Source organism: Capsicum annuum, chromosome 7 (assembly GCF_002878395.1).
Source record: "Capsicum annuum cultivar UCD-10X-F1 chromosome 7, UCD10Xv1.1, whole genome shotgun sequence".
In the NCBI taxonomy this organism is placed as follows: domain Eukaryota; kingdom Viridiplantae; phylum Streptophyta; class Magnoliopsida; order Solanales; family Solanaceae; genus Capsicum; species Capsicum annuum.
In genome coordinates this window covers 58,046,637-58,190,815 of record NC_061117.1, presented here as the reverse complement: position 1 = coordinate 58,190,815, position 144,179 = coordinate 58,046,637, and the positions used below count along the sequence as shown (strand labels likewise).

Below are 144,179 nucleotides of genomic sequence, written 5' to 3'. Positions count from 1 at the left end.
ACCTACCTGATACTCCATTTGTAACTGCACACACCATCAACCGACAAGTAGGATCTACACACTTCACCTTATAGTATTTCTTACAAGTTTTGTCCATAGTGTTATTGAAAAACTTCTTCACCAATGCCTTTTTCAAGAAAATGTTCAATATTTTCTTGTCGTTGAGTATTTTTCCAACATAAATATCGATGTCATCCGAGAAAGAGTGGCTTGCTTGTGGTTCGTACTTCCCCTCAGCAAATCCTTCACACTCCTCTTATTTAAACTCTTCAAAATCATCCCATGCATGATCACCCAAGCACTCGTATCCTTTTGAACTATCATCCACTGCCGGGGGTGGGAGTGGAACTGATATGGAAGTTTGTTCCCTGGATATTTCATCAACTTTAACCCTTAAAATAAGCCTAGAATTATCAGAATCAACACAAAGAATGAGAATTCCACATTCTTGTCATTCTTTATGAACATTGGACAGATTTTCTCCCTCTTGTTCATCAAGTAACTAATAACCACATCGCTTAGATCATAATTTAATTCTTCTATTTCCATTATTATTTTAACCAGGTTAGCGTATGAACTATTACGATGAAGGATAATGGACACTGTCTCCTTAGACACAGATTTCAAAATCCAACATTTAGGAGCCTCCTCACATTTATCAAAAAATCACCACCAACAACTACATATTCTAAAATAGACATGATATACCTAGATGATAGTATTTAATAAACTCAATTAGTAGTTTATGAGCCTGGACTTAATAGACTGTAGTTGTATTCTTCTTACTTGATTTTTATCCAGTACTTAATTAGAATTAGCCTGATTGCTTTTCCTATTACCACTTAAATAATGCAATATATTATAGCTTTGCAACAAGCTAAGGAGTGTTGGAACTGCTACTGAGCCTAAAATCAATTTCAAAAAGTGGGATTGATTTTAAAGATTTTTGACTGAAAATGAATGAAAATATAGGGATAAAAATAGTAGAAAATATATGAAAACAATGGAGGTAATGTCAGTTTCTAATGAATATTGGAAAAATTGATGTAAAATCACTGCACCAAAAAATCGTGACAAAATCAGCTTCATTGAGAAGCTTGTGGATTTTTTATTCACAAATTTAATATCTAATAATTATATTTTTGAAGATGAGCTAAAGTGTATTTTCTAAAACATAAGGGTTGAAGTGGGGTTTGGACTAAAATGCATGTTTTAAAACTTGTGTGCTAGGGTTGACACTTTTTGTGGTCCCTTTAGGGTGTCTCTTTTTTAATTATTTAAGACTTGTGTCTCTTTGTCAAAGAAAGTTTTAAAAGTGTCCAAAATCCTAACTCTCCCCTAAGTTAGTTCCATATATTGTTATTGAACTATTGACACAATATCTCATAAAAGTCACTTTTATTTTTTATGACAAAAATGTCATAGAACTATTACTTTATCTCTTATATTGTCATCATAACATTTTAAGCTACTAAATTCACTTAATTAAGTTTAAATATAATGACAAATTTATTAAATTATACCGCCCAATATATAACAAAATATGGGTCTTATATAAAAGTAATGAAATCCACCAAAATGAAATATATATTTTAAATAAACAAAATTATACATATTGAGAAGTTAAAAAAATAAATAAAACAACATGAGATTTTATAGGACCATTTTAAAAATGAAAAAGAGCCTAAATTGTCCTTCAACTATGTGGAATTGTGCAAAAATACCCTCTATCTATTTATTGGGCATGAAATGCCCTTCCCATCTATCTATTGGGGCTATTTGTCCTTTTATTTAACGGATCAATCTAATCCAACTTCATTAATGACGTATCATTTTTATTGGCTAATTAATAATTAATTAACATAATTAATTTTACCTTTAAAACCCAGACCCTCCCCGACCTAATAAATCGACCCACTACCCACCCAAACTTAAAGAAACCCCAATCAATTAACTTACCTTTCCACGTCCTCAACAGTTTTCCATTCCAACTATCTACGAACTCATCCAAAGATTTAATTCTCCAAACACCGGTTAATGCTCTTCGATACAAAGCCAAGGAAATTGAGATAGTGACCATTCACTTGTTGTTCCACCTCAAAATGAAAGCACAAGTTAATATTCTAAAGCCTAGTATGTAACATAAGTTCTCATCTTTATTAACAAAGCTCTAGTATGCTTGAACAAGTCTAACATCTGGTTTTCCTACATAACAGAAATAAAAAAAGTATTTAGCCTTATAAAAAGATTAGCAATTAGCTATTCTGTTGGAGCCCTTGAGGGTTGCACCATACAGTCAGGGACCAGGTCCCTCAAAGTCAATCACAAGCGATAGAATGATAAAGCATCTATGAGGTGCTAGAAAATTAAGGCAGTGCAGGAAAGTAACAACACATAAAATTTAATGTGGAATCCCCTTTGATCAAGGAAGGGAAAAACCATGGCTTTTCCCCACAAGCACCTCCAAATCCAATATTATCAAACTCTTGATTACAACCTTCACCGAACCTAACTCTAGGTTCCTTTCGCTTGTAATAACTCAACTACAAGCCCATCTTGGCAACTCTACCAAGGACCCTCTTCAATGACTAATTCAAAACCGTATCAAACTTAGGCAATTCTACCTAAGCACTCTCTACTCAAAGAGAAAAGTTCATTACTCTTATAACATGAGTAATTCATTTATAAACCAGAACTCACTTAAGAGCAATTTCTATTTAAGCATACTTAATCAGCTAAGAAATTGAGTAGCGTTGAAATAGAGTTTTTGCTTCCTCTTTTCATTCTTTGTAATTACAAAAAACCATTTGATAAGGAAACATTTTTTTTTATATATATGAGTGATGATTAGGGCTGAAGTATCATTAGACCAGTTATCCTACTCAGTACAAGCAACACCTGTAAGTTTGTTACACAAAAAGACAAAACTGTGCAGTCACGCATGCCAACTGTATTGTACCATGAATGTCCAGGGACCTGGTCACTCACAGTTAGCTGCTCATCATCAAAATTCCATATATAAATTTTACCTTTTTTGATGATGACAAACTAAATATACATCTTTGAGCATCAATACACATCCATCATATTTAATCAGTGTGATTACCACTCTAAAAATAAATGTTCCCCCTATATCAGGCTTTCTCCTATCATTATGCAACATAGGGACCTAGTCCTTTGTTGTCATTTACAACAAAAAGTCTAAGCACATGTTTGCATCCCTTTGTCACTATGCCTTATTTGTTTCCCCCTTTACTACTGTAGGTCATCACATCATTTCTTCCCCTATCATCATGCCTATTTATTTGCAACACCTGTAACACTTTTATTAGCACTTATTAATATCCATCCTACACATGAGATCAATATTCCCCCTTTTGGCATTATTGAAAAGGATTAACAGTAAACCAAGAGTAATAGTAAGCATAAATTAGTTAACTCATGGCCACTGGGGCAACACTACCATCAAGAACATTTTTAAGATCGAATCAGATAAAGAGCACACAAGCAAGGACTCATTCATTCAACAGATTATGTATCATTTTAGTACTAAGATTACAATTCAAGTTCCATAGAAAAAGCCACAGAAGTTGGAGAAAAAAATATGGAGGATTTGGGGAAAAGCTTTGGAGAAGTAAGGTCATCTTAGGATAGTGTAATAATTTAAGCTCAGTGGCCTCATTGATTAAAATTATACCCTTCATCTTGAGTTCATCATTTCCTTATTCCCAAGTTCTGCATTTTCTGATTTTACACCAGCACTCATTAAATTTCTGAATTTTTCAAGCATTAGTCTTGTTTCACTTATGTTACAAGCCCTACTAGATTCATTATCAGACATTCTCTTCTTCTTGGGACCAGGTCCCTCAGAAATCCAATTTCTTTTAATAGGATTTTCAAAATTCACTTAGAAGGCTTTTGTTTTCAGGATTGTTAAATTGTTTCATGGGCCATACAGACTTTCTTTCACACAATTAAAGAGATAATGTATTTTTAGAGATGTATATTTATTGGAGGGGTAAGTGAAGAAAAGATTTATCTTAGGATAATTAGGGTAGTTGAGGTGGGCAGGGTTCATGGAGTTACTCCAAAGATGAATTTGATTTCGACTTTTCCTAAAAAAGATTTTCTTACATGGAGAGAAAGGATGTGGCCTTTTCTATCAAAACAAGTAGAGGAACATACACATTCATGATACTAACTTGAGAGTTAGGACCAGGTCCCTTTCTTTCTTTGAGCGATTTCTCAAATTTGTGCATACTTCATCTATTTTCTTCCAAGACTGTTCCCATGGGTTTATATATGCAAAGATATGATACTGAGTTAGACTAACAAATACATACTTTACCAAGGATACTTTTCTCTTGATCATAACCAATTTTGTAGAGAATTACTGATTCACATGGTAGGTAAGGTCATTTTCATCAGGCCTAATTTCAGCCTATTCTTTACAAATTATTCCTTGTGAAGTTCCTTAGTAAAGATATCTGCTATCTGATCCTCAGTCTTGTAGAACTTCATGCAAATTGCCTCTTTCTCAATATTGTCTCTTAGAAAGTAATGCCTCACATCAATGTGCTTAGTTCTCTTATGCTGCACTATATTCTTCTCCATGTTTAGAGCACTTGTGTTGTCACATATTAGAGGGATAGTGTCTGAGATAATGTCAAAATCTTTCAATTATTGCTTGATCCATAACAGTTATGAATAACAAGAAGCAATAACAACATATTCAGCCACAATAGTAAATAGAGCAACTGAGTTTTGCTTCATAGACCCGCTTGAGATTAAGGATGAGCCAAGAAAATTTGCCATTCCTGAAGTTCTTTTTCTATATATTAAATATCCACCATAGTCAGCATCAGCATAGACCACCAAGTCAAAACTATCTCCTGATGGATAGTATAGGACCAGGTCCCCTATCCCCTTTAGATACCCAAGAATTCTTTTTGTAGTTTTTAAATAGGATTCCTTTAGGCATGCTTGAAGTTTGGCACACATTCCTACATTGAAAACAACGTCAAGCCTACTTACAGTGAGATATAGCAAGGATTTAGTGATCCCTCTATACATTGTTTCATTCACTGAAGGACCTAAATCATTATTTTCCATTTTTGAGTTGGTTCCAATTGGAGTATCAATTGGCATGGAATTACCCATTGAGGTACTTCTCTTGAAATGTCATTGTCCCTTGAGAAGTTTTCTTGATCTACAGGCCTAAAAAAAAATCTCAATTCACCCATCATTCTCATCTCAAATTCACTCCCAATGAGCTTAGCAAATTTGTCACATAGGGATTCAGAATTATCTCCAAAGATTATGTCATTAACATATATCTAGACTATTAATAGGCTACTACCTATGGTCTTTAAGAAGAGAGTGTTATCTATTTTCCCTCTATTAAAGCCATTTCATAGGAGAAACTTTGAGAGTCTCTCATACCAGGCCCTTCATGCTTGCTTTAAACCATAAATAACTTTATCCCTTTTAAGCACATGTTGAGGAAAATCCATATCTTCAAAACCTAGAGGTTGTTTGACATAGACTTCTTTTTTCAGGTTTTCATTTAGGAAGACACTTTTGACATCCATCTAAAATAGTTTGAATCCCAAGTATACAGCAATTGCAACAAGAATTCTTATTGCTCTATTCTTGCTATAGGGGCAAAAATCTCATCATAGTTAATCCCTTCTTCCTGGTTATAACCTTGAACAACCAGTCTTGCCTTATTCTTATTGATAGTTCCATTTTTATCTTTCTTATTTTTGTACACCCATTTGGTCCAAATAATTATTCTATCAACAGGACTGGAGACCAGATACCAGACTTTACTTCTTTTAAATTAATGAAGTTCTTCTTGTATTACATTAATCCAATCAACATCTTTCAGGACCTCTTTTACATTCTTGGGCTTAATTTGGGGTAAAAAGGCTGAATATGCCATAGCATTCCTATGTTGAGCTCTTATTTAGACTCCTGTTTGCAAGGGTGTAGTCAGATTCTCAAGGGGATGAGAGGACTTATGTCTCCAATTTTACCTTCTGAGATTGATACCACTAGGATCAGATACCTCTGAATTTTGACTAGCTTCTTCTAGTTTTTTATCCAATAGAGCTGGGATCTGTGCTTGAGTTTCTGGACCACTATCAATTTAATCACCCCGATCTACATCATTTATCCCTTGATTATCATCTTTAGCAGTATCATTCCATTGAACAGGAATGAGTTCTTCAACTTCTAAATCTTCACCATCTCCTAGGTTTGTTTGATTTTAGACTCATCAAAGATCACATGAATACTTTTTTCAACACACAAAGTTCTTTTATTGAAGATTCTGTAAGCCTTGCTTCTTAAAGAGTAGCCTACAAACACTGCTTTATCACTCTTAGAACCAAATTTTCCCAACTCTCTCTTCCCATTATTAGCACAAAACATTACATCTAAATGGTCTAAAGTAGTCTAGCTTAGGCTTTCTACTGAATACCACCTCATATGAAATCTTATTCAAAAGTGATCTAATCACACACCTGTTAGTCACATAACAAGTAGTATTTATTGTTTCAACCTTGAAACTCTTTGGAAGTACACTATCAATTAGCAGAGTCCTAGCAATCTCAATCAATGTTCTATTTTTCCTTTCAACAACTCTATTTTGTTGTGGAGTTCTGGGAGCAGAAAAGTTGTGAATTATTCCATGCTCAACACAGAATTCATCCACTTGAGAATTCTCAAATTCAGTACCATGGTTAGACCTAAATTAAACAATTTTGCAATTTAGCTTTACTTCATTTTCTTGGCAAAAGCCACAAGAACCCCATATGTCTCATCCTTGTTTTTTATAAACATTGTTAGGTGAACCTGGAGTACTCATCTATAATAACCAACACATATTTCTTCCCTCTTCAACTTTGAACTTTAATAAGTCCACATAAATCCACGTTTAGTATTTCAAGAGGTCTGGAAGTACGTATTATTTCTTCAATTTGAAGGAAGATTTGGTCTATTTACCTTGAACACAACCATGGCAAACTTTGTTGTTTGGGAACTTCAGTTTTGGCAGGCCACGGACCAGGTCCCTTGAGATTAACTTGTTTAGCAAAGAGAAACTTACGTGTCCCAGTCTTTTGTGCCATAAGTCCACATCTTCACTTTGATCTCTTAAACAAGTTAATTTTCCATTAACCACAGACTCCAGATCAGCTACATACATATTCTTGATCGTTTTGGATTTGAGAACAGTTCTTCTAGATTTCATGCTTGATACATTACATCCATCATATAGGAATTTTACCTCATTTCCTTTTGTCATAAATTTGAGATATACTTAGGAGACTGTACTTAAGACCATTCACATAATACACATCTTCTATTGCATGAGGTGATTTCCCAATCTTTCCAACACCTTGGATATACCCCTTTTTGCCATTTCCAAAAGTCACACCTCTCCCATTGAAGTGCCTTGAGGGAGAGAAAACAATCAACCCTCCAGTCATGTGTCTTGAATAACTATCCAAAACCAATTTTAGGTGACATCCCTTTTTTTTTACCATATTTTCTTCTTTATCTTCAGTAATAGCTATTGGAGACAACAGGAACCTGAGATTATTTTCTTCTCTCCATGGCATAAAACTTTCTCCATACTTTTTTTCTTTCTTAGATTTATTTGAGTAGTCTTCTAATGCAGCCAACACCTTCTTTATTATACAACTAGCTGCATCCTTTCCGCTTGATTTTTTAGTATTTTGATCACTCTTTAGCATTTGGTAGTTTTTTATGAATTCTTCAGAGCTGCCACCTTTGTGACAACCTTTAATTTTACCATTTCTTTTGTTAAGTTGACCACCTTTTTTTATAGATCTAATAGTCCTTGTTGCCAAAAGTGCAACATCAGTGTCTTCTTCACCTGGGTTAGACTCTAAAGCCTTCAAGGTCGGGAATATCTCTCTTTTTGCTTTCTTTCTTTCTATCCCTAGTTCAGTTATAATAGCCATGATGACCAAAACACTCTAGATATGAACCTGACTCTGATACCAATTTTTGGAACCCTTGAGGTTGCACCACACAGTCAGGGAACATGTCCCTCAAAGTCAATCACAAGCGATAGAACCATAAAATAGCTATGAGGTGCTAGAAAATTAAGGTAGTGCAGGAAAGTAACCACACACAAAATTTAATGTGGAAACTCCCTTTCTCAAGGAAGTGAAAAATCACGGCTTGCCCTTACAAGTATCTCCAAATCCACTATAATCGAACTCTTGATTACAACCTTCACTGAACCTAACTGTAGGTTCTTTTTGCTTGTAATAACTCTACTGCAAGCTCATCTTGGCAACTCTGCCAAGGACTCTTTTCACTGGTTAATTCTAATCAGTATCAAACTTAGGCAAATCTACCTAAGCACTCTCTACTCAAAAAGAAAATTTCATTACTCTTATAACATGAGTAATTCCTTTACAAATCATAACTCACTTAATAACAATTTCTATTTAAGCACACATAATCAACTAAGAACTTGAGTAGTGTTGAAATTAGGTTTTTGTTGGCTCTCTTTTTTTCCGTTTTAAAAAAAAGTGGGCACCCTCTCCGTTTTATATTATTTATAGACTTTTCTTTTTACATGTCTTACTTATGGAGTCAGAATTTGAAGTTTATGAATTCAAAAAAGTTCTTATGGGAGAAATGACATTGCTCCTAAATTAGTAAATTATCCTTCTTATTTGTAGCTTTTAATGGGATGCATAGAGATGGTCCTATATTTTTTTTAACATCTCAGCATGTATAATTTGTCTTTATTTAAAATTTATTTTATTTTGATGAATTTCATAACTTTTATACTAAAATCATATTTTGTGATGTATTTGGTGGCATAATTTAATGAATATGTCATTAAAATTATATTTAAAATGATATCTAAGAAAATTAAGTGAGTTTAGTAGCTTAATATGTTAGAATGACTATAAAAGAGATAAAGTAATAATTCAATGATATTTTTATAATAAAAAAATAAAAGTGACTTTTGTGAGATATTATTGTCAATAGTTCAATGACAATATAAGGAATTAACTCCCCTCCCTTCTTAGTTTTCATCTAGACGTTATGTATGCTCCCTTGATTACTGATGCAAATGTAGAGCCTTTTAAACACATTTAATTAGCTCTAGCTTTGTCTATTTATACTAATTTTTGTTACTAAATAAGTACAAATATACTCCCTCCATTCGCATTTATTTGTCACAAATATTCTAATTGTATTTCTACTTTTATTTATCATTTTTGACATATCAAGAAATTATAACGTCTTTTTTCCTATTTTACCCTTAGTATTAATTATTTTTTCTCAAAATTAATTTCAAAACAGAATGTGAACATCATTCAATAGGGATACTATGGTAAAATAGCCATGTTATTAATTATTTTTCTTAATGGATGTGCCAAGTCAAACTGTGACAAGTAAAAAGGAACGGAGGAAGTACTAGATTTCGAATCAAATAATTTATTTATTTCGAACTCAAATTCATAACTTTCAAATCTTGATATCAGATCAACTTTGGCCATTCCCCGTTTGAAGCTTTATCAATTAAAGGCAGCTTTAAGAATGGGTTAGTGTTGATATCAAAATTTCAACCTAGAGAGTAAGAGGATCATAATATCCATCAAAATATTAGACTTAAGTCTGAAGTCTAGGGGACAACTTTTTATTCAAAAATGACATATCGTCCATTGAAATTTGGACTAGACCAAAAGAGATAAAACATTCGAATTAAGATAAATAGGAACACCTTAAAAAAAATTACGTGGGATAGCAAAGTAGCAATATTTTAATGGATCCTTATCCTCCCTTATTTTTCTCTCTTTTTCTCTTTCTTTTTTGTTTTTTCAAATTCTTTTAAAAAAAAATAAAATTTTGGATTTTTTCTATTTTTTTTTCTTTTTCAAAATTTTCTTTTCACTTATTTTCTCTCTCTTATAGTTCTCTATCTTGTTTTTTCTTTTTTCTTTTTTTATTATTTTATTTCATTTTTTCTTTTTATTTTCCAATTTTTGTTTTTTTTTTCCTATTTTGTTTCTTCGATATCTCTCTTTTTGCTGTTTTTACTCTTCTATTTCTAGTTTTTATTTCTTTTTATCCTTTTCACTTCTTTTTCTGTTTGCTTTTTGCCTTCTCATTTTTTTTATTTTTCTATTTTTGTTTTTTTTTCTTCATTTTTTGTGTTTCTTCCTTTTCATTTTTTGCTCTTCTATATCTAGCTTTCATTTTTTTTTCTTTTATTGTATTTTTTCTCATTTTTTTGGGGTTTATTCATATTTTTTTTTATATGTTCAGGAAATATGGCTACGCCGAGTACAAGCCATAGATAATAATGAAAAATATCATAATTATTTATTGTATTTGTATCAACACCATCATTTATATTTTTATATTCGTTGATACTATTATATTTATATTTCACACTTGTATTTATATGTATTTTATAGTTCACACTTGTATTTGTATTTTATATTTTGTACTTGTATTTTTATTTTATAGTTTTCACTTTTATTTGTATTTTATAGTTCACACTATCATTTATATTTATACAATTCGCACTTGTATGTTAAATAATTATTTTTTATTTTTCTCTTATGCTGATTGTATATTGTATTTGTATTTTCTGATTTTATTTTATTTATATTTTTATTTTTGTTTTATTTGCATCGATACACTTGTATATTTTAAAAACTATTTTGCATTTGCATTCTTAAGTTGACCGCATCTTTATTTGTATTTGTAATTTTATTTATTTGTATTTGAACTTGTAGTTGATTGCATCATTTGTATGTTTATACAACTAAAAAAATTTATTATTTTTCTTTTTATGAATACTTGTGTTTAAATTCATTGATATGAATTGTATGTTATTGATACAAATTGAATAATACAAATATAGATGATAAATTATACAAATATAAATGTTACATTTGTATCAAATGCTACATGTTTATACAACTTGAATCATATATATTCAAATGATATATCAAATGATACATGTTTATACAACTTGAATCATATATATTCAAATGATACATATTTATATATATAATAATACAAATGATAAATTTGACATACAAATACTAACACTATATTTGTATTAAATTAAATATTGTATAATTGTATATTTTAGACTCAACCAAATACAATGAATACATATACTTGTTTGTACACAAATACAAATGATAAATTCTACATATTCATAGTTAAACTATTCAAGTACAAATAATAAATTTATTTAAAATATATAGTTTGATACAAATAAATATAAAATATAAAAAGATTTAAATATAAGTACAACAACAGAAAAAGAATGAGAAAAAATATAAAATGTAAAAAAATAAAAAAAGGAAAAAGGAAGAAAAAATGAAAAAAAAATGAAGCAATAAAGAAAAAAAAAATACAAAACAAGCACAAAGAAAAAAAAGAAAATGTAAAAAAATAAAGAAAGCAAAAAAAATAAAAAAAAATGAAGGAAAAACTTGGATAAGAAAAAAAGAAAATACAGAAAAAAGTGCAAAGAGAAAAGAAATAGTAAAAAAACGTAAAAAAATGAAAAAGGATAAGGAAAAAACTGAAAAAGAAAAAAAAAGAAGAGAGAGAAAAATAGAAAACGATCTTTTTAGTTATTCAAACCTATTTTGAGTTTTGAAACTCACTAAAAAACTTTCTATTTTTAGAAATACAATTTTCAATTAATATTTAATTAATTGGGTGAATGTAATTTAAGTAAAGTGAAATTCTTTTACCTTTATAAACTCAATTTGTTACCTAAAAATAAGGTAATTAACTATATTTATGTATATATTTAATGTTTTCTTGCGCATCAAATACATATACATATTGATATTTAGGGTAATTAGCAAAAAATTGCTTTGTATATTGTGAACTTTTTCCTCATTTATACCCCAATTGTGGGCCCGAATGGTCTGATTGTGCAGACAAATCATTGGAACAAAAGCATTTTCCTTAGGCAAAATTTCAGAAATAGCAACTATAGAGTCTTAATTGTAGGTTTTATAGCAACCTTTTCAAAATTACAAAAAATAGTAATATGTATTTTGTATTTGATTAAACTGTTGCTAGTTAAATACATATACAATTAAAGATTCTGCTCCTAATTTAACTCTAATTTGTTTCAGTTTAATATGGAAAAACGGTTCCTTAATTTAAGGAACATTTAATTTGACAGATTTCTTAACCTTTTACAGATACTTTTTTATTTAATGACTCTATTTTAACTATAACCATTATTTTTACAGCAACATAATTCAAAATTCAAAAATGTTTTTCATAATCTGCAATTCATATCAATTTCAAAAAAATGACTGTTTCCAAATTTATGTTCAACGTCTAATTTTTTGAGAAAAGTTTGATAAGACAACACTGCAAATACAGGTATTAATAAACAAATATGATTTTTTTTTGTAAATTTTCGAACTATATTTGCGAAAATCGCTGGAAAAATCGTAACAACAATGGTTTGATCAGTTCTCGAAAGTGATTTGATCGATAATTTTTTTTAAAAATTAAAGTTCTCCATCGCGTTATGTAGGTTGAATATTGATATACAATTGTTACAGTTTATTTTGTATTTTTTCGTTTTCAATTAAACAATTTGTTCGTGTTGGAATTCGTTTTGAAGTTATCTATATACTAATAAGTTATTGTATCAAAGGGTTCGAACATTGTAGACCTGTAATAATCGTTGATGCAAGTCATCTCAGAAAACTGTATATTGATAATTTTGTAGCTCCTTATATCATGGACGGAACCGGTAAGTCCTTTTTATATATGTATTTAACATTACATATGCTGCCACTTATATGTATTTGTAGAATACATATGCGGTCTGTTTATGTGATCACTGGTAGTTACTCTTATTTATTTCCATTTACATATGCTGCCAGCTATATGTATTTAAAAAAATACATATGCACTCTGTTTTAAGTGTTTGACTGCATTTGTTTGTTTTAAAAAAAATATGCAGGCCATATATTTCTAAAAATACATATTGAGACATGCAATATACCTATGCAGAGTTGGTAAAATACAATTCCTAAACTGGAATAATTACAAATGTCAAATGAATAATTGTTGTTATAACTTTAATTTTATTTTGATAATTTCAGGTTATACCAACCTCAGAATATGTCTATACAGTACTCGACAAGGATAAACATTTTATTGTTGCCTTAAGGAAAAAAAATTCTTGCCATGCATTTCAATAGGACGAGATACCGTGTGTGCATGCATATGCAGTACTTGATAACAAGAATTTTCAAAAGGAATCATATTGCGCTGATCTATACAAATCAAAAATTGTGTCAAGAACGTATGATCTCCTCATCTATTCTATACCACACAAAGATGATTGGGTGATTCCACAGGAGATATTGGAGGAAATAGTTTTGCCCCCAAAATACAAGCGAGCCCCTGGAAGACCTGCAAAGAAGCATCATAGAAAATCGGGAAGAAATGTGTTCGGAAAGAAAAATAAAAATTATTGTAGTTCATGTGGATTTAAAGATCACAATAGGCGTTCATGTAGGAAATATAATAAATGATAAGTTTACAGATGTATTCAGTTCAGAAACAATTATTTTTTTCACTGATTATTTTATGATTCTAAATTTTGATACAAACTTTTGATGACTATTTTTGAAATACATCTTATATTTAGTTTATACATTTTATGCATAAATGTATCATATGTATTTTCTGAATACATAACTAGTCAATATCTAAGTTATCAAAACATTTTTAATGCAAAATTTTTCTTCAATTGATGAATAACAAATACAAATATGTATGTAAAAAATACATTTCAACAAACAAGAACTACATATCAAATTAAAAATCTAATGACTACCAAATGCAACTTAACATCAAATACAATTCTTAGCGGTAAATATAAAAACACATATCTAAACTGTATGTATTACAGTTATATTTCAACAAACACATGTATTTTGTGAATACATGAATTGTACAAATTTAATTAACAAGAAAAGAATATAACAACACATATACAAATTATATAACAAATGTATTTTCAGAATACATATTACACTTCTATATAAAAATATATATACAAAACCTTGCCAGTGATAAATACAAATATCTTACACAAATGTCATATGTATTTTAGAATTACATATGCTCACTGAAATGGTCTTATATATGTAAAAAATACATTTCAACAAATAAGAAATACACATCACATTCAAAATCTAATGACTACCAAATACAACATATGAAGAAAAAATTGAATTTCCCCTCAGGTAACTTGATGGTGCAGAATTAGTTACTATGTTCTATATATATACAATGAATAAACTGTTAATTGGCTAATCAAGTCAAAAGGAGCTTATTCAAATGCTATAGACATGAATGTATCATCATCCAACACACTATCAACATCGAACAACTCCTCTTCAGGGTAGATGGTATCTTCTGGGAACTCCAAAATTTAAGTTGGACCATCCTGTTGCAAAGGAGAAGAAATAAGTATGAAGAAAAAAACACCAACTGATATATGAAGAAAAAGACATCAAAAGACAATCAAAGATGAGTAACAAATGCGTAATTGAGAATTCACACATATGTGCAGTGTTAAGATGCTAACAATTTGAAATAATCAACCCATCAAATTACAATCAGAAAGTCGAGGTACACTAATCCAACTATGTAACTAACAAAAGATCTCTCTCCAACACAGATCTGTCCTAAACGATGATAGTTCATCGAAAACCAAATTCATCGATTGAATACCAGAACTACTACGATTTGCATATTGTGCCATTATAACGGAACTCTGAAAAATTTCAACACACACAAAAAAAAACCTAATAGACCAAATCGGCTAAGAAGAATGAAAAATTTGAAAAAAAAATTTGACAATAAAATACATAAAAAAATTTATATGAAAAATATAACTTGCATTAACTTTAAAATAAACTTACCTTAATTGAAGTATGCAATGTTTATCAAAATCTCAGATAAAAACGGTTTTTGAGAAAAAAATTGAAGATTAGAGGGAACTGGATTTGATAAATTAGCGTGAAAAAGGGGATGAATAAAAAGAAGAGTTCAAGTCACGCACTTTTCCTTAACAAAGGTTAAATATTGCTATATTTTGTTATTAGTTGTAATTTTGAGAAACTATTGCTATTAATTGTAATTAATGTCTTAAAGTTGTTAATTTATGTATTTTTTCCTTTTCCTTACCATTCTTCATTTTTTCCCCTAAAAATTGCTTACAGCTAAACCCTTCCTTATTATTATTTTTTTTTTGAAAAATGTTTGGACCAAAACAATTTGCTATATTTCTGCTACCAAAACAAGTTATTTGCTACTATAGCTAAAAGCCTTCAGTTTCAATTGCTCTCGCAGTTACAAAATTAACTTAGTCTCCCATCTGCAACTTTTGGTTCAGAAAGACTGTATTATTAATATCCATGCACAACTTACAATATTCCATACTCCATTTTTATAATTTCGTAGCTCAATTTACAGCTCTACCTCAAGAAAACACTAATTAAATCTAGCTTAAGATACATGCTATCCACATTTTCTTCCTCGGGCATTGTTTCTTATTCAAAATCTTTTTCTTTCGTAGTTTGCACTTCATTTTGATCTGTTACATCACTATCTCTGGACATGGGATCTTGAATTCCCACATTATGATATTTGCAGCCTTCTATATTTGGTACAGTAACACAACAATCATAGCTATAACCATTTCCATGTATATATTCCTTTTAGTGCTTTTAGATAATCTCTTCAGGGTACCCATCCCACCTTTGAATTGGTTACTTTTTTCCCTATCCATTCAAGAGTACCTTGTAAGCAGAGGCTTGCAAAATAACATTGAAAAAATCGGCGATCTATAGACTCTACCTTATCATTGCAAAGTAACACCTATCATCAACAATGATTCCAATTCTAAGTAACCTGTCTTTTGTAAGGAGCCTATGTATAGTGATCCAACATATGAAGTAATTTTTGGCAAACTTCCCTTATTCTGAACTCATCTCCACCATGGCCCATCTTCCTCCTCTCCCATCGTCTATTTATATCCACTTTGTATGGTATATCAGCCTGAGTAGGGAGCAAATCTATCATGACCCGAACCAGGGCCTAATCGTGATGAGTATCTCAAACTCACTATGGGCCGGAGACCACCCTCTTAGCCTAACCCCCAGAGCACAATGTAACAAACAATGGAAGTCAACCGAAATAGTAAATAAGATAGAAGAATTAGATAAAATATAAGAGTCTAAACAAGATAACCAATCATCTCAATATTTAAGTACAAAATCCTCTAAAATCAGAAATACCAAACTAAGTCGTGACATGCCCCCGACTATGATAAAAAGAAATTCACACTTTCCAAAATCTAAAAAGAAATCTAATAAAATGACAGAGCTTTTCTAAAGATGGAGGCTCACCACTTCTCAACAACTCAACCAACGTACCACACCGCCTAACGCTGAACAGGAGTAACAAAAAAGTCTTCCAAATCTACATCATGAAATAATGTAGTGTTTGGGGACGGTCAGTGGGGAAAGCACTGGCATGTAACTCAGGAGAAAGGGATAAAATAATGTCATTGGTAAAACCAATTAAAAACACATGCACAATATTTATATATACATATATAGGATGCTGGGATAGGAACAAGGGCCATGAACATGTGAATTTAAACCATTAGACTGAACTATGTAGCTCTTTCCGTCCAAAAATCACCTATAGTCTATATGGGTCTGACTTTCCCTACTGGAAGGGCCCCAATGTGTGTTAGCCACACGTATTAAGGAACCGAGGATACGCTAAAGATACCTAGGTGATATCCATCCAAAATATAAAGTTTGCACCAAGCACACTGACATGACCAAAACCACAGCCTTGTCGTAATGGGCATCCCAAGTCCAACCAGGACTAGGGACCACCCCTTTTACCTAACCCAACCTCCAAATACGCATACTCTAAGTCGGATGAATTCCAAAAGTATAACAAGATAGAGTTTATTACAATTCTAGACTCTAGGATAGGTCTATAACTATGACTAACCCAAGCAAGTCCAACCATCCATTACTAACCAACAACCATAACCAAATCGATATAATAACCAAGTTCTTGTCCATAACATAACATAAAAGGATGGAACAATCATAAATTTAGTCAAACAGTATCAGTCCTAATACTAATGCCAATACTGAGGTTGACACCAATACTGACACGGCCCATTCCAACATATATTAGTTCCAAAAAACCTCTATCTAAAAGAAAAATAATATTCGGTTGGGACATGCCCCCAACCATAGCCAAAACCAATATCCATAAAATGATTAAAGTATGTAAAGACATCCATGATATGAAATAGAGCCTGCCGGACTATGGAAGCTCACCACTTCAATCCAATAGCTGATCCCAAATTCGATCACTAAGAAGGAGGAGTAGAATGGCAGATTTTTTGCATCGCATGGAGAAACAGCTGCCCAAAGATGGGTTATCGGTTGAAAGCTAGCAAGTACTCGGGATAAGGATGAAATAATGTCAACCTTTAAAGCCAAATAAACCAACCATATGCATTTGCAACCATACATAAATACATATGTATGTAACACCATGCTGTAGCTTAATCATCCTAGAAACACCCATGGGCTATATAGGTCCAGTGTAACCCTTTGAATAGGCCCTAATGTGTGTAGCCGCACGAACTAGAGATACCATAGGAGCAGGGGATTCCCAGGAACCCATCGCTCTCCATGATACATATATACAATTGTAACTTAAGGAATTCCCATATACCCCATATGGTCATCATGACCAAATCCTCATGTCGACAAATATGAGTTTTTAATGTCCGCCCATTATACTCACACTTTCACGGTTAGCTATCACACCCCGCCATTATTTCCCAATTAAAACCATTACCACATAACCAAGACCATCATTCCATTTGTTATTAACCAAGGGTATAAGTAATGGTATCATCATACTGACTATAGCTTGCAAACAATGTCCTTAGACAACCTTTCAAAGATTAAGGGATTCCCTTGTACCTATAGGTTTTATTATCAAGTTGCCTTGGGGAAGTCCCGTGTACCCCACAAGTGTTTCATTATTAAGTTTGCTTGGGCGATTCCCTTGTACCCCTCAATGTTTTCTATTAGACCAACCATGACACCAAGACCTTACCATTTAACCATTCCAAATCATTTAAACCATTTAGGGTTCCATTACCAAGCTATACCATGCAATAGTTCCATTAAAAGTTCAACAATGTAGTGAAAGAATTCACATAGGCATTTTGTCAAACTTATTGGGGGCATAGTGTTTCCAAAGCCAAAACCAAGTACTAAGTAACCATTCCCATGTGACTAAATGTCCAAACCACCATGTAAAGCATGTAAATCTATAATTAAAATATGGGAAAACCATAGCCAAGCATTTATAACCAAAACCTCGAACATATATTTGAAAAACCAAAACCATATAACATTCATGCTATGAAAACAATCCCTAAAACATGCGTTTAGTTGGAACTAACAATGAGGGAGAGGTATTTTGCCTTAGATTAAGAAAAAGATGAGAAAAAATCACTGTTGTGAGCCTCAATTAACCACCTTGAAGGAAACCCTAGGTTTTGCTTAACCCAAGATCTTTGAGAGATTTTGAGAGAGTTTAGAGTGTTTGATTGAGTGAAAATAAGTTAATGAAGCCACAAAAAGTGTTTTAAGTCGGGCGGTCCCAAGGAGTTATAAAGAAAAATGTCCAGAATACTCCCACTTAAATTGTATAAACATCTCGCAGGAGGGTAAGACCTCCCCCCCATCCGTACCTTATGGTACGAGTAGTACCCACCACTCAAACCCCAAGAAGAATCCCTACCCCTACACTAACCAACCTACGATTCTGAATTCCCACTCGCACCCAATCATACGATTGGTACCCATAAATCATACCCTAGGCATAATAGAATCAAAGAAAGTTTGACACTGTCCAATATATGAGCAAATAGTATGGCTCGTACCCTATCTTATAGCTTATGGTGATCCACTCGTACTGATACTAGAAACCAATCCAACCCACTAACCAACACTGGTCAGTATACGACCAAGACCATACCAACCGTATCCCATTATAAGAATTGTACCCCCTAGTCGTATGATGTACAAAAACCAGAAATCCAGGAAATTTTATAAGGTTCCAAAACACCAGGGTATTTCAGTCTCCCCTACTAGGATCATTTATCCCTGAATGCCGGGTAGAGTAAGAACAAGCATGAGTCATTGCATTATCAAACATCAATCTAGCCTTTAAACAAGTTGCAAAACAAAGATGTGATTAAGAACACATACCTTCCATATGAATATCTGGAGCCTAAAACAAATGCGGATACTTGGACTTCATATCCTCTTCCGCTTCCCATGTAGCTTGTTCTACCTTATGATTTCGCCATAGAACCTTAACTGAAGCAACATCTTTGGTCTGCAACAGAAAAATTATCGATCCAAGATCTTCATTAGGATCTCTTCATAAGAAGAGAACCCGAGATACCCAAACCTTCCAAAGAAACAATCGATGAAGAATCACCTATACACTTTCTCAACATAAAGACATGGAATATTGGATGAATGGAGCTCAAACTAGAAGGAAACTCCAATTCATACGCAACATTACCAGCCCTTCTTAAAATCACATAAAGACCAACATACCAAGGACTAAGCTTCCCTTTTTTCCCAAACCGCATTACTCCCTTCCCGGGAGACACCTTTAGGAACACCCTATCCCCAACCTCAAACTCCAGGTACCTATGTCTTACATCTGCATAGGACTTTTGGCGACTTTAGGCAGCCTTAAGCCTATACCAAATCACCTTTACCTTATTCATAGCAACATATCCGCCTTACCAAGCTCAATCCATCCAATAAAAGATCTATACCTCCTACCATAATATGCCTCAAAAAGGGCCATCCCAATACTAAAATGATAGCTATTGTTGTAAGAAAACTCTACAATAGGTAGATGCTTAACCCAATTACAACCATAATCAATCAATCATGCACGAAGCATATCCTCCAATGTCTGAATAGTCCTTTCTACTTGTCCATCCGTCCGCAGGTGAAAAATAGTACTTAGACTAACTTTACTACCCAACCCCTTCTGAAAAATGCCAAAAGTGAGATGAAAATTGCGTACCATGATCAGAGATAATCGAAACATGTACCCCATGTAGCTTCATAATCTCATAAAGATACACCCTCACATAATCCTCAGCTAAAAATTTAGTCCTCACTAGCAAGAAGTGAGCGGACTTTATCATCCTATCCATGATAACCTAACAGAATTCAATTGGTTCTGAGACCGAGGAATACTAGTACCGAAATCCATTTTGATCACCTCCCATTTCCATTCTCGCAATTCAATCTCCTGATACAAGCCTCTAGGCCTCATGTTCTCAACTTTCACTTGTTGACATATTAAACACTTGGCCACAAAATTAGCCACATCCTTCTTCATACCATTCCACTAATATATCTCCTTGAGATGATATATTTTTGTAGAACTGGGATGAATAACGTAGCCCGATTCATGTGCCTCAGCCAATACCCTTTCTCGCAACCCATCGACGTTTGAAACACAAAATTTCTCTTGGTACCTCAAGGTACCATCACCATTAATCTCAAATACCATTACTTTTGCCCACCTACATCCTCATTAATTTTTATCATGGTAGGATCTAGCATTTGCTGCTCCTTGATCTCGGCACCAAGAGATGACCAAAATTCTTCCTATACTAATACACCACCATTCTTAGAGTCCAAAAGGAGAACTCTAAGATTACCCAAACGGTGAATATCCTTCACCAACTCCAGTCTCCCATTATCTACATTAGCTAAACTCCTCATGGACAACCTGCTAAGAGCATCATCACTAATATTAGCCTTACCTAGATGATAGTGAAGGCTCATGTCATAGTTTTTAAGAAGCTCAAGCTATCTCCTCTGCCTGAGGTTAAGCTCCTTCTGAGTGAAAACATACTGTAGACTCTTATGATCTAAGAAGATGCCCACATGCACTCCATACAAATAGTGCCGCCAGATCTTCAAAGCAAATACCACCGCTAAATCTCCAAATCATGAGCAGGATAGTTCCTCTCATGCACCTTCAATTGTTTAGAAGCATAGGTAATCACCTTACTATGCTGCATCTGAATTCAACCAAGTCCCACACGAGATGCATAATAATAAACTATAAAGCCCTTATTACCTTTAGGCAATGTCAAAATAGGAACCAAAGTTACCTTATCCTTCAGTTTCTCAAAACTACCCTCACAAGAATCCGACCAAGAGAACTTTACCTTTTTTTGAGCAAACTTGGTCAATGGGGCAACTATCATCGAGAAACTTTCCACAAACCTCCTATAATACTAGCCGAACCCAAGAAGCTCTAAATATCGGTTAGAGTCATTGGTCTAGGCTACTTTTTAACCACCGCCATCTTTTGTGGATCCACCATAATCCCCTTACTAGAAATATAATATGACCTTGAAAAGTAATGGCATTCAACCAGAACTCACATTTAGAGAATTTGGCATACAACTGCTACTCTTTCAAGGTCTACAATACCACACGGAGGTGATTGGCATGATCCACCTCAATCTTAAAATATACCAGGATGTCATCAATGAACACAATGACAAAAAGATCCAGAAAACCCTATTCATCAAATCCATAAATGCCCTAGGACATTGGTTAAACCAAATGACATAACCAAGAGCTTTAAGTTCTTATCCCGAGTACAAAAAGATGTCTTAGGGATATCCACCTCCCTAATCTTAAGCTGATGATACCCATACCAAAGATCTATCTCAAAAAAAAATTTGGCACCTTTCAACTGATCAAGCAAGTCATCTATCCTTGGAAGAGGATACTTGTCCTTAACCATCACCTTATTCAACTGTCGATAGTCAATACACATTTGAAGGGAACCATCCTTATTACACATGAATAATATAGTTGCACTCCACAAGGATACATTAGGATGGATGAAGCCCTTTTCCAAAAGATCCTTAAGTTGCTCTTTGAGTTCCCTCAACTCAGCCGAAGCCATTCTATAAGAAGGAATAGATATTGGACGAGTGTCTGAAACCAAATCAATCCCAAACTCAATCTTACTATCCGGAGGAACACCAGGAAGATCATCTGGAAAGACCTCAGGAAACTCATTCACCACCAAAACCAAATACAAAGAAGGACCTTTTGAGTTAGAATATTTAACCCAAACCAAATAGTAGAGACACCCTTTAGAGATTAACCTCTGAGCCCTAAGATATGATATAAACTTCCTCTTAGGATCTAAGGAACCACCCTCTCATTCAACAACCGATTTACCAGGGAACTTAAAGATAACCTTATAGGTCCGACAATCTAAGGAGGCGTAGCACGAGTGTAACCAATCCATCCCCAGAATGACATCAAAATCCACCATATCTAATTCGAACAAATCTACCAAAGTCTCCTTACTACTAATAGATACCATACACCCCCTATAGACTCTCTTAGAAATCACAGTCTTCTACCAGGGTAGAAATAGAAAAAGATCTAAAATAAACTCAAAATCAAAACCAAAATACACAGCCACAAATGGGGTCACATAAGAGAGAGCGGACCTAGGATTAATTAAACAATAAACATCCTTAGAAAATATTTGTAATGTACTAGTCATGACATCAGACGATGCCTAAGGCTCCTATCGGGTAGCAAGATCATATAATTAATTCTGGATAATGCCGGTGCCAGAAGCAGAAACAGATGCAGAAGTAGCACCCTTCGGTGCTTGAGTAGATAACGAAGCAATTGAAACCTTATTCACCCCCTAAGAAACCTTACCAATCAAAAAATTTCTAAGCATATGGACTAGCTGATTATATTTGAAGCACCTGTCTCTCCCCTCATCACAGAAACCCCAATGAAACTGACCACAGAACCTACAAGGAGAACATGATAAAGCTGATTGTGCCCCACTAGCTTGAGAATGGCCCCCCTATTCCCCAAAGTTATCGCCACCCTACTGACACCTATCACCCGACTGCTTTGGGTAAGGAGCACTAGCTGTGGAGAAGGATCCATAACTCCCCCACTTCTTCTTTGGCAACTTACCACCATCCCGACCATTTTGCTATTGACCAGCGCCTTGGTCAGAGAACCTAAACCTCTTACCTTATTTTTCACCTATTTCAGCCTGCTTTCTTTTTTTTCTCCTCTACCTGTTGCTTATGAATAACCAACCTAGAGATATTCATTTCCTTGATCAGCAATGCAGTTTTAATTTCAAGGATCAACTCATAAAACAGTCCTAAAGCAAACTTTCTTATCCTGGACCTCATAGCAGACACTGATTCCAAATCATACCTAGACAACTGGTGGAATTTCAAGGCATACTCCTTAACCGATATCTTCCCCTATTTCAGATTAACAAATTCCTCTGCCTTTGCTTTTCTCAACTCCCGAGGAAAGTAGCGGTCCAAAAAAGCATTAGAGAAAGTCTCCCATAAGGATGATTCCTAAACATCACCCCTTGCCCTATCCCATTCCTAGTACTATTGGTACGCCATATTATTGAGCTAATAAGCTGCAAACTCCACCCCTTCCATATTTGTGGCATGTATAATTTTAAAATATTTCCCATCTCATCTAGAAAACCCTAATGATCCTTCTCTACCTTAACACTAGTAAAGGTTGGTGGACTCATCTTCATGAACTGACCAACTCTTGTGGCCTTAAATAATGGAATACTAGATATACCATGCTCATCCCAAAAAGCCATCAACTGAGTAATTATATGAATTAATTGATGAACCTCCGCATTCGTCATGTCTGCTTGAGGAGGACTAGAATAAACCCGTGGAACTCTAGAATAATCAGTGACTGGATCCTTAGACCGAGTATGGGTACCCTGAGTAAAAGATCGGATCCCATCAACATCATGTCTAGTTGGGACAGAAGAGTTTCCATAAACTTCAGATAATCGAGGTATGATTTGATAAGCGAATAAATAGAATTAGAGAGGATTCCAGTGCTCAAACCCTAATCTTGGAAATAAAACACAAGGGAGAGAAATATTTCCTAAATACCTTGTAGCCTTTCCGTTTCGCTACTTACCCTTAAAGAGACTCCACTCGACATGGATTTGTGGACTCCTAATTGACCATGAACCTAAAGATCTGATACCAACTTAACACGACCCGAACTATGGCCTTAATAAAATGGGCATCCCAAATCCAACCAAGACCGTGGACCACCCCCGTTACCCAACCCAACCTCCAAATTGCATACCCTGAGTTAGATAAATTCCAAATGTATAACAAGATAACATTTATTATAATTCCAGACTCTAGTATAGGTCTATAATCGTGACCAACCTAAGCAAGTCCAACCATCTAATACCTACCAACAACCATAACCAAATCGATATAATAACCAAGTTTCTATCCATAGCATAACATAAAAAGGATGGAACAATCACAAATTCAATCAAATGATATCATCCCCAATACCAACCAATACTAAGGTTGACACCAATACCGATACCTCCCATTACAACCCACAGTAGTTCCACAAAGCCTCTATCCAAAAGAAAAATAATATCTGATTGGTATATGTCTCCAACCATAGCCAAAACCAATATCCATAAAATGACCAAAGTATGTAAAGACATCTATGATATGAAATGAAGCCTTCCGGACTATGGAAGCTCACCAATTCAATCCAATAGTTGATCCCAAATTCGATCACTAAGCAGGAGGAGTAGAATGGCTTATTCCTAAATAGCATGGGGATACAACCGCTTGAAGATAGGTTAGCGGGTGAACACTATAAGTACTCACATTTAGGATAAAATAATGCCAACCTTTAAAACCAAATAAACCAACCATATGTTTCACAACCATACATACATATATATATATATACATACATGCATACATATATATATATACACATATATACAAATATATAAACACATATATATAAATTATATATATATATATATATAATATTACCATACTAGGAAGATGGAATCGGGTTTAGCATACATTTAAAATCATTAACCTAGGTATGTATAAATTAACCATACTAGAACCACCCACGGGCTATATGGGTCTAGTATAACCCCCTAAACGGGCCTCGATGCGTGTAGTTGCATGAACCAAAGATACCATAGGAGTAGGGGATTCCCAAGTACCCTTCACTATCTATGATACATATATACAATTGCAACTTAGGGGATTCCCATGTACCCCACATGGTCATCATGACCAAATCCTCATGTCAGTAAAAATGAGTTTCCAGTGTTCATCCATTAGAGTAACACCTTTATGGTTAGCTATCACATCCCGCCTATGAGTCTCAATTGATCACCTTGAAGGAAACCTAGATTTTTTAAAACCCAAGAGCCTTGAGATATTTTGAGAGAGTTTAGAGTGTTTGATTAAGTCCAAATAGGTTAATGAAGCCCCAAAAATTGTTCTAAGTCGAGGGGTCCCAAGGAGTTAAAAAGGAAAATGTCCAGAATACTCCTACTTAAACTGTATAAAAATCTCGCATAAGGGTAGGTTCCCCTATTCATACTCTAAGGTACGAGTGGTACCCATCACTCATACCCCAAGCAGAATAACAATCCCTACACTAACCAACCTATGATTCCAAAGTCCCACTTGTACCCAATCATATGATTGGTACCCATAAACCGTACCCTAGGTAGAATAAAATCAAAGAAAGTTTGACACTGTCTAACATATGAGGAAATGGTATAACTCGTACCCTATCTTACGGCTCATGGTGAGCCACTCGTACTGACACTAGAAACTAATCCAACCCACCAACCAACACTGGTCCGTATACGACTAAGACAATACCAACAGTATCCCATCATACGACTTGTACCCCTAGTTGTGTGATGTCCAAAAAATAGAAATCCAAGAAATATTTTAAGGTTCCAAAATCTAGGGTATTTCACACATGGTCACATAGACCCCCATGTTAGAAAATATGGTTTCTAGTGTTGGTCCCCCTGGGACAACACCTTCACTGTGAGTTACACAATTCTATTTAAGCCCAATTTAAAGAAGTTTGCACATAAACCCAACCATTAACCAAGGAGTCTTTATTAAGGCATTTACCAACTTAGTATCGTCATACCAATATGCTTGCAAGCATACATAACTATGCCAAACCAATCCTTGTAACCATTAGACTCCCAAATCTATTTAAAATCCAAAACATGGCCACCAAGGGCCTTCAAAACCATTTTCATTATCTATTTGTCCTTTAGTGAGATGCAATGTTTCGAAGGTAAGTTAAACTATATGAATATTCATATTTAAAATTAAGAACACAAAGTGGGTAGAAGTTAATGCCAATACCAGTCTAAAAATCCTTCAATAATGGGAAACCCATGTTCGCCATTCCAATCCTCATACAATGCACCCATTCAGTCCCAAAAATTATAAATTAAAGCATGAATAATCCATTTAAAACATGGAAAAGCAATTCAAGGAATAACCATCAAAATCCCTTAACCCAATTTCAAATCCATTCATTAAATCACATGAATAATGGTTAAATAAATGCCACAATATAAAATTCAAGTTAAGGATGAGAAACATGATTGAAATACCAAAAACGTTAAAGAGAATTCAAAGTTCAGAGCCCAAAGGGTGAATTTTCTTGTAAAACCCTAATATCCCTTGCCTTGAGAATTATAGAGAAAAAGGTGAGGTTTGATCATGAAAACTGAAGATAAAAAGGGTAATCTAAGTATTTTAAGTCATGGAAAAGAGTGTGGAGGGAGGAAATGACCAAGAAGACCCAAATTAAAACATGCAGGAAAATCTTGAGAATAGTTATCACAGCTTGGGTAATGACTCGTGAGGTCTGACCATAATTCGTGGCTTGAAGTACCTGAGGATCGATAACCTAATACTAGACTATTATGACAATGGGTCTAACATAATGACTCATTGTCTGATGTAACTAGTCATCATAAACTCTTGGGTATCCGTCTGTTGTGACAAGAGTCCCTCTTAACAACTCATTATGACTCACAATGGGTCATACCCTAGACTTGTTGTCAAGGGACCAAAACCTAGGCTTCCTTATTGCTGAGGTAATGAGTCCAACATATGAATCATTATGTGACATCATGAGTTGTGGTTAGAGCCATTAGCACTGGCAGTTTAAACATCACTTTAGTAACTTGAAAAATTTAGTTATTCATCTCTTGGAGGGTCTAGAGCCTAAGAACTTGGGGTGTTACATTACTCCCTCTCCCCAGATAATTCGTCCTTGAATAAGAAGTTAGGGCACCCTTAGCACAATAAACGAAAGAATAGCAACAAAATCCAAGGATAAATTTGAAATGAGAAAAAAGAAAAATGAAACTCATACTTTAATCACTGCCAAACATCGCTAGAAACAAGGATGGGTACTTGGATTTCAGGTCTTCTTCAGATTCCCATGTATCTTTCTCCACCTTATGATTTCTCCAAAGCACTTTTACCAAAGGTACATCCTTAGTTCTCCATCTACGAACTTGCCTATCCAATATCTCCACCAAGAACTCCTTATAAGAATATGAATTTGCAATACTAACATCATCTAAAGGTATTAAGGATTACCCATACACTTCTTTAACATAGACATATGGAAAACAGGATGAATAGAAGCCAAATTCGCTAGCAAATCCAATTCATAAGTGATATTCTAGTTTCTCCTCATAATTTGATATGGACAAATGTAACGAGGACTGAGCTTACCCATCTTCCCAAATCACATGACTCCTTTTATAGGAGAAACCTTCAGGAAAACCCAGTCACTAAATTCAAACTCCAACTCTCTCTGCCTCACATCGTCATAAGAATTTTGTTGACTTTGAGAAGTCTAAAGTCTTTATCTAATTACTTTCACCATCTTCATGTCTTGGTGAGCCAATTCAGGACCAAACAACCTGGTCTAACCCACCTCAAATCTTTAAATAGGAGACCTACACCTTCTACCATAAAGAGCCTTGAAAGAAGCCATTTGAAAGCTAGAATGATAACTATTATTGTAAGCAACCTTAATAAGAGGTAAATGGTCAACCCAACTACTTTTAAAATTAATCACACAGTCCCTTAGCATATCCTCGAAAGTTTGAATAGTCCATTCCAATTGTCCATCCATTTGAGGGTTGAAAATGGTACTAAGGTTCACTTGAGTACCCAAACCTTTCTGAAACAAATAGCAGAAGTGAGAAGATCTATACCTTGGTCTAAAATGATGGAAACCGGCACCCCATACAACTTTACTATCTCCTAAATGAACAACTTAATATAATCCTCTTATAAGCAGTTAGTCCTCATAGGCAAGAAGTAAGCATACTTGGTCATTCTATCCATAATGACCTAAATAGAATCACACTGATTGCAAGACCGTGAAAAACCTATAACGAAATCTATATTGATCATCTACTACTTCCATATGGGCAACTCTATCTCTTGAGACATGCCACCTGACCTCAAATGTTCAACCTTGACTTGTTGACAAACCATAAACAGACATAAAATTTTCCACATCCCTCTTCATATTATTCCATCAGTAGATTTCCTTCAAGCCACGATACATTTGGTCGAATTTGGAAAAGCGATATATCTGGACTAATGAGACTCAGCTAAATTTTTTTCTCGCAACCTATCTATATCAGGAACACATAACCTTTCTTGATACCTTAGAATGTTATCTCCCCCAATCTCAAAAGCCATAACCTTTTACTGACCCATATTATCTTTTATTTGTATAAAGATGGGATCTAGAACCCGTTTCTGCTTAACCTCAACTCTAAAAAACAACTTAATCACTCCTGGACAATCACTCCACCATCCTCAGAGTCCAAAAGATAAAATCCCAAATTAGCCAGCCTATGAATATCCTTCCTCATTGCTCTTTTCTGCTTATCAATGAGAGATAGGCTTACCATACACAACCTACAAAGAGCATAAGCAACAACATTAGGTTTACCTGGATGGTAGTAATGACTCATGTCATAATCCTTAAGTAGCTCGAGCCACCACCTCTACTTGAGGTTTAATTCCTTCTACGTAAACACATGCTGCAAGTTCTTATGGTTTGAATGACTATCCATATGAATGCATATAAATAATGGTGCTAGTTCTGTAAAGAAAAACTATAGCCATCAAATCTAGATCATGAATCGAGTAATTCCTTTCATGAACCTTAAACTACTTGGAAGTGTAAGCCACAACCTTACTTTGCTATATCAAAACATAACCAGTCCCACATGGGTCACATCATAATACATAACAAACCCATAAGTACCCCCAAGTAGGTTCAAAATAGGAACAAAAGTCAACCTATCCTTCAACTTCTCAAAACTACCCTCACAAGTATCGGACCATAAAAACATAACCTTTTTTAAGAGTTAACTTTGTTCACAGAGCAGTAATAGAAGATAAACTCTCCACAAACCTTCTATAAAACCCAACCAAGACTCAGAAGCTCCTAATATCGATTGGAGTCATGGTTCTAGGCTATTTCATAACTACCTCAACTTTCTGTGGATCTACTTTGATCCCCTTACTAGAAACAACATGCAAGGTCACAACACTTAGCCAAAATTCACACTTAAAAAACGTTGTATTCAATTTCTAGTCCTTAGGGATTACAACAAAATTCAAAGGTAATTGGCATGATCCTTATAACTTTTAGAGTACACTAAAATGTTATAAATGAAGACTATAACAAACAAACCCAAAAACTGCCTGAACACCCAATTTATAAGGTCCATGAAAGCAGCCAGAGCATTGATTGACCCAAATAAAATAACCAAAAACTAATAATGGTCATACAGAGTTTGGAAAGAAGTCTTGAGAATATCAACCTCCCTAATTTTCAACTGATGATAGTTTGAATGAAGATCAATATTAGAAAAATACATAACACCCTAAAGCTGATTGAACAGGTAATCAACCTAGGGAGAAAATACTTATTCTTCACTGTAACTTTATTCAACTAACAATAATCTATACACATTTAAAGAAACCCTTCTTTATTCCACACAAAAAGTATAGGAGCACCCTAAAAAAATACTAGAATAGATTTATTCAGAAGGTCCTTACTACTTTTTCAATTTCGTTAGTTTAGTAGGATCCATTCTATAAGGAGAAATGGGAATGAGATGGGTATCCATAGAAGATCAATCCTAAAATTTATTTCCTTATCGGGAGGAATTCCAGGAAGATCATCAGGAAATCATTGACTATAGGGACAAATTATAAAGAGAGACTCTCAAAATTAGAATCATTAACCCAAACAAGATGATGGAAACACCCCTTGGAAATCAACTTCTGAGTTTTAAGATAAGAAATAAATTTCCTAGTGGGTATAAGGAACTCCCCCACCTATTCAATCAATGGTTCATTAGGAAAATGGAAACTGACTTTTCGGGTCCTATAATCTAGAGATGCATAGCACAAATAGAGCCAATCAATCCCCAAGATCACATCAAAATCCACCATATCCATTTTTATCAAATCCACCTATGTTTCTCTATGAAAGATAGATACCACACAACCCATATAGATTTTTCTCACAATAATAGAATTACCCAGTGGAGTAGACACAGAAAAGGGTCAAAAATATTTGCAAGACCAAAACCAAAGTATACAACCATGTATGAGGTCACATAGGATAGGGTAGAACCCAGATCAAAAAAACAATAAACATCACAAGAAAAGACCTGTAGCATACCAGTGATAACATATGGGGATGCGACAAATTCCTGATGAGTAGTATGTGCATAGAGGCTATTCCAGCCATTGTCATACCTAAAGTGGTGCCCTTAGGTATAGGATCCAAAAAAGTAGTAAGCATAACCTTATTAGCTCCAGTGGAAACTTTAGCTATAGGAAAATTCTACTGCAAATGTCCAAGATTACCATGATTAAAACACAAGTTCCTTTCTTTCTCATAATAGCCACAGTGAAGCTGCCCACAAAAATGGCAAAGAGGGTAAGGTAGGGCTGATTGAGCTCCACTGGCCTGAGACTGGGCACCTTGTGCCTTAGGACCATTGCTAGCCTAAAAATGATGATCACCCAAAGGATTAGGATAAAAAGCACTAGTAGCCGAATAAGAACTTCCACAATTCTTATTCTTGGTCTACTGTCTATTATCTCTCCTACTATTCTGCTGGCCTGTATCCTACTCTGAATATCTATACTTCTTATTCTACCTCTCTTCTATCTCTACATGCTTTTTTATCATCCTCCATTTGTTGTATATAAACTAACAGCTTAGAGATGTCCATGTATTTAACATAGCAGCCTTACACTCCAACACTAAATCACGGGACAAACCAAAAGCAAAATTCCTCATTTTGGACCACATATTGGACACCAACTCTGGAGCATAATGGGACAACAATTGAAATTTAGGGAATACTCTTTTACACTTATCTTTCCCTGCTTTAAGTTCACAAACTCTTAGGCCTTAGCCTTTCTCAACTCCCGAGGAAAGAAATGATCAAAGAAAGCACCTGAAAAGTCATCCTATATTTTTGGCTCAACATCATCACCCTTCATTGCTTCCCACTCTTCATACCACTGGTAGGCCATATCTTTCAATTGATAAGAAGTAAACTCAACACAGTTAAAATTAGTAGCATGTATAACCCTAAAAATCTTTTCTATCTCATCAATAAACCCCTGAGGATCCTCCTCAACCTTAGATCCTGTAAAGGTTAGGGGATTCAGGATGTAACTTCATAAACTAGCTGAATTGAGTGACCTCAGATGAATTAGCAATAGAACCAATATATTCAGTCCAACGAGACTGTGATGTCACCAATTAAACAAATATATGAATAGACTGACGGAACTCTACATTTGAGATATCTCCCTAAGGAAACTGAGCATAAGTATCACTGGTCCAAAAAGATCGAGAAGGACTAGTAGGGACCAGTAGAACCCCATGTGGAGTAGTACAGTCAGGTGTAGGGACCTTAGACCGAGTTTGTACTTTATAAATAGCGCAAGTTCCCTCCACATTTTTATCAAGTGGAAGAGTGGTTCCAGAAGAGTTTCTACGACTTTCACATCTTTGGGGAGGCATGATCTAAAATGTGAGTGAGCAAGGTGTTAGACAAGTTGCGTAGCAACTAGACTCTTTAGCCCAAAATAGAATATAAGAAATAAAAATATTCCTAAATGCCTTGTATCCTCTCTCTTATAAGTATGGCACGCTACACACCCATAAAAGAGATTCTAATCGATATGAATTTATGGACACCCAAAAGACCTTGAACTGTGCTTTGATGCTAAGCTTATCATGACCCAAACTAGGGCCTAGTCATGATGGGCATCTCAAGCCCACCGTGGCCCGAAGGCCAGCCCCTTAGTCTAACCTCAAGAGCATAATATAACAAACAACAGAAGCCAACAAAAATAATAAATAAGATAGATAAATCAAATGAAATCTAAGAGTCTAAAAAAGATAACCAATTATCCCAATACTTGTCCACAAAATCCTCTAAAACCAAAAATACCAAATTAGGTTGGGACATGCCCTCGACTATATCAAAAAAGAATTCAAAATTCCTAAAATTTAAAAGGAAAACTAATGAAATGGTAGAGCTTGTTGAATGATGGAGGATCACCTTACATCAACTCAAACATCGTACCACACTACCTAACGCTGCACAAAAGTAACAGAAAAGTCCTCTGAATATACATCATGAAATAATGTAGTGTATGGGGATGGTCAGTGGGGGTAAGCATGGGTATGTAACTCAGAAGAATGGGATAAAATAATGCCATTGTCAAAACTAATCAAAACCATATGCACAACATTTATATATACATATATAGGATGCCAGGATAGGGACAAGGGCCATGGACATATGAGTTTAAACCATTAGCCTGAACTATGTAGCTCGGTCCATCATAAAAGCACTCATGGGATATACGGTTTCAACTCCCCCAGTCAGAAGAGTCCTAATAAGTGTTAGTCGCACATACCAAGGAAATTGAGGATAGGCTAAAGACACCAAGGAGATAACCATCTAAAATATAAAGTGTGCACCGAACACACACTCACATAAACCTCCATATCGACAAACATGGTTTCCAATGTTGGTCTCTCTAGGACTGCACCTTTACGGTGATTTACACGATTCCCTTTGCACATAAACCCAACCATGAACCAAGAAGTCTTTATTAAGTTATTTACCAACTTGGTATCATTTTACCAATATTCTTGCAAGCTTATCTAATTATGACAACCCAATCCATGTAACCATTAGACTTCCAAGTTCCATATAAAATCCAAACCATAGCCACCAAGGGCCTTCAAAACTATTTTCATTATCCATTTATCCTTTAATGTAATGCAATATTTTAAAGGCAAGTTAAACTATGTGAATATTTGTATTTAAAACCAAGTTCACAAAGTTTGTTGAGGTTATTACCAACACCAAGCCAAAAATTTGTTTATTTTGGGAAACCCATGTTCCCCACTCTAATCCTCATAAAATTTATCCATTTAGTCCCAAAAATCATAAATTAAAGCATGAATGATCCATTTAAAACATGGGAAAAGCAATTCTATAAATAACCATCAAAACCCTCAAACCAATTTCAAACCCATCAATTAAATCACATGAATAATGGTTAAACATATGCCATAATATAAAATTCAAGTTAAGGATGAGAAATATTCTTGAAATACCAAAGGATTTTAATAGAATTCAAAGTTTAGAGCCTAAAGGGTTAATTTCCTTGTAAAACCCTAATATCTCTTGCCTTGGGAGTTAAAAAGAAAAAAGTGAGGTTTGATCTTGATAACTAAAGGGAAAAAGAGTCATCTAAGTGTTTAAGTCATGAAAAAGAGTGTGGTGGGAGGAAAATACCAAAAAACTTAATTAAAATATGCAAGAAAATCTTAAAAATAGTCGTCATAGCTTAGGTAATAACTTGTGCGGTCTAACCGCGAGTCATGGCCTAGAGTCGTTACCTGAGGATAGATAACCTAATCCTTCACTGTTATGATAATGGGTCTCACATAACAACATGTTGTCTAACATAACGAGTCGTCATGAAGATTTATGATCAAGGGCAAAAATCTTGGGCATCCTTCTGTTGTGAGAACGAATCCCTCATAATGACTTATTATGCCTTACATGGGGTCATACCCTGGAATCATTGTCAAGGTAACAAAACCTAGGATTTCTTACTATCGAGGTAACGAGTTCTCCTAACAAATAGTTATGTGACATCATGTGCTATGATCTGAGTCGTTACCACTGGCAATTTTAATATCACTTCAATAACTTGACCAATTTAATTATTCAGCTCTTGCATAGTTTAGAGCCCAAGATCTTGGGGTGTTATAAAATCATTGTCTATAACTCCAATACAAATATATCTCTCATATGGTACATCTTCTTCCAATATATCAACATTCTTTGGAGAATTCATATTCCCACTATTTATACCCTTTAAATACACTCGGTAAACCTATTCACCCATAAATTATCAGTTTTACCAACTACATTCCAGACATATTTTTTATAGCCGCCTCATAATTATATTTAATGCATTCTATGATGCCTAACCTTTCCTCTTTCTTTGGTTTACGCACAAGATCCTATGCTAAAACCAAAGGTCTTTTGTTGTTAACTTTCCCATCCAAAAGGAATTTTGTTCTATAATAGTAATTCTCTTTAAAACCATCTTAGGTAGTAAAAACAAATGACCAATAACTATGTATATAGTAACATAGAGTTAACCAAGGTCACTCTTCTGGCATAAGATAAGTATCAAGTGCCCCAACACCTTACCTTGAGGTGATACTATTAATCAATAACTCACCATCCAATGTAGAGATCTTTATTGCTGAGATGGACACCCTCAAATATTTGAAACCAGAGCATATCAACACCTTCAACTTTGAATGTTTGTATATCCTTGGAAAATACAACATAATAAAAAAAACAACGATGCTTAACTAGGATAAAAATAAGATATCTATAGTAGTGAATCGTCAACCTTAAGCTCAAAACATAACCCCCTCCCTATTTTTAAACTTGAAAATAAATTGTATGTATCAATGAAGCACAATAATGTGACACAAGGGAATCAAGATAGGGCATTTCATTAGCAACAAACAACCATGTATGTATAAGTTACACTACCCAAACAAGCAAGCAGTTGCAACACAACCCAAGTGCCCTCACATCAAAGAAATCCCAATCACTTATATGAAGTTATACACGTTAATGAAAGGCTCATCAAGAGACACTCACACTCATAAGACAAGTTCCACCAATGCGCAACAAATACCATAGGCTTGACCTTATTTTCTTTACCTTAGTTTTCAGACAGTCGGGTTAGGATCATTGTAGGACTTTACTCGGCTTGTAATATAGGCTTAGGGGCTGGTAAGGTACATAAGGACATTTTTATTGACCAAGCCTCCTTGGCACTACACTTACATTTGGGGTCCACTTATTAACCAGTTTCTTTTACTCCGCCCTTATTTCTCCCTTTTAATTCTTTTATTGCACATTTAGGTTGGCATGGTTTCTTTTATTCTTTTCCTCTTTTTCTTTTTCTTTTATTTTTATTTTTCTACCACACCCAACCCTACTATTCTCTTATTTTACCCTTTTTCATACTCATTCATATTATGCACCTCTATGATATCCACCCTCAACTTAGGTGATTTGCCTGAGTTGAGGTGCACAATGTCTAAGGAGGACCAGAGCCAAAAAAAGTTTATTGTAACACAAATAGGAAGGTGTAATAAGAAAAATAGTCTATACATATTCAAAAATAGGGATCAAGGGGTACTTATTCTCACATGGGGGATCATTTAGGCTAAAAGTAGACTAATATAAAAAAACAGCCTATGATATTATTCTAATCGGCTATCCTACATCCTAGGCAAAACTAACTAAGCAAGTTCTGGATTCAACATATAAAGAAAACATAGTAGTATCTCACACACATATGGCATAGGGTCACATCACAAGCTACTACCTATTTGATTCATGAAATTGTTAGCTATGATTATTATGTCCCTAATCCTAATGCCATACTAAGATTCACAATGTTCATACAAATATACACATCGTATAGTTCAAAACACACATTTTTGGAGGGGTGTCATTTTTTCTCAAAAATCACCAAAAAATATGTCACCTACCCTAGATACTCAAAATATCCTAATTATACAAAAACAAAATACGACATAAAACTAACCTAGACATGTCAGTTCTACAACCGTACCATGGTTGAGATGAAAAAGTCACGACAACAAAAACCTGGGGAGGCTATGGTATCCCCCCCAACTAAAAGATTATGCATTGTCCCCAATGCATGTAAATAATGTAAAGCAAGGAAATGTGGACAGGATTGGGATGTACTAAGAGTTCGAGTCATGCTCGTCCTTATATGGGGGTATATATATTGGTGGAGGTGGTGATGGTGGCGGTGCACAGCTAAAGGATGCACCCTCAGCTTGCTCAGCATACCTCTACCTATCAAGAAATGCAGTCTCCCCCAAATTATGTGTAGCCTATTTAAAGGCCTGATCAAATGGCATGTCAGGATGCTGTAGATCCACTTTTCTGCCTTTCTTAGTCCCAACTAAGAGGACCATCACATCATCTTCCATAAATAAATCAAAATCTCTAGGTCCATGCAGAAGTGCCAGATGAAAAAATAGAGGTATAACTCGAGGGATGGCCAGAATATGGCTCTTAGTGAGAGAGTGTATCTTTGCCTTCAATGTGGCCACCTCTTGTTTAATCTTACCTAGATTAGGTTCCTCAATATCACTCAATCGAGCCAACACTCAACCTTCAAAAGCATCTATATAGGGTGCACCTCAGCTTAAAACTCTAACATCTCAACTCTGTGTACAACTTGTAATTTAGTCTCAGCCATCTTTAGTGTCGTTTGGACCCAAGGTTGTATCTGCCCATACAACGATGCTACCTCGACCTCAATATTCTGTAGCTAGAAGAAAGTAGCATGATGGCTCTATACTAAGCTCTGCAAAAAGTCTATGATACTAATGATATTAAGGAAGAAACTATAGTATAGGGGTGAGGGGGTATTGATGATATACTAACCAGCTCTAAAGTTGAAGTCACGGCTAAAGTAGGTGTGGATGGGGTCCCCTTACCCGGCGTGCTTATCTCTGGTGGCTCTTACCACTCACCTATCTAAAATTCCATACATGTATCAAGATCACCACCATATCTATTATTATGCACTGTAAGAATTGGTGGGCCCTCAAACTAGGCTGGAATCACCGTAAAAGATGTGCGGAACCTCTGGGAAAGGACTGGGTTAGTCGGATCCTTGATCATAGTAGTTTAGGCCACATACATTGCCTCAATTCTATTATCAACATCGGCACCTCTGGTACACCGGCCTCATTATACAATAATTGGACAAGGCAAGGAAAGGGCAGTATGGTTATGCCACCAAATGCCTACTCATGTAGCTCATGCCTAATAATAGTTGCAAAGACGATATCATATCCAACCATCATTCTCGTAATTAGAACAGAACCATCCTATATTAGTAAGGTTTCTGCAGTAGTCTGACATAATCGACAATAAACTACAAACCACCAAAACTTTGTGGAAAAGTTCAGTGTCGCCTTATTAATCACACTTTACCCCTTCTACCCAGGGGACATCCTCGCTAAGAGGTAAAATACAACTAATGATCCATCTCACCAAATAGACCTTCTAACTCCAATACTTTACATCCCATACAGCAGTTTTGTCTTACGCAAATCTCAATCAAAAGTCACACTTTGCAGTAGATTTAAAAGTTGCATGATTTAGGCCAAAGAGAACCCGACAAATGTTCATTGCTGAAATATCAACCTTGACATCTGTCACCAGTGGCTGCTCTACATACCTGTTTCCTCTAGGAGTTTTCAAAGATACTGCAGTAGCATAGGAGGCATAGAACTCTCACACCAATGCCCGGCTATATGAACCCTGCAGTTTAGTCATCCACCCCAACTAATAACAATCAAACACAACCCATAAAAGTGGTGCTCCAACTAAACTAGGTAGCCCAATCTGTCGCTCATCCCAGATAGTCCTTTTTGGTTCGGCCTACCCCAGTCAGAAAATTTTCCCTCTCATAAATAATTTGTAACCCCTCTATGCACCTCCTCAAGTTTATCTCATCAATAGGTTCATCCTAGATATGAGTAGGGTCGAATGTCTAGTCTATCTGGGCCGGTGGCTCTGTGTTTAGTGTAGGCATGTGATGATATATCTGGGTTGTACCTTCCTCAAACGTGGGTATTGTTGATGATGGCTCAGGAACTGGTGCTCTGGACTTAGTCTGTGACCCCTCGTTAGACTATGGGTCCTGTCTATCTGCCTCTGGTAATGTCTCAGACTCTACCTCCTCCTCCTCAACATCATCCTCTCCCTCATCAGATTGGGGAGAGTAAGAAAGTGACATCCTTACCGACTTTATCCTCAACCTGTAAACTACTAGGCTAGGCTCCCAGACAAGTAGAAGTAAGTCATTTGCCCCACTATTACTATGGTGGGATATGGACACCCAAAGTAGCTCTAATAGTCATCTCAACTATAGCTTGTCTCTAGGCCCTAGTTCATGGGCGAGTTACTCTGATAAGTGCAATCAGGTACTCCTCCACTGAGCTACTGCACTTGGGGGACTCATCCTATTTCCTCAATAATCTTGCCTTCTTTTTGGAAGCCTTTGGTTCCATATGAACTTGAAAAACCAAGTGTTATTCCTCGAAAGATAGTAGGGGATTGCAAAATTTGAAGAAAAACTCAAAATTCTAAATTTTTAAATTTTCCCTAAATTTCCATCCCTACAACCTGTATTTAGGCCAACAAGTTCAAATTTTTACACATTCAGTTATGATAAACTTTTAAACACAAATATGACATACAAGACTCTTGGGATTCCTAGACTTTTTCTACTTTTTGTTTTGTTCGGGACATGATCATAGAGTTTTAATTTAAGAATAATGCACTAATTTAAGCTATTAGGCTAATTCTAGGAAATTCTAGACTCCGACATACCTGTTTGTTGATTTCTACATATTTTTTATGCAATTGAACATACCAACTCACATACTTCAAGTTTAACACTATATTAAAATATTAGGAGCCAAGAATTCTTACCTTTTATTTCAAGACAAAAGTGAAGATTGAAGAGATGAAGAAACCCTAGCTTGAATGCAAAATACGTGCAATTTGGATAAGATGGTACTGAGCACAAGTAATGTTCTCTCCTTATATAAAGTGCGGGGGAGGTGGGAAGTTTGAATTAGAGGGAAAGAGAAGTTTTGAGGTTTAATGGGGTTTAAAAGTTAGTTAGGTTGTTTAAATAGGGTTAGGGTGTTAGTTTTAGGTTGGGTTAGGCACATATTTTTTTAAAATATGGGCCCAAAAATGGGCCACTTTCAGCACCATCTATGGGGCATAGGTGGCACCTACGACCTATAGATGCCCCACCATAGGTGGGCTCTATTTTTTCTCTTAGCCTTTTCTTGCTCTCTGGACTTTTTACTCTGACACATAGCTCACTACTTATGATACCATAAGTGGTATTTACAATACCATAAGTAGGTTTGTAAGTTAAAGTCCAGAAATCCCCCAAAATAATTCTCAAAATTTCTTTTTGACATTCAATGCACAATGTACCTCGCCCGAGTGGGACTAAGACCACCATAACTGGGTCAATGAGTCCTCTTACCTAGAATATTTTGAATTTAGCAATGAATTACCCTATTCAAGGTTTTTTCTCATGCTACAGACCTACAAAAAAATAAAAACAACATGAATACTAAAATAATGGGTTTGCCTCCTACCCAACACTTGATTTAATATCACGACACGATGTGGCTATATTGGTTCTCAAAATTCACCAATGAGCCTATATATTTACTCCCATATAGTGCCTGATTTAACATCATGGGTACTTTGATTACTCAGAATTCATCAAGGTAACCAAAAAAGTGACCTCCTGGGTCATCACCATAATGAATGACCGACACTGCCCTTATGTCGGTTGGCTGTTTCATAGTTTTGTGGATCTTTAATATGACTTTATCTTTAGTCACTCTGAACTTGAGCTCCCCTTTCTACATAACTACCATCGCTCTATTCGTGGCCATGAATAGTCTTCCCAAGATTATGGGCACCTCAAAGTCAACGTCATAATCTAGGATAACAAAGTCAACCAAAAAAATAAAGTTGTCTACTTTCACCAAAACATCGAATGACATTCCAACGGGTTTCTTTCCTGTACAGTCTTCTATCAACAATCGCATAGACGTAGGTTTTGAAGGGTTCAAACCAACTGCTTGAACATAACTGTTGGCTCCCAAGTTACACATTGCTCTGGGAAATTTGGATATCCCAATAATGTACGAGATCGTGAATGCTCCAGGATCACCCTTCTTTTAGGACAGAGTTCTAGATATAACTGCACTACACTATTTCAATCCACCAACATCCTCAAAACTCATAGCTTTTTTATTCATTACCAACTTCTTCATAAACCAGGCATCTACTTAAGAGCCTTAAAAAGAAAAATATTCAAGCTCAACTCCTTAGCATAGCATGAACTTCTTGAATTTCCCTTCTTTTTTCTTTTATAAAAGAAGACTGGGGAGGTTATGGAATTTGCTTCACTACAGGCTCATCGACCTTGCCCTTACTTTCTCTTTCTCAACATCATCATTAACACTTGTAGCCCTTTTTGACTCTGCTTCAAGTGTATCATCAACCATAACACTATCATTCTTTGTCTAAAAAATAGTTGGCATTGGGGGATCAACAGTTTCCTTACCACTCTAAGTAGTGATAGCAAGACAATAACCCTTATTTTTAGGATTCTAAACTGTGTTGCTTGGAAGAGTTCCTGGCTTCCTCTGATTTAAGGTTGTAGGCATTTGTACAAACTGCTACACTAATTTTTTATTGCAATTGCATACGACTCAACCTTCTGGGTCAACCCTGAAATGTCTTCCTTAATCACCTTAAGGCAAGTTTTCTGATTTTCCTGACCCTTTATTAGCTTGGACAACAAAGCCTCTATCCTTGACTCAGTGTCACAGTTCCTGGTGGAACGTAAATACCACCCTTTTTTTTGTAATCATCCTTGCATCGTCAGTCACCTTCTCGCTCTCTGTTTCTATCTCTATACCTATCTCCACAATAGTTTCGATCTTAGTTCTTTTCCCCTTGGCTTAGAAACTCGCCAATTCTTGATATAGGTACTTTGCCTACTCTTCTAAATTAGTATCATATAGTCTAGAGGCCTTACCCTATGAGCCAACAACATTTACCTTCTCAGGATTCATTATCACTAATTGCTTTGTTAGTACCCCAATATCAGTTCTCAATTGAGCAACCTCTTGCACCACTGTGTCATCAATAACTTTGTACTCACTGAAAGCACCAATGGTATAAGTGTCAGCTCCTCTCTTGGCCTCTCGAGTATGCTGGTGAGAGAGATCTGATCTAATATGTCTGATGTTATCTCCTAATGCAGACACATGAATGTTTCACTGGTAATAGTGTCCACCATTAATCTAGAACTAGAATTTAAGGCTTGGTAGAATGTATTAATCAAGCTCTGCCCTAAAATACAATGATTAGGTACTATCATTAAATTCTTTTTATATCGAAACCACTCTTCATACATCAACTCAGAATGTAACTACCTAAAATTATATATCTCATCTTGTAACTGCAATATTCTGGCTGAAGGAAAGAAACAATCTAAAAACTATCTTCGCAGCTAATTTCAAGTAGTAATAGATCCTTTAGGATGTTTCCCCAGCCATAACGTAATTTCACCAGTCAAAGAAAATGGGAACAACCTAAGTCTGAGAGCCTCCTGATCTACCCTTAGTGTAGTGTATGAAGTGCAAATCCCAATAAAGTTTGTAAGGTGCATGTTTGCATCGTCAGTAGGTAATCCCATAAATACACCCTTCAGATTCTAGAGCTAGATCATGGCACTAGTGATATCAAACTTCACACCCGATGGCAAAATAGGAGGAATGATAGCTACTATCTTAGCAGGATCGATGTATCCCAAGTCCTTCTTTGGATCACCATATGGTAAGTACTGATTGGCTAGGATTACTTGAGCTCTACCACTTCGAACTATATCTCAATTACCATCGAGTGTTTCTCAATGATCAACTTTCAGTCTCTGCCTCGCTAGTTATGCCTTCTAAGCTATATGACGGGCGTAAGCTTTCCTACTCTGGGTCTCAACTATTTGTTCTAGTAATTGCTTTGTTCTTGGATTAATAATATCCTGAACTAATCCAAGATAAAATGGAGGCACACCAGTAGGATCATCCCGAACCCCTTCAAGATAGCCTTCATGTACTTGTTCTATCATCGTATGATTCGGTTGTAAGAGTCTCTCTAGGTTAGGATTCAGTAGTAGTAAGAGAAAACCTTGAATCCTTTTGTTAGGCATACACCGACGTACACCCAACTAAAACTTGAAAAAAAAAAACCAAAAACTTTAGCAACCTCAATCAACAATCACACTGTATTCCTCAGCAATGGTGCCAAAGGTTTGATATAGCCTAAAGCTACCCCTCCAAACAAGGCTAAAGTGGCCAATGCAAAATATAGTAACCCAACTTAGGTTAAGGTCGAACCTATAGGGAATATGTGAACTATCTCTCAAGTTTTCTTGAATCCACGAACAATATGGAAAAGTAAATGGAGGGATTGTAGTATTAATCTGTGAAAAGTAACAAGCTATGAGTGTTTTGGTTGAAATAAATCAGAAATGAACACTAAGACAGTGTTCCCCTGACTTCTCAACTCAGTAGGTTTATCATGCTTTGTTGAACTAACCCGATACCTTGCATGTAAAATCTAATAAGTTATGTACCATCAACTGTCTTGTGAACTCATTGATGGATTTCATCCGTTACCTTTTGAGTCTCAGGATATCGCCTGACTAACCCTTATCCTATATCCCAGATTAATGATTACCTTTTGAGTCTCAAGTTATTAAATGAAAGATAATTATATTAAGTAGATGAGAATGATTAGCATATATTGATAATTAATTATCAAACACTACAAAAAATGGTCAAATTGTGGGAGTTAATTTTACGGTTTGCGGGGGGTTAAAACTCCTGCAAAATGTAATTCCGTCGGTTCCCAAAATGTAATTTGACGTGATATCCTTGCATACATGGGAAAAATGAATCAACTAGCCACATCACTTGGCTACATAAAAATGCAAAGTATAAGAATCAATTAATAAACTTTCAGTCCTTATTATAAATAACAAATTATATGAGCACCATGCTTTAACAAGAAGTTATACTTACTTTTTTTCCACTAGTGAAAAGTAAGTAGGTTATCAACTACCAGTAGAATTTTTATTGCATCACTATCCTATTTGAAGAAATTAAAAGTTGTTACTGCAATTTTGTTGTAGTTGAATTAATTAAGATAAAAATTTGTAGCAAGTGGGATGCCAAAGTTGTGGTGCATGATGATGTTGTAGTTCATTAGCTGGATAAGATTATTCATAGTAGACCAACTATATTTGTATAGAGGAGGGACCACCATACTTATTTTGTACACACAAAGACTGCAGAGGACCACACTTATTTTGCACTGAGATAGCATGCAACAATTTGGATTATACTAACTTTAACCAACTTTTCTATTTATCATCCTTTCAAAGTATATTCCTTTTCATATATTACATACTTTTGTATATAAGATTTTATTTTCTGCTATCTAGATAGATAATCCAAAAATCAAAAGCTTCAACTCATGTTAGGCAATATAATAAACAATATGCATAAATTTCCAAACTAGGGAAAGTATGTTGAAGTTACTTTCAATGCATGATTAGGTCATTATTATGAATGATCAAACACCATGTATTCTATGAGTGAATATGGAGAAGGGAAACTAATGTTTCTTTTGCTAGAAAGGGTCTAAATTCTAGTCATGAGTTTACAAATCTTTTACACCATTATATACTATAAAACAGATAATCTTCATAGTGAACCTGGTATACTAAACATGTAAAATAAAGTACTCTCCCCTATTTAATTTGTTAGTCTTACTTTTATTTTTAGTTTGTTTCAAGAAGAACGTCTATTTCCTTTTCTGGCTACTCTTTAATTTCAGTTTTCCACCTGATATATTTAGTTTAAGACGACAAGATTCAAAAGTCTTGGCCTGACTACTTTATGATAATGCACTTTTCATTATCCAAGTGGCACTACAATGAAACTCTAAGAATCAAGATAAGAATAGAAAATGGACAGAAAGGACACTCAAAATATTCTTTATTGATTTAACAACACTTAGGGATGATAAGGATTCAAGACTTTCACTCGTTGCCTTTGTTATGATGACCAGATAACCCTGTCTTGCTACAGAAATAGTAATAGTCATAAGGAATCTGTAAAATGTCAGTACTACTACTTATTAACTATGAAAGCATGAAAACAAACCAAGGAGGAGACAAGATATAAAATAAGCAGGAGAAACTTCAAAACTATCAAGGTGATTTATCAGAACCCAGAATCTGAATATGACTTGGCATCTTTAATAAGCTTGTAAGGTCAATCTTACCTATTTAAGACTCGAGTGGTATTACATGGTCTATAATTATTAATAGAGATGTGTATCTTTTAATCAAATGAATCTTCACGAGTGTCCTATTACAAGCTCATTAATCTACATAGTAGACAAAGGTTAATTAACAATTTAGGATATCCTTATTCACAGGCTCATTTACTTTTATCTAGAGTAAATACGGAATAACAATATTTCTTTTTCTAGTAAATGATGTATGTTCATTGAGTAATCTCTAACTCTTCTTGTTAAGTCTTCTCCTATGGACAAAATACACCTATATAACTAGAAACATTCATACTATTCCTTAAATTCTTGAGTGAATCATAGCAAAAGCATGGTGATTTCTTGTCAACTATCCAAATCTTGGTGGATAAAGTTATATGGTAAGTGGTAACTATATTGGTGGTAGGTATTTTGTGGATTTAGTCGAGGACTAGACACCACAAAAAAAACAAAGTAGTGAAATGTAGTGTCATCCCATGTTCTTAACTTTAGCTAACGTGTACTACAAAAAAGCTAGATGTCCAGATGACTAGCAAAATTTACCTTCTCTAACTTAAACTATATAAGGACCGCATGAAATGCCTATGGAACTTGGGAAGTGTCGAGTTATATATGTCAACAGTTTACTCTTGTAAAACAGGTCCTTTTTTCCTTCACCAAAATGTACAAACCCAGTTTTACAATAGAAATTTCACCTATCAAATCAATATGCACTATAACCTCAAGATTATACTTCAATGAACTTTAGTTATTAAGTCCACTACATCTTATTTTCCCAAATTCAAATCATGTACTTCGGGTTGGTTTCTTAGATGGTCAATCAACTAGCAATTATTATCTCAAAAGTTCCTCTCTTTTTATCTTGATTCTAATTTTGTTCAACAAAGAAAGAAGTTTTCTGAGTTAATAAGTACTAGTCCAGTGACAATTGAGAAATCAACTTTATGTACTATCAATAACAAAATGCACTTTCCACTTAATATGATAATGCATTATCCACTGAAATATGATAATACAGTAGAAGAGACGCATAATATTTATTATCATCATACGATAATGCGAGGGAAATAAGACATAATAATAGCTAGAAAATGCAGAATTTTGATCGTAAAGTACCTCCGACCAAAGAAGGTGATATAAGTTTAGCGAAGAAAGTAGAAACAATTAACTTCTTGAGAAAGAAACAAAGTTATTTTACTATTACTGTGGAACCATTCTGATTCATGTATCCTGAGGAAAATAGAAGTAAGAACTCTACCAAAACAAAGAAAGAATAATCGCCTCAAAACCAAAACCTCTGTAATTACGATCTATTTAACCCAGCACATTCCAATCGATGCTCTTTAAAGGAAATGTCTAATTCCAGAAGCCAGGATTTTCAACAACAAGAAAATGGATTTAACCTTTTTAAAGATAAAACGGACATAAATAGACTAGAGCCGAAACATCTAAAACAAGGTGGAAAGAAAACAAAGGAAGAGGGAACTAATACTTATCAATGGAAACTAATCAAACACTACTATCTCGACTGCGCTAACAAGTTAAAAAAGTTCAAAAAACTACCCTTCTATATCGACATAGTATGAAATTTAAAGAATTCACTAATGTACCTAAAATTCTTGATATATAGAACGCGAAGAATATTCATTTCAAGGTTAAAATCTACCCTATGGTAATCCAAGATCCTCCTCATTCTTTGAACTCGAAATAATCCCATTAATTTTATCAACAACTTTCTTTATCTCTTCCATTGCAACATTCATTTTTTCTAGAATTATGAGGACATGTACTATAGTTTCTATCTCTCGCACACTACTATGCTTAGGTCAATGAAAATTTTAGCATTATGAAACTCTTCTAGTGAATAAGTGTATCCTCTATCAAATGTAAGTGATTCTATAGAATTTCTATAATTTCTCTAACAACAATTATTTAGGCTTGGTTTGTCTAAAATTGTTCTAGAAATAGCTTAATACTTGATAAAATACATACCAATACATTCTACAACTAAAACTGAGAAGTGTCCAACTTTTTTCAAGATGAAGGTAACACATTGAGATTCTAAATAGTCGGTATTGACTATTATGATCTACCTCTTCTTTTGTCAAAGGATGCAACACTTTCTTAGCCTTCTGATGATGGATTTCATAATCAGTCATGAGTTTGACAGCCTCAGGCGAACTTAGAAATGAAGTCTTCTCCAAAAGGATTATGTATATATAATAGATTCTAACAACAAGACTCTAAATCTTTAATTGGTCTATACCTCAATCCATCTACAAAATAAAAGGTATTTTGTATCTTGATTAACTTAATTAGCTTCTTTAGATAGGGAATTATAATCTTCTCTTGCTGTAATTCTTTACATAGTATGAAATTTTTATGGTTAGAATAACACAGATCTGAACTCAATTAAGAAATTAGCATAAGAACAATTATTAAAAATACGAAACAATTACCTAGGAGCTGGGAGTTGTAGGAGTTTGAATACACCGAAGAAAAAGCTGAAATAGAAGGCAATGACCGATCGGAGCACCGGAGTAACAATGGCCAGAGTAGAGAGTAGAAATCACCATCAATGGCCAATTGAGAGTTCAACTATACCCTAATTAGCTATATTTTGGGGGAAAATGAGACACAGAAATATTTGTGTGCTATTTTCTATGGATATTGGGGAAAAGAGTGGGAAATATTTTTTGATTTAGCACTTTTTTTAATGGATAGCGGCAGTTAAAATCCACACAAAACATTTTTAACCTCCGTATTTCATATAATTTTACGGAGGTTAAAATAACCTCCGTAAATAAACCCCCATAATTAGACCTATTTTTGTAGTGAAATTACTGTTGTGATCATCTTTTCCTCTAGTCCTCTTGTGATGTAAGTACTGAATATAAAGTGGGATCCTAATATTTGAAACTGTAAAGAAATGAATTAAACTAAAGATAATCACAATACATACAAGAATATTAGTTTGAAAGAACGTTGCACTTCCCCTACTTTGCCATTCTGTCAAGGTTCTCACAACCATAGAAAAGGAAATTATCCGCTCATCATTGTGAAATAATCAATGAAATTCATATTTGAAAGCATTAAATCAATATCAAAATAAATAACTAATAAAACCCAAAGTCTCAAATTGAATAATCAACTAAAATCAAGAACAAAATAATCTCAAGATCAAAATTGAATCCTGGAATCAAATATATGTTTGTAAGTATCAAGAGTGCGTAAACTTACTAAAAATCATCAAAAGGGTATTTATAGAATACAAGGAAACCCTAGGAATTAAGTCCTAAACAAAGAAGGAAAATTAGATTCGGTGGCCACCTACTGGTCCACTTATGGGCTATAGGTGGCACCTTCAGACTGTAGGTAGTTCCACGTAGGTGCCAGGCTCCTGAAAAACCTAACAAACTTCTATGGAATTCAATTTTTGAGATAATTTCTGGCACCTACGGCCTGTAGGTGGTACCTACGGGCTATAGGTTCCCTTCGTAGATAGTAGGGTTCCAATATTCTGCTTCTGAATCTCTGTTTATCGGCTTTTTCGAGACATACTATGGCACCTACGCCCAACTAGTATTACCTACAGGTTGTAGGTTCCCACGTAGGTGGTCCAAAATTTCAACTTTCACTCCTTTTCTCCAGATTAATTCCAAAACCTGATTTCCCGTAAAACACAACACAAAGCACATCATATCTAACAAAAAGACCAAGTAACTTGTATATTTTCATTGTAAAGTTCTATGAAACCATAACATATTAGAACACAATCCCAGTTATTATCTCATATTGATAACAACCCTAAAACCCATCATTATTACTATCACCGCAATTTCTAATGACATCAATAAGCTCGTGATAGATTTTTTATCTATTTCTCGTGGGATCAATTCCAACCTTGTTGGGTTCTATATTTGATAAGAGACCACTTTATACTTTCTGGGAGGTGTAATTTAATCAACATCGGTGTGCGAGCTAGCTAGTGAATCATTGAAGGATGTCTCGACTTCAGTACTGACTCATTATACTTACTGTAAGTTTTGTGTTTCTAAGTAATTAACTATGTGTAGAGTTATTTTTATTTTTGATAGTGAAAATTCAAAACTGTGGACGTAGTGTGATCATGTTCTTTCTACATCTCTTTTTAGTTTCTCATTAACCAAAACGTAAAAATTTGATAGTGTTACTTGGTTATTTTCTTTGTATGAACAATGATTTAATCTATAGCTACTGCTAGTCTGGCTATTATTTAAGCCATTTGTATGGTGGTCCTCTCGATACAAAGGTTTAATCTTTATTTGAAAAATATTAACAGGCTAAAACTTCCACTAAACTAAAATTTTTACATATTGATTGCTAAAAAACATTGCACCTGTTCATTAAAATTAAATCTCTTGCACTTTTCTTGTTTAATTTTCACAACTTGGCATATAATTATCAGTTTATAAGTATGATGCTTATGTGTAGTATTGTTTTGCTACATCCAGTATTCATAACTCCAAGAAAAAAGAATTGTGAAAGAAAGGAAAATAATGAAGTCTTACATCTATTGCAAACGGCTGTCTTCATTGAGAATAAAAACTAATAATGAACAAGTTCTTTTCAAAATCTTTTCTAGTATAGTAGCACAAGCTATACAGGAACTGGTACTTCGAAGGTCTCCTTAAAAGACTTTTATTCAGAATGCACAATCTATGTAGTTACTAGTGCCTTGAAAGTCTCTTGGAAAGTCTGCATCTCTAAAAGCACAATCTTTATACAAATAAGTGCCTCCAAAGTCTTCGGAGAAGTCCATCACTATGAAAGCACAAGTTGTACAAAAGCAGGTGCAACACACCAATGTAAAAGCATAGGATATACAGGAATCAATTCCAAAGTTTCCTCAGAAATCATCCATTAGATCCACAAGTTGTGCAAGAATTATTGCAACAGGTTACTCAAAATTAATCCACTCTCAAAGTTGTTCAAGAACAACTAGAACAGGTTCCTATGAATTCTTCCACTTTAGTAATAGAAGTTGCAGAGAAATAGTTGCAACAAGTGCCAAGAGATTATTCCACTATTGAAGGAGGAGACGTACAAAACTAAATGCAACAGGAACTAGTGAATTCTGAAAAAATGAATCATGAGGAAAAGAAGGAAAGCACGTTTAAATTTACTTTTAAAATATTAAGATGTATTTCATTATAAAATCAGCTTACATTGTTGCATTATATGTTGTTTAATTATGCTTCATATTATTGTAGGCTATTCCAATAAAAAATAAGAGGAAATATGATAATGTTGCATGGACATGCACAAAAATACTATAAACTCATAATTCTGAATCATTACAAATAATCGATTGGTCCTACAAAAGCAATTGTAGCATAGTTGGGTAGCTTTCTTGGAACTTTGAAAAGAAATGTAATGATTGGTCCCCTTCATACACACAAGTGAAATCTTATGGATACACGAAAGGTCTTATGGGAATATGCCCTAGTTTAAGCTCTTACTTTTCTAATTTTGGTTAAGAATATTTTATATTTTTTATATTACCAACCCAAAAGAAAAAATTATAGGATAATTATAATATTTATGATGCTGGATAGAAGTTGGTTTTGGATGGAATTCAATCTACTCGAATGAAGTATGAGAATCATTTGCATAAGAAGTACTTTAAACCCTTTGATAATAATGATCTTTGGCTGGCAAATAAGCCTGGCAATATTTCAGAATATGACTTCAAGGATCTACTCCAGTATTATCACTCTGAAGAGTTTAAGGTGAGATCATGCATAATTCAATATTATTCTATTTCATGTATATCGATATGTTAGATAATAATATAATGAAACTAACTATTCTAAACCTATAGTACTTTAGTATGAAAGTTTTGTGTGATCGTTGTGAATGAAATAAAATAAGAATCTGATCACTCATTTTATTTGTATTCACATTGACTCACTTAACTGTTTTTGATTTATTATTTAAGTAGATTTGTTAGCTTATTTATTTATACAAAATGAGTGAAACAAATACCAATAATCAGCAAAAATTGAAGAATTCATGTGCTACTGGTAAAATAAGTTTTGTTCTGAGACATGATCAATTAGTTTGTTTTCTTCTTAATATATCATTAGATGTAAGATTTTTGTTAGTAAAGGATTTTTGGTACTAACTTTTAGTAATTAGAAAAAAGAGAAGGAACCTCCTAATGAAGTTTCACTTCAAGAAGTCTTTGTGGCTATAAGAAAAGAAAAACTTATTTAGCATACAAGGATACTGATGAGGATACTATCAATAAAATTGTATTAATATCTTTATTGCTGGTATTTTTTACTTTTTATTATAGTAAATTCTTTTGATTTACTTGAATTTTATTCATTTAAACTTGATTTGTAGGCTGAAATGGAGAAAGTTCAAAGTGATGAATAAAGTGACGATGGCAGTCAATCTCTTGATGCTTGTGCATCTGCCTTGGGATCTGAACATCCAGGATTTGTAAGGTTATATAGGTGAGAAGTTACTAAAACTACCTTGTAAGTAAGGATATCTTGAACCCTCTGCAAGTGTTACTAGTGAGATGTACAAAAATTTGATGACTTGGAAGATAGGATGCTAGAAAAATTAGAACAAGAGAAAAGAAACATCTGCCATGAAATTATCTTTGACATCCTTGGATGGCTTAATCATATGTAACCTAGTCTTTAGTTGGATGCTGACATGTTGGCAGCAGCTTATGATCAGGGATAACAAAAAGATATCCAACTAATTAATCAGTCGTCTTCTAGTAACAACAATCAAAGTATGATTCTTTGACAGATATTTTTCTTTCAATGCTCTCTTTTGGTTTCGATATATTTGCCAACTATCCCAAAGTTTTTGTCAAATAAAATTGTTATATGTTAATATTTTGAAAATGGTTTTTTGGTTATGTTCTAAAAATAATTATTTAGTTATGTTCTGAAAATGGTTATATGGCTATATTATGGAAATGGTTATTTGGTTATGTTCTAAAAATTGTTATATGATTATGTTATGGAAATAGTTATTTGGTTATATTCTAAAAATGGTTATATAATTATGTTCTGGAAATGGTTATTTGGTTTTGTTCTAAAAATAATTATAAGGTTATGTTCTGAAAATAGTTATATGGTTATGTTGTCAATTTGAAAGACAAATTATATGGTCATTTTATGCACATTAAGACGATTGTGTTCTGAAATTGGTTACATGGTTATGTTGTCAATTATAAGGTCAAAGTATATAGTTATGGTCTGCAAATTAAGACGATTGTATTTGGAAAATTATGTTGTCCATTATGCAGTCATGTTGCATAAATGAAGACGACAGTGTTCTAAAAATTGGTTATATGGTTATGTTGTCAAATTCAAGGTCAAATTATATGGTTATATTCTAGAAATTAAGTCTATAGTGTTTGGAAAATTGTTTTATGGTTATGTTGTTAAATTAAAGGTTAAATTTATATGGCTATGTTTTATAAATTAACACTATAGTGCAATTCCTTAAACTTCAAAATAATGTCATGGGGTAAATGTGATGAAAGATGTCTTATCTCTTTTCTTTATCTCAAAGTCTGCCTAATGAAGTATGTTTAGTATGTGTCTTCACATAAGTATATGTGGTGATGAATACTATTAGAAATTTAGTGCGCACTAACTTCGAAGAACTTATAAGTTACTTATATCATGTCGCATGAAATCTTGAAAATCAATTAACTATTGTAGTAATAGCCTGTTGCAACTACAAGGGTGATTCTTTGTGTTTCTTAACAAATGAGAACATATGTTCCCTAAAGGGGCTAAGTTGAGCCATCTACAAAGAAATTAATAATTTGATTGTATGTTGAATAATTTCTAAAGTTACTTTGCTTAAAGTGTATGTCTTATCTAAAAAATGAAAGTAGAATATTAATATGTGGGACCTCATCAGCCTTGGCATTCAATATTTTATTGAGTAATTAAACCACTATGAAGTTATATTGAGTCACTGAACTTCAAAGTTTGTTTTTAATGTACAAATTTAAGATCAGAATTTGTACTTTGGGAGAATTATGGGGTTGGGTAGATGGATAGGAGTTTGTGGTACTGGATCTATTAAAAGTTTGACCATTGCTTTTAGTTTTGAAGTATGTTTTGCACTTTACCTTTACATTTGTAGGATGTTAAACTGCATCTCTATTGTAGTGTTTTTTGACACTTAACATGTATTGATAGTTCTATTGTAGCTCTAATCACCATTTTAAACTTTTGAACCTGTGATTTGAAAAGGTAATATGTGGATAACTTCTGGATGCAAATAAATTGTGGAGTTGATTAAGAACCCATATAACTTTTGGCTCAAAGTTTTCTGAAGCCTAGAAGTTATTTTCTTGTTGTAAAATTCGCTCAGATACACATTGAAGGAACCTTTATTGCCTTTTCTATCTCATTGCCTATCTTTGACCAAAATTGCAGTTTCAATAAATGCTTGAATAAAATTGGTTCATAACTTATATTTATCGACGTTTGTAGGTGGAGATAATAATCAAGGAGATGATGAAAGGCATTGATGAAGATGATATTTGTGATTTGGTTGCAAGTGATAAAAACTATTGTATGGTCATCTCAGATCTTTTATTGACATTATGTATATTCACTTTTTGTTGTCTATACAGTTGGAATATTCATGTGCCAAGTGGGTATATTTTGCCTATTTATGGATAAATTAAGATTGATATTTTGTATAGTTTACGCCTATGGTAGATGACACATTATGAATGGGTTGTTTTGTATATTTTGTGACTATGGCGAATGATATTATGTCACTGCTACATTTTGAATTATGATCATTCAGTTTATTTAAGTAATTATCATCTATTGTGGTATATACAATTTCATGATTTCAATTACTTATAAATATATATATCCAACCAAACCTATTGGAACATAGATGAACTGTTACAATAGGTAAAAGACATGTTGCAATAGATTTTTCTAAGCACAGGGTACCAATAGTTGGATGAGAACTGTTACAATAGGTAAAATATAACAGTTGATGTAGAATTTTTATCAATGTGGAAACCCATTGCAATAACAACAATATCTATTGCAATTGTGACATGACCCAAACTGAGAGCCTTATCATAATGGTCATCCCAAGTCCAACCAGGACTGGGGACCACCCCTGATACCCAATCCAACCTCTAAGCACATACTCGGAGTCGAATAAATTTCAAACATATAAAAAGATAGCGTATTCAAATATACAATGACTTTGGGATAAGTCAAATTCCTAGACCAACCCAACCAAGTCAATACGTCCAATAACCAACCAAACCAGGATAGTAACCCAATATGTTTATATATGTAAGTCAAAACAAAATGGAACAATTATAAATCAAATACAGTCAATCGGTGACATCCCCAATACCAACCAATCCCAAGGATGATACCAATATCGATACCTAAACACTTGTTGTGAATCAGATGCACACACAAGTGCACATGATCGTACAAGTAATATAGTGATTTAGACAATTAGATATCGTTCCTACGAGGACTAAGCAACTAGAAATTTAACCAACTTTTAGTTTCACATGATGAGTATTAGGTGTTGTATAATATCATGATGATTTTGAATTTGAGAATAAAAATGTAAATTAATAAACAAGAAAAAAGTATTATGACTAAAGCAAAGCAAGCAACGGTTGTAAACAGTTATAATAAGAATTCTAGGTTGAAGCTTCTTGAATAATCATAAAAATCTCTATTCTTTTAGAAGTCTAATTGGTTATTGGGTTGTTGATTCGCAAGGTTTAGTCAACGATCTTTGTCTCCCGACCTAAAATCTTTTATATATTGAACATTGTAGCTGCAACTCCCACAGAGATAACAATTCTTCTAGATTCATAAAGTTATCTTCTTGTAATTGAACAAAACAAGGCTTCTAGGTATATTCCTATCCTAGATGCTAATTCAAACCCCTTATTTTATAAAACGATAAGAACTTTTCTCTTTAATTTCCTCATTCTAATCTACGATTCTCCTCCCGGATTCACATAAAAATATAAATTTATTTTAATGGTGGCCAAGAATTAAAATCGTAACCTCAAGAAATTAAAAACAACCTAGGTGATAATACAAAAAGAAACTACTTTAAAGAATATCAAAGAGTAATCATGTTCTTGACCTCAATCCTAGAACAGGGGTATTTAGCCACTTATGTTTGAATTAAACATCAAAAATAAGTAATTAATCATACCCAAAATTAGTCTTGAGGTACAGAAGTTCAAAACAAATAATAAGAACCCAAAAAAGAAGAATTCTATTCTTTTCTGCTGCTCCTATGATTGCCAAAAGTCCTCCAAAATTATCCTGGATTTTTTCTTTTATAGCTGGGACAAAACACTAAAAATCTTTCCGATTTTTCTAGGCGACGCGTAGAACCATGACTTCAAATGCCATTTCCTATCAAAATCTGGTTACTCACGGAATTCAATTATTTAGTGAAAAATTGTGAAATACACCCTCACCGCGACATGCCACTATCGCGGTGAGTCACTGGATTTAGACAATTGTGAAATATCCATCCTCCATAATATGCTAAACTTCCAGGTCACACAAATTGATAATTGGGACTGTACCTCGATGCGGTGGTATCGCGAACGTACACTGGAAAGTGACATCTGTGACTTCCTTCTTCTCCGCGACGTGCCATAATCGCAAATCTTCACTGGATTTCGACCAATGTCATTTTGTTGGTCGGCACGATGCGGAGTCTCTCCAAATGAGAATTCCTGACTTCCAACCTACCTTTTTGAGCTATATTTTAATACCTTGTATTCCTCCTATCATTCCATATCATTACTGTATCCAATTGCATCTAATTCTTTAAGATTTTAGCCTAAAAGCACTAATCATGTCCATTAGGCACGAAACAGAATTAAAGCTGAACTATACTTAGGAATTTATAAAATGTTCTCGAAGAAAGTCTAAATCTGGGTGCACATTGATGCTTTGAGCATATAAATATGCCCAAGATCACCACCCCACACTTAAAACCTTGTTCGTCGTCGAACAGTTTAATTCAAAAGCACAATCACTTCCTCTTTACACCATAATCTCAAAGTTATGTTGCAATGGATACTTACACTTTGCAATATTGTATTCTTACCTAAGAATGTCATAACAATTTTAGCACATGGGACAAGTTCGTTCAATTTGTTTTCTATCTCAATAACGGATTTCTAACGTATCGGTGAACTCAATCAAAGTACTCAATCCAAAAACATAATAACTAATCTAGCTTTCATCCACATGTATCCTCACATAAAGAAAACTTCCCCATATTAACTCATAATGATATCTATACAAAAATAGGGGAGTATCAAAATCAAATTGCTCTCTCTCAACAAAGAATCCATACATACTAGTGAACGAACCATAAGCTTTCCCTTAGTGTACTACTCCACTAATAGTCGGATGTTGAGGTGAAGGATCAACTAGGTCTTTTCAGGATGTAATGAAGGCTAGGGGACAGGTAGGTACTATTTAGGAAATAGTGATTATTGCTCCTAAGCGCTTTAATACAAGAACTATCAATTAAATCGATTCCCCAACACTAATTTACCCTACTATTATCTCCCCATTCTTTTATTTTTCAACTCCTCTTTCAATTAGCTTATTTACTCAAACTATGGTGGGAGTATTAAATTTTTCTTCCAAAATACTTTCCTCTTTTTTCGCACCAATTTTATGCTACGCACCCCTATTACAACCACCCTTAACTTAAGGAACTTGCCTTCATTAAGGTGCACATTATCAAATTGGACCAGGGCCAAAACAGGTTCATTGTAACATTTCTGGCTCAAATTAGAAACTTTCTAAAGCACAATTTCTTTTTTTACTAACTCCCAACCACACAAAGAACTTCCAAAAGTCAATAACCACTACTTTGAGGCTTAAATTTCACCTATTCCTTCTTCTTTTTTCAAACTTCTAATCTCCTCTTAATTTTATATTAAAACTCTTAGGAGCTTATTTGGATCAAATTAAGATTTATCAACGAAAGGATAGGGCTACATATACGGCTACCAAAGAAATAGGCTAAAGGCTCAACGGGGCTAACTTGGACTATGCACCATGGTAGGTATATTTAGGATAGAAACAGGACTATCAAAGAAATGCCTACATCACTTCCTACACTAACACCTTTTATTTCACTTTATAAACACACTAGGAAAGTTTTAGATATTTCTATTCATGTAAAATATACACAAATCCTCACACTCATAGTGCATGCACGAAATCAAATCAAATCCTTAAGGTTCCCGATCTTGTTCTTTATTGAATTAAAAAATTAAGCCAACACATCATATTTCACTTATCAAGATTAAATCATCTGTACTTAAATCCCTTCTTAAAATCAAGACTCTTTAATGTTTTTAAATCAAATTTAATTCACATTATTACAAAGATGTCCCACTCCACACACTCCTCTAAGATAGTGAATAGGTTCTCGTTTATTCTTTACTTCCTACAACCACTCCCCATAAGACGGTTGTCATCCATCTATCATAGGGGATGGCAACTAACTATGACTTTTTGTTCCTAATCACCAAAGAGGGCAAAAGTAAATACTTGAAACTGAAACTTTCCAATGAGGGCGAAAATGACAATAAAAACATACTTTGAACTTAAAGCAACATGCGATAAATGCCAAAAAGGGCAAATTGCAACCCACAAAGTTACTAACTATTACAGACCAATGTTCCAAATAGCTAGAACTTGCAAAAATCAACAAAACAAAAAATAAAAATTGTTCAGCTAGAAAAAAAATAAGATAAAACAGCAAAATACGAACCCACCACCCCACACTTAAATAAAGCACTACCCTAGTGATTTCAAATAAGCCTATGGTAGGGTGGAAGTATACTCCCTGGACACTCGAATGGAACTATAGCAGTCATGTTCTCAGTAATCCCGTCCATTTCATCAGCATCATCATCTGCTGCATCATTAGACTGGTCCTCCTCATCTGACTCCATATCTGAATCCTTGTACCTCCACTCTTCATCATTCGATATATCATCATCAACCGGCTCGATAAAATCTGGGTCAATTTGTAATAATGTCCTAGCATGGTGCCTGAGTGGGTAATTTAACTCTACAGCATGGAGCTCCTTTGGTGTAGCTGGTCTACCTTTAATAGTCAGCTGCAACATCTGAAGGCCATACATCCTAGCCAGAATCTCAATAGCCTGGGTTTGTCGCTCAACCATGGTCAAAATGGGGCCATTTTCCCCAGATGTGCTCCTAGCTGTAGTGATATCCACAGGGCAAGTAACAACCTCGGGCTTATAGTCTAGCTCCTCTTCATCGACCCTGTACCTTCGCAACAACCTAGTCACCAATTCTTCAAAACCAAAGCTACACCCCGCCTGGGTATGCGCCTTCTTCATAGCAGAAAAAATTACATGCCCCACATTTATATCAACATCATCACACATCAGCACATAAATCATGCATACCCTATCCTAAGTAACCTCTGTCATATGCTTACCCTGAATTAAGCAAGTATAAACAATACGACCCCATATCCTGGCTTTCTTTTTTATCTGAGCATAAGGAAAAGAAGAGTGGATGCCTGTGACACGATGTATAGTCCAAAGATCTGAGGAGTGAGTACCACACAACAGATGTCTGATATGCGTATAAGGGGGTAAAACAATGAACTACCTCAAGAAATTCAGATTTTCCTATAATATACCCAACAATTCATTAATATCAGCAGCAGTGAAACAAATTACCTTACCAGTTGGTATAAAATTTTTGAACTAAGTGCAAATTGCACTCAGTAGGCTGATGGAAGATGAAATTTATATTTATTACCTCAATCCTTCATACCATGGATGTACATTCTCTCAGTAGACTTGCACGATCAATAAACACCTTAGGAATATACTTGGCATCTGTATGCTTGGAGTACCACTGCTTCCCAGCCTTGCTGACAGCTTTGAATCCAAATTTTTGAACCTGCCCACGCTGAATTGGTGGAGCCCGAGGTACCCTAGTGAGTTGCGTTTCAAATGTCCTGCTTCTTTTTTTTGCCAGTGCAAAAGTATTGTACTTTGACTGGTTGGGGCTCCATAATACACCGCAATGCGGTGGTATCAGATCGTCCCACTGGAAAGTGCCAATCGCCAATTTACCATCCATCGTAATGCGGTGTTATTGCGTTAAGTCACTAAAATTGGACAATTTCGAATTTTACAAGTAATGCGATGCAGTGATATTGCGCCAGTCCACTAGAATTTGATAGTTGTCAAATTGCCCATTCCCGCATCACACCATTCTCACAAATTAGAATTCCAGTATATTTTCCAACTCTTTTCTTACGTGAGGAGAACCCCAACTTACACAGATTATTTTGCAACCCTAATTGCTCTCCTCAAATATGGTAATCTTCTTATTTTCACTTTGCAAATCCCTGCATCTCAAACAAAGGCAGCAAATATTGTAAGAAAAAGTGGGTTGCCTCTCACATAGTGCCTTATTTTTGGTCGTGGCACGACTTATCTTTTTGTATTTTTATTTTCTTTTTGATTTTACAACCTAAAAATTAAATTACCTCTTAGAAGTATGGGTTATCTTCCACATAGCGCCTTATTTTACGTCGTGGCATGACTCAACTCTGTTATACTCATTGGTAAAGGTCATAGATTCCTTGTGCTTATCTGAATGATCCACCCATTAGTGCTTTACACGCTGTCCATTCACTAAACACTTTTCTATCTTCTCTTTATTACATAGCTCCACAGCTCTATGAGTTGTCAATCGCCCTACCTCAAAAGGTCCAAACCATTTCGATCATAATTTACCCAGAAACAACTTAAGCCTTGAATTGAACAACAAAACAAGTTGTTCGGGTTCAAATACTCTCTCTTGAATTTGTTTATCATGCCGTCTTTTAGTTTTTTCCCTTTTTAGTTTGGCATTTTTGTAGGCATGAATCCTAAACTCATAAAGCTCATTCAGCTGCAATAATTATTTCTCCCCCGCAGCTTTCATCTCAAAATTTAACCTTTTAATAGCCCAGTATGCTTGATGTTCCAGCTCCACAGGTAGATGGCATGCGTTACCATACACCAAGCAATATGGAAACATCCCAATGGGCGTCTTGTGAGCTGTTCGGTAAGCCCAAATTGCATCATCTAACTTCTCAGCCTAATCTTTTTGCTTTCTATTCACAGTCTTCTGCAGTATCTACTTAATCTCCCAATTGGACACCTCAACCTGTCCACTTATTTGGGGATGATACACCGTAGAAACCTTGTGCCTAACACAATATTTAGCAAGAAGATTTTTAAACCAGGTTTTAATAAAATACGTACCTCTATCACTAATTATCGCTCTAGGTGTACCAAATCTAGAAACTATGTTCTTCTTCACAAATTTCAATACCACTCTTGCATTATTACTCGGACTAGCCACAACTTTCACCCATTTAGAGACGTAGTCAACCGCTACCAGAATGTACAAATTGCCTTTTGAAGGTAGGAATGGGCCCATGAAATTGATCCCCCAAATATCAAAGACTTCAACTTCTAAACTATTGTTAAAGGGCATCTCATGACGCCTAGATATAGTACCCAACCTTTAACATTGATCACATTTTTCACAAAAGAAATTGCATCCCTAAACAACATAGGCCAGAAAAAACCTATTTACATCACTTTTCTCACAGTCCTCTCACCCTCATGGTGTCCACCATAAGGAGATGAGTGGCAATCTTCAAGCACCTTTGAAAATTCAGCCTCTGGGATACACTTATGAATGACTCCATCTGGACCCTGCTTAAAGAGATATGGTTCATCCCAAATATAGGCACGTGAATCATGGAGCAATTTCTTTCTTTATTGTGTGGTGGAATCATGAGGGTACACCTCACAAACTATCAAATTTACAATATCATCATACCATGGGAACTCAACTGCATCTAAAGATAACAACTTTTTATCAGGAAACTCTTTCTTAATACTAAGAGAGTGATCAACAATATGGTTTCGGCTTTCCATCCATGACAAGTGGTCAACAACTTGATTTTTAGTTGCCTTCTAATCTCGAACCTCAAGATAAAATTCTTGTAGTAGTAGAATCCACCTTATCAGTCTAGGTTTAGAATCCTTCTTGTTCATAAAATACTTAATGGCAGCATGATCAGTATGAACAATGACCTTAGTGCCAACTAAGTAAGATCTAAACTTATCGAATGCATACATCACTGCCAACATCTCTTTCTCTATAACCATATAATTAACATGAGCATCATTCAAAACTTTGCTAGCATAGTAGATCGAGTGAAATTCCTTGTCCTTTCTCTGAACCATAACCGCTCCCATAACAACATCTATAGCGTCACACATCAGCTCAAACGGTAACTCCCAATCTGGTGCAATCAAAATAGGTACTTCAATAAACTTCTTCTTTAGTTTTTCAAAAGCTACTTGGCAATCATCTCCAAACTCAAACTTTGCCTCTTTCTCCAATAATTTTCACATGGGGCTTGCAATCTTCGAGAAATATTGAATGAACCGCCTATAGAAACCTGCAGTCCCAGAAAGCTTCACACTTCTTTGACTGTAACTGGATGTGGAAACTTTTCAATCACTTCAACCTTTGCCTTATCTACTTCGAGTCCTTTACATGACACTTTATAGCCTAGGAAAATTCCTTCCTTAACTATAAAGTGGCACTTTCCCAATTTAGCACCAAGTTTGTCTTTTTGCATCGAGCTAGAACTCTGTCAAGATTCTGCAAGCACTTTTTAAAAGAATTACCATGCACAGAGAAATAATCCATTAATACCACCACAAAGTCTTCAACCATGTCGGAGAATATAGCTATCATACATCTCTGAAATGTAGCAGGCACTTTGCATAGGCTGAAGGGCATGCATCTGAACTCGCATTTGCCATAGGGATAAGTAAAAGTGGTCTTTTCCTGATCTTCTGGTGCTATGATTGTTTGATTGTAGCCGGAGTACCCATCCAAAAAATAATAATACTCTTATCCCGCCAATCTATCCAGCATTTGGTCAATGAAAGAAATCGAATAGTGATCTTTACGAGTTGCTTCATTCAACATCAGATAGTCAATACAGATCCTCCAACCGGTCATCATACGTATGGGGATCAATTCATTATCATCATTAGTTACAACGGTCATCCCTCTTTTTTGGTACATAGTGCATTGGACTTACTCATTTTTTATTGGAAATTAGGTAGACAATACCACTATCTAACCACTTAATCACTTCTTATATTACCACCCCCTTCATCATAGGATTCATCCTTCTTTTTTGCTACAACCTCGGTATGTAACCCTTTTCCATGTAGATATTGTTCATGCAAAATGCTGGATTAATTCCTGTAATATCGAACATTTTCCAGCCAATTGCCTTTCTTCTCCTTTTTAGGACTGCTATAGCTTTCTCTACCTGCACATCTGTTAATCCTACAGACAAAATAACAGGCAAAGTATCTTGATCACCAAGAAAAATATACTGTAAATGAGGAGAAAGAACCTTAAGCTCCAAGTTAGGAGCTTCTTCAACTGAGTGCTTGGGCGATGGGATAATCGGCCTATTCAATGGTTCGACAGGCACTTTCATCGTCTGAACCACTGCCAAATTCATAACTTGGACCAATTCCAATTCTTTCACATCTCCATAAAGATCATAACCCATTAAAGCTCGCTCTAATGGATCATCAAACAACAACAAAAGCCAATCAGAAACGAGGTCAATAATTGATATAGATGAAAACTTCTCATATATAGCTGGCAATTTCAATGCCTTGTACAAATCAAAGGTTTCTACTATATCATGTACTCACATTGTCATTTTCCTTGTTGCTACATTAATTAGTGACTGCCCTGTTACTAAGAAAGGTCATCCCAAAATAAATGAAACAATAGGACCAGCCTCAAAGTCAAGAACTATAAAATCCACCAAAAATATTAAGGATTCCACTTGCACCAAAACATCCTTGATAATACCATCCGACCTAAAAAGTGATCTATCAGCCAGTTGTAAAATAATAGTAGTGGGTTTGGGACTCTCAAGACCCATATTATAGTACCATTATGTGGGCATAAGATTTATGCTATCTCCCAAGTCACACAATCCATGTGCACAAATAGTCTGTCCAATGGTAATTTGCAAAGTGAAACTACCCGGATCTTTAAGCTTCGTGGACAATTTATTTTGAATCATGGATGTGCACTCTTGAGTAAGTGCAACTGTAGCATACTCGATCAACCATTTCTTATTTGAAACTATATCCTTTAAGTATTTTGTATATTTTGGCACACCCTGGAAAATGTCAACAAGAGAAAAATTCACTTGAACCTGCTTTAGAAGATCTAAGAACTTCTTGTAACTAGATTCCTCTTGATGCTTCCTTGCCGTTTGAGGAAAAGGTAAGTGAAGAGTCTTCTTCTCCATATGAGTTTCTTCACTTGCCACTTTTTCCTTGATTTCTTTATCTGCATTGTTTTTAGCACCCTTATCATTAATTGGGGGAATAACCTACTCCTGAACTGTCTCCTTAGTTTGTAGCCCACTCCTTGTTGTAATCGTATTTACCTACTTGGGATTTGTCTCTGTATCGCTAGGTAATGCTTCTTAAGGTCTTGTATTTTGTGCCCCTACAATTTAACCCAACTGCAAATCTAGACTTCTCATAAGCAATTGTTGACTCTTCAACTTAGCTGCAAACTATGTCTGTTGAGTCTTAATTTCAGTTGCAAATTGCATTGTTGAGCCACAAACTGCTTCATCAATTCCTCCATATTGCTAGATTGAGTAGTCGCCTGAGTATTCTGAGCTGGCTGTGGATTTGGTTGCACTTGTCCCTTGTACTAATTTGCATTCTGTGCCTGATTTCCACCCCATGAGAAATTGGGATAGTTCCTCCAGTTGGGATTATAAGTGTTACCAAAATTTTGTAATCCCTACCGATTTTCATTCCCCACATAGTTGATAGAATCTGGATTAGCTATGCAAGCATCAGCTACATGCTCACTATTTCTGCAAACCTCACACCAAGAATTTACCTGTTGGACTGTATTCGTTGTAGCTGCTGGTTGAGTAACACCCAACTTTATGTTATTAAGCTGAGTAATCATATGATTTTACATGGCTGCGATCTGTGCCTTTAATGTAGTGAAATGATCTACCTCCAATACCCCTACAACCTTTTAGGAGTACTCCTCGAGTCTGCATGCCAGTCAGGGTTCCCTTGTGAAATCTGATTCAACAGTGTGTACAATTGTTCATATGTCTTCTTAAGAGCCTGTCCACCTATTGCTAAATCCAAGAGAATCTTCATGTTTGGATCTAATCCTTCTATGAAAGTATGCACAAGAACATTATTGGATTGATGATGGTAAGGGGAATTTTTTAGCATACCCTTAAATCTCTCCCAAGCTTGGTAGAGATTCTCTCCGTCTTTCTCTCTAAAACTAAAGATTTTACTCCTCAAGTGTACCGTCTTCCTAGATGGAAAGAATTGAATAACAAATTTCCGAGCTAGATCTTTCTATGTAGTGATAGAGAGTGGTGGTTTAACATGTAACCACCTTTTTGGTTCCCCCATTAGAGAGAAGGGAAAGAGTGTCAACCTGACATAATCAGGATTCGCCCTTTTAGGAATGTATGTATCGTTGATTTCCAAGAAAACCTATATATACTGTTGTGAATCTTCATGTGAAATACCATGAAATTTCCCTGCTGAATTCAGTAATTGCACTATATTCTGCTTTAATTCAAATTGACCTCCTGGTTCAGGATTTAGAATACTACTCGTCACATGGTTTGTGAGTGGGATTGCCACCTCACAAACAAGTTTAGCAGCTTGTTGAACAGGAACAACTGGAATAACAGGAATGACAGGAGGTGGAACATTCCCGGCATTTAGATCAACCGGTTTATTTCGTTGTTCAGTCATTGTTCACGTTTGTTGAAAGATTTGCTCTAGTTCTGCAAAAGGCTCTACCAGTTCTTTATGTCTCGCCAGTCTTGGATTCAGCTAAACCTACAAAAATTCAGCTGCTAAGATCAAGTAGTTAACACCTAAACTTAATATCAAAAAACTAAAAATTTAGAAATTTACTAATTATATTAGTCCCCGGCAATGGCACCAAAAACTTGTTGTGACTCAGACACACACGCAAGTGTATGCGATCATACAAGTAATATAGTGATTTAGACAATCAGATATTGTTCCCACGACGACTAAGCAACTAGAAATTTAACCAACTTTTAGTTTCAGATGATGAGTATTAGGTGTTGTATAGTATCAAGATGATTTTGAATTTATGAATAAAAATATAAATTAATAAACAAGAACTAAAATTTTATGACTAAAGCAAAGCAAGCAACAGCTAAAAACAGTTATAATAAGAATTCCAGGGTTGAGGCTTCTTGAACAATCATACAAATCTCTATTCTTATAGAAGTCTAATTGGTTATCAAGTTGCTGATTCGCAAGGTTTAGTCAACGATCTTGGTCTCCCGACCTAAAATATTTTATCTATTGAATATTTCATCTACAACTCCCACAGAGATACAACAATTCTTCTAGATTCATAAAGTCATCTTCTTGTAATTGAAACAAACAAGGCTTCTAGGTATATCCCTATCCTAGATGCTAATTCAAACCCCTTATTTTATAAAATGATAAGAATCTTGCTCCTTAATTTTCTCGTTCTAATCTATGATTCTCTTCCCGAATTCACATAGAAATATAAATTTATTTTAATGGAGGCCAAGCATTAAAATAATAAGTTCAAGAAATTAAGAACAACCCAGGTGATAATCCAAAAAGAAACTACTATAAATAATATCAAAGAGTAATCATGTTCTTGACCTCAACCCCAGAACAAGGGTATTTAGCCACTTTTGTTTGAATTAAACATCAAAAACAAGTAATTAATCATACCCAAAATTAGTCTTGAGGTCCAGAAGTTCAAAACAAATAATAAGAACCCTAAAAGAAGAATTCTATGATTTTCTTCCGCTCCTGTGCTTGCCAAAAGTCCTCTAAAATTATCCTGGATTTTTCCTTTTATAGTTGGGACAAAACACTAAAAACCTTCCCGATTTTTTCAGGCGACACGTCGCGCCATGCCTTCAAATGCCATTTCCTATCAAAATCTGGTCAATTACGGAATTCAATTATTTAGTGAAAATTTGTGAAATACATCCTCACTACGACGTGCCACTATTGCGATGAACCACTGGATTTAGACAATTGTGAAATATCCTTCCTCCGCGACGCGCTAAACTTTCAGGTGGCACAAATTGATAATTGGGACTACACCGCGACGCGATGGTATCGCAAACCTACTCTGAAAAGTGACATCTGTGACTTCCTCCTACTCCACGATGCGCCATAATCACGAACCTTCACTGGATTTTGACCAATGTTATTTTGTTGGTCGGCGCGATGCGAAGTCTCTCCAAATAAGAATTCTTGACTTCCAGATTGCCTTTTTGAGCTATATTTTAATACCTTATATTCCTTTCATCATTTCATATCATTACTGTATCCAATTACATTTAATTCTTCAAGATTTTAGCCAAAAAGCACTAATCATATCCATTAGGCACGAAATGGAATTAAAGCTGAAATATACTTAAGAATTTATACTAAAGTTCTCGAAGCAAGTCTAAATCTAGGTGCATATTGGTGCTTTGAGCATAAAAATATGCCCAAGATCAACCGCCCATACCAACCCATAGTAGTCCAATAAAGCATCTAATCAAAAGTAAAACAATATCCGATCAGGACATGCCCTCAACCATAGCCAAAACTAAAGTCTAAAAAATAACCAAAGTGTGTAAGGAGACCCATGACATGAAATAAAACCTTCCATAGTATGAAAGCTCAACACTTCAATCCAACACAAGTTGATCGTAAATCCAATCACTAAGCAGGAGGAGTAGAGCTGGTTCCTACATCACATGGGGATACAGCCACACAAAGACGGATTAATGGGTGAATGCTAGCAAGCACTTATGATAAGGATAAAAGAACGCCAACCTTAAAAACCAAGTAAACAACTATATGCATACATATCCATACATATATATATATATAGAGAGAGAGAGATATGTACATAATTCATGCCAGAAAAAGAAACGGGTTTAGCATGCCTTTAAAACCATTAACCTGGGTACGTGTAGCTTAACTTTCCTAGAGCCACCTAGGGGATATATGGGTCCAATGTTATCCCCTGAACGGGCCCCAATACGTGTAACCACAAGAATCGGAGATACCATAGGAGTAGGGGATTCCTATGTACCCTTCACTCTCCATGATTCATATATACAAGTATAACTTAGGGGATTTCCATGCACCCAATAAGTATAGTATGTGGTCGCTATGAATAATCCTCATATTGGCAAACATAAGTTTCTAGTGTTCGTGCTTACACCTTCACAGTTATATATCACACCCTGCCATTATTGCCCAATTAAAACCATTAGCACACAACCAAACCACCAAGTTCATTTATTATTAACCAAGGCTATAAGAAGTGGTATCGTCATACTGACTATATCTTGCAAGCAATTTTCTTAGCCAACCTTTTTAAATATTAGGGGTTTCTATGTACCCATAGATTCCATTATTAAGTTTACTTTGGGGATTCCTATGTACCCCACAAGTAGTTCATTATTATGTTTCCTTAAGAGATTCCCTTATACCCCACAAGGCTTTCAATTAACCATAATCATGACAACCAAAACCTTACAATTTAACCATTAAAACCATTTAAAACTATCCAAATCAATTTAGGGTTCTATTACCAGTTTATACCATGCAAAGTTTTCAATAAAAGTTCACAATCTAACAAAAGCATTCTCATAGGCATTTTATCAAACATGTTGAGGGTATATAGTTTCAAAAACCAAAAACAAGTACCAATTAAACATTCCAATGCAACCACACATTCAAACTACCACTAAAACATGAAAAACCATAATTAAGATATGGGAAAACCATAACCAACCATTTATAACCAAAAACCCCAACTTATAATTAAAAACCCAAACCCATACCACAATTATGCCATCAAAACCATACGTTAAATCATGTCTTTAGTTAAACTAACAATGAGGGAGGACCAACTTGCCTTAGATTACGAAGAAGAAGAAGAAGAGAAACCACCCTTGTAAGCCCCAAATTAATCTTAATGAAGAAACCCTAACATTTTTTTACCCAAGAGCCTTCAGCAAATTAAGAGTGTTTAAGAGAGTTTGATTGATTGTAAAAGGGTTAATGAAGCCCCAAAAATGTGTTTATGTCATGGGGTCTTAAGAGGTTAAGAGGGAAAATGTCCAGAATACCTCCAACTTAAACTGTACAAATTTCTCACAGGAGGGTACGACCACACCCCTCTAACTATACCCTACCATACGAGTGGTACCCAAAACTCGTACCCTAGAAATCCCTTGGACCCCAACATTTTTGAATATACGACCACTAAATCTAACTCATAACCAAGTATACAATAAGTACCCTAGAATCATACCTTAAGCAGAATAAACTCCTCTTGGTTAGACTTGGGGCATCATACGGTTTGGCACCATTCCACTAGTACCCTAACATACGACTACTATGATCCATTTGTACCTTGGAAAGAACCAACCAAGCCATACTAATTAACATATGACCAAGACCCCTTAAACTATACCCTATCATACGACAAGTACCCCTAGTCGTATGATGTCCAGATAATTCAAAACTAAGGAAATTTCAAAGGAATTGAACCCAAGGTGTTTCAAATTGAGCTACAAAATTATTTCAACATAGAAAAAACAACTATTGCAAAACTATAATAACAGTTGTAATTGACCTAAAAATTGATAGCACCATAGCCAAAATAATAGTTGCAAAACTATAATAACCATTGGAATTGAGCTAAAAGCTTTATTCCCAATATATATTATAAAATCGTTGCAAATAGTCAATTTAATGATTTTACCTATTTTAATTAATACACAAAATATTCGTTCTTAAGGGATAAAGAACCATTGCAATAGGTACAATTTGAGTAAAGATTTTGTGGACTATGGCAAAAATCGTTGCTCTTGAGTTATGGCCACGCGAGCTGGTACGATGGTAATAAACCCCATTACCATAGTATTAATGCAACAGTTTTGAGGCCTACAATAATGAATTCCTTACTGTTATAGTAGGCCTATTTTCCAGTGGTGACTACAAATCCAAATTATATATTGAATCCATATTAGGACTATTTCCACCAAGACCTTGCTCAGTGTCATATTTGGTTGACATATTTTTACCACCACTAGCTTTTTACCAAATATTTGTGTTCCCTCTATAATAACTTTATCTATCCATATAACTTTCTCAAATTAAACAAGGAAAACTTATTTATTTACTTATGTAATATTTTTAGTCCTACTAAACCCTAGATCCTTTTAAGATACCCATTAATGACTTGGAGGGTTAGAGCCCAACACATAACATACCACCACAAAATGTCAATACTCTACCTCCTCCTTGATATCTTCTAATATTATCGTCACATTCTTCACAATTGAGTTTGAAGGGGTCAAATTCTAATATTATCGTCACATTCTTCACAGTTGAGTTTGAAGGGGTCAAATTACACCTTTCTTCACAGTTGAGTTTGAAGGGGTCAAATTACACCTTATGTTGGTTAGTGGTTTCCCCACCACATCATACTTTGATCTTTCTCCTAAAGTCTAGGGTTTGAGGAATTTTCTCCAAATTGATTTCATTTAGCTCGACCTGGCTATCCCAAGATATTGCCTCTATTATTAAATATCTATCATGCTCTCTTTGGTTAGAATTACTTAACATAGTCGTTCAAATTAACATTACCCCTTACTTAATATTTAGGGGTAAAACCCACTTGTAGAAAATTAATACTCTTCACCTTTTTTGCATACCTCAATTGGGGATCTTCCCAGTGTTTACTAGATCCTTTTGTGCCTTGCATGCCTAACCCTTTGTATTCCTCGCCATCCGGCCTTAATTGAGAGAAATTTTCATTCTAGGGAGAGAAAGTTTCAGATATGTAACTTTTGATGTGCATTTTCTTAATTGAGATGGAGAGTGGAGCAAGTAATTTTGGTAGCACTAATCAATTGAGAATTGTATCAGGTAGAGTCTCTTGATAGGCATGTAGTATGGTGAAGGATCCTTAAAAATATTATTGGGTTCTTATATGTTCGAAAGAAGATTACTTGAGGCATTCAATCGATAAATGTCCATTATGAAGGACATTTCAAAGAAAATATTGACCAACGATCTCATTTACCTTTGAATTACATGAAAAAAGAAAAGAACGAAGGGATAAAGGTTAGGTATGTCAAATGTTCAAGAAAACACCATCTAACCTTAGTACTCTACATTTTTACGGAGAATTCAATTTCACAGGGTCTATGTCAAAAATAGCATGGATGTCTACTTTACTAATTTGATCTTTTCTTTCTAGAGTGTGGACGAGACAAATAAGGATCTTCTTAGTCTTTTACTTTTTAAATGATATATATATGAATGAATACTTGTCAAACTAAAATAAGTGAAATCAAAGGGCACTATTTGAATGTTATTGCAACTACATGCAAAGAAATGATCAAAAGAGTTATATTTTCTAGAGAATTAGGTATTTCAATCGTAATACATGACTACTTAATAGGGGACATGGATGCGCAGTGTACCAGCCTAACCCCTACAAAGGATATTTACAATGGCATTACATCTAGAGTAATATTATAGGTCGAAGTTTTATAGGGCCAACATAAAGGATTTTTATTAGCTTAGGCCCATTTATTGTAGTCAATAATTAAATAATCCTACCACTTGTAAAACATTTAACTTTTGATTCACAATCAATACAATACACTTCTTTTTCTTTTTCATCAAGAAATTATTTTCTTACTTACAATTTTGATGAAAGTGCTTTCTCCCACAAATATAACTAAGGTCTTCTACGACTAACACATAATAAAGCGCAAGAAAAAAGATGTGGAAGGTTAAGGATTCAAAAAATAATTGAAAAGTGAAGTTGAGGTAAACCAAACTTTATAACTTAGCGGGCATGTGAGCACCATCATTTAAAAGACATTCGATAGAGACTCTACCCATCTTCTCTTTGGCTGCTTTGAGATTATCGAACCCAGGTAGCTTTCCACCCTAGCCAACCTCAATAATAAATTAAACTCCATAGTATTCTCATAGAAGCTTCGCACCATCATTAAGGATCAAAGATTAAAGTTGAGAAATTCTCCGAGAGGCCTAAAAACTGTAGTAACTCAAGATTCATGAAATATGAGGTTATCGGAGGTGGGAATTTCTATGGTCTTAAGCTACATAAGGCGGTATAACATTTCACATTCTGTACACGAAATCCTTGAGGATTTCAAACCTACTTGATCAGCCCTTAAATAAAAAAATATAACATTAAGGGGCCCTGCATAATAAGAGCTTAATGAGTATGGAGTAAAGGAGGGAGCACGCATGATAATTTATTGCATCCATGGAATCTCAACTTCATTAAATGACAAAGATAAAGTTTTAGAGGCTCCAAGGAGGCCCATGACCAGATTTCAAATAAAGGAGTTCAATGACAAGCTCAATGGGCTTCAATAACTGATCCAAAATTATCTTGCTGGGAAAGAAGAGCTTAAGCCTAAGGAAGATGAGTTTTATAAATGCTACAACTATTTGGTGGCCCAAGTTGATATCCAAAAGGAGGAATACTGGGGTCCAAAAGTCATTCTTGAAGAGGTCCAAACGAACCAAAAATCAGCTTATAAAGAGGCTAATTTCAGCCCTTAAGTAAAGCTGAAATCAATAGCTCAATCAAGCCCAAATGGGGCTCAAAGGCCATAACCAAGAAGCCCATAAAAGGATTAGTTCATCCAAAAATAATATGATTTTAGTTTATACCTTCTCTTTAAGCTAAGGTATTATTATATCTAGAATACTCTTACCTTATCCACCAAGCTAAGCCATCTTTCTTCTTATTCTATAAATATGAGTATTTTTCATTTATTTGGAGGACATTAGATTGATATTAACAATATTTTGATTGTTCTTTTGAACCATGGTCACTTGTACTTTGAGAATTTAATTATCTTTCAACCTTCACTAATTTCATAGTATAAGGTAGAAAGTAATTTCATTTTGTGATATCTTTGATTTCTTTTTGGTACTCTTTAGAAAGAAATTGGTTCCACAGACTAATTATTGTCTTAAGTTACTCATAAAGTGTTCAAGATCTTAATATATTTTTTCAATTTATTTTCTTAAGTAACTGGGTTAGCTTTCTTCCATAAATCTAGACGTTGTTTCTTAGATCTGTTCAAGGCTTTAGAATATCAAATCCTTATAAATTCTTAGATTTGTTCATTTGAATTTTCCATATATTTACTCTTAGTTTTTTGATTATTTTTTATTTTTTATTCCATACTATAATATGTAATTCTAAATTTGGGATAAGCCTAACCTCATTGTCCTAAATAAGTAACCCAAATAGCAAAATCTATCTCTTTGAACAATCTTCTAGAATTCGATGCAATATGAATTTAGACTTTTGAGACCCTGGCTTTCTTTACAAGACCATCATCTGAGATATCCTAATTTGAGCCATCAACCACGATATCGGCAACTACAAAAGGCCTCTTATGCCTTTCTAAATACTTTTTTTAAGTCTCTTTTTAGGGTACTAGCGGAGGCTGTTTAGAGTTAGTTGAACTCGTACAGTAGAAGAATTAGGGGATGCCTGGGAGGATCACAGTTAGCTAAGCATGGGATGTCCACTTATAGCCAAAGAATGACAAGGACCCTAGTCAAACCCAAAGAATAGAAATAACATAAATGAGAGACAAGAAACTAGTTTCAAAGATAATGAGATAGGAATAAAGTGTGTAGAACCATGGTTCTTTGCTCGCTATCCTTGGTGGGTAGCTATTTGTGACCACATTTAGGCACCGATTTTTGAGTACCTAAAACCCTAGCAACCTACGTGTTGATCTCATTGAACCAATGATGCAGAGCGGCTACCTTCAGTTGCCACTTTAAAGCTAGGTTATAAAGATGAAGTAGCACAATGTTTATAAGAAAACTGAGGAGATACATAGGAGAAAAGGGTAATACGTGTTGCATGTTCCAAAATGAAATAGGAATCGAGTTATAAAAATCCTCGATGGCCACTAACAAATGTGTCTGTCTAACCTTTGTTGTGAATATCATATAGGATCTTAAAAAGAGATCTTTTCCACTAACTTGCAAACTTCACTATGCCACCACAAATCGAGCGAGAAAGGCATAGAAGAAGGAGCTAATTCATAGAAAAATCTTCTCTGGCCTCAAAGGAAAGAGCTTGAAGGAAAACCGTGTTTATCCAAAGGTTGTGGCTAATTTCACCAAAATATAGCAAGAAAATTGTACGTAGTAAATATATCATATTTTCTGTTGATGGACTCGCTGAAGCCCAAACTGAAGGGATAAGTGTAAACAAAAGTGTAATCATATCTGAGCAAAGTAACTCTTTTAGAATAATGAGAAGACTTTACATGATATTTTTCTTTGGGCAATCCACAATCTATTCGGTAACAAGATATCTTTCTTTTTCACTAGGAACTAGTTCGCTCATAAATAGGATTTTAGGATCGTCTCTTAATGTTATTTTAAAATATTCATCAAAATGAAATGAACTAATATAATGTCATCAACTATGGGATACGAGGAACTGGGGGTCAAAGTTAGTGGAGACATGGTAGGGGAACAACAATAAGTAATTGCTCAGACCAAAGAATACTGAAGGGTTGATCAGACAGCAAAAAAAAATTATTTTATAAAAATTAAAATGGTGAAATAACGTGTTTAGTGCTGGATTAGAGATAAAGAGAAGGCTCTTTTTATCAGGCAGAGGACCACAACAGCGCCTTCTATGTGACAAACAAAACATTTATTAGAAAATATTTTGGTTTTAGGGAAGAGCACCTAGCGAGCTTGGGTTCAATGAGGCATCATTCCATCCCTCGATTTTCAATGACTTTACATTCAAGGAATAAAGAGACTATCTTTATTGGGTAGAGTCCCCCGAAGGGCATGTATTAGGGTGAATTCCCCTTATGAAAATTAGCCGATCCTTCGATATTTGAAAAAAAATCCCTCGAATCATTCCGTTGAGTGAAGGCCATCACGAAGGATGTTTTGAAGCAACTGTTTTCCAACAATATGGTCACTCCTGGAGTTACATGAGAAAGAGAAAAGGATAGTGGGACAAAAGTGTTTGATATATCAGGTGCACAAATGCACAATGTACTAGTCTAACCCCTGCAGAGGATATTAGATAACACCTGAAATAGGCCTCACACCTGAAGCAATATCATTAGTCATAGTACTATAAGGCCTAGATAAAGGATTCTTATCATCTAAGTCCTATTTACTGTATTCTATGAATAATCAACCTACCATTTATAAGACATCTCAATTCTGATCACAATCAATGCAGAACACTGTTTTTGCTTGCTGTCCAAGAAATAGATTTCTTATTTAGCTTATTAGGATATTTCTCTCAAAATAGTTGCTCCAACTCTTGGAATGCGACATTGAGAATGCTTCTTTATTTATTTTCCTTCGGTATCCACTACTAATTGTAGTTTTTGTTGCTTATTTAACTAAACTAATAATCAAATCACTGATAAATGAATCTAAAATTAGAGTTTAATTTATACGAATGCTCTTGCCTCATACAAATTCAACTATACGAATTTTAGGGTAAATAAGAATGTTTAAATTCCTATTCACTCTCCCCATAAAGACAAACTATGATGTGACATGGACACCCTGTTATTACTATTTGAAAGATTTTAATCACGTTTTCCTTCGTTATGTTTTAACCTAGCCAATAATTCAGCTACTAATAATTAAAACATTAAAGTTGTTAATTACCATACTCTAGTTGACTTAACCAATGTATATTTTTCCACATGAGGTCACTTGGCCCTGGGCCTTTATCCTTAATATCCCTCCATTCATTAGTTTAATTGGTCCAGAAAAAGAACAGTGTAGAGAAAAATAATTTTTATAATTTTAAATTATAAATTGTGCATACTCATTTTTAAAACATATAATATCATTAAGGATATCATACTTAGTTTATTCTTAATGATTTGACATATTTAAGAGTACAATGAAACTATTGAAATTAATAAAAATGTTCTTTCTGAAATAGAAAAACAAAAACATAAATTTTAAGGAATAAAGTATCGGTTATCTTAGCTCCAAGATACTCTTTTTATTAACTCAAAGTTGTTCTATTCATTAATATCAAATAAATGGCATTAATACCATCTCATATTTACTTCATATCAAATTGTATCATATCAAGTTGGATAAAAAGTGTTGGGTTCAGGTCCCTTTTACCTTCTCATGTTCTGATGGTGGACAAACCTAGTAAAAGGACTAGCTGCGTAAAATGGTGTCCTTCAACTAATACATACAAAGTTTTCTTATGTTCCAGCTATCCAATGCTGCCCTGGCATAGCAGTGGCAGTAATAGTAAGATGTGCGCTATAGAGGTCCTATTTAATGTCCTCCAATGAGAAGGCTTCTCTACTATTACTCAACATATGTATCTAAATCTTATGGAGAGACATCTATTTTTTGCACACTCTCAAAAGGTCTTCTTCTCACAAAAGTTAATGGTTCTCACTATTGAAGATGAAGCTTCAACAATCTAGAAAGTAGCTTGCTCATAGTGAAAAATATATTAGTTTCTAGGTTGATTATATCTTGTATTTTGAGTTAAAAATTGTAAACCCACTCCTCATCCTGAGGTTTGTTAGGGTAGTTATTTTTCAATTTCTATTTCAATCTGGTGGTTAGCTAATGAAATTTTCAATAGAGTTATTGTGAAAAGGTTTAGTAGTAAAGGTGCTAAGAAGGGGTTAGGGATTAAGAGGGTAATATCTAGACTACATATAGATAGATTTAGCTAATATGGTTTTCACAGTTAAGTTATTTTGAAAAAGTAACAGAGTTATTGCTAGTGATCAGGAATTAAGATATTAATTTCTAGATTGCATAGGGTTTTAATCAAAATTGTTGACTGGTTATTAGTGAAGTTATTGGTGAAATCCTACTGGGGTAGTTCATGATTTTCTCCCTTGAGTAAGGAGATTTTCACATAAACATCCCTTGTTATTAGATTGTGTTCTTATTATTCTTTATTTCATCACACAAGGACCAAGCAATGAATTAGGTCATTGTTATTGTGGTGGACTCGTATAAACTATCAATTAGTATCATATCCAAGTTCTTCCTAAAAGGTTCACGCCTAGAAAGGATCCTATTTTTTATGGTAGCTCCACCTAGTCTCGAGAAAGGATAATCAACTACTCAACCATTAAAGTTTAATGGCCAATACTATAGTTGGTGGAAGACTAGAATTCATGATTTTATCATGGCAGAGGATAGTGAGTTATGGTATATCACTTGTTATGGTCCCTATATTCCAATAAAGGTTATGAAAGAAGGTAAAATCTCTTGATCTATTCTCAAGATCATGAAAGACTTCAATGACGGTGATAGGAATAAGATTGATAAGAATTACAAGGCTAAGAAAACTCTTATTTGTGGAGTAGAACCTAATAATTACAACTGGGTTTTAGCTTATAAATCTACAGAGGAGGTAGAGGAAGCACTTGAAAATGCTCACGAGGGAATGAGTCTAGTTAAGAAATCAAAAATTTACATACTACACAGTACGAGCTCTTCAAGATAAACAAATGAGAATCCATTCAAGATATGCATACTCAATTCACATCCATTATGAATGAATTCAAGTGCTTGGGAGAAAATATTTAGATGTACAATCTTGTGAGGAAAGTATTAATCATTTTGACTTCATCCTAGGAGAGCAAAGTTAATGTTATTTCAACAATAAAATACTTGTAATAAATGAAGATGGTTGATCTTATTGGAAATCTGAGGATTTATGAGCTTAAATATCAATAAGATTCCGAAAGAAGTGGTCCCAAGAAGGAGAAGATTATGGATATTAAGGACTCAAAGAGTGACTCCAGAAGTGATGATGACATTGACTCCGCTTACATTACTCATAGGTTTCAGAAGATAGTGAAACGGAGCAGTGACTTTCAAAAAAAAAAAAAACACAAGCAAGTGCTTCAAAGGAAATAATTATTGCCATAAATGTGGAAAACAAGTCACTTTATTAAGGAGTATCATCTTCATAAATGGGATTATAAGGAATTCAACAAAAATAATCCACATAAGACTCACAGAAAAAACTAGGTCCTAGGCAAGTTTAAGAGAAAAAAAGTTATAAATAAGATGGTCAAACAAGTCCTGGATACATGGGGAGATTCTTCAAGTGAATATGAATAACGAAATGATGAGCAAGATGCTTTAATGGTGTATCTTGAAAATAAAATGCACAAATTTTTATTTCTTTTATGCTCCCATGGCTAAATCAGATGAAGAAAAGGATGACGAGGTAAGCTTTCTTGATGTTTAACAAAACTTTAAGAATTATTCCAACAAAGAACAAATATCTTTAACTAATATCTTAATTAATTATTATCATGGTCTCATCAATGAAAAAGAGTCATTAACTAATATCTTAAATAAACTGAAATTAAGGAAACCTATTTGTCCTTAAGGATTCATGATCTGGAAAAAGTCTTAAAAAATGTCAAAGATGAAAATGATACCTTAAGCACTAAGCTTTCAAGTCATTCTAAAAAATTCTTAAAAGGAAAAGTGAAGGCTAGCAATGTTCAGATTGATCCTGAGGCTAAACTTAGCAAGATCAATCAAGATCTTGCAGCCTCACTTAAACGAAATAAGAAACTTGAGGAAAATTTGGTTAAAACAAAAGAGGAACTTAATAAATCTCTCTGATGGATCTCCTTTTTTCAGAGATTCTTGCTGACATAAGTAATATAAAGTCTAAATCTGGTGAGGGTCTTGGTTTTTAAAGGAACAAGGCTCCTTATAACCCTCATAGCAAGTATGTATCTGTAACACCCCGTATTCAAGTACGTGTATTGGCGTATTCAAGTACGTGTATTGGTCTTATTTATATGGAATTAATTTATTTTTATTTTATTTATACCGGAATTTGCCCGTCGATGGTTCCTACGAAGGTTATTGAATAAGCTTTCCAATGATATAAAGATTTCCAAAAATGGATACGTTTCGTATATAATCGAGCACGTTCGAAATTATAAAACGGTGGCCGGGATATTTGGGAATAGTAAATGTGCAGGAAAATTTCCTGCACACACAAACTACTGAGGCCAGCCGAATATTTGGGTCAACTTCGAACGATCATAACTCCCTTAATATAATAAACTGGGAGAGCTGCGACCTATGAAAAGAGAGATCCTAGAGTCTTCTTTCCAATTCAATTGGTTTCATTCAAATCCAACGTCTGAATAAGGATTTATATTTGTTTTACTTCAGCCTATCAAAATAGATTTTTAGGGTCAACTTCAAACGACCATAACTCCTTGTACAGGACGAACTGGGTGTCCTACTTTATATAAAATGAAAGACCTTTGAATTATCTTTCCAACGATACCAATTTCACCTAAATCCGATATCGGAGCAAAGAGTTATGGTCGATCTACTTTAGCTTATCAAAATAGTCCATCAAAGGACAGATTTGACATTATTTAAATTTTAAAGAAATTTTGGTCATTTCTTATTATATTATGGACGGGAATATGTGTATATATACATGTATATGAGTTTAAAAACTCATTTTCATAATCAATCATTGAGAAAGAACAAACCCTAGCCAAATTTGACCTTTAAATTACTTTTGATTCAACCGTAGAAATTCCAAAGTAATCCGATAACTGCGTTTGTCATCTCGAGAGCTTCGAACGGCACCTATTATTTGTCCAAACAGGATTGCATAATCAAGAGGTGAATTCTAAGGTATGAATATTATTTGCCTTTGTTCTTTTCCATATGTATATGTGTGATAGAGGATTATATGTATTGGTTGTTATTGAAAGGTGATGAAAATAGGGTCATGGACTATTTTGCATGGTTTGGTTGTATTGAATTGTGGAAGGTGGATATGGTAATTGAGTTATGGAAGGTGGATATGGTGATATACTATTGGTGATATACTATTAAATTGATGATTATTTATGTCTATGGCTCAATTTGGTTTAGTGGATTGGTTGGAAGGATAAATAAATCCAAACTTGATATTGGAGGATGTTGTATGAATATGCATGGCATGTGAATATAATTGGAGTATAAGAGGGTTAAAGTGACACCCTTTATGGTGTAATTAAGGCTTACTACTTAACCACTAGTTTGGTGAATTCAAATAATTGAATTGTGATGTTTGGTCGCTAAAACTAGATTGCTATACATATTCATTGTAGATAAGTAATCCGAAAAGACGGGAAGTCCATTTGGGACTAGTATTGAAGGTTGACAATCAGGTATGTAAAGCATACTCTATACCATATCTTTGGCATGAAAGTGAATAATTGTTCTATTAAGAAAGTTTCCAAAGTTATTCAGTAACATGTGATCCATAATGATTTTGTATGATGTCCTACGTTACCAATGAACTTGTTTCCACCCTACAAGATGTCAAGACATTCCAATACTTACTTGTTTTCCAAATCTACATGTTTATTGCACTAATGAATGTCAGAAGGTATCCGGTTACTCAAACAAGATCCATGTGCTATTAATGACTCCAAAACGTTTCATTGATATACCAATAAGTTCCTACTTCATTGTTATGGCATTGATGACTCCAAAACACTTTATTGATGTTCCAATGAGTTCTTACTTCAATGTTATTGCATTGATGGTCTATTTATATGTCTCTTATTAATATATCATTGTTTCAAAGTATCAAAAATGCGGTGGCGACCGAAATAACAATCTCAAAGATTAATTGAACTAAGTAAGGGAAGTTCTCTCTTATCGGGTGGTATCCCAGGGGCATAAGCCTATCATGGGTCGATCCCTATTTATGTGTTTATGGGTGGTATCCTAGGGGCATAAGCCTATCATGGGTCGATCCCAGTTGATATGTACTGGAGACAGCCTAATGGTCACAGTACAATACAGTAATGATTACAAAGATGATAAGAACGAAGGTAAAGTGATTGAATAAATACAATGTATAGGTTGTCACAAGTTCTAGTAAGTGTGGTCTACTCCTATTACGATTTATTCACTTGTTTTTGATTTCTATTGAGCTCCTATATCATATGTGATTATCTACAGCTTTACATACTCAGTACATATTTTGTACTGACGTCCCCCACGGGACCTGCATTTCATGCTGCAGGCACAGGTACCTCAGCTCATACACCGCACAAGTAGGAGCCAGGATATCCAGCTGCTTTTGGTGAGCTCCAGTTTGCTTTGGGGCTTTCCGTGTCATATCTAGTCAATTTTGGTATTGTATAGAAGTTAGTTATATGGCGGGGTGTCCTGACCTTAGTTAAACTCTGTGTATTATCTAGAGGCTTTGTAGACCTAATGTACAGTCAAGGTGGTGTTTTGTTAATAGACGTGATGGCTCCAATGGCCAAGTATTGTATATATATATATATATACGTGTGCTCGAGCTTATACAAGTGATTATTTTCTTTTATATGCGACATGATGCTGTCTGAATTTTGGGTTGTCATAGAGGTATGCATGGAAAGTATAAGGTTATGAGCTAGTTCTCCCGGGCCTCCTCGGTTACGGGTACTAGTCCGCCCCAATAGGATCTGAGGCGTGATAAAAGTGGTATCAGAGAAGTTCATCCTAGTGAGTATACAAAGTCGTGTCTACATAGAGTTTTGTTTATCGGTGTGTCGTGCACCGCATCTACAAATAGGAGGCTACGGACATTTAGGAATTGTTTCTTTTCTTCATGTCTTAGATCATGTGATAGAGCCTATATTGTATATGAACTCATAGTTGACCACTGAATCCGTTTGTTTCTCTTATTATAGTAATGATGCCGGTTACCAGAAGCAAGAATACTGGTAAGCAAGTAGATGTGGCTGCCGGAGAAGGGACTAGTAAGTCACCCACTATACCAGCTAATCAAAGTAAGGCTCCAGCTGAGCATGCATCAGAAACTTCCTCCACTTCGGAAGAAATAAGGGGGAGGAGAACTATATCCCCAGAGCCACCTATTAATGTTGTTGATCAAGATCTTAGAAATATAGTGCAACTTTTGACTCGTATAGTTGCTGGGAAAGCTCAAGGGCAAGCCATTCCTACCATGGGTCCTAGTGGTACAGATAGGGCGGCTAGCCTTCGAACACAGGATTTTCTTAAGATGGATCCTCCTACTTTTAATGGATCAGATCTTAACGAGGACCCACAGGACTTTATTGATCAAATTCAAAGGGCCTGAGATATTATGCATGTAATGGGTAGAGAGACAGTGGAGTTAGCAGCATATAGATTTAAAGGGGAGGCTATATATTGGTACAAGGACTAGAAACGATCTAGGGGTATTGATGCACCCCCAGCTATTTGGAAAGAGTTCAAAGAGGCATTTCTTGATCATTATCTTCCATTCGAGATTCGTTAGGCCCGTGCAGATCAGTTTTTAAATCTTCATCAGGGGAATATGAGCGTGAGGGAGTATAGTCTCCGATTTAATTCCTTGTCGAGATATGCTCCTAATGTTGTAGCTACTTTGGATGACAGAGTTTATTAATATGTGGATAGGCTAGATCCATATCTGGTTAGAGATTGTACTATTTCTGCTTTGAACAAAGATATGGACATAGCGAGGATCCAAGATTTTGCACAGAAAATGAAAGATCAGAGGAAGAGAAGAAGAACACAGGAATTAGAAAGAGGATATTCCAAGAGGGCCAGATCTACAGGGCAGTTGATGATATCCCAAGGAGGGTTTAGACCACAGTTTTCTGCTAGACTACCTAGGACATTATCCTCTTATTCTGCAGCTAGTGCCCTACCACAGTTCCAAGGGTCCAGAGGAAATCAATTTAGGCACAAAAGTGAGAGTCAGAGTTCGCGGACAGTGGGGTACCAAGGGCAAGGGAATATGAGCCAATCGAGACCTCCTCGAGAGCCATGCAATAAATGTGGAAGGTCCATTTGGGCGTATGTCGGCTGGGGACCAATGTTTGCTTTTGGTGCGGTATGTCGGGGCATATAATGAGAGAATGCCCACGAAGGGGAATAGGGGGTATGGCACGACCTACGGGATTATTTGTTGCATCATCATCATCGATGCCTTATTCAGGAAGGGGTGCACAACCAATGGGTCGTGTTAGAGGTGATAGAGGAGCCACGAGTTCTAGCGGGGCTCAAAATCGTACGTATTCTTTAGCGGATCGACAGAATTTAGAGGCTTCCCTAGATGTGGTTACGGGTATGTTGTCTATCTTTTTATTCGATGTATATGCCTTAATTGATCCCGGTTCTACATTATCTTATGTTACTCCATTGGTTGCTGGAAAGTGCGAAAGAATACCCGAACTGTTAGTTAAGCCATTTGAAATGTCCACACCGTTTGGGGAATCTATTATAGCTAGAAGGGTTTACCGAAACTGCATAGTAACTGTTTGTGGTCGTGATATGATGGCTGATCTTATGGAGTTAGAAATGGTAGATTTTGATGTTATAATGGGTATGGACTGGTTGGTGTCTTGTTATGCCACAATTGATTACTGCACGAAAAAGGTATATTTCCATTTTTCAAATGAATCAGTCCTTGAATGGAAAGGTGAAATTGGCGCGTCAAGAGGTAGATTTATTTCTTATTTTAAGGCAAGAAGAATGATTTCCAAGGGATACATATATCATTTTGTTAGAGTAAGGGACATAGAAGCGGAGCCACCAACTCTTTAAACTGTTTCGGTGGTAAATGAATTTTCTGATGTATTTTCTGAAGATCTTCCAGGTTTGCCTCCTGAACAAGAAGTAGAGTTTGGTATTGATGTAATACCAGGCACCCAACCAATCTCCATTCCTCCGTATAGAATGGCCCTAGTAGAATTACGAGAATTGAAAGAGCAATTGAAAGATTTGCTAGAGAAGGGATTCATAAGGCCTAGTATGTCCCCCTGGGGAGCACCAGTGTTATTTGTGTGCAAAAAGAATGGCTCACTGAGGATGTGTATTGCTTATCGGCAATTGAATAAGGTGACTATTAATAATAAATATCCTCTCCCAAGAATTGATGATTTATTTGATCAGTTACAGGGCGCCAAGTGCTTTTCTAAGATTGATTTGAGGTCAGGTTACCACCAAGTGAGGGTCAAAGAGAAGGATATACCCAAGACAGCTTTCCAAACACGGTATGGTCATTATGAGTTTCTAGTTATGTCATTTGGGCTAACAAATGCACCCGCAGCTTTTATGGATTTGATGAATAGGGTGTTTAAGCCATTCCTGGATGTATTTGTGATAGTTTTTATAAATGATATTCTAGTATATTCTAGATCAGAAGAGGACCATGCCACCACTTACGGCAAGCATTACAGACTCTTCGTGATTGTAAGTTTTATGCAAAGTTCTCTAAATGTGAGTTTTGGTTAAAGTCGGTGGCATTTTTGGGTCATATTATATCTAGTAAAGGGATAAAGGTTGATGCTCAAAAGATAGAAGCTGTGAAGAACTGGCCAAGGCCCATAACGCCTATGAAGATTCGTAGTTTTCTCGGGTTGGCCGATTATTATACAAGGTTTGTTAAAGGTTTTTCTTCCATTTCAGCACCCTTAACCAAGCTAACCCATAAAGCATCCAAATTCTAATGGAATGATGCCTGTGAGAACAGTTTCCAAGATTTAAAGAACAAGTTGATTTCTACACCCGTGTTGGTACTTCCAGAAGGCACCGAAGGGTATACAGTGTATTGTGATGCTTCCAGAATTGGTTTAGGATGTGTATTGATGTAGCATGGTAAGGTAATAGCTTATGCTTCTAGACAATTGCGGCCGCATGAGAAAAATTATCCTACACACGATCTTGAGCTGGCAGTAGTTATTTTTGCTTTAAAGGTATGGTGCCACTACTTATATGGGGTTCATGTTGATATATATACTAACCATAAGAGCTTGAAATATATTTTTAATCAGAAGAATCTAAATTTAAGGCAGCGGAGATGGCTTGAACTATTAAAGGACTACGATATTGATATCTTATACCATCCAGGGAAAGCAAATGTGGTAGCTGATATGTTAAGTCGTAAGGCTATGATGGAGCCTATAGGTTTTCAAGGGATGATTAAAGATCTTCACCAGTTAGCTAGTTTGGGAGTTTGCCTTCTTGAAACTTCGGATAAAGAGCTTATCGTACATAATGCTGCGGAATCTTCATTAGTAGCTGAAGTGAAAGAGAAGCAATATGCAGATCCTATTTTATTACAGCTTAAGGAGAACGTTCAGAGTGGTGCGACTAAGGCATTTGAGCTTACGCGAGGAGTACTTCAGTGCCAAAACCGATTATGTGTGTCGGATGTAGACGGGCTAAGAAAGAAGATTATGACAGAGGCACATTTTTCAAGGTATTCCATTCATCCAGGATTAACCAAAATGTATCAAGATTTGAAAGATATGTATTGGTGGAATGACATGAAGAAGAGCATTGCAGAATTTGTAGCTGAATGTCCAAATTATCAAAGAGTTAAAGTTGAGCACCAAAAACTCGAAGGTTATATGCAATGAATTGATCTTCCAAGCTGGAAGTGGGACATGATCAACATGGATTTCGTTATTGGTTTGCCTCGTACATCCCGGAAGTTTGATTCTATATGGGTGATTTTTGATATGGTTACCAAATCCGCACATTTCCTACCAGTTAGGACCACTTACACAGTTGAAAAGTATGTGAAGCTTTACATTAAAGAGATAGTCCGATTACATGGAGTGCCAATCTTTATTATATCAGAACGTACCATTCAAACACTTGAAGATATGCTACGAGCTTGTGTAGTAGATTTTAAGGGCAACTGGGATGATCATTTACCTCTTATTGAGTTTGCCTACAATAATAGCTATTATTCAAGTATCAAAATGGCACCATATAAAGCTTTATATGGAAGGAAGTGTAGATTACCAATAGGATGGTTCGAAGTGGGTAAAACTCTTTTGTTCGGACTGAATCTTGTTTATCAAGCCATAGAGAAGGTTAAAGTAATTCAGCAATGACTGAAAATAGCCCAAAGTCGACACAAGTCATATGCGGATAGTAGAAGGAGAGGGCTAGAGTTTTCTATAGGTGATTGGGTATTTTTGAAGGTATCACCAATAAAAGGGGTAATGAGATTTGGCAAGAAAGGGAAGTTGAGTCCACGTTATATAGGCCCGTATAAGATCACTCGAAGGTTTGGACAAGTTGCATATCAATTAGAGCTACCCCAAGAGCTCTCATCAATACATCCGGTAATTCATGTGTCAATGCTTCGAAAGTGCATCGAAGATCCATCACATATTACTTCTACTGAGGATGTGCAAGTTGCGGAAGATCTTACCTATGAGGAAGTGCCTATTGCTATTCTAGATCACCAAGTTAAGAAGATGAGAAATAAAGAGATAGCATCGGTGAAAGTACATTGGAGAAGTCATCAAAGGGAAGAGATTACATGGGAAGCTGAGGAAGCAATGAAATCTAAGTACCCTCATTTGTTCAAAGATGAAGAGGAAGTTCAAGAAACGGAGTTAGAACATTAACAAGTAAGTTTTTTTTAATTTATGCATAGTGTTTATGTGATGATGTGAATATTAATGATGGACTTGAACTTGTTTCGGTTTAATAACTATGCTAACATTCGAGGATGAATGTCCTAAAGGGGGAAAGGATGTAACACCCCGTATTCAAGTACGTGTATTGGTCTTATTTATATGGAATTAATTTTTTTATTTTATTTATACCAGAATTTGACCGTCGATGGTTCCATGCGAAGGTTATTGAATAAGCTTTCCAACGATATAAATATTTCCAAAAATAGATATGTTTTGGATATAATCGAGCACGTTCGAAACTATAAAATGGTGGCCGGGATATTTGGGAATAGTAAATGTGCAGGAAAATTTCCTGCACACAAACTACTAAGGCCAGTCAAATTTTTGGGTCAACTTCGAACGATCATAAATCCATTAATATAATGAACTGGGAGATATCGCGAACTATTAAAAGAAATATCTTTGAGTCTTCTTTCCAATGCAATTGGTTTCATCCAAATCCAACGTCTGAGTAAGGAGTTATACTCGTTTTACTTCAGCCTATCAAAATAGATTTTTAGGGTCAACTTCAAACGACCATAACTCTTTGTACTGGATGAACTGGGTGGCCCACTTTATATGAAATGAAATCCCTTTGAATTATCCTTCCAATGATACCAATTTCACCCAAATCCGATATTGGAGGAAAGAGTTATGGTCGATCTACTTTAGCTTATCAAAACAGTCCATCAAAGGACAGATTTGACATTATTTAAATTTTAAAGGCATTTTGGTCATTTCTTATTATATTATGGACGGGAATATGTGTATATATACATGTATATGACTTTAAAAACTCATTTTCATCATCAATCATTGAGAAAGAACAAACCCTAGTCAAATTTGACCTTTAAATTACTTCTGATTCAACCGTAGAAATTCTAAAGTAATCCGATAACTGCGTTTGTCATCTCGAGAGCTTCGAACAACACCTATTATTTGTGCAAACATGATTGCATAATCAAGAGGTGAATTCTAAGGTATGAATATTGTTTTTCTTTGTTCTTTTCCATATGTATATGTGTGATAGAGGATTATATGTATTGGTTGTTATTGAAAGGTGATGAAATTAGGGTTATGGACTATTTTGCATGGTTTGGTTGTATTGAATTATGGAAGGTTGATATGTTAATTGAGTTATGGAAGGTGGATATGGTGATATACTATTGGTGATATACTATTGAATTGATGATTATTTATGTCTATGACTCAATTTGGTTTAATGGATTGGTTGGAAGGATAAATGAATCCAAACTTGATATTGGAGGATGTTGTATGAATATGCATGGCATGTGAATGTAATTGGAGTATAAGAGGGTTAAAGTGACACCCTTTATGGTGTAATTAAGGCTTACTACTTAACCACTAGTTTGGTGAATTCAAATAACTGAATTGTGATGTTTGGTCGCTAAAACTAGTTGCTATATATATTCATTGTAGATAAGTAATCCGAAAAGACGGGAAGTCCATTTGGGACTAGTATTGAAGGTTGACAGTCAGGTATGTAAAGCATACTCTATACCATATCTTTGGCATGAAAGTGAACAATTGTTCTATTAAGAAAGTTTCCAAAGTTATTCAGTAACATGTGATCCATAATGATTTTGTATGATGTCCTACATTACCAATGAACTTGTTTCCACCCTACAAGATGTCAAGACATTCCAATACTTACTTGTTTTCCAAATCGTACATGTTTATTGTACTAATGAATGTCAGAAGGTATCCGGTTACTCAAACAAGATCCATGTGCTATTAATGACTCCAAAACGTTTCATTGATATACCAATAAGTTCCTACTTCATTGTTATAGCATTGATGACTCCAAATCACTTTATTGATGTTCCAATGAGTTCTTACTTCAATGTTATTACATTGATGGTCTATTTATATATCTCTTATTGATGTATCATTGTTTCAAAATATCAAAAATGTAGTGGAGACCGAAATAACAATCTCAAAGATTAATTGAACTAAGTGAGGGAAGTTTTCTCTTATCAGGTGGTATCCCAAGGGCATAAGCCTATCATGGGTCGATCCCTATTTATGTTTTTATGGGTGGTATCCTAGGGGAAGAAGCCTATCATGGGTCGATCCCAGTTGATATGTACTGGAGGTAGCCTAATGGTCACAGTACAATACAGTAATGATTACAAAGATGATAAGAATGAAGGTAAAGTGATTGAATAAATACAATGTACAGGTTGTCACAAGTTCTAGTAAGTGTGGTCCACTCCTATTATGGTTTATTCACTTGTTTCTGATTTCTATTTAGCTCCTATATTATATGTGATTATCTACAGCTTTACATACTCAGTACATATTTTGTACTGACGTCCCCCACGGGGAACCTGCATTTCATGCTGCAGGCACAGGTACCTCAGCTCATACACCGCACAAGTAGGAGCCAGGATATCCAGTTGCTTTTGGTGAGCTCCAGGTTGCTTCGGGGCTTTCCGTGTCATATCCAGTCACTTTTGGTATTGTATAGAAGTTAGTTATATGGCGGGGTGTGTCCCGACCTTAGTTAAACTTTGTGTATTATCTAGAGGCTTTATAGACCCAATGTACAGTCAAGGTGGTATTTTGTTAATAGACGTGATGGCTCCAACAGCCAAGTATTATATATACATATATACATGTGCTCGAGCTTATACAGGTGATTATTTCCTTTTGACATGATGCTGTCTAAATTTTGGGTTGTCATAAAGGTATGCATGGGAAGTATAAGGTTATGAGCTAGTTCTCCCGGGCCTCCTCGGTTATGGGTGCCAGTCTGCCCCAATAGGATTTGAGGCATGACAGTATCCATCCTGGACAATTGTCTATGCACTCACTATGGTCAAAATAAACTTTAAAAGCATATCTACCAATACTCAATCAATGCTAGAAAGAGAAACCTAAAAGATGTTTAATCTATCAATAACTCCAAGGGACCAGGTCCCTCGGTGAAGAATTCTACTCTAACAGCTTGGACAAGAAGAAACCCAATTCACCTTTTTCTTTATATAAAGGGATCCAAGAATATTTGAGTTCCTAAATCTAACAAATGGCTATGCTTGCAAATGAGAGTGAAGGAAGACAGCAAAATGGGACAATGGTAGTTTATGGATAGTGGTTTCTCTATGCATATGACTAAAAGAATGGAAGATTTTCTCTCACTCAAAACATTCAAGGGAGCGGTATGTCTTTTGGAAATAGAAAAGTGGGGTACATTATCGGAGTTGGTTAAATTGGGAAATCATTTGAAATTGTTGTTGAAAATATTTATTATGTTAATGGTTTTATGTATTCCCTACCAAGTGTGAGTCAGATCCGTGACCACTACAAAAGAACAACATTTAGAGATGAAATTTAATGATAGATCAATTTCTGTAACTGAATAATGACGGATCAGCAACGAAAAATTTATTTTTATCGCGAGTATAGCAAAACCCTTTTTAATTTATGATATAATAATGGATCATCAACGAATTTCTTTTTTCGTCATTAAATATTGGCGTAAAAATTTGACGCCTTAATTTTGTGGCGGATTTAGCAACAACTATGTGTAATCATTTTAATTAATTGGTAGTAATGGATTTAGCAACAGAATATTTCGTCACTAAGCATTAGAATATTTATATAAATTTTTATTTATTATTATCGATGGAAAAATACGTTGCAACCATTTATAATTTTTAATAAATTATATTTCTAGGATTTCTTTTCTTATTATTACCGCTTTCTTTTCTCTCTCTACATGCGACTCTCACTTCTCTCTACAAAAATACAACTACAACTTTGAAGTGTGAGAATCAGTAATAAAAATGCTCAAAGACCTATATTTTGGGCATTGAATCAGGTAAGAAAAATATTCTATCTCTCTAAAATGTCTTGAATTTGAAATTTTTGAAGAAACTCAGAATTTTGTCTGTTCTATCTTTATATCTCTTTTTGTTTGGACTATTTTAAGAATATCATAAATAAAATTTTGTATGTCCTCTCTCTTTTTATTGTAAATCTATAATTTTTGTTGATTTTATTGACTTTTTGGATTGATTTTATTGTAATTCTGACTTTTTGTAGTGCTGTGTATGGTTGTTTAAAAAGGAGTAAATACTTGTGAAAAGTAATTGATATTAGAGATTTATACATGCTTCTCATCATTGAATTGTGATTCTTTGGTAAGAATTTAGTCATAGTATATAAGATACATGATATGGCCCCTAGGGCTTAATTTAAATATCAAAGGTTGAGGGACTCACGTCATAGGTCCAAGCCCTGATCCATGTGAACTAAGCTTGGCTTCGAAGGTTGCGGTTGATCCTAAAAGTTTGCCCCAGATAGATTTCTCTGTCATTAAAAGGAAAAAATGAATACATGACATGTATGAATAGCAGCCAAGCAATTTAAGTGTAGAACTCCTTGACACTGAAAATTGCTCTCTTTTAAATGTTCACCAAAGTGGTCAAGGCCTTCTATGCTGAATTATTGTGTTATATGTGTCAATTTACTTGAAATAACATTCAATTATCTTTTAGTTTTCCCGTAAAGCCTTTTTCGCTCAACAATTTAATAGAATCTAGTGCGATGCATGTTATTTATATGAACTTGACTACTTTATTTGTGCTCATGCATATGGTGTATTTTTTGGTTAACATAATTTTGAATTATTGATAATCTAGTCTAGCTTACCCCAAGTAGTATGGGATTGAGTAGTAGCTGATTGACTGATAGTATAATTATACATATGCCACTATACTATCTTTACTTCAATCAAAAAAGCAAATTCTTCTTGTTTTTAGTTTGATAGGGATTTGGATAGTTAGTAAAATCATTATTTTTAGTCTGATAGGGATTTGGATAGTTGGTAATATCATTAACTGCCATTGTAGCATGATTCAAGTCTTTTGTAGCTAGTGATGTCAGGCTTCATCTGTAGGTTCATCGATAATATAGGTTAGACAGGCTAACAAGATAATACCCTTTGGGGTGCAAAGCGAAATAGTGTTTATTTGATCATGAAAATTGTGATACTCTTTTCTTGGACTTTAAAACACTTGCTATTTATTTTTAATACTTTGGCGATAGACTAATAGAGTATGTTGTGCACTCTATTTTCTTTGAGCAGGGAAAAACTTGTTTCATCTGTAAAAAAAGAGGTCATCGTGTAAATATTTGCCTAGGTTGAAGTCATGGAGGATCCAAGAGTTCTAAAATATGTCTAAAATGTGGGGATTCTAGCCATGATATGTTTTCTTACAAGAATGACTATGCTACTGATGATTTGGATGTGTGTGTTGGTGAGGAAACTTTTAACCTAAAGTTTTATATTGTGTTGTTAGATTTGTCAGTGTTCCATTTATCCTATTTCCTTTGATAGGAAATACAATGTTACATCTGTATAAAGTTTGGCTATCTTTGTTGTGCAAAGTACCCTGATAGTGGCTCCAGAGAACTTTTCTGCTACAGATGTGGTCTACTAGGCCATACTGGTTTGTAAGCGCATGCACTTATTGTTAAACTTGCATACATTGCTTCCCCTTATTTAGGGTCTAAATTTTGTTCTTGCATTTTATCTGACATGCTTTCCCATGTACAATATCTCTTGGGAAGACTAGCGGTACTGGGTCACCTAATCCCTATTATAGGTATGGTGAAGAAGGTCATTTTGCATGCGAATGCACTAATCTTAGCAAAGTAAGTTATTATATTCTTTTTTGAAATATGATTATAATCTTCTTTTCATTCCTGCATGTCTTTCATTCCAAGTTAATTATCCTATGCTACATAATATCTTGTCTTCATACTAAAACCTTATTGTTTTTTTGTTTTGTGTCTATAGGTCAATAAGAGGAATTGTGATCATCAACCCCCAAGAAGAAAGTCCAGAAGAAGAGAAAAGAGAAAAAAGAGTTCAGGCTTGAACCTCGTGATTTTGGTAGAGCATGGAAGAAGAAAGGAAAAACTAAAGGAGGTGAAACAAAAGGGTGGTTAGATCCCGGATGATCCTGAAGACTGTCCTCAACAATTAACTGGATATCTTCTTCAACTCTTAGAAATAAGAAAGCTAAGATTTCGAAATTCAGTACTGGTGGTAACTCTTCTGTGCCTCGTTCATCCAGAATGTCTAGCAGGCTTGATTTTGATAACTCCACTTCTTATGGGTTAGACAATTATCATCACCATAGGTTTTCAGCATCTGGTGATTTTGGTAATTCATCTTTTTATAATTCAGGCATGTATCATCATTACCATAGGTTTTCAACATCTGGTGATTTTGATAATTCATTTTCTTATGGTTCAGGTAATTATCATCATTACCATAGGTTTTCAGCATCATGATTTGGTAACATTAGTCACAATAGGTGGAGAAATAATGGTTGGTAGCCGAGACTATTTCTCATGTGTAGTTATTTGGTTGAGAGCTTCTTGGGAAGGTTGGAGAACCTGTTTATGTTCATAATTCATGGAGATTGGTTGTGTGAGCTCATTAATTCATCTGGGACTTTTCAGGTTGTTTGCACAAGTGAGTATGGAACTGAGCATGATCTCATCAGCTGTAGTTCCCTATCATTTAGCAGTTTGTAACTTACTGTCTTTTACTCCTTTTTATTTCTTGATGCATCTTGAATGATTGTTGCTCTTATTTTCACTTAAGAGGCGTGTAACTTTAAATGTAGTTTAATTATAAGTTAAAATGTCAAATAAAATACAATTTCTAGTTATTTTAATCATTCAATAATTTATGCATTTCAATAATTTTCTAACAAAATTATTAGCGACAAAAATTTAGTGACTAACTTTAGTCGTTGCTACTGAAAAACTTTAGCGATGGATTGTGAAATATAAATTTGGTCACCAAAGACGGTTGCTTAGTCGAGCAAACTATGTTGCAATAGATCTGCGACAAAATGTTCTGTCGTAAATTTGGCCACAACAAAAATAAATTGTGGAAATAGCAAAGGAATGTTCTGTCAGTAACATCAACAACCGATAAGTTCGTCGTGAAGCGGTCACAAGTTTTGCAACGAAATTCATTTTTTCATTGCTAAGATGCTAGCAATGAGTAATATAGTGACAGACACAAATCCTTCTCTATTCCGTCGCTATTTCTATTTAGCGATGGATTTGCATAGAATAGCGACCAAATGTGACTGTCACTAAATGCTGCTTTTTTTTTTGTAGTGGACAAAGGAAATGGAGTAAGGTTAATTTCAGCCTCATATACTCTAAGGATCATTGATACTAGTAACATTATTTGGGGGGCTCACAAATTCAAAAAAGTATATGTTGCTAATCTTGACTCCATCTATGGTGAAGATCAACAATGTCTACGTGTGTTGGGTAATGATGATGTGTTATACCATAGGAGGCTAGGTCATGTTAGCCTTTCTTTGCTTAATAGGTTGATATCAAAGAACTTGGTTCGTGATCCGCCCAATAAGGGTTCGTGCTTTACAAGGTGTGTGATGATTCTGTTAAAGGCAAATAGGTTTGTTCCTCTTTTAAGACATTGAAAGAAGTCAGCACCTCTAAGCTCTTGATCTCCTTCACATGGATTTTTGTGGATCAGTGAGGAATCCACGTCATGGTAGAATGAAGTATACTAATGTGATTGTGGATGAATATTCAAGGTTCACTTTGACCCTATTTCTGAGAAGCAGAGATGAAACCTTTCAGGTAGTTACTACTTATGCTAAGTAATTTCAAGTCACGCTTAGTAATAAAATGTTAGCATCAGACAGGATCATGGGATAGAGTTCAAAAATATAAATTTTTATGATCTTTTAGTTGGACATGACATTAGTCATAATTCTTTAGCTACTGGACCACCTTAACGTAATGATGTTGTGGAAAGGAAAAAAGATACTGATGGATATTGTGAGAATATTGTGAGAATAATGTTGATTGTTAATTGCAAGTACAAAAGTTTCTAGGCAAAGGCAGTGAATACTTCTTATTATGAGACAAACAGGTGTTACATCTAGAGAGATCGGGAAAATTTGATCCTAAGAACAATAAAGGAGGATTCCAAGGGTTTTCTTCTTAAAGCAATGCTATAAGAGTTTTTAATTATAGAACTCAGTGTATAGAAAAGAGTGTTCATGTTAACCTTGGTGAGATGAATGAACTTGGAAAGTAGGAAAGTCACAATAAAGATGTTTTTGAAGAACTCCTACAGAATCATAGAAAATCATTCGACTTGTCGAAATCAACTGGCGGAGAACCAAACCATGATGAATAGGGTGAGAATAAACTGCTCGGAACAACCTATTCTCCTACTTAGGATCAAGGTACAACTGAACATGCGCCTGCATAGATTGAAAACAAAAACAACATTTTGACTACTTAAGAACTTGGAGGGGATCTCTAAGAAGGACTAGGTTCCAGTTAGCAACTAGAAAAAGTTCAAATCTTAAACAAGAAGCATATAAATTCTAATTTCTCAAATGATATTGTCTCTCCACTTGACACAGGTATTCATACTTGATCCAAGACTCAAAAATGATCACTCTTTCGGCCTTCTTATCTCATATTAACCTTTAAAATATTAAATAAACTCTAAAATATGGAGATTGGATTAATGGTATGTGGAAGGAACATCACTAGATTGAAAGAAACAAGGTGTGGCACCTAGTTCTTAGGGCATCCAACTGAACTGTCATAGGAATCAGATGGGTATATATAGAAATAAAGCTGATGAGTTTGGAAGCACATCTAAAATATAGCTAGATTGATTGTTCTAGATTTCTATCAAGAAAAAGGGATAGGCTACGAACAAACCTTGCTCAAAGTTGCTAGAATAAAGGCTATTACCATTCTAATTGTTGTTGCCTCTTACATGGAGCTCAAATAATTTCAAATGAATATAAAAAATGCCTTCTTGAACAACTTCTATTTTGAAAGTTATGAGTTTCCAAATTATGTTTTCATGGTAGCCAAAGCTCCCTATGGATATTTAGTAGTAACTTGCTGGATTTTCATTGATTTCACTGGGGACCAGAAAGCTGAACCAGACTGACCATGTATCGCAGAGATTGTATATCGAAAAAGCTCCAATTTGAACAACTTGAAGCACTCCCTGAATATGTTTATCAAGCATTATTATCTATGTAACAATATTAAAAAGGGTGATTTATCATATTTTATACTGGAATAGAGGTTCAAATTACAGATATTTTCGTTTAGACTCCCAGAAGAGAACTCCTTGGAAGAATTCAATCAAAGCTTAGGCTACTATAGCAACCTCAGTCATAACTTTCTTCCTGGCTAAAATAAGAGGACATATATATTTAAGGTAGATCATGGGAAATTTAACTCAACCTTTATATCCTTGCAGATATGCACTCATAGAGAGGTCACACTTGAATAAGGTAAGAATATATTTCGAGAATCAAAGGGATGCTCAGACTGTTTAAATGCAGAGACCTAATCTCCTGCGTAGGCTAGTATTCCTGTCCTTAAATAATGGTTATTAACTATGCACATATGCCAGAATATATTTGTCTTTCCTGCTCTTCTAAAATCCTTTCATATTGGTCCTTTCCTCTTAATTCTTATCCTACATCAGAAAAAAGGGCACGTCCCGTGCATTTTTTTACAAGACAAATCTCCATCGTTCATGTGCCTATTATACTTTTCATTCCTTTGCTCTCTCCTCAACTCACCTTTTTGAACCTCTCCTCGAAATAGACCTGGCCTAATAAACCATTCTCTTAAATCTCCATTCCCTAAATCAGAGATTTCATTAGCAAAATCTTCTCTTCTTACCACAAAGAAGGACTAAGTTCCTATTTCCTAACTTGATTCACTTATAAAAAAACCTCCAGCAAGTTCTTCATTGCCATAAATGCTAGAGGCACCAAGTAGTGTCCACTATATAACCACATTTGGTTGAATTATCATTGCCAAAATAAAGTTATATGCCTCTTTTAGCAGTCCACGACGACATAATAGATCTACCATGTAGCCAAAGTGAGAAAGCATAGACTTTATTCCATACTCTTTAATCATACTTCTAAAATACGTTTCCCCTCTTCCACCATCCCTGCATGAGAACAGGCCATTAGAACTCCTATAAACATAACCTCATTTGGAACAAGTAATCAGTCCTCAGTCCCACAACCTTTTCTTGATCTAGGTTTGTTTTCTTCTTCCAATGATGAAAACAGCCTTAGTGCTTCCTCTACTTGGCCGTGTAATTCATGCCCAACAATCATGGATGTCCAAGTCCCAACATCCTTAATTCTAATATTATCAAAAGCTAACATAGCTTTTCTGATATCCCCATATTTTACATACATGTCCAAAAGAGTATTCATTAAAGATAAATCCTCACTAAACTCCGGCTTTCAACTTATCAAATCATGAATCCACGCCGATTTATCCAATGCCCCTAGATCAGCACAAGCCAATAGTGCAACAGTGAATGCTACCTGATCATGCTCGACATTTTCCAACTGCATTTGCCTGAATATTTTTAAGGCTCTGTATGATTTCTAATTTTGTACATACGCAGAAATCAGTTAAGTCCAACACACTGCATTTTTGTTTAGTATTTCATCAAACACCTTGTTCATATTAAAAACATTTGTAGTTGCCACATACATATCCATATGCGATGTTTGAATAAAAATGATGGGTTCATATCAAAGTTTGATGATGAGGGAATGCGTTTGTTTTCCTTAAGTGGCCAGAGATTTTTTTTGTGCAAGCTTTGACGACATACAGGTGAGAGTAGCTATCTATTGTAGAAATCTTTTTTCCCGAACAGAGTTTTCACACCCCTTTTTTACCAAAAAAAAAAAAAAAAAAGATTGATTTTAAATTTGAAAGGTTTTTAATAATTAAAGTGATAAAAGAACATGTTTCAAAAAAGGATTTCAAACTTAAAGTCAGAGTCACCACTTGGCATAAATTTGATGTATCAAGTCAGCTTTGAAAATCTTTTTTCAAAAATAGTTTGACTCATAAAACTGATCTATAAATAGAGATTTTGGTTAAGAAATTATGTTGACTGAAGGGAAGGTGTTAGGCACCCCTTGGTCCCGTGGTTCAACCAAGGTTGCTCTATTGAGCTACATCGAATAATTTGACACTAAGAGATGATAAACTCACAAAAAGAGCACATACACCAACAAACAAATAAACAAAACAACCAAAGTTTCACAAAATAGTGTCCAGTCCAATTAATATAGTCCCAAAATGAAAATGCATTAAAATAAAAACCTAAACTAGTCTAAACTACCCTAAACTATGCTCTACCCGATGCCTCGGGCCTTGATCATGAACATCCTCTACATACATGATACTTTAGGGCATTTTTCGATTAATAAGTACAATTTATCTTGGGGCATCCCCAGATAAAATGAAGACATTTGAGTGAATGCAATTAACTAAAACAAACAGATCAAATTAAAACAATCAACAATCCATAATTTCTAAAATTCGCCTACTCAACCTACCATCGCCTGCTAATTTTGACCTAAAACATGATACTATCAAATGGAAATGAATCTAAATTACGAAATAAATCTATGGAGTACAAATGTAATGAATTCTAATTTTCTTTTCTCCAAAATCCAACTTAACCTCAAATCAAATTAAATTCACACTTTGTATGATTAACATGACTCCAAACACAAAATTAACTAGTAGATAACGACAATTAAAATTGCATAAACTAAAATCAAAGAAACATCATCACCATTCAAAAATAACCTTCCAAGGATTACTAAATCTTATATTCCAGCTGCAAATGCTCCAGTTTGAGTTAATATCCCGATAAGACAAGTGGTTAATGCAAATGGGTCTAGGCCACGTTTGAAAAGTGGTAGACCAATTGGTTTCAAGGATAAAAATCCTCGAAAAGAAAAAATATAAATGATTAGAATGACCACAATACGGTGGCAATTGCTCAAGAAGAGCCTTGCGATCTAACAAATGATAAGACCACTGAGGAGGTTAAAATATCTAAAACTAATGAGAAGGAAGAAATCTCAATAAGTTATATCTCGAGGAGAAATAAGTGGAATCAAAATTATATTTTGGTTGACAATATTTTTTCTTACAATTTTTCTAATGAAATAATGCAACACACTAAGGATTTGGAATCAAAATCTATCAATGAAAGTAGATTGAGAAATGATTGGCCAAAATGAAAGGATGCAATTCAAGCGGAATTGACTTTACTCGAAAAATGTGAAGTTTTTGGACCAATGGTCCGAACACCTGTAGGTGTCAAGCCAGTGGGGTACAAATGAATTTTTGTACAAAAAAAAATAAAAAAGGTGAAGTCATAATATGTAAAGAATGACTTGTGGCACAAGATTTTTGCAAAGGACTGGCATTGACTATGCGGAGACATATTTTTCTGTGGTGGATGAAATTACCTTCAGATATATAATAAATATAGAAGTTCATAAAAATCTTGATGTGTGCCTAATGGATGTTGTCACGGACTATTTGTATGGCTCATTGAATGGCGATATTTTTATGAAACCCCAGAAGCCTTCAAAGTACCTGAAGCATATAAAAGTTTGCAAGAAACTTACTCAATAAAGCTTCAGAAATCCTTATATGAATTGAAACAATCAGGGCAGATGCAGTACAGTCATCTTAAAGAATATTTGCAAAGAGAAAGATACAAAAATGACCCTGTTTGCCCTTGTATTTTTGTAAGAAGGTCTGGATCTGAATTTGCTATAATAGATGTGCACGTTGATGACTTGAATATCATAGGCACTCCTAAAGAACTTTCAAAAGTTGTTGAGTGTTTGAAAAAAGAATTTGAAATAAAAGATTTGGAAAAGAAAATTTTTTATCTGGACCTACAGATTGAGCATTTGACAAATGAAATTTTTTTCCATAAATCAACATACACTAAAAAGATTTTAAGGCGATTTTACATGGATAAATCACATCTATTGAGTACCCCAGTGGTTGTGAGGTCACTTGATATAAAGAAAGATCCATTTCGACCTCAAGAAAATGATGAAAAGCTTCTTGCTGATGAAACTTCATATCTTAGTGTAATCGGGACACTATTGTATCTTGTCAATAATACTCGATCAGATATTTATTTTGCGATAAGTTTATTATTAAGATTTGGCTCTTCTCTAACAAAAAGACATTGGAACGGTGTCAAACATATATTCAGATATCTTTAGTGAATCATTGACTTGGAATTATTTTATTCCAATGAGTTCAAGTCAGAAATCATTGGTTATGCAGATGCAGGATACTTTTTTGATCCATATAAGGCTCGGTCTCAGATAGATTATTTATTTACCTATGGTGTCACAACTATATCATGGAGTTCAATGAAGCAAACATTAGTTGCAACTTCTTCAAATCATACAGAAATTATTACCATTCATGAAGCGAGCCGAGAGTGTGTTTAGTTGAGATCAATGACTCAACATATTCAAGAAATATGTGGATTTTCTCCGAATAAAGATATTTCAACTACATTGTATGAAGACAATGTTGCGTGTATAACTCAGTTGAAGGGAAGTTACATTAAAAGAGACAGGATAAAAAACATTTCACAAAAATTCTTTTTCACTTATGATCTTGAGAAGAAAGGTGAAATAGATGTTCAACAAATTTGTTCGGCTAATAATTTGGCAGATTTCTTACTAAAGCATTACGAACCTTAATATTTGAGAAGCTACTATTCAATATTGGGATGCATTGTCTCCAAGAAATGAAATGATGTTTGCATTAGGGGAAGTAAAGTACGCGTTGCACTCTTTTTTCCTTGGCCTAGGTTTTGTCCCAAGGGGTTTTCCCGGCAAGGCTTTTAACGAGGCAGTAAACATTGCATATAAGAATATATGTGTACTCTTTTTTCTTCACTGAAATTTTTTTTCCATAGAGTGTTTTCTTAATAAGGTTTTAACGAGGCACATTATCTACCAATGACATCCAAGGAGGAGTATTGTAAATGATTATAATAATGTTGATGTCCATAACTTTTTGGTGTAATTCCTCCTATAAGTGTAGTAACTCCCACACTTCCACATCTCCTTATAGATCATCCATTCCACCATATTCTTCCTCACATTCTTATGAGTTAATGTCATATTTATGACACCTCTTGCAATTAATACAAGTGTGACTATGAAGATCAACGTGTGTACAGGTGCAGCAAAGTATCATCCTAGAAAGTTCAATATTGAGACGTGAGAAGGATCAAATACATACCAAAGCTGCCCTATTTGCTCATTTATTACACTAGAGGGGTGCCCCCTTTTCATTAAGGGTCTTTCAGTCATTTCATCTTTTATATAATAAGAAGACTATATATAGTTTAGTATTAGGGATTTTCATGACTTAGTTGATTATTGTTGGAGGTCTTGACATTTGAAATACCAAAGTCCTCTCTCTACTTGAGGCAAATCGAAACTTGTAACTAGGATAGCAATTCAAGGGTGGAATCTCTTGTAATTGCTTGTTTTTGAGAAACCTTGGTGCTTGAGTGGTGGAATCCTCTCTTGTATCATCGTAAGAGTTAGGTGATCATGTGTGGAGGTGTTAGGGGTCTTAGAGTTTTATGTACTCTTTGGTTACTAGGATTTACACCATCTTCGTCTGACTATCTATCCCTTTACTTTTGTTTTCATCTTGTAGTAGTTGTGTCTTGTCTTCTTGTAATAGTTGGTTGGTGTTATTGTAAGCTTATTTTTCAACACATTAATGTAGTGTTGTTGCTGTTTTGGTGTAGTTATACACATTATTATTTCTCCATTGTGGAAGCATTCTCAGATTTTCTTTTCATTCTTGTGTTGTCATTCTTGGTCGAGACTTGGTTCCTTGGGCTCTCGGTTTGTGGTGTGTTTTGTGATATTTTTGGGGGCTGTTTTGTGTATTCTTGGGGTTGTAAGGTATCATTTGGTATCAGAGCCAAGGCTGGTTGTGTTCCTACACTACCAATCTTGGACTCTCTTAGTAAAAAAAAAAGTGTTGAAGTATTCTTGATCTTGGCTGGGTGTTCTTCTTGTTGTTATTGTGTTTAGCCGAGATTTGTGTCTTGATTTGAGTGTGTTTTGTTGTCTTAGATTTTTTCTAGTATTGGTTCCCTTTCTCCTCAACACTTATTGAGTCTACCACCCAAGTTCTTGAGCAAGATTCCGGTTGTGTTGTGGTGTTAAGTGGACGGTTTCTTCTTGTTGTTGTTGTTAGTGTTCATCTTGTGTTCTTGTGTTGTGTTGAAGAAGTTGTTGTTTGATCTTGAAGAGAGAAAAGAAGTATAAGACTTTTTGTTTGTCTTGAAAACAATTCAAGACAACACCAAGGTTGAAAAACAAAAAAAAATCCTCCAAAAAGCAAGTTACCAAAAAGGAGTTAGGCACTTTTCAAACTTAGACAAAAGAGGAAAGAGACAAGACTACCCCAAAAGGTTGTCTTGCCAAAAGAGTGCAAGTTGGTAGAAAGTTGGTGGAAAACTTTTGAATCTTGAAAAGAGAGTCTTAAGTCTTGTAAGGCTATACCATAGCCGAAATATCTTCCTCAAAGGTGTATTATTGAACATCAAAGTCTTGGAACAACTTCTCTTCAACAACAAAGTGTGTTTTTGTCTTGTAAACTTGTTTAGTTTTCTTGTTGCCATTTGTGTGGTGTCTGTTCAAAGACTTAAACCTTTATTGGTGTGTTGTGTGTGACATTATGGATTGATTTTGGTGCTATGAAACCCGAGACCTCACACTCTCAACCCATAGGGGAACACAATGCTACTAGTATCATTTTGGCTCGCCTTGAAGCTATGTCCCGAAACATGGCCAGGATGACTGCAGGTATTGAAAAACTAGACTCGGATGTGGTATAAATGAAGGGTGAAGTGTCAATAATAGGTGGGAGATTGGAGAGAGTGGAAATACAAAGAAGCCGACCTTCTACCCCTCGACATATTTCACCAATTAGTACTCCCGAGGCCATGCATCAAATTCTATATCCACCTATTATGACAAATCAAACCAACCCTCACTCCCAAATCTGAGATCATGATAGACCAAGCCACCCTCCACTTCACCAAGTCCTACAAGAAGGACTTAGAACCCAAATACTACCACCAAACCCGAGCCCTCTCATCCAAAATCTACTTGACCAAAGACCTCACTATCTAAATCAAATCCCGCCTCTATAAGCTCCACTTAACCCAAATAGATCCATCCATATTGAGGGGTATGGTAGAGGAGAACAACATGCTGGTTATGGACCATATGATGATTTTTACATGAGAAGGGAGGAGATAAGGGGTAGGAAAGGTGATCTAAGGGAAGTTCACGACCGAGAAGGAAGAGTTGGTCTTTGGAACCAACAAGGGAACTAAAACTGTGATGTAGGTCTAAATACCATCAAGGTGGGGCTTCTAACATTCAAAGGTGAGAGTGATCCGGAAGAATTTCTAGCTTGGGAGTCCACTTGTGAGAGAATCTTCCAAGTTAATGACCTTACCGAGGAGAAAAAGAGTTGTTATATGATTGCACATTTTGAGGGTTATGCTATTACGTGGTGGGAGAGGGCCAGCCCCCTCCTTGGTTTAGGTTAAGGTACCTTATGAGACAAAGGTACTTACCCGAGAGTTACCATCAAGATCTCCTTGCTAAATTGTATAACTTGAGGCAAAGGAATAAAAGTGTCGTGGCTTACTATGATGAATTCCAACAACTCATTTTGAAACTTGATCACCGAGGGGAGCAAGTAAACCATGACATCGTTCGATTCAAGATGGGATTAAATAGGGATATTTCCTCACGGTTGACACTTCACAAGTTTGACACCATTGATGCCATCTTCCAAGCCGCCTTGGAAGTTGAGAAGGAATTACGGGAGAAACCGAGTGTCAAGATCAAAGGGAAATCTCCTTCGAGTTGGCACAAGAACAAAATAACCCATCTAATGTGGATAAAATCGAGGAAAAGGCTTCACAAGCTGAAAACAAGGCTCACCAAAGGTACCCTCTGAGAAATAAAGGTAAAACGCATTCCTCTTCTAGTTCTAAGGGCTTTCAATGTTTTAAATACCAAGGTTGGGGACACAAGACTAATGAGTGTCCAAATAGAAGAAATATGATCTTAAAGGAGGGAAAATTATACTTTCTTGGGGAGGAGGTGGGGCTTGAACCAAAGGAGATTGATAATTAATCTCAAGATGGAGAGAAGGTAGAACCCGAGGAGCTAAAAGAGGGGGATGAGGAAGATGTTTGGTCGTGTGAAGGTGAGATTGTAGTGCCTATGTATATGGCAAGGAAATTCATGCTTAGTGAGGTTATGGAAGAATAATCCGAGAGTGAGGAGGATGAATAAGGAGAGAAGACGAGAGTTAGGATTGTGAGATTTGCCCACAACGACTCTTTGTTGATTACTAACCGAGATACTAGCACTTTGCCTAGTATCAAATCTTCTTATGTGTAGGTTATAGAACATATAAATCCAAGTATCATGCTTGATGATATCATGGGACCCTAGGTTGAACATTCTAACCTTAGGAAGAGCAATGAAGAGATGATGAAAAGAGGAGAGCTTGCCGGTGATGATTGCTTGAATTTGAGGGTAAATTCCTCTCAAGATGGAGAGGATGATACAAGTGCGACTATAAAGATCAACGTGTTTACAAGTGCAGCAAAGTATCATCCTAGGAAGTTCAATGTTGATCCATGAGAAGGATCAAAGACACACCAAAGCCTCCCTATTTGCTCATTTATTACACTAGAGGGGCGCCCCCTTTTCATTAAGGGTCTTTTGGTCATTTCATCTTTTATGTAATAAGGAGACTATATATAGTTTAGTATTAGGTATTTTCATGACTTAGTTGATTATTGTTGGAAGTCTTGACATTTGAAACACCAAAGTCCTCTCTCTACTTGAGGCAAACCGAAACTTGTAACTAGGATAACAATTCAAGGGTGGAATCTCTTGTAATTGCTTGTTTTTGAGAAACCTTGGCGCTTGAGTGGCGGAATCCTCTATCGTGTCATCGTAAGAGTTAGGTGATCATGTATGGAGGTGTTAGGGGTCTTAGAGTTTTATGTACTCTTTGTTTACTAGGATTTACACCATCGTCGTCTAACTATCTATCCCTTTACTTTTGTTTTCATCTTGTAGTAGTTGTGTCTTGTCTTCTTGTAATAGTTGGTTGGTGTTATTGTAAGCTTATTGTTCATCACATTAATGTAGTGTTGTTTCTGTTTTGGTGTAGTTATACACGTTATTATCTCTCCATTGTTGAAGCATTCTCGGATTTTCTTTTCATTCTTGTGTTGTCATTCTTAGCCGAGACTTGGTTCCTTGGGCTCTCGATTTGTGGTGTGTTTTGTGACATTTTTGGGGGCTGTTTTGTGTCTTCTTGGGGTTGTAAGGTATCAGCAATCCCCCTATGTAATATTATAAATAGAGGTCTTTTGGAAGATGATCTACACACTTGAAAGAAAGAAGAAACTTATATTATATTGTTCTCTTGTTATTTGGTTTTTGTTGTTCCTCTTGTTTTGTTCTTTACATTATTAGTCTTGCTCTTAATACTGAAACATTAACTAGCTACAACTTTGTTGATACGATAAAATTTTATAGTTGATCATAATTTTTTGCCAATAAAAGTTATTATAGCTATAGTAACCTTTTAGTCACAATACATTATTTGAAACAAATTATCGTAGCTAAATAAATATTTTGCTCTGAGTTATAAAGAAATGTGGCAATAGCTAAATGATATAGCGACGAATTATTTGTTATAACAAAATTTAGCAGATGATTATCAATTTAAGCCACAAATTAAAACTTTCATAGCAATAGTAACCTTTGAGCCACGATAAATTAATTGAAATAAAATGTTGTAGCTAAATAATACATTTGCTTCATGTTATAAAAAAATCATGGAAATAGTTAAATCATATAACCACAAATATTTTGATTTACCAAAATTCCGTAGCTAATTTCTATTTTTTTTCCACGAATGAAACTTATTGTAGCAATAGTGACCTTTTAGCCACAATAAATATTTAAAATAAAATGTTGAATCCAAATAAATCTTTTAGCTCCAAATTATAAAACATAGTGGCAACGGCTTACTTGCTACAATTATTTCTCATGATGAAATGATAAAACCATTGATTTATATTGTAATAACATTCATTGCTAAACATTATTTTTATCTCGCATTCAAATCTGCTATTGCAACAGTAATCTTTTAGTCACTTTAAATTACATTTTTCGTACAGTTGAAGTTATTGTAAAAGTAGTAATAATATAATTACGATACATAAGTTGTAACAATTTTTTATAGTTTGATGAATTTGTGTAAAACTATATATGTACTAGATGCCGAGGGCCAGTGTCCGTACGAGCCCAGTATATGTTATTTTTTGGTCTTCATTTAAGTGATGCAAACAGAATTTAAGTAATTAATTATATTTTTACTATGTGTTTAGATATTTTAAGCTCTTAACTGTCGTAATTTATAATACTTTTTATGCAATTTTCAAATAATATATGTTATTCTCCTTGTTCAAACTTTTATGTCATTGATAGTCAATTATATATTTAAAATAATTTAAGTTTTTAATTATTGAGATTTATAATACTTTTTATTCCAATTTAAGTGGCACAGATATAATTTTGAGAGTTCAATAAAATATTTTATATCTTGTTTACCAAAAAAAAAAATATTTTATATCTTTAAAATTTTGTAATTTGTTAATTATTGTGAGTTATATTTTTTTTTTTACGTATTTTATATACAACATTATTTTTTTGTAGGTATTTTAAGATGTTAAATATTGTAATTTGTAATATTTTTATGTAATTTTCAAATAATACATGTTACTCTCCTTGTCCAAACTTTTGTGACATTGATAGTCAATTATATTTTTAACTATTCCAATTTAAGTGGCATTGATATAATTTTGAGAGTTAATCAAATACTTTATATCTTTTAGTTTTTGTAACTTGTTAATTATTGTGATCTATAGTATTTTTTTACGTATTTCTTTGGAATATATAACAGATTTTTCTTTTGGATATTTTAAGTTTCTAAATACTATAGTTTATAATTTTTTTACGTAATTTTTAAATAATATATGTTACTCCTCTTGTCTAAACTTTTGTACAATTTATAGTCAATTATATTTTTAGAATAATTAAGTTTTTAATTACTATAATGTATAATACTTTTTTTCTATTCCAATTTAAGTGACATTAATATAATTTTGAGCGTCAGTCTAATATTTTATGGGGATGTTTCAAAAATAGCAACAATTTGGCAGAGAACCCACCTTCCACAGCCACACGTTACCATATTACCATTTATAGCGGATGTATTTGATTCACTTTCACTGTATTTGCTTTTACTCAATAGTCTGTATTCATATAAAATATAAATACGTTAATCACATTTTATATTTTATATTTTTTTATTTTTGAAAAATATGACTACTCGAATACAAGCCATGGATCATGACAAAAACATCGTAACCGTGCATTGTATTTGTATTTACTATCATTTTTAAATTTTATTCTTTTCTCTTTTTTTGACTTTTTTTAGTTTTTGATTTTTTTTTCTCCTATTTTTGTTTTCCTTTTTCTTTTTTGAATGGTTCTTTCATTTTTTGTATTTTTTTGTTTTTCGGGTTTTTTCTTTTTTATCTTCTTTTCTTTTATATTTTTGTTTTTTCCTTTCTTTTGTTTCTTTCGTTTCGTTCTTTTTCTTTTCTTTTTCTATCTCTGTCTTCTATGCTTCTTTCTTTTTTTGTTCTTTTTATCTTTTGGTTTTCTTTTTTCACCTTTTTCTCTTTTTTTCTATCTTATATTTTCTGTAATTTTGAAAAATATGGCTACTCGAGTATAAGTCACGAATAATAATAAAAAAATCACAATTGCTTATCGTATATGTATTCACATCATTATTTATATTTTTATATTCGTTGATACAATTATATTTGTATTTACATTTTATAGTTCACACTTGTTTTTGTATATATATTATAATTCACATTTGTATTTGTATTTTATAGTTCGCACTTATATTTGTATGCAATAGTTCATATTTATATTTGTATTTTATAGTTCACACTTGTATTTGTATGTTATAGTTCATAGTTGTGTTTGTACTTTATAGTTGCACTTGTATTTGTATGTCATAGTTCGCATTTGTATTAATATTTTATAGTTTGCACTTGTATTTGTATGTTATAGTTCATATTTATATTTGTATTTTATAGTTTGCACTTGTATTTGTATGTTATCATTCACATTTGTATTTGTATTTTGTAGTTTACACTTGTATTTGTATTTACTAGTTCCCATCATCATTTATATTTTATAAAAATTCACATTTGTAGTTTAAAGAATTATTTTGTATTTATATTTTGTAATTGACTGGACATTGTATTTATATCTTGTGGTTTTATTTTATTTGTATTTATGGATTTTTTTATCGATGCACTTGTATTTTTAAAGAACTATTTTGTATTTATATTTGTAAGTTGACCGTATATTGTATTTTTATTTTTAGTTTAATTTATTTCATTTATTTGTATTTGAATTTGTAGTTGACAAGATCATTTGTATTTTTAAACAATTGAAAAAAGAATTTTTATTTTTCTTTTTACGAACACTTTTATTTATAAAATGATAAATTATACAAATACAAATGTTACATTTGCATCGAATGATACATGTTTATACAACTAATTGAACCAAACACATACAAAATGATACTTGCTTATATACAAATGACAAATTTAAAATACAAATACTAACGATACATTTGCATTGAATGACATATTACATATTTATATATTTAAGACCCAAACCAATACAATTAATCCATATACTTTTCTGTATACAAATACAAATGATAAATTATACATATTTACGGTTAAACTATTCAACTACAAATAATAAATTTATTTAAAATATATAGTATGATACAAATATATATATAAAATATAAAATACAATAACAACAACAAAAATTGAGAGGAAAAATATATAAAATACAAAAAATAAAAGAAAAATATGGAAAAGAAAGAAAATGAAAAAAGCAAAAAGAAAAAAGAATGAGAAAATGGAAAAAAAGGAAAAGAAAAAAATGAAGAAAAAAACTAAAAAAGAAACAAAAGAGTAATACAAAATAGAGAAAGGGAGAAAATAAATGAGAGAGACTAAGAATTGAAATTAGAGATAATTAATAGGTAAGAGGAGGTTATTGATTGTAATTAATTGGAACTTCAGCTAAATAGGGTAATTAAGAGCCTATATTTGCTAAACCATGTAGTTATCCCATATTTTATATCTTTTAAATTATTTTAAGTTATTGAGTATTGTGATTTAGAGAATTTTTTTTATTTTTTTAAAAATATATAATAGATTAAAAAATAAGACAAACAAATTAAAATTAATGAAAAATAAAGGCAAGGGAAGGGACTAATGGAGTTGTGCCAAAGTAGGAAGATTGACCTTTAAATTTTTTAAGATGTTAATTATTGTGATTTATAGTATTTTTGCGCATTTTTTAAAAATAGATAACAATTTTTTTTTTTTTAGATATTTTAAGTTGTTAGCTATTGTAATTTATAATACTTTTTATGTAATTTTTAAATAATATATGTTGCTCTCTTTGTCCAAAATTTTGTGGTATTGATAGACAATTATATTTTATAAATAATTTAATTTTTTAATTATTGTGATTTATAATACTTTTTATGCTATTTCAATTTAAGTGGCACAATGCTCAGATGATCATAATAATTAATTAGGGGTGATATAGTAAAATCATGATTGAAATAGCAAAACATACATGTCTTAAATGACTTATAATAACTAACTAGAAGTGATAGCAAAATTACTATAAAAAATACTTGTAAAAAAAAAATTAAGTGGCCTCATATAAGACGTCAAGTTAATTTAACATTAAATATTATTGATTTGATACTTAGATGACTTTATAATAATTTTTTAATATTAATTTTTTTAATACTTAGATGACTTATAATAATTAATTAGGGGTGATAAAGTAAAATTACAGTTGAAGCAACTAAAGCAGACATGTCATAAATGTCTATTTACTTTTTTTATTAAATATAATTAATTTTCTCATACATAAATAATATATAAGTAACTAAGGGTAATATCCTAAAATCACTGAGCAAGAAGCAAAGCGGTAGGCAAGTAGGACGACCGACAGCTGCTCATGTTTTTAGATATTTTAAATTGTTAACTATTGTAATTTATAATATATTTTATATATTTTCAAATAATATAGGTTACTCTCCTTGTCCAAACTTTTGCAGCATTGATAGTCAATTATATTTTAAAAATAATTTAAATTTTTAATTATTGTGATTTATAAAAAATTTTCTTCTATTCTAATTTAAATGACAATGATATAATTTTGAGAGTCAACCGAATATTTTATATCTTTTAAATTTTTTAAGTTATTAAATATTGTGATTTATTATATTTTTTACATATTTTTCAAAAACATATAACAAATTAATTTTTTTAAAATATTTTAAGTAATTAACTATTGTCATTTATAATACTTTTTATGTAATTTTCAATTAATATATGTTATTCCTCCTGTCCAAACTTTTGTGCTACTGATAATCTATTATATTTTAAAAATAATTTAAATTTTAATTATTGTGATTTACAAACTTTATAATTTATTCCAATTTAAGTGACACTGATATAATTTCAAGAGTCAGTCAAAAATTTATATCTTTTAAAATTTTTAAGTTGTTAATTATTGTGATTTATAGTATCTTTTACGTATTTTTTTGAAATATAAAACAAGCATGTTGACCTTTAAATTTTTAAATTGTTAATCATTGTTATTTATAGTATTTTTTTACATATTTTCTAAAATATGTAACAGATTAATATTTTTTTTAGATATTTTAAGTTGTTAAACTATTGTAATTTATAATACTTTTTATGCATTTTTAAGATAATATATATTACTCTCCTTGTCCAAACTTTTGTGGCATTAATAGTCAATTATATTTTTAAAATAATTTCAGTTGTTAATTATTGGGATTTATAATACTTTTTTTCATTCCAATGTAAGTGGCACAATGTTGAGATGACCATAATAGTTAATTAGGAGTGATATAATAAAATTATGATAAATAACTTATAATAACTACTTAGAAGTGATATAACAAAATTACTTTAAAAATTACTTGTGGAAAATTTTTAAAGTGGGCTTCATATAAGATGTCAAGTTAATTTAGAACATCATGAGTTAATTTATTATTTTATATCTATTTTATCTTTTTATTAATACTATCAGTCTTTTAAATTCTTTATAACTTATAATGATTAATTAGGGTGATACAGTAAAATTACGATTGAAGCAGCTGAAGGACATGTCATAAATGTCTATTTTAATTTTTTTATCAAATATTATTAATTTTCTAATACATAAATGAATTACAATAATTAACTAGGGTTGATCTGGTAAAATCACGATTGAAGCAGTTGAAGTAGGCAACACAGGCACAACGTCGACCCTAAGCTCCTCTCCATTTACTCTTCTATTATAGAGTAAAATATAAAATTAATAGCACTTTTTATATCATTTCTAATAATTGTCCTAATTTATGCGGCACTGATAAAATCTTGAGAATCGGTCGATTTTCTTAATTATTTTTTGTAAATAACTTAGAATTGATAATTCTAATTCGTAGTATTTTTTTTACGTAAATCTTAAATAAGAGCAATTATGTAGAATTAGAAGGTCAAAATGGTCATTATGCAAACTCACTCTAAGCTCACCACATAGAAATAAGTGGGACTTTGAAGAGCTTATTTATAAATTTTGAGATTTGGCCCTAATCTCATCTCATTCTTATTTTTTATATATATGTCTTTTAAATATTTTAAGTTGTTTATTATTATTATTATTATAATTATTATTATTATTAATTATAGTACTTTTTATATCATTTTTAAATAATTATCTCAGTTTATGCAACACTGCAGGAATTTTGAGAAGCAACTCATTTTTTTTATCATGCTTTTTAAATATTTCAAAATTAATTGTTGTAAGTAATTCTAGAAAAGTTCTAAAACAACAATAAATGAAACTTTGAGAAGCTTAGTTGTCATTTTTGATAAAAGACCCTAAGCTCCTCTTCTGTTCTGTCACGACCCAAAAACAATGATCATGATGGCACTTGTCACGGCGAACCTTGACGAATAAACCTTTCATCTAAACTGATACACATGGAAAAAAGACAGAAATTCCCCTAAGATAAGGCTTCTAGAACAAAGCTGAACCACATTGATATAATAAAAGCAGAAAGAATAAAATCAACACATGCATCAATAACTCTCAAAACCTAGTGTCAATATTATAAGAACTACTAATACAATCTCGGAGTCAATTGCATTAGAGAAATAACCACAAAGAAAAATATTTGCCTCTAAATACTAATAAAGACATAACTAGTACAAAAAGATAGAGGTGAACTCCAGACATATGAATGTTCAACCGCTACGTTGAGAAACTTGAAGGCGCCTAAAATTAATCAGTCTGAGGCACACCCAAACGTAAAGCTGAACCAAAAGAGTGAAGTAGGAGTGAGTAGGTCTACTTATACTTAGTAGATATCATAGGCCGATCGAGCAAAGTAAAAAATAAAGCATGCAAAACACATACTAAGGGCACATCACATGCAATAAAAAAATATTCCACAACAGTAGCCCACACCGCTTGCACTAACCATTCTATAATATCCTTATATATAATACAAAAACACACAAGATAGGGATACAAATATACACAATATCATATACAAGTAGAACAAAAGAGGGACATATATAATCAAGATCATCAAGTACAATTAAGGAAAGATAGAACAATTAGACATAATGAGTTAAAATATAGAACAAATAGATAGATGACAAGTCAATATGACAATTCATAGAACAAATAGATAGATGACATAACATAAACATAATAGAGCAAGTGCAATGTATATGATAATGATGATGATGATGACGACCCCTAAAATGGGTTTTCAAAAAAGAAGAAAAAAATAATAACATTACTTTAAAAATGCGTTTCCCATATTTTTAGGAACCTACTGCTTAAAACCCAAGTCAAATTGAGTCAAAACTAGGTTCAAATCGAAGAAAAACCATTTTAAAGTTTTACCGAATAAAATCTTTGAAATCTAGGTTAAAATCAAGAATTGAAGTTATCTTAAGGTCAAATTGATAAAAAAAAAACTAGTAATTATAAGATTAAGATATCATTCAAGTGAAAATGAGTGAAATTAGGATTTAAAATCAAGCCCTAAGATTTTTGAATTTTTGAGAATTTAATCAAGAATTACAAATTAAAGTAGTGATTTCTCACCCTAAATTCGTAAGAGAATCAAGAAATAGATGTTAATCTAACTTCCCAAGCACCCACAAGCTTCACTTTAAGCCTGCACACTAATTTTAGGGTTTAACTCTCAAGAGGAAAGTGAAAGAATGAGCAAAAACTGGGGCTATTTATACTGTACCTAGGTACCAGGTAAAATAAAACATAAATCACACTAGGGGAATGCAATTTACCTTTTAAAATTATCGATTGCACCAGCAACCTGATGCACTAGATTTTTAAGTCCAAATAGACTTCGATGTATTGTCCAAAATTTGTACGGAGTCCGATATACGCAAACAAACTATGTAACCACACTAAATTTGACACTCTGGACTCAATAGAGATATCAGTTTTTAAAATAATGTTGTTTTCATAAAGTTGACCCCCGAAATTTAAATCACAATTTTTCAAACCGAGGATCGACATAATATTTAAAAGCTGTAAAATCACACCAAACATGTTACCACCCTAAAATTTACATTTAAAATCTGCTGACAAAGTCAAATTTTTCATTCGAGTTTTTTTGACCAAATATGGTCCCACACCCATATTTCTAATTTCTAATTTTCTGACCAATAGGTCAAAATGAGCTTGGGTGCATTGGGACCCGAACCAATGGTCTACCTATCCTAAAATCGATATTCCAGAGCTGCTAGCACAGTTCATTCATCCATCCATCGCATAGATCAAAAAATATCTATATAAGTCTAAAATAAGGCTCTTGAAGCCATTAAAAACCACAATATTGTATAAATGGTACCAAAATGCATTGAGAACTATTCCAATCACCCTCACACACCAAAAATATCATAATGCAACTATAGGAAGGGGTAAAATAGTCAAATCACACAAAAACACACAATTCACATATTTGTCAAAAAGCTGGTCGTTACATCATCCACCACTAAAAATCTAGTTCGTCCTTTTAAACGAAGGCATAGAAATACCTGAATTAACAAAGAGCCAGGGATAAGAACTATGAATATCAGACTCGACCTCCTAAGTATCCTCATATATAGGTCGATATATCCACTGGACCTTAACCACAAGGATCACTGTAGAGTGCAACCACCTAACATCCCTAGCCAATATCGAGACTGTCTCTTCAACAAAAGACAACCTCTCATTTAACTGAACCGACTCCCAACGAATAACAAAAGACTCATCTAGAATGTAATAAAGAAGCATAAAAATATGAAAAATTGTATGAACAATTGATAGATAAGGGAGCAACACCAACTCATAAGCCACATAACCAATAGTCCGAAGAATCTCAAATGGACCAATATAACTTGGGCTAAGCTTGCCCCTCTTTTCAAAACTCATCACACCCTTCATGGGTGAAACTCAAAGGAAAACATAATCACCAACACCAAATCTCAAAGAACGAAGTTTTTACATCCTGGGTTTTGGCCTAAAAATTTTTTGTTAAAATCCATTATCTAGACCTAATACGACTCTAGTGTACGAAATCTATGATGGGTATGAGTGGTATGGTCCTGTTGTAAGTTAACCAGTGTTGGTGGGATAGTTTTGATCATTTTAATGGTCATGACTTAAGGGTGTGAGTCATAAGGATTGATACGATTCCTATCGATGACTCATATAATGGGCATTGTTTGATCCTCCAGGTAATTCATTCTGCCAGGGATACGAATCATGGGTATGAATTACATGCTAAGGTTACAACTTGGTTGGATGAGTTATATATTGGAAATTATCTGATCTAGAGCTTAAGGCCTAGGTATGACTGGTGGGAACCAATCGTAAGGAAGGGTATGACTCGTAAGAGGGCCAGTCGTATCCCTGTGATGGATTTTTAAGGAACTTAAGTGAGGGTATTCTGGATATTTCTCTGCATACCCCAATTATGACCCATGACTTCTAATACACTTAGGAAGTTATTTACCCTATTATTCTATTTATTAACACATAAAAAACTATTTCAAAACACATCATAATTCTCCTAAGAGCTTTTGGGGCAAGAGAGCTTGGGTTTCAACTTAAGGATTTCTTTGGGGCTTGCTTTGGTGATTTTCTTCCATCATATTTCTTGGTTTAATGTATGTCTCTCTTACCTACTTCTTACTTCTAAAAAGGCATGGATTTTATGGATGTTTTCATGGTTTCGATGTTGCATGATTTATGGTTTTCAACTATTAATTGGAGGTTTTTTTTTTTTTTATAATATCTTGATTATTATTTCCTATGGTTTTATTATGCTTTTATATACATCAATGATGGCTTTGGGCAGTTGGATTGCATGGTAATAGTTTAATGGTCTTTGGAATTGGTTTTGATTATATTATGCCCCTAAGGTTTTGATAAAATGCTTATAAGGATATGTTCATTCCATTGACTTCTTTAAATGGAACTCTTTCTTGTTTTCAGCTAATATATGAAACTATAAATGGCTTAATGGTTAAAGGCTAATTGGTTATGCTTGTGGATGATATAATAGTCTCCCAAGAGGTTAATATAGTAAATGGAGAAGGGCACTTGAGAGTCCCTTTAACCTAAATAGTTTGGCTATGGATAAATCTTGCAACTATGGTTGGTATGACGATACCACTAATAATTAGCCTTGGTAACAAATAGTAATTGGATTGTTTGGACACGGTTTTTAATTTTGGCATTAATGACGGGATATGTAACTAAGTCGTGGAAGGTAGAGGTTTTGGGGGGAACGATACTAGAAACTCATATTTGCTGATATGAGGGGTCTTCGATGACCACGTATGAGTGTCATATTTTATATTGGAGGGATATACTATTCATCCAATGGGATATTTCACGGTCGTGCGGCTACATGCATTGGGACTCTTTTAGTAGGGGGAGCTGAACCCATACGGCCCATGGTTGTTGTTAAACAATAAGGTTACATAGACCACAACCCAGTTAAAAGGTTTTAAATGCATTCTAAACACAGAATCCCTTCCCCGACACTTATATATATGTATGGTTGTATGCATAATAGATGGTTTTACTTGGTTTTTTAAATGACATAACTTTATCCTTATCCTAAGATACATGCTAGTGGTTATTCGGTAACCTATTTACTGGCAGATGTATACCCAAGCTATGCAGGAACCGTCATACAGGAACCGTCCGATCAGCTCCTCCTACATAGTGATTGATTCGGTGGTAGCTTTGGATTAAAGTGGTGAGCTTTTATCTTTCCAGAAGGCTTCATTTCATGAAATGGACATTTTTAGACATTTTGCTTTTGTTTTGGATGCTGATTTTAGCCATGGTTGGGGTATTTCTCAACCGAATATTTGTATTCTTTTAGATAGAGTCTTTATGGTACTTTTGGGGGTTGGTATGAGCGGGATCGGTATTAGTGTTGGCCTTAGCATTGGCATTAGTGTCGGGGCTGACATCATAGGATGATATTGTTGGTTGTTCCATTATATTACAGTTTGGGTTTGATTATCATATTATGTTTTGATATTCTCTCTGGTTTGGTATGGTATGGATGGTTGGTTTAGTATGGGTAGACTCAGTTAGGTCAGTCACTGTTGTGACCCTATCTAGAGTCTTTATGATAGCATTTACACAATCTTATTTTATGCTCAAAATTCAGCTCATTTAAGGCTGTGAAAAATAGTTGGGTTGGTTAAGAGGGCGGTCCCCAGTTCTGGTTAGACTTGGGATGCCCATTATGTCTAAGCCCTAGTTTGGGTCATGACAAGTTGGTATTAGAGCTTTAGGTTCATGATCAATTAAGAGTCCACAAAGGATCCAAATTTAGGATCAGAGGCATATGGTCCAGATGTTGATGATGAGAGGCTGCGAGACATTTGGAATATTTTACTTTCTTGAAATTCTCAATCCTGGAATCTTCTCTAATCCTTAGTTTTTTGTCTTTCATATCATGCCTCCTTGATCTGGAACACAAGAAAATTCTTTCATCTAATTTGGGCATAATGCTGATGGGGTACCTCCTACGTCTTAAGTAAATCCTCAATCTCATGGTCCTATTCTCGATTGTGCTGGAGTTCTTCCTATTCCTCCTACTTCTCCTAAGGACCCTCAGGGTAACATGATGAACATGGAGTTTTGTTAGTCTTTTCATATTATTGCTCAGATAGTCGCTGCTTAGGCTAAGCAGGGTGCAATTATTGCTTTGTCTGCTGGGGCCACAAGGGTTGTCTAATTTATGATAATGGGTCTTCCTATATTTATGGGAGTGAAGGTAGAGGAAGACCCATAGGGCTTTTTGGACAAACTAGAGAAGATATTTTAGGTTATGTAGGCTTCTGATGTAGAGAGAGTTAGCTTATCATTGGTATAAGGAGTGGGATAGATATAAGGGTGATATATAAGAAGAAGGGTTGGGGAAGGCCTTTATAGACCATTTTTTCCTTATGAGTTGAGAAAAGCCAAGATAGAGAGTTTGTGAACCTCAAGCAAGGAAGGATGTCTGTTAGGGAATATACCTTGAAGTTTCATTAGTTGTCAAGGTATGTTCCTGATTTAGTGGCTGATATAAGGTTGAGAATGAGGAAGTTTGCTTTCGGTTTGAATAAAAATTTAATTTTGGAGAGCAATAAAACTTAGGTCATTAGGGATATGGACATCTCTATGTTGACGGTTTATATACAATAAGTTGAGGATAAGAAGAAAAAGCAGGCATTAGGGATAGGCAGGAAAAGCGGGGCAGATTTTTAGATCAGAAAGGTGCACAGTCTAAGGGTGGTAGAGATGATGGCAAGTGGAAGAAAAAAAGTGGGGGAGTTTTGGTTCCTTCTCTGTTGCCAGTGCTCCTTACCCACAGCAGTGAGGTGACAGGCGTCACTAAGGTGGTAACAATCCTCAAGCTCAGGTTGCCTAATCTTAGGCGAGTGGAGGTCAGTCTATTTTTTATGCCCTTTTTGTCGATTCTATGCTCATCCTCATTGAGGATTCTGTGAGAAAGGTAGAGATAAGTTCTTTAAGTATGGTCAGCTAGGCCATCAGCTCAAGGATTGTCCGACTAATATGGTTGCTATGGGGGTGAATAAAATTTAGGTGGCTTCATCTTCTGCCCCTACACCTGTTGGTGTGGCATCTGCTTCTATTACTGCTCCTGGTTCTAGTGTTGTTTGGAATAGGTTGTATGCTTTGGTATCCCGGCAGGAATCTGAGGCATCACCTGATGTTGTTAGTGGTACGTTACAACTCTTTTCTCATGACGTAAATTATTTTCTTGATCCGAGCTCCACTCTTTCCTATATGACTTCTTATATATCTGTGTCTTTTGGTTTTGATTCAAAAATTATTTTGAATCCTTTTTCTATTTCTACACAGGTAAGAGACTCGATTATTATTAAACGGGTCTATAGGGGGTGTGCGGTATCTGTTGGTGGTAGGCAAACCTTGGTAGATTTGTTTGAGTTGGGGATGGTGGATTTTGATATGATTTTAGGTATGGACTGGTTGCATTCTTATTATGCGTCTTTAAATTGTCGAACTCATAAGGTCATCTTTAGGTTCCTCGGTGAGCCAGAAATAGAATAGGAGGGTTGTTCCTTATCTCCTAGGGGGAGATTTATTTCTTATCTTAAAGCTCAAAAGTTAATCTCTAAAGTTACTTGATCTGGGTTAAAGATTCTAACTCAAAAGGTCCTTCTTTATGGTCAGTTCCGATAGTTCATGAGTTTCCAGAGGTCTTTTCGGATAATCTTCCTGGTGTTCCTCCAGATAAAGAAATAGAGTTTGGTATTGATTTACTTTTGAACTTGTCAAATATCTATTCCTTCGTATAGTATGGATCCGGCTGAGTTAAGTGAACTCAAGGAGCAAATTAAGGATCTTCTGGATAAGGGGTTTATTCATCCTAGTGTTTCTCCGTAGGATGCACCGGTGTTGTTTGTTTGTAAAAAGGAATGGTTCCCTCCGGATGTGTATTGACTACAAGTGGTTGAACAAGGTACCGGTCAAGAACAAGTATCCTCTCCTAAGGATAGATAATTTATTTGATCAGTTACAGGGTGCCAAGTTCTTTTCTAAGATAGATCTTTGATTTGGGTACGATCAACTTAAGATTATGGAGGTGGATATCCCTAAGACAACTTCTTGTCCTCTATATGGGCATTTTGAATTCTTGTTGATATCAATTAGGTTGACCAATGCTCCGGTAGTATTTATAGATTTGATGAACTGGGTGTTCAGGTAGTATTTAGATCTCTTTGTTATTTTGTTTATTGATGATATTTTGGTATATTCAAGGAATAAGGTAGATCATACTAGTCACCTCTGTGTGGTGTTGCAGACCCTAAAAGAACAAGGGTTGTTTGCCAAGTTCTCTAAATATCAGTTTTGGTTGAATGCTGTGACTTTCTTAGGTCATATTATGTCTAGTCAGGGGATAATAGTTGATTCTAAAAAGGTTATTGTCGTGAAGGGGTGGCCTAGGCCCACGAATCGATCTGATGTTCAAAGCTTCTTGGGTCTAGCTGAGTATTATAGGCGGTTTGTGGAAAGCTTCTCATTGATAACTTTTCCTTTGACTAAGTTAACTCAAAAGAAGGTTAAGTTTTCTTAGTTAGATACTTGTGATGGGAGTTTTGAGAAGTTGAAGGATAGTTTGACTTTGGCTCTAATTTTGACTTTGCTGGAAGGCAATAATGAGTTTGTGGTTTATTGTGATGTATCTCGGGTGGGGCTTGGTTATGTTTTGATACAACATGGGAAGGTGATTGCCTATGCTTCCAGGCAGTTTAAGGTATATGAGAAAAATTATCCTACCCATGATTTGAAGCTGTTGGCGGTTGTGTTTTCTTTGAAAATATGGTGGCATTATTTGTATGATCTTCACATAGATATCTTTTTGAATCATAAGAGTCTTTAGTACGTGTTCACGCAGAAGGAGCTTAATCTCAGGCAAAGGAGATGGCTTGAGCTTTACAAGGATTATGATATGAGTCTTTACTATCACTTGGGTAAGGCTAAGGTGGTTGCGGATGCTCTTAGAAGGTTGTATATGGACAGTTTGGCTCATGTGGAGGAAGAAAAACATGAATTAGTGAAGGATATTCATCACTTAGCCAATCTTAGAGTTTGTCTCTTGGATTCCAAAGATGATGGTGTGATGGTGCAAGAATAGGTTTGATCGTCTCTTGGTGCAGAGATTAAAGAGAAGCAAGTGTTGGATCCGGTCTTGATGAAAATCAAGAGTGATGTCAGTACGCAAAAGGTGGTGGTGTTTGAGATTAATGTTGATGTTACTTTGTGGTACCAAGGGAGTTTGTTTGTTCGAATGTCAACGGGTTATGACAAAAGGTTTTGGTTGAGACACATGAGTCGCTTTATGTCGTCCATCCTAGTTCGACAAAGATGTATCATGATCTTAAGGAGATCTATTGGTGGAATGGTATGAAGAGAGATGTGGTTGATTTCATTGCTAAGCGCATGGTATCTTAACAGGTTAAGGTTGAGCAGATGGGACCTGGTGGGTTGGATCAAGAAATAGAGTTTCCTAAATAAAAGTGGAAGATGATCAATATGGATTTTGTAACCACTATTTCTCTATCTCGGAACTAATTTGATTTGATTTGGGTCAACATAGATAGGATGACCAAGTCTGCTCATTTTTTGCCAGTGAGGACTACCTTTTCGGAGAAAGATTATGCGAAGTTGTATCTTCAAGATATTGTGAAGCTACATGGGGTGCCTGTTTTGATTAATCTTTATCATGGTATGCATTTTACATCACATTTTTGGCAGTCTTTCTTAAAAAGATTGGGGACCAAGGTTAGTTTGAGTACGACTTTTCATTCGTAGTCGGATGGAAAAGCAGAGAAAACGATTCAGACATTGGAGGACATGCTTCGGGCATGTGTGATTAATTATGGTAGAAGTTAGGTTGGGCATATACCTTTGGTAGAGTTTGCTTACAATAATAGCTATCATTCTAGCATTGGTATGGCTCATTTTGAGGCATTGTATGGTAGAAGGTGTAGATCTCCTATTGTATGGTTTGAGCTTGGTGAGGTAGATATGTTTAGTCCCGATTTGGTCTATCAAGCTATGAAGAAGGTGTTGGCTAATCCCTATAGGCTAGAGGGAGACCATGACTTTACGAGCCATATGAACTTGCTCTTCCGTGTCTGCCAAACTTTACGATGGAGGGTGTTCAATTCGAGTATTGAATTTGCCCAGAGTCCCCAAAAGTCTTATGCGGATGTTAGGTATATAGATTTGGAGTTTGAGGTTGGGGATAGGGTATTCCTAAAGGTGTCTCCCATGAAGAAAGTAGTGCGGTTCAGCAAGAAGGGGTAGATTAGTCCTTAGTTTATTGGTCCTTATATGATTTTGCGGAGAGTTAGTAATATTGCTTATGAGTTGGAGTTGCCATCTAGTTTGGGTTTGGTTCATCCAGTCTTTCATGTTTCCATGTTGAGGAAGTGTATTAGTGAGCCTTCTTTGGTCGTTCCTTTGGAAGGGTTGGATATCTTGGATTTTCTGTCTTATGAAGATGTCCCGATTGAGATATTAGATGGGCAAATTCGTTGGTTACGGACCAAGGATGTAGCTTTGGTTAAGGTTTTTTGGTGGAACCATAAGGTAGAAGAAGCTACATGGGAAGCGGAAGAGGACATAAAGTCCAAATATCCGCATTTGTTTTCTGCTCCTGGGATTCGTGCGGAAGGTATGTGTTCTTGAACACATCTTTATTTTTTGAGTTTGTTAAAGGAAAGAGTAATATCTTTGCCTCTTTGTTTTCAAACTTTGTTAAAGGGATGTTTGACAATGCAAATGATTCTGTGTATGGTTACCCTTACCTTTTCCGCCATTCGGGGATGAATATTCCTAGTAGGGAAGAATGTTACATCCTGGGTTTTGACCTTAGAAATTTTGTTTGAAATCCATTCTCCGGACCCAATACGACTCGAGGGTATGAGCCGTATGCTGGGGTACGAGTGCTAAGTTCCTGTCGTAAGCTGACTAGTGTTAGTTGGTGGAATAGTTTTGATCACTGGAATGGTTATGACTTAGGGGTGCAAGTCATAAGGATTGATACAAGTCGTATCGATGACTTGTATGATGGGCATTGTTTGATCCTCCTGGCAATTCATTATACCAGGGATATGGATCATGGGTATGAATCGTATGCTGAGTTTACGACTTGGTAGGATGAGTTGTATGCTAGACAGTATTGTATCCAAAGGTTAAGGCCTAGGTACGACTGGTGGGAACCGATCGTAAGGAAGGATACGACTCGTAAGAGGGTCGGTCATATCCCTGTGACGGGTTTTTAAGGGACTTAAGTAGGGTATTCTGGACATTTTCCTAATTACCCTAATTATGACCCACGACTTATAAACTTAGGAGGTTATTTACTCTATTATTCTATCCATTAACACTTAAGAAAACTATTTTAGAACACATCATAATTCTCTCAAGAGCTTTTGGGGAAAGAGAGCAAGGGTTTCAACTTAAGGATTGCTTTGGGGCTTGCTTTGGTGATTTTTTCCATCATCTTTCTCGTTAAGGCATGTGTCTCTTGCCTACTTCTTACTTCTAAAAGGCATGAATTTTATAGATGTTTTCATGGTTACAATGTTGCATGGTTTATGGTTTTCAACTATTAATTGGGGGTTTTTATTTATAATGGCATGGTTATGGTTTCCTATGGTTTAATTATGCTTTTATATGCATCAATGATGGTTTTGGCAATTAGATTGTATGGTAATGGTTTAATGGCCTTTGGAATTGGTTTTGGTTATATTATGTCCCCAAGGTATTTGATAAAATGCTTATAAGGATATGTTCATTGCATTGACTTCTTTAAATGGAACTCTTGCTTATTTTCAGCTTCTATATGAAACTATAGATGATTTACATAAGTTAAAGGCTAATTGGTTATGCTTGTGGAGGACACAGTAGTCTCCCAAGATGTTAATATGGTAAACGGAGAAGGGCACTTCAGAGTCTCCTTAACCTAAATGGTTTGGCTATGGATAAATCTTCTAAGTATGGTTGGTGTGACGATACCACTAATAATTGGCCTTGGTAACAAATGATAATTGGATTGTTTGGACATGGTTTTAATTTAGGCATTAATAGATGGATGTTTAACTAAGCCGTGAAAGGTAGAGGTTCCAAGGGGGACCAAAACTGGAAACTCATATTTGCCGATATGAGGGGTTTTTGATGACCATGTGCTAGTGTCACGTTTTATATTAGAGGGATGTACTAGTCATCCCATGGGATATTTCCTGGTCGTGTGGCTACACGCACTGGGACTCTTTCAGCAGAGGGAGGTAAACCTATACGGCCCATGGGTGTGGTTAAACGGCAAGGTTACACAGCCCAGGTAAAAGGTTTTAAACACATGCTAAACACGGATTCCCTTTTCCGACACTTATATATATGTATGGTTGTATACATCATGGATGGTTTTACTTGGTTGTTTAAATGGCATTACTTTATCCTTATCCTAATATATATGCTAGCGGTTATTCGCTAACCCGTCTACTGGAGGTTGTATACCCATGCTATGTAGGAACTGGCCGTTCGACTTCTCTTATATAGTGATTGATTCGGGAACAACTTTTAGAATAAAGTTGTGAGCTTCCATCTTTTCAAAAATCTCCATTTCATGATATGGACATTCTTAGATATTTTACTTTTGTTTTGGATATTGGTTTTGTCCATGGTTGGGGTCATATCCCAACCGAATATTTGTAATCGTTTGGATAGAGGCTTTGTGGTACTTCTAGGGGTTGGTATGGGCGGGATCGATATTGGTGTCGGCCTTAGCATTGGTATTGGTGTTAGGGCTGATATCATTGGATGATATTGTTGGTTGTTCCATCGTATTACATTTTGGGTTTGTTCATCATATTATCTTTTGATATTCTCTTTGGTTTGGTATGGTATGGATGGTTGGTTTGGTGCGGGTACACTCGGTTGGGTCGGTCACTATTATGACCCTATCCCAGAGTCTTGATGAGCGCATTTACGCAATCTTGTTATATGCTCTCCATTCAGCTCATCTAAGGTTGTGAAAGGTGGTTGGGTTGGGTTAAGGGGGCGATCCCCGATCCTGGTTGGACTTAGAATGCCCATTACGTCTAGGCCCTGGTTCGAGTCATGATAGAAGTCTACAATTAGCATAGCTCTTCTGCCTACGCTGATCCACTCTTAAGTCTATCCTGAATGACGCGAACTCTATCCAAAGACTTATGAAGCAAGTCCGTACCTCGAGGCATCACCTCTGAAACATCAAACCAACCCACTGGCGAGCGACGACCGTACCATATAACCCCTCAAATGGAGCCATATCAATACTAGAATGGTAGCTATTAATGTATGCAAACTCAGCTAAAGACAAATGTTGCTCCCACTGGCCACCAAAATCGATCATGCATATGCGCTGCATATCCTCCAAAATCTGAATAGTCTACTCTGACTGATAGTCAGTCTGGGGGTGAAACGCTGTGCTAAGATCAAATCGAGTACCCAACTCATCCTGAAAAGTCTTCCAAAACTGAGATGTGAACACAGAAACTCAATCTGAAATAATGGACACCGGTACACCATGCAGACACATAATCTCACGAATGTAGATATGGTCCAACCTCATAGAACTGAATAAGACTTAAACCGGGATAAAAAGATCTGAATTGGTCAATCGATCCATGATGACGCAAACACTGTCAGAACCATGAGATGTAGGAGGCAAACTAGTCACAAAGTCTATAGTGATCCGTTCCCACTTCCACTCGGGAATGGGTAACCTCTAAAGTAAAATCACCAGGTTTTATATACTCGGGCTTCACCTGCTGACAAAATAGGCAATGAACCACAAAACTCGCTACATCTCACCTCATACCACCCCATTAGTAGTGCTATCTCAAATCACGATATATCTTAGTCACACCAAGATGAATGGAATATCTGGAACAATGGGCATACTCCAAGATCAACCTAATCCAGTCACCCATTCTTGGCACACAAACTATACCTCCAATATGTAAAACTCCATCTGAATCAAGTGAGGCTTCCTTAGCCTTCCTACTCAATACTTTGTCTCGAATCAACCTCAATCTAACATCATCAAACTGATGAGCTCAAATCTACTCCATCAAAGAATATCTAGCCTCCATAGATAGAAAAACACGCCCAGGTGTTGAAATATCAAGCCTAACCTTCTGTTTAGCTAAAGACTAAACCTCTAAGGCTAAAGGCCCTCCTGGGTCGATACGCCAAGCTATCCATGCTAGTCGACTTTCAGCTCAAGACATCCACAACCACATTAGCCCTGCCCAAATGATACAGAAAAGTCAACTCATAATCCTTAAACAACTTAAGCTAACGGCGATGCCTCATATTAAGATCTTGCTGGGTGAAGAAGTGCTGAAGACTACAATGATCTGAAAAGATCTCACAATGGACTCCATACAAGTAGTGCCTTCATTACTTCAAGGAAAAAATGACTGTGCAGAACTCCAAATCAAGGGGAGGATAATTCTTCTCATGAGGCTTCAGTTGACGAGATGCATAAGCAATTACCTTCCCCCCTGCATCAACACAACACCTAACTAACACCTAAAGCATCAAAAAAGACGGTAAAACCCACACCATCTTTGGGCAAAGTCAAGATAGGAGATGAAGTCAATAAATCCTTAAGCTTTTGAAAGCTTGCCTCAGAAGGATCGGGCCACTAAAAAGAAATTTTATTCTAGTTCAACTTGGTCAATGGAGCTGCAATGGATGAAAAACCCTCAACAAAACGTCGATAATAGCCTACTAAGCCAACAAAACTCCAAATCTCGATAGGCGAAGTAGGTCTAGTCCAATCACGAACTACAAAAATCTTGGTTGGATCAACCATAATACATTCCTTCGTCACCACATGACCCAAAGAAGAAATACACTCCAACCAAAACTCGTACTTAGAGAACTTTTCATACAACTTCCCATCCCTCAATCTCTGAAGCACAGTCCACAAATTCTTATCATGCTCATCCTTACACTTGGAATACACCAAGATATCATCTATAAATACAATAACAAAAGAGTTGAGATATTGATGAAACACCTGATTGGTCAACTCCATCAAAGTGGAAGGGACATTGGTCAACCCAAAAGACATGACCAAGAACTTGTAATGACCATATCGATTCCAAAAAGCTGTCTTTAGAATATCTAAAGCTCTAATCCTCAACTGGTGATAATCGAACCTCAAATCAATCTTCGAAAGTACCGTAGCATCCCAAAGCTGATCAAATAAATCATTAATGCAAGGAAGAGAAGACTTATTATTAGCCATTGCCTTATTAAACTGTCTATAATCAATACATATCCGCAAAGACACATTCTTTTTCTTTAAAAATAAGATAGGCGCACCCAAGGTAAAATACTAGGCTGGATAAATCCCTTATACAACAACTCCTGTAATCGATCCTTCAGTTTCTTCAACTCTGATTGGGCCATCCTATAAGGAGGAATAGAAATGGGCTTGGTACCTGGCTTAACATTAATAGAAAAATCAATATCTCGATTCGGAGGCATATCAGGAAAATTCGTAGGGAACACATCCATAAACTCACGAAAAATACAGATAGAATCTAAGAAATAAGGTGAAACAACACAAGTGTCATGAATATGAGAAAAATAAAATAAATATCCCCTCTCAACCAATGTATGATCTTGAATGTAAGATATGATCCTTTTAGAACCCAAATGAAGCACACCCTTCCAAGCTATCCTTGACACACTCGGCAAAGCTAAAGTCATAGTATTAGCATAACAATCTAGGATAACATGATAAGGGGCCAACCAATCCATATCTAAAATAACATCAAAATCAATCATATCAAACACAAGTAAATCTACCAAAACCTCACGCCCGTCAAAAGTTAAAATACAAGATCGGTACAGTCGATCCACCACTAAAGAATCACCTACTGAGGTAGATAAATAAATAGGCATAGAAAAAGGCTTACTAGCAGAATCCAAACTTAAAGCAAAATATACAAACACATAAATAAAGTCGATCCAAGATCAAATAATACAGATGCAGGTCTAAAACAAATGGGGATGATACGTGCGATCACAGCATCAGAAGCCTCTGCCTCAGGTCTGGATGGTATAGCATAACACTAACCACGACCAACAACTTCCTGGGTGGCCCCACGAACACCAACTTCCTGAGTGTCCCCATGATCACCCCCACGAGCTCCACTACCTCTGCCCCTCGCTTCTAGTAGCACCCCTACCCCTCATAACTGAATAGGAGTAGCCCAAATCACCCGGTGAGGACAGTCCCTGGCCATATGGCTAATATAATCACACACATAGCAACCTCTACGACCAATCTCAATAGGAAAAGGTATAACTGGGCCCGAATGGCCACCCTAAACTACTGAACTAGAAGATCCACTACCTGAACTCTGTAAAGCTGCCTACACTAGACTACCATGGTATCCACGAAAACCTCTAAAATCTCTTCCTTAATAGGTCTTACTCATTAACTCATAAGATACACTATGAATACCTTTTGTCATCTTTACATGATCTATAATACTCTAAAAAGAAACCCCAAGTACAACCATCTGAGACGTAGCCAACTGAAAGGAGAAATCCAAACCCTTTATGAAAGTTTGAATCTTCTCAAACTCGATGAAAATTCTATCATAGAAATATTTGGATAGGGCATGGAAGCATTTCTCATACTCAACAATTGTCATGGACCCCTACTCCAAATGATCAAACTCATCCCGCATATGATCTCTCAAACTGAAAGGCACAAGTCTCTCTAAGAAAGCCTCGACAAACTGATCCCAAGTCATTTCAAAGGAATCATGGAGTCTACAACTGACAAGCGACCTCTACCAATCTCTCATAGAATCTCTCAGTTGATTTGATATAGCATAAGCCGCACCATCTGCATAGAAAGAGTGAAATACAACTCTGAACACAAGGAATGAAAGAACTTCGCATGATAAAGAATAAAATGAGGAAAATTTCCTAAGGACATCTATAGCCTCTCAAAGATAGATACGAACGTCTACGTACCGATCCACGAGACTCTATTAGACATCCCATTCTTACACCGTTGAGACCAATGAAATCTGGCTGCTCTAATACCAATTTGTCATGACCCAAAAACAAGGGTTGGTTAAATATTTTATATCTTTTAAATTTTTAAGTTGTTAATTATTGTGATTTATAGTATTTTTTATGTATTTTTTTGAAATATAAAGCAGGCATGTTGACTTTTAAATTTTTAAGTTGTTAATTACTATGATTTATTGTATTTTTTTACATATTTTTTAAAATAAATAACAAATTATTTTTTTTTAGATATTTTAAGCTGTTAAACTATTGTAATTTATAATGCTTTTTATGTATTTTTAAGATAATATATGTTACTATCTTTGTCCAAACTTTTGTGGCATTAATAGTCAATTATATTTTTTAAATAATTTAAGTTTTTAATTATTGTGATTTATAATACTTTTTTTTCATTTCAATTTAAGTGGCACAATGTTGAGATAACCATAATAGTTTATTAGGAGTGATATAATAAAATTACGATCGAAGCAGCGAAGCATACATGTCTTAAATGACGTATAGTAACTACTTGTGATATAGCAAAATTACTTGTGGAAAAAATTTAAAGTGGGTTTCATATAAGACGTCAAGTTAATTTAAAACATCACGAGTTAATTTATGATTATGTCTATTTAATATTTTTATTAAATATTATTAGACTTTTAAATTTTTTATGACTTATAGTAATTAATTAGGGGTGATACAGTAAAATTACGATTGAAGCATCTGAAGCAGACATGTCATAAATGTCTGTCTTACTTTTTTTTACTAAATATTATTAATTTTCTAATACATAAATGAATTACAATAATTAATTAGGGGTGATCTAGTAAAATCACAATTGAAGAAGTTGAAGCGGGAAACATAAGCACAACGTCGACCCTAAGCTCCTCTTCATTCACTCTTCTATTATAGAGTAAAATATACAATTTTTGGAACTTTTTTATCATTTTTAATAATTATCCAATTTATGCGGCACTGAAAAAATTTTGATGATCCATCAATTTTCTTAATTATTTTTTTGTAAATAACCTAGAATTGATAATTGTGATTCATAATATTTTTTTTACCTAAATCTCAAATAAGTATCAACAATTATGGAGAATTAGAAGGGCGAAATGGTCATTATTCAAACTGACCCTTAGCTCACCACATAGAAATAAGTGGGACTTTGAAGAGCTTATTTATAAATTTTGAATTTGGCCCTAATATCATCTAATTATTATTTTATATATATATATATATATATCTTTTAAATATTTTAAGTTGTTAATTATTATTATTTATAGTACTTTTTATATCATTTTAAAATAATTATTTCAATTTATGCAACACCGCAAGAATTTTAAGAAGCAAATGATTTTTTTAATCACGCCTTTTAAATATTTCAAAATTAATTATTGTAATGTATAGTATTTTTTTTACGTAAATTTTAAATAAATATAATTAATCCTAGAAAAATCCTAAAACAATAATAAATGAAATTTTGAGAAGCTTCGTTGTCATTTTTTATAAAAGACCCTAAGCTCTTCTCTTATTCTGTCATGACCCAAAAATAATGATCATGATAGCACTTGTCGCAGTGAACCTTGAAGAATAAGCCTTTCATCTAAACTGATACACATGGAAAAAAGACAAAAATTCCCCCAAGATAAGGCTTCTAGAACAAAGCTGAACCATATTGATATTATAAAAGCAGAAAGAATAAAATCAACACATGCATCAATAACTCTCAAAACCTAGTGTCAATATTATAAGAACTACTAATATAATCTCAGAATCACTTGCAGCAGAGAAATAACCACAAAGGAAAATATTTATCTCTGAACACTAATAAAGACATAACTAGTACAAAAAGATAGAGGTGAACTCCGGACATATGAATGTTCAACCGCTACTTTGAGAAACCTGAAGGCACCCAAAATTAATCAGTCTGAGGCACACCCAAACCTAAAGTTGAACTAAAAGGGTGAAGTAGGAGTGAGTAGGTCTACGTATAATTAGTAGATATCATAGGAAGATCGAGAAAAGTAAAAAATAAAGCATACAAAACACATACTAAGGGCACGCCACATGCAATCAGAAAATGTCCCACAATGATAGCCCACACCGCTTGCACTAACAATTCTATAATATCCTTATATATAATACAACAACACACAAGATAGGAATACAAATATACACAATATCACATACAAGTAGAACAGAGGAGGGACATGTATAATCAAGATCGTCAAGTAAAATTAAAGAAAGATAGAACAATTAGACGTTATTAAGTTAAAATATTGAACAAATAGATAGATGACAAGTCACTATGGCAATTCAAACACAACATAAACACAATAGAGTGGGTGAAATATATATGATGATTCTAATGATGATGCATGAGATTGACACACAACCTTAAGTTTGGCACACTAACCTCAAGTTTGGCACACAACCTCAAAATCACCAATATCCACAACTCTTCTCCGGCACAATCCTTTGGAGATAGTCCAAAAAATCCAATATCCGATACCAATATCCAGTATTTTTGTGTTTCCAGTATTTTTGAAGCACAAACATAACATAAGACACAAATCAAGTATACATACATGACAATAAATATATATAAAGAAATAAAACAAACAAGTGAAATGATGCGTATGATGACGTGAGAATGACGATGCAATATTCTCAATCATTCAAAATAAGTATTGCCATAACCAATTCATATGATGTATTTTCACAACCAATCCACATGATGTGTTTCCACAATCAACCATTATGTTACAATTTCACAACCACGTGAGCCAATATCCACTCATTAATTTTATTTTATCCATGAATTTCCACACATCTCATATACCAATAAGTAAGTATATATCACAATATACCAATGAAACCACATTAGACATTTTAACAACACAATAAAATTATTCATATGTATTCAAGGCTATTCGCACCACTTTGGACCCTACACGGTCACACATATCATATCTCAATTTCAATAATTACATCACATATAGGCCCCCACATGGGCACAACACATAGATAGATATTTTTCATGATTAGTTCCCACCCTTAACATGCATTGTGTACCATCATTTACTACCCAACCTAGTTTGAAAGAGTTAAGTCATAACCTTCCTTAAAAGCTGAAATTGGTCTGCTACACTTTGAACTCATGATCTTACTTTTCACGAATGATCCTAAAATCTACTAAAAATATCAAATATAAAATTTACGCATCAAAACAAAACTAACGACACCCATATTGACTATTTTTTATTCTGGGTCAAAACGAACTCCCGAAATGGGTTTTCAAAAAATAAGGAAAAATCATAACATTACTTCAAAAACGTGTTCTCTATATTTTTAGTAACCTACATCCAAAAACCAAGTCAAATCGAGTAAAAAACAATGTTTAAATCGAAGAAAAATCACTTTTAAGCTTTACCGGGTAAACTCTTTGAAATTCAGGTTAAAATCAAGAATCAGAGTTGTTTTGAAAGTTTAACTAGTGAAAAACTAGTAATTATAAGATTAAATATTATTCAAGTGAAAAGGAGTGAAATTGGGGGTTAAATCAAGCCCTAAGATTTTTGAATTTTTAAGAATTTAATCAAGAATTACTAAGAAAATGGACGGTTTCTTACCTTAAATTCTTAAGAGAATCAAGAAATAGATGTTAATCTGGTTTTTCAAGCACCCAAAATCTTCACTTTAAGCTCTCACACTAATTTTAGGATTTAACTCAAGGAAGGTGAAAGAATGAGTAAAAAATGGATAAAAATGGCTATTTATACTATACCTATGTATCAAGTAAAATAAAGCATAAATCGCACTTGGGAAATGCGATTTACCCTTTAAATTTCCTGGTTGCACTGACAACCTGGTGCACTAGATTTTTAAGTCCAAATAGACTTCGACAAGGTGTCTAGGATTCGTTCGAAATTCGATATACACAAACGAATTATGTAACCACACTAAATTCGATGCTCTGGACTTAATGGAGATATCATATTTTCAAAAAAATATCGTTTTCATAAAGTTGACCCTTGAAATCCAAAATTATAATTTTTCAAATCGAGGGTCGAAATGAGATATAAAAGCCGTAAAATAACACCAAATATGTTACCACCCTAAAATCAATATTGTGGATCTGTTGAAAAAGTCGGATTTTCCATCCGAGGTCATTTCGGCCAAATATGAGTCCCACATTCATATTTTTAGTTTTTCCAACTTTTCGACCAATAGGTCGAAATGAGCTCGGGTACACCGGGACCCGAATCAAAGGTCTACCTAACCTAAAATCTATATTCCAGAGTTGTTGGTGCAGTCCATTCAGTCATCAATCGCATGGATTAAAATATATCCACATAAGTCCAAAATAAGGCTCTCGAAGCGATCAAACAATATCGTAAAATGGTACCAAAATGAATCGGGAACTATGTTAATCACCCCACACTTCAGGAATACCATAATGCAACTATAGGAAGAGGTAAATAGTCAAATCATATAGAAATACATAATTCACATATTCCATAAAAATAAATTGGTCGTTACATATCCACTCTTATTATATAAAGTAATATGTGATTCCTGAGAAAATTTTACATTCTGATAGATATATTTACTTGCATAAACATGTTATTACATGGCATCATAAAATTAAATACTCATCAAATTATTATCTAAATACACAAATTCATAAAATAAATACAAAGTAAACTAAATAGACAAGCTTGATGATAAAATTACACGACATGAGAAATAATTATTACACGTGCCTTCATAACCCTAACCTTTTCTATCAAATAATATCTTTATCAAGTTACTATAATTATAGGTATTCATCTTTTTATTCGATTCAATTTTACAAGGACTTAATTGTAAGTTTCAAATATAATTTAAATAGATAAAAGTTATGTTATACACGATTAACTTTGACTAATTAATTATATCAAATTTAACAAAGTCAAGTTCACTAATGCAAGCTCAAGCTTCACCTAGACCAGATACTTCGAGAATTGTTATTTAACTCAAACCTATTTTGTTGAAACAATAGAAATACAGTTTAGAGTAATTATAGGTGCTTCTTCTCTGATTCAATTCAATTTTACTAACATATTTACAAGTTTTAAATATAATTTCAATACAAGGTGGTTATATCTAAAAACTATAATTTTATTAAGTAATTATATTAAATTTAAAGTACAAAATTGCCCTAAGTTTCACTAAAGTTTATTTTGATAATTATTATTAACTCGAGCTTGTTCGATTAGAACAATATCATTATTAATATGGTGTATTTAAATGTTGGTCGTACTATTGGTTCAATTTTACATGGTCTTACTTGTAAGTTTCAAATATAATTTAAATTTATAATTAGATTATATATAAATAAATTTAATTTCTACTTAAAATGGATTTAAACAAAACCTCACTAAAGTTTACTCAAGATTCATCATGAACAACAAGTGAATCAAGAATTATTATTTGACTTTACCTCATTATGTAAAATAATATCTTAATTGATTTAATTAATATAATTAGATGCTCATATATAGTTTGATTTTGTTTAATTTAATGGGATCCTAATTTCAACTATAAGTTTTAAACATTATTTCAAATAAAAATAGATAATAATGTTTAAATATCTAACCAAAGTTAAATCCACGTAATTCATTAGAAACTAATAGGTTCATCTTAGAGGAAAAATCATTTCAAATTTTTAAAAAAAGTTCAATATTGTTGAAAATTGTTACTTTTAAATCCGGAAATATCATATCTCATATAAATTTTAAATTTGTTCTTTTGTATTTTTAAATGACCATCAATTAAATTTCTTAATTATAGAATGAAAACTAGCCATTAACATGGATCTGACACTGTAAGAAAGTTGAAATTATGGCATTTATTTCTTGACATTTAAAATAAATATAAAAAAAATATGTTATGACACGCCCTGAAATCGGGCCATGTCGTAAGGGAACCTCAAGCCCACATGAACCGAAGGTCGCATCGAAAACCCATCATAATCATCATAACAATCACATGGGTCGGGTGCATCCCGATCATATCATGAGATAGCGGAAAATATACAAGTCATAACTTGAACAAGTCTAAACACTTCATTAGATTCATCAACTAACCAATACACCCAAGTCCACAGTCATCCACAATACCTCTATACAAACTAAAGTCTAGAAATATACATGTCGGGACAAGCCCTCGATGATAGCCAAACCATGACAAAATGGCTACGTCTAAAGATAAGAGACCAAGGATGAATGTCTTTCGAAGAAAGAAAGCTCACCACTCCAAAGTCAATGCATAAACCTCTTTGATTGTCTAATCACTGCACAGGAAGAGAAGAAGATGCTCCGACTCCAATGTCGTGTGGGGACATAGCTTCTAAAGACGGTTAGAGGTTGGAAAGCTAGCATGTAACTCAAGGATAAGGATAAAATAGCATCGTCATTCAACAACAAGAAATATATCATATCCAATCACATTCATAACCTTATGCATAATATATAGACATATCACATGCTAATCAAGGGGACAAGATTTATTGACACTTTGGAAGCACTCATTCATCATACATGCAATGGAGGACTCCAACCTTCCACACTTATATATTCAAGCATTTCTCATTAGGCATAAGATTTTAACCATATTCACATACCATCAAGTAAGGGACTCTAACCACATGCACATCCATTTAGGTGAGGGACTCTAACCACTCACACACATTCATATAAGTAAAGGACTCTAACCACTCACACATATTAGGTCAAGCAACGGACTCTAACCACATGCTCACACATTAGGCAAGGGACTCTAACCTCATGCCATGTTAGATAGGTGACTCTAACCTAAGCCAATTCATTTGGCGAGGTGCTTTGACCTCATAAGATCTCATTACTCAAGGAACTTTAACCACAAGCGATTTTATTAGGAAAGGGACTTTAACCTCAATCCACCATGACTATCATTAGCTGATATTAGGACTCTTAACCCTTTGTCCATACATCCATATATATTCTATTTCACACATAAGGACTTTAACCCATTTAGCCAATTCAACACCATACATGACCATATGGTCATCATAGGAGCCTTTATTGCTCAACTATATCAATAGGACAATGCCTTAATTCAACTCATCATACAATTAAAAATATAGCCCTCAAGACCCTTACAAGCCATTCATATTTCATTAGAAATTCTATACCATAATTTTGTCCCACACACAATTAATGTGCATTTCCATGTTAAGGACTTTTACCCCCTTCTTATTCATCAAGCCATTAAGGTGATCAATTACAAAATACATGAATCACTTTACCTTCATAATATCATTTATCAAGCATTCATACATCGTAGTCTATTTTCCTAGTCCACAACACCATCATCATGTAACTAAACATTTCACTTAGACATTTTCACAAACACCTTGTGTACGTGCCTTTACCAAGGCCAATTTCATGGTAGAAACCATCAAGAATAGGGTTACTCAATACCCACATGTTAGACCACAGACAACAAGCATTCACATATTCAAACTTCCATTAATAGCATGTATAAACATAAGTCTAAGGAAGAATCATCATTATTCATCATTAGGAAACAAAACCTTTTTCATTTGATTTCAAAACCACCGTGTATACTTACTAATCCAAGTGTGAAATATAGGGTTTAGAATTATTTAGAGAGTGAAAGAGGTACAGGAACTAAACAAGATGAATCACTAAGAATATTGTAACACCCAGAATCTGGTACCTGGAATATTACACAGTACTCATGACCCCGAAGGAGCACAAGCTAACCTATGACTAATATCCATACCTGTATAATACATACATATTGTATAATATAGAAACATGAACTGAAAGGCCATAAGGTTCAAAACTGTAACATAAGATCTGATAAATTATAACATATAGATGGGGTATGAAATACCCAAAACATAACTGAAATAAGCTATCTGAACATACTATAGTTTGAAAAGCCTCTAAATATGATTGTCTGGATAAGGAGTTGATGGGACATGTCCCCAACTAACTCTAACTAATAAACTAATTAACGAGCTAATAAATTGATGATCGTGTCCTCAAAAGATGAGGACTCACTTCTAACTCTGTCTACTGAGATTGGAATCTACTGATGCTCTGGAGCTCGTGTCTCTGAACCTATGGTATAAGACACCATAGCACAAATGCGTCAGTACTTTGAATGTACTGTTATGAATGTGAGGTAATCTAAACGCATGGGGTTCATATGCATGAACAAATATAATAACAGACTGACTATCATGAGTGTGAGAGTATATGCATGAGATATAAAAACTGACACTAATACCATGATGACATGATTACTGAATCTGACTATTGATAACATGACATACTAATAACTGATATAATTGATAACATAAGTGACTGTATCTGACAGTCCTGAATCTGAAAGAACTAGCTGAGTTTCGTAATGTATCTGAATTAACTGAATCTGACAGTACTGAATTTAAAGAACTATTTGAGTTCTTGACTGATACTGCTACTGAAACTATGGAAAGTAATCATCTAACCGACATGCCCCAAATGGCGCATTATAGCTAAATTGAGGTCCAATCTGTGCCTTGATTGGAAGGGTGTCAATACCGTGCCACTGGTAAGGACAACATATGAGTGGCCCTAATATAATAGGTAACTCTAATGAGAATGGTGGGAACCCTCATATAGCAGGTTAAGCCACCTCATCTACCCTCATATAGCAGGCTATGATGTCTCAACCTATGCTGGCTACATAGTTCTGAAATTCAAGAATTGCTTCTAAAAATCACACCCTCATATAACAGGTAAGTTCCCACCCTTGGGTTTGCTTGGTGCTAATTTTTACTCCCATCTAAATAGATATGAAACATAATTTTCTGAAACTGAACATGGACTGAGTTACTGACTTCCGTTGACTGACGAAATACTACTGATATCTGACAACTGACTGAGTTCATGAGATCATGGAGATTTCCTGAGTCATAAGACTATCTAAAGTTGAAGGATCATAGCTTGACTGAGAGTATCATGAAAAGATGACATGTCTCTAGGCACACAGCTAATATTTCAGGTACAAGTACCCAGGACTCGATAGAAGGAAACTGACAAAGCATAACTTGCTTGAATTCATAATAATCACCATAATGCATTTACTGAAGCATTTCATTAAGCATGTCATAGGCATAAGCTTGTACATAGATGGGTATTTCATGAAAACATGCTAGTTAGGCACTTTTCCTTCATTTAGGCATTAAATTAAACATATTGTAGGCATGGTACATGTAAACATCATTGCACAATAATTAAACATCATGGTCACATACTAATTTCATCATTCAAGGGTTTAGTCATAGGTTTGCGTGAATCTATATCTATAATAATTAAACCCACATAGAAATTATCACCCAACATGGAGTAAAATTAAATTTCTTATTTATCAACGTGAACAAGAGCAACCCAATCATAAATCATAAAGAAAATCCATAACTTGAAGTTGGAAAAAGGATTCTTGGACTTCATGGACAAAAGGAGTCCATGAATGAACACTATGCATACCTGGGTTAAGATTCTTGATGTTCTTGAACTTGAGGAAATTGAATCTCTTAGTTTCTTGGAGAAGATTTGGATTCTTGTTCTTGGGAATTAATTTTAGAGAGAAATCCTAATGTTGTTGTTGAAATAATAATGAACAAATGGGCAGAAATTGAATATAACTGGGTATATATAAGTGGGCGGTAAATGACCAAAAACCCTTGTTAAAATGACTTAAAAAAATTGAATGGGACCTGAAATAGTTGGTGCGATGGTCCATCGCTGGGTTGATGATCCGTCGGCCCTGACCGTCGCTTCTAGGTAGAATGGGGTATTACTATTTTGGCTGCAGTGGCTTAGGAGATGGTCCATCACAGGTTTGACGGTCCGTCAACATAACCTTCACACCTTATCCAAAAGAAGTCCTCACTGTTTCCTCTACGACGGCCTGAGCGATGATCCGTCGCTAGTCCGACGGTTCATTGGCCTGGGCCGTCGCTCCTAGGCAGAAGGTAGTTCTTACTGCCTTGCTGCGACGGTCGTGGGTAATGGTTCGTCGCTTGTCCGACGGTCCGTCGGCCTCACTGTTGCATTTGGACGGTTTTACTACCTTCTATATTTTGGTCATAACTTTCTCTTCCAATGTCAGATTTTGATGAAATTGGTATCATTGAAAAGCTAATTCAATTTCCCACATGACAAAAAGTGAAAATCTTAAAAATACCATGTGTAAAAAAGTGAATTTATCTTTAAAGGAAAGTTTCTAACATTCTTGAGATGATTTAAAGCTAGGAAAAAGTATGGCACATTACAAATATTGACTTCTTTTTGCCTCTTAAAAGTCACCCTTGAAACCCTACCCTCCAATCTTCCAAATATGAGATAGAGAGAGCCTTTTAGGGTGTTTGATCCATCAAAATAAATGTTTACTAGGATACACACACTTATATAGTAAGAGGGTTTAGGGTTTTAGGCATGGAAAATGACCACAAGGCTCATAATTAAAAGTTGGAAAATGACCTCATCCAGGGGTACGACTCCCTCATATGACTCACTAGGGTATCGTACACTAGGTTACGAGTAGTACCCTGACTCATACCCTAGGCATCTCCTAGTATTTCTACACTGGTTAGGGTATGAGTGGACATCCTTGAGTCATATACAAAGGGTATGACTCATGCCTTAATAGTATGCACCATTCGTATAAAACATAGTCCACTTGAGTTGAGTCTTCACTCCATACGATTAAGTTTGGTATGACTCATATGCATTGGTTATGATTGAGGGGTGGTCATGTTGTATAAGAGATAGTCTACTACCCTATCATGCTGGTCAAGGTACGAGTGGGAGGAGAGGAGGAGGATATGACTCGTATCGCAGGTTACGACTCAATCACCTAGTCGTACCTACCCCAGTGACATCGAATAATGAAGTTTTTATAAAGGGTCCAATGTATAGGTGTTTTAATTCTCCCCCACTTGGATCATTCATCCTCGAATGATGGGTAAGGCGAATATAAACACAATTTAACATATCAATACACATAAAATCAATTTTTACACAATGTTAAAGTATGCATTCAATAAGGACACAACACACATCATGCTCATCATCAATCAATAATTTACTTCATCAACTTCGGGACTCAAACCCATTACTCATCGACACTTACTCATTTCACAACCTAGGGACCTCAACCCATAGACTTTCAAGGATAAAAATCAACTCAAAATATTTGGGACTTTATCCCATCATCTATAAAAGACATGAATCAACTCAAGGTACTTAGGGACTTAAACCCATCACAATAAGGCACACATAGTTTCAAAGAATTAGGGACTTGAACCCATAGTCTAACAAGACACAATCAATTCAAAATTGGGGACTTTAACCCATTATCCAAATAAGACATAACTCAATTTCAAACATTGGGGAATTCAACCCATTTTCTATCAAAGACATAAATCAAGGCAACAGAATTAACACATACCTCCATCACAAGTTCCCAAAATAGGAAACAAATGTGGATACTTGGAATTTATGTCCTCTTCCACTTCCCACATAGCTTCTTCAAACTTTTCATTCCTCCATAGAACCTTCACCGAAGCCACTTCTTTTGTTTGCAATCGGTGAACTTACCTATCTAAGATCCTCACTGAGATCTCCTCATATGATAAAGAGTCTAAAATATTAATATCATTTAAAGTAATAATCAAATAAGGATCACCCACATATTTCCACAATATAAAGACATAGAAAATTGAGTAAATGGAGTTCATACTAGGAGGTAATTCCAACTCATAGGCAACATTACCAACCTTCTTCATAATTAAGTAGGGACCAACATACCAGGTACTAAAATTTATAGCTTTTCAACCTCTTTATAATCAACCTCAGGTGATGTAGGGTACCAATATAGAAGATGTAAACTTTGCAGCTTATCAGCTCAAAGAGATTGCATATCAGTGGTATGAAGAGTGGAACATGGATAGGGGTGATATGGAATAATCAGTCTTATAGGATACTTTTTCTAAGGCCTTCTTTTATTGGTTCTTTCCCCAAGAGTTGACAAAAGCAAAGATGGAAGAGTTTATAAATGTTAAGCAGAGGAGGATGTCTGTCAAGGAATATGCCTTGATATTTCACCAATTGTCAAGGTATGCTCCTGATTTAGTTGTCGACATGTAGGCAAGAATGAGGAAGTTCACTTCTAGGTTGAATTAGGATTTAATTTTGGAGAGCAAGACTGCCTTGTTGATTAAAGATATGGACATCCTTAGGTTGACTGTTCATATACAGGAAGTGGAGGATAAAAAGAGGAGCAGGTTTTTTTACCAAGGAGGTGCTCAGCCTCAGGGTGGTCGAGATGGTGGCAAATGGCAAACAAAAAGTAGGGGAGTTTTGATTCCTACTCTTCTACTAGTGCTTCTTACCAGTCAGGCGATAGGCATCATCATGGTGGTGGTGATTTTTGGGCACAGGGTGCCCAATCTCAGGCAAGTAGAGGTTAGTCAGTTTATTCATGCCCTTTTTATTGGTTTTGTTGTCTTCCTCATCGGGGTTATTGCAATGAAAAATGGACAAATTCTTCATATATGGATAAACAAGCCATAAACTCAGGGATTGTCCAATTAATAAGGTTGCTACAAGGGAGAATAAGATTTTTGTGGCTTTATCTTCTATTTCTACACCTGGTGGTATTGCATCTACTTCCATTACTGCTGCAAGTTCTAGAGTCAGCCAGAATAGGTTGTATGCCTTAGCATCTCGATAGGAATTTGAGGCATCACCTGATGCCATTACCGGTACATTATAGCTTTTCTTGCGTGATGTATATTATTTGCTTGATCTGGGGTTCACTCTCTCCTATATGACTCTTTATGTGGCTATATCTTTTGGCTTTGATCCCAAAGTTATTTCAAATCCTTTTTGTTTCTATACCAGGAGGTGGCTTGGTTATTACTAAGAGACTCTATAGAGGGTGTGGTATATGTTGGGGGAAAGCAGACCTTAATGGATCTATTTGAGTTGGGTATGGTATATTTCAATGTTTTTTCTGGGGATGGATTGATACTTTCTTGTTATGCATCCTTGAATTTTTAGATATGTAGGGTTATCTTTAGGTTCCCTAGTGAAATAGTTATAGAATGGAAGGGTGGTTATTTTGCTCCTAGGGGGAAATTTATTTCTAATTTTAGAGGTCAGAGGTCAATCTCTAAAGGTTTTCTTTATTACTTGGTCCGAATTAAAGATTTTAATTTGGAAGGTCCTTCTTTCCAATCAGTTCCAGTGGCAATGAGTTTCCCGAGGTCTTTTTGGATGATCTTCCTAGTGTTCCTCCAGCTAAGGAAATAGAGTTTGGTATTGATCTAGTTCTTGACACTCGTCCAATTTCTATTTCTCCATATAGAATGCCTCCAGCTGAGTTGAGGGAACTCAAGAAGCAACTTAAAGATCTTCTGGATAAGGGGTTTATTCATCCTAGTGTATCTCCATGGGGTGCACTAGTGTTGTTTGTATGCAAGAAGGATTGTTCTTTTTGGATGTGCGTTGACTATATGCAGTTGAACAAGGTGACGATAAGAACAAGTATCCTATTCCAAGGATAGATGATTTGTTCGACTAGTTTCAAGGTGTCAAGTTCTTTTCTAAGATAGATCTTCGATTTGGGTACCATCAACTAAATATTAGGTAGGTGGTATCCCTAAGATGACTTTTCATACTCAATATGGGAACTTTGAGTTTTTTGTGATATTATTTGGGTTGATAATGCTCTGACAACATTTATAGATCTGATAAATAGAGTTTTTCATCAGTAGTTGGATCTCTTCATTATTGTGTTTATTAATGACATCTTGGTTTATTTGAAGAGTGAGGTCAATTATGCTACTCACCTTTGTATGGTGTTGCAGATCTTAAAGGAATAATAGTTTTACGTCAAGTTCTCCAAGTGTGAGTTTTGGTTGAATGCTGTAACTTTCTTGGGTCATATTATTTTTAATGAGTGGATCATGGTGGATTTACAAAAGGTTATTATGGTGAAAAGGTGGCCTAAACCCATGGCTCCATCTGACATCCAGATCTTCTTAGGTTTAGCCGGGTATTATAGGTAGTTTATGGAAAGCTTTTCATCGATAGTTGCTTCGTTGACTAAGTTAACTCAGAAGAAGGTTAATTTTTCATGGTTAGATACTTGTGAAGGGAGTTTCGAGAAGTTAAAGGATAAGTTAACTTTGGCTCAAATTCTAAATTTATTGGAAGGAAATGATGGATTCTTGGTTTATTATGATGCATCTCAGGTAAGGTGTGGTTGTGTTTTGATGCAGTATGAAAAGGTGATTGCCTATGCTTCTAGGAAATTGAAGGTGCATGAGAGAAATTATCCTACTCATGATTTGGATATATTGGCGGTTGTGTTTGCTTTGAAAATAGGGTGGCATTATTTGTATGGTGTTCACGTGGATATCTTTTATTATCATAAGAGTCTACAATATATGTTCACCCAGAGGGATCTTAATCTCAGGTGGAGGAGATGTATTGAGCTGCTCAAGGACTATAATATTAGTCTTCCCTACCACCCAAGTAAGGCTAACATGGTTGCATATGCACTTAGTAGGCTATCCATGGGAATTTTGGCTTATGTGGAGGAAGAAAACTAGGAATTGGTGAAGGATATTCACCTTTTGGCTACTCTTGGAGTTTTTCTCTTAGACTCCAAGGATGGTGGTATGGTGGTGCAGAAAATGGTTCAATCATCTCTTGGTGCAGAGATTAAGGAAAAGCCAGTGATAGATCCTATCTTGGTGAAAATCAAGAGTGACATTACTAGATAAAAGGTAGTGGTCTCTGAGATCAGTGATGCCGATACTTTATGGTACCAAGAAAGGTTGTGTGTTCCTGATGTCGACGACTTATTATAAAGGAATTTAACTGAGGCGTATGAATTGCGCTATGTTGTTCATCCCAGATCGACTAAGATGTATTATGATCTCAAGGAGATCTATTGATGGAATAGCATGAAGAGAGATATGGATGAATTTGTGGACAAGTGCATGGTTTACCAATAGGTTAAGGTTGAGCACATGAGGCCAAGTTGTATCAAGAAATTAATTTGCTCGAATGAAAAGGGGAAGTGATCAATATGGACTTCGTTACCAATCTTCCTCGATCTCGAAATTAATATGATTTGATTTGGGTCATCATGGATAGGATGACTAAGTATGAATACTTTTTGCCAGTGCAGACTACCTTCTTGGTGGATGATTATGTGAAGCTGTATCTTCAGGAGATTGTGAAGCTGCATGGGCTGCCTATTTCAATTATTTATGATCGTGGCATGAAGTTTACATCTCACTTCTGGAAATATTTTTACAAAGAATTAAGGACTAAGGTTAGTTTGAATACTCTTTTCCACCTGTAGATGGATGGTCAATTGGATAGAATTACTCAGACATTGGGTGATTTGCTTCGGGCTTATGTGTTTGATTATATTGGCAATTGGGTTGAGTATGTACCTTTAGCGGAGTTTGCTTACAACAATAGCTGTCATTCTAGTATTGGTATGACCCCTTTTGAGGCATTGTATGGAAGGTTGTATAGATCTTCTATTGGTTGGTTTGAGCTTGGTGAGGCGGATATGTTTGGTCCCGACTTGTTTTACTAGGCTATGGAGAAGGTGAAGGTGATTTGAGAGAGGCTCTAGACTTCCCAAAGTCACCAAAAATCCTATGCAAATGTTAGGCATAGAGACTTGGAGTTTGAGGTTAGGGATAACATTTTTCTCAAGATATCTCCGATGAAGGAGGTAGTGCAGTTTTGTAAGAAGGGGAGGCTCAGTCCTCGATATGTTTGGCCTTATTAGGTATTGCAGAGAATTGGTAATATTGCTTATGAGCTGGAGTTTCTTTCTTACTTGAGCTTGGTTTTTTCGATCTTTCATGTTTCCATGTTGAGGAAGTGCATTGGTGATCCTTCTTCAGTTATTCCTTTGGAAGGATTGGGTATCTCAGATTCTTTGTCTTACTAGGAAGTCCCAGTTAAGATCTTGGATAGGCAGGTTTGTCGGTTGCGGACCAAGGATGTGGCTTTGGTTAAGGTTCTTTGGCGGAACCATAAGATGAAAGAAGCTATATGGGAAATGGAGGAGGACATAAAGTCCAAATATCCACATTTGTTTTCTACTCCTGGGATTCGTGCAGAAGGTATGTGTCTTCAACACATCTTTATTTTCAGAGTTTGTTAAAGGAAATATTAATATCTTTGCCTCTTTTTGTTTCAAACTTTGTTAGATATTAGAAATATATTTGATAATGCAAATGACTCGTGCTTGTGGTTACCCCTAACTTATTCGTCATTCGGGGATGAATGTTACTAGTGAGGGAGACTGAAACACCTTGGTTTTTGGACCTTAGAAAATTTCCCAGAATTCTGGTCTCTGGACCCAATACAACTCATGGGTACGAGCTGTATGTTAGGGTATGGATGGTATGGTCCAGTCGTATGCTGACCAATGTTGGTTGATGGGATGGATTTTGGTTACTGGAATGGATACGACTTAGGGTTATAAGTCATATTGGTGGTTACATATTGTTTGGTTCCTTAACTTAATCTTAGACTTGGTTACTTAGGTTGGATTTGAGTACGAGTGGCTCATCATGAGTCGTAAGCCAGGGTACGAGTCATACCCAAGACTCATATGGTGGACAGTGTCTAAATCTTCCTTGGGTTAGATCTGCCAAGGGTATGGATCGTTTGCTATGGATACAACTTGGTTAGAAGAGTCGTATGCTGGCCAGTGTTTGATCCAAAGGTTGAAGCTAGGATACGAGTGGAGGGTACCACTCGTATTGGAAGGGTACGACTCATGAGGGCTAGTCGTATCCTTGTGATGTGATTTTAGTGTTAACTTAAGTGGGATATTTTGGACATTTACCCACTTATCCTAATAAGGTCCCAAGACTTCTAACATATGTATTTACCCTATTATTCCATTCATTAACACTTAGAAACCCTTCTAAACACTCTATAATTCTCTCAAAAGCTTTTGGACAAAAGAAGCTAGGGTTTCAATTAGAGGATTGATTTGGGGCTTGTCTTGGTGATT

The 144,179-nt window shown here is 34.7% G+C and overlaps 1 non-coding gene and 1 pseudogene across 1 annotated transcript; one reads left to right on the top strand and one right to left on the bottom strand.

The window, feature by feature from the left end:
- Window positions 1-64,193: 64,193 nt before the first annotated feature.
- LOC124886191 lies at window positions 64,194-64,300 on the top strand. The gene has a single exon (XR_007043277.1). It is a non-coding gene; the product is annotated as a small nucleolar RNA R71 (small nucleolar RNA).
- A 31,076-nt stretch (window positions 64,301-95,376) lies between these two features.
- Window positions 95,377-139,876, bottom strand: LOC107876621 (annotated as a pseudogene).
- Between the last annotated feature and the right edge of the window lie 4,303 nt (window positions 139,877-144,179).